The sequence below is a fragment of the Phaenicophaeus curvirostris genome, chromosome 4 (assembly GCF_032191515.1).
Source record: "Phaenicophaeus curvirostris isolate KB17595 chromosome 4, BPBGC_Pcur_1.0, whole genome shotgun sequence".
In the NCBI taxonomy this organism is placed as follows: domain Eukaryota; kingdom Metazoa; phylum Chordata; class Aves; order Cuculiformes; family Cuculidae; genus Phaenicophaeus; species Phaenicophaeus curvirostris.
Genome location: NC_091395.1, coordinates 33750960 through 33895138, shown reverse-complemented (window position 1 = coordinate 33895138; position 144179 = coordinate 33750960). Strand labels below are relative to the sequence as shown.

At 37.7% G+C, this 144179-nt stretch overlaps 4 protein-coding genes across 8 annotated transcripts; 3 read left to right on the top strand and 1 right to left on the bottom strand.

The window, feature by feature from the left end:
* The first annotated feature begins 21705 nt into the window (after positions 1-21705).
* Positions 21706-66603, top strand: WDR17 (WD repeat domain 17). Of its 2 annotated transcripts, XM_069855751.1 has the most exons (30): positions 21706-21963; positions 32830-32958; positions 33330-33513; positions 34174-34404; positions 36965-37216; positions 37922-38044; positions 38315-38502; positions 39667-39835; positions 41831-41922; positions 43073-43155; positions 44033-44119; positions 44843-45007; positions 47907-48109; positions 48250-48399; positions 48510-48640; positions 50041-50166; positions 52335-52490; positions 52774-52838; positions 53340-53472; positions 55031-55119; positions 56100-56199; positions 57337-57476; positions 59828-59848; positions 60825-60936; positions 61643-61784; positions 61873-61975; positions 62830-62931; positions 64572-64667; positions 64850-65033; positions 65903-66603. In XM_069855751.1, exons 1-30 carry the CDS (start codon positions 21853-21855, stop codon positions 66020-66022), a joined length of 3987 nt encoding a protein of 1328 aa, XP_069711852.1. In that variant the 5' UTR covers positions 21706-21852; the 3' UTR covers positions 66023-66603. The 2 variants fall into 2 exon arrangements, with proteins under 2 accessions (XP_069711852.1, XP_069711853.1); XM_069855752.1 differs by lacking the exon at positions 59828-59848.
* A 7856-nt stretch (positions 66604-74459) lies between these two features.
* Positions 74460-104096, bottom strand: ASB5 (ankyrin repeat and SOCS box containing 5). Of its 4 annotated transcripts, none has more exons than XM_069855749.1 (8): positions 103806-103919; positions 85060-85127; positions 81834-81913; positions 80662-80769; positions 78925-79075; positions 78655-78789; positions 77102-77293; positions 74460-75071 (listed from the first exon to the last, which is right to left on the bottom strand). In XM_069855749.1, the coding sequence occupies exons 2-8, from the start codon at positions 85115-85117 to the stop codon at positions 74944-74946; spliced, it is 852 nt and encodes a 283-aa protein (XP_069711850.1). In that variant the 5' UTR covers positions 85118-85127; positions 103806-103919; the 3' UTR covers positions 74460-74943. The 4 variants fall into 4 exon arrangements, with proteins under 4 accessions (XP_069711850.1, XP_069711851.1, XP_069711848.1 ...); XM_069855750.1 differs by lacking the exon at positions 103806-103919 and adding an exon at positions 90093-90152; XM_069855747.1 differs by lacking the exon at positions 85060-85127 and having other exon boundaries at positions 103806-104096.
* Positions 104097-112153: 8057 nt separating this feature from the next.
* Positions 112154-121194, top strand: SPCS3 (signal peptidase complex subunit 3). The gene is made up of 5 exons (XM_069855746.1): positions 112154-112386; positions 115929-116004; positions 118702-118776; positions 120128-120243; positions 120734-121194. Exons 1-5 carry the CDS (start codon positions 112244-112246, stop codon positions 120864-120866), a joined length of 543 nt encoding a protein of 180 aa, XP_069711847.1. The 5' UTR covers positions 112154-112243; the 3' UTR covers positions 120867-121194.
* Positions 121195-124183: 2989 nt separating this feature from the next.
* ASIC5 (acid sensing ion channel subunit family member 5) lies at positions 124184-132532 on the top strand. The gene is given in 8 exon segments (XM_069856557.1): positions 124184-124525; positions 125579-125698; positions 126635-126784; positions 127306-127456; positions 128917-128973; positions 131150-131169; positions 131617-131704; positions 132309-132532. Coding segments are annotated over 8 exon segments (1152 nt in total).
* The last annotated feature ends 11647 nt before the right edge of the window (positions 132533-144179 follow it).

The following is a 144179-nucleotide window of genomic DNA, read 5'->3' as shown; positions in this document are numbered from 1 at the left end:
ATGACCTTAGAAGAAAGACCAGAAAGAGAATAAAGTCACATTTTAATGCAGCTCCTAGCACAGATGGAAAACGTGCTACTTGTACAGCCATTTTTCAGATAAAGGGTATTTCCAAATCACATCCATGTTTATGTATTTTCAAGCAGAAATTTTAAGATTTTAAGTCCAGTTAAAATCTCTACAAATCTGCAAATCTCTATACCTGACAACACAGATTATTAACAGTCCAAAAGACAGAGACAACATTTTAATTAAGCATGCCATTATTGTCAAGCAACAATCACAATGCAAAAAGTTCTGATCCTATTCACTCTTTTTTACATTGCAGGAACATATTTGGGAATATAATCTGTTAATACAGCCAAGGGTTTGGAGGTGGAAGTCAGTTGAGTAAGGAAATAAAATATAATTATTTGGCATGAATAATTATTTCACAGTGATAAAAATGAGAGAACAAAACTGGATTGTATTGGATGTTCAGTATGACAAATCTTTTCCATAATAGCCACTGATCATTTACAAGTGCTATATAATTTGAAATGAATGCACCAACCTTGGGTACAATACATTCCTTCTTTAATGTGTCTCCCTTGACACAAGGTATATATTTAAGCAGGTATATATTTAAAATCTTATTTTCTTTTTAATAAAATTGAACAGATTAAATATGATGTGTTAATGTACTGCTTCAGGATTTGTGGTAATAAAATGCCAAAGAACAAGCTGCAAGCTGTTGTTACTTACGATACTCAAAGAAGTAATTTTATGCTGGCATATACTGTAATTAGAAATAGCTCTGTGCATCATGATTAAACTAGTAGCTATGGAAACCAAAGCAGATAGAATAAGTGTGAAAGGAGAATACTGAATAAACCAATCATTAAACTCCTTTAATATGTTTATTTTTAATCTTTTTCATAATGTAAATAGGAACACTAAAGGTAGATATTACTTTATTTTTCTTAACCTTTGTATGTTTGGAAAGAATAATATTCTTTCCAAACTGCTTCTTAGCAAAGGTATCAGACTTCAGTTTTGCATAAGAAGTTCTAATCTCACATAATGAGGGACCTGGGGGTGTTGGTTGACAGCCGACTGAACATGAGCCAGCAGTGTGCCCAGGTGGCCAAGAAGGCCCATGGCATCTTAGCTTGTATCAGAAACAGCGTGACCAGCAGGTCCAGGGAGGTTATTCTCCCTCTGTACTCAGCACTGGTGAGACCGCTCCTCAAATACTGTGTTCAGTTCTGGGCCCCTCACCACAAGAAGGATGTTGAGGCTCTGGAGAGAGTCCAGAGAAGAGCAACAAAGCTGGTGAAGGGGCTGGAGAACAGGCCTTACGAGGAGCGGCTGAGAGAGCTGGGGTTGTTTAGCCTGGAGAAGAGGAGGCTGAGGGGAGACCTCATTGCTCTCTACAACTACCTGAAAGGAGGTTGTACAGAGCAGGGAGCTGGCCTCTTCTCCCAAGTGACAGGGGACAGGACAAGAGGGAATGGCCTCAAGCTCCACCAGGGGAGATTTAGGCTGGACATTAGGAAAAAATTTTTCACAGAAAGGGTCATTGGGCACTGGAACAGGCTGCCCAGGGAGGTGGTTGAGTCCCCTTCCCTGGAGATGTTTAAGGCACGGGTGGACGAGGTGCTAAGGGGCATGGTTTGATAGGAATGGTTGGACTTGATGATCCGGTAGGCCTCTTCCAACCTGGTGATCCTATGATTCTATGATAATCTTAAATAGTAAAAGCACATAATTTTTTAATGACCCATTTTGCATTAAATAATTTTATATGGTTTCAAGAGTGTATAATCCCCATTGTGCTCCATCCCCTTAACCATTCTGATCGCCATTTGCTGAACATACTCCAGTTTATCAGTCTCCTTAGGTGGCTGGGCGGGGGAGGATGGACATGTTTCCACGCAGTACTCACCTGATGCAATTTCAAGTGCTGAATGAGGGGGAAGAATCACTTCCCCTTCTATACTGGCTACAAGTACTGTGGCCACCAAGCATGCAGATAGCTTTCATCACACAATGCTGACTCATATTTCAATTCTTATTCACCCTGAGGTCCTTTACTGAATAGGTATTTAATGGCCTTCAGCCAGACTTAAACAGTTTTCCAGTATGAAAGATCTAACACTGACATAGTCAGAAAAGATTTTGTTGTTGATTGGGATCATATTTTGAAATGAAACAATCATCTGGAACAAACTGGCAAGATAATTAATACAAAAGCAAACAAATTCTTACATGCCCAAGTCTCCCTTCCAGAAAACATTCACTTCAAGAAGTTCAATTTCATCGTTCTCAGTTAAGCACTTTCTTGGGCTGCTCTTGAGTCACATCTTCATCAGTAGGAGCAGGTAATCATTTCTTTCTAACTTTGGCAATAAAAAAGGTTAAAAACATAAAGCTGAGTTTGGGTTTGGTTTTGCTTGGTTTGGTTTTTGGTTTTGGTTTTTGGTTTTTGGTTTTGCTATGGACATAAAGTCCGCAGCTATAAAAACATGCCGATTAGCCATGCCCATTTCTGACAATGTATACAACTTTTGCACTGAAAGATTGGGAAAAATGTCCAATTAATATCTTTACTATGTTATTGAAATTACTAGTTTTAGATATCAGTAGAAAAAAATGTACATGTTACAACACAGAAATGTTATCAATGGTGGTTTTAAGGAGAAAAAGAAACAATAAAGCTTCAGTAAAATGAATTAGTATCCAAGATATAGAAATCATGCCCAGCTAGCATACCCATGAAATTTTACCTGTTCTGTTAATAGAACTGAGAAGTCCAAAGCACAGAAGTCAATAGCAAAATATTCACTATTTTTTTCCTAAACCAGTATCTGCCCCTTCATTCAGTTATGCTGCTCTCATTGTCTTTCCGCACACCAATAACTTCAATGATGGCACTAGCTTTCTCATAGAGTATCAGAGCAAATCTGACAATAACTGGACTGGTTTCACTATTAGGAACAGGGTCAAAATTACTCAGGAAGGGGGTTTTACCACACTTGGGCAATTCTTTTTTCACAGATCATCAATGTGTTGCATATTTTGCAAGCAACATTCTAGAACCAGCCTTCTCCAACACGCTCCTTCCCACTCACTAGAGGTAGCAAATTTTACTTTCATATTTTACTTTTTTTAACAAAAAAATTGATTACTGCAACTTTACTGAGTTTATTGAGCCTACCCACCTCAACAATATCTGAAGCAACTGCTGAACTGCTTCATATACTTCAAAAAACATAAACAATCATCTACCAGGATTAAATAAATATTTCCTTGGCAATAACCAAGGACAGTTGATGTGCCACTGGCACATACCAGCAGTCATTACTATTTATCTACAGCCAGTCCTGGATCACAACAGCGAGTAGCACCATTAAGATTTGTATCACCCTTTCCATGGCTCTGCTTTTACTAAGAACACCTCTATGGTCTATAAGAAAACAAACTACTAAATAAAGGAAAAGTAATATTATATAGGTGGCAATTGAAAAAATAGTGCTTCTAGACAGGACTATCATCCTATATGCAGAGCATGATGGTTGATAACATCAGAAACATGCGCGAATTAATAGAACTATGTTCAAGTTAAAAGCATTGCACAAATCACTGACATTTTTAGGTTTGTTTATATAAAATAAATACAGAGTACATGCTGGCATTTTGCAACTTTCAGTGCGTGATGACTGGCAGTAGCACAAGCAGATCTACATGAAAGAAATCAGTTGCTAAGATTTTAGCTTGAATAGCAGAGAATACAGTAAAAGGAGATTGCACTTGAAACTAGAAAAAAAACAGATGTGACATCAGTAACACATTTGCTTGTCCTTCATTAAATGGGAAGGATTCCAGAACAGGAAGAATCATGCTATGTACTATTATATATTATTTTCTTTTAAAAAGTGCCATTTGAAGGCTCTGACTGACAGGGACAGAAATTTTTCACTGTTTCCTTTTGCAGGTATTATATATGAGCTATTCCTCGGTAAGATTCCAGACTGCAGTTTACAAACTCCAGCTTACAACACAGCATTTCAAAAACAAACCTGAAATCAGCAATTCCTTGATTGGAAAATGAGGTTATACCATTATAAGCAATCCTTACTCATACAAACTTTGTATGCTTTCCCAGGCTGATTACCATATCACTATCTGCATTACAACCTCATGCTGTACCACAGCTGAAGTCCTTAGAATAAAAAATCCCTACATTTCCCTCATACAACTCCTTTCCTTTTTATGCCAAGCATGATATGTAAAGGCTTCCTAACCACATAACTATGGATAAGTGTGCTGACCTGAAGTCCAAGGGAAAAAAACTGTCCCTCCTTGAGGTTTTCATAGGGACTGAGACTGAGAATCTGAGGTGCTTCAAATGACTTGCTGGAAAATAAGGGAAGCTGACAAGAAAAGACATAATAAGGGTGTTGATAAGGACTACCAAGAGATACTATCCCATTTCACAGTATCTGGACCATCTGAATAACCAAGATGCACTATCCAACCAGAAGAAGGGTGAATGTGATAAGCAGTAAAAGTGACATGATAAGCTCTTTTGTCTTTCCTCTCCCCGACTTTCTCCCTTCTTCTCCCTCTCCCCACCCCTGAAAAGCATTATTTGGTTCTCTGCCAAATAGATACCAAAAGATACTTCTATCTTTTGATACTTTTCTATCTTTTTTCTATCTTTTTCTACCAAAAGATAGAAAATGCGTATAGTGTCCATATGATTAGATTTAGCTTCCCTGGGTTTTGAGAAAATCTATGAGCTAATTCTGCTAGTGTTTTAACAAAAATCCCTTGAATTTTAACCCAGTCTGTTGCAATTAATGATGACATGTCAGCAAGGAGATTTTAAAAGACTTGGGAAAAAATTCTTTTCTTTTCAAAGATGCTGAGAGAGAGAATTTTTTCCAGGCTGGAGTCCCATAAAACAAAGTCAGCCTGTGCAGTGCTCTGACCTCTCACATGTCTTCCTGGTCCTTGTTTTACATTGCCCTTACTTACTGGCTTGATATGCATTGGCTTCAACACAAACTGCTCGCCTCCATGAACTAAATCAACTCCAATCAAGGAAAAAAAAAGTGGTCAGTTTTATGTTGAGACAGTGATTTGAATAAAAATCAACAATTTTTACTTCAAGAAATTCCTGTCTAACGTTAGGAACTGTGTTGCTTTCTTTGTGCTCCCCTATGACTTGCTCTCTGTAAGACCGCATCCTAACCTACAGTTCTCCATCTGCAGGCAGGCAGATGTACCCACCACGTTCAGCACATCCTGCTAGGAGAAAAACTTGATCAAATTGTCTTCACTTTCCTCCTCAAAGAAAAGGCATTTCCACTCACTTTAAAACCAGGTTAGGTTCTCTGGTTTTTCTGCAACACAGGTAACAACTACAGGCTACTAGAAAGGGAAAGACTGAATTAAATATAGTAAAGAAAAAGCAGGATGCTAAGAGACAAAATTATTCCAGATCATAGAATCATAGAATCACTAGGTTGGAAAAGACCTCTTAGATCATCGAGTCCAACCATAGTCCAATCACGTTCTCACTTTCGTTCTGTTACACTGTTTTTAAATGCTCTCTCGTTAAAAACTGCGCTCTGCTTTTCAGCAGTTCCCAGCGAAGAAAATTTACAACTAAAAGGAGACAGAAGGTGATGTGAAACAGTTTATACAGCGTTTACAACCCTGAACCAAGAGCATCCCTCCGACCGCCTCCGAAGCCTGCGGGGGCGAAGCGCTCCCTGGTGGACCTATTAGGAGCGCTTGGAATATGATAGAGAAAATAAAGAGGGGTGGTGTTGGTAATAAGTGCCTCCCAAGAACCACTCACTGCTGGCCAGCTCTTAAAAGGGGAGCTTCCTACCGATAAGTGGCCAATGTTTGAGCTTGTGTATTATTCAATAGTAATTGTCTGAGTTAGTATGTCTTATAGTGGTATGTGTCTTGAGAAATGTTGTTTTTTTCTTTTTCTACAAGGGGACTGATGAATGGCAAATGTCTGAGCTTGTGCCTTGACCTGTAGCAACTGTCTAAGCTTGTATACCCTATAGTGGTACGTGCCTTGAAGAATGTTTATCTAAAGGGGGACCTGCTGTGCAAGGAACTGGCATCCCACAAGACAAGATAAGGAAATCTGGAATCCACACTGTTGCTCCAGCAGAAAAAGGACTGTTTTTTTCAAAGTTTGGGCTGCACCCCACTTCTAGCCTTCATCTTTGGACCTCAGGACGGGGTCCTCAAGCCACTCAATGGACTGTCTGCACATGAGAACGTGGTGTGAAGACATATTAATGACTCTTCGAAAAGGAGTGAGCATGCAATACCGGATGATGAAATGAATACACATGTGGAGACATTTTATAGGGAAGAAGGACTCGATGCTGTAGGCCTTGTTGATATCGAGCAGCTCTGACAAGACCTTGAAACAGAGAGTCAAGACAAAAACAAGAGCTAGTTCGGTGGGAACAAGTACCAACTGAGAAAAACAAAGAAGAAAAATATCAACATAGTTAAATTTAGTGTAACTTGTTTTTTTAGTGCGTGCAGTTGTTTACCCAATAATATGTTAGTAATAGCTTTATGGACAGCTACCTTAGGCAATAATACACTGTAGATAGCCTCGTGGACAGACTGTTATGTAACCCAAAAGGGTATATAAAGAAACAGCTAACTCAATAAAGGGTCTTCAATCCATCAGATCGTCAATTCCCTCGTTGTATGCATAGATCTGTAATATAAGACGCACAGTTTTCTTGCTTGGCATGCGTGTTTTTGGAGGATTAATTCCCCCACGTATCCAGTGCTGCTAATAAAGAAATACCTGCTTAATAACGACTATCCCGTTGTTATTGAGTTATTATCTCAGAATCCTGGCCCAGCTGCACCTAACCTCCCACTTCGGTGAGGTATGTTAGAAAGCAAGGAAGCTTGGAAACTCTGTCCTTTGAATCACTATGAACCTGCTCTCCATGCTTCCCTGTGTTCCACTGGATACCAAAATAAGCAGCACTCTGAGATCACTTAATACATGTAGGAATCTCAAAACCTTAGAGGGACAGACAGCAGGTAACAGCGTTTGCCACGTACCTGTGTTTGCAGGAATAGCTTCTGACCTCAACTTTGCACTGCGGTTATGGCACAGGAGCAGCTTCCATCTACTAACTTTCATAGTGAACAAAGATTTCAACAGGTTTTCACTCAGCTCATTTTGTTACGGCTTTGAAATAGCTGCTCTGATGAATTTTATTGTTACTCACTTTTATGCTACAGAACATTACAAGATAATAAAGAAAGCCTTAAAGAAACACTCCCCAGTGGGCAACCCTCAATTCACTCTCCTCAGCAGTGACAGATGGGAGATGTCACTAACATACAGTGCAATCCAAATGTAAATTACCTCTATGTTGTGCAATAAACAAGCCTGAATGAGGTATGAAGTCGAGCATGCGGTCAGCAATACTATCACTCTCCTGTATTTTACTGGACAAAGTACCATTGGTCAGAAAACCACAGTATTTTTCCATGAATTGATAATAAAAATTGATAATGTTAATAAAATATGAAACAATGTACTTTTCAAAGATAATAAATGTGGATTAACTCTAAAACTCACTGTTGATTGACTAAGTGACACAATATTTATGCACATATTCTCAAAGTATTCAACTGTTTGTTTCTATGAATTTCCAAAAGGCCTCTAGTTAGGTCAATCACTTCTGCAGCTTTCCCAGGGGTAAAAGGGACAAAGATAATTTCTTCCTGTTCCAATGAAGAGAGAAAGTTAACAGCAAAACTCCTGGTTTGGTGTTGAATCTAGCTATATATTTTAAAACATTCACAACCATCTGATGTTTGTTTTTCCAAGTCATTAAAATAATTTCAGTTTATGTTTTATTTTCTGTTTTGGTCATTCTTCCTGGCAAAGTAATTTTACTTGATGTTAAAAGTATTAGAAAATATTACTCACATCTGAAATATATATAGATGATGAAGTTGCAAAACACAATAGAAAGAAGCAGCTCAAAAGAGTTAAAAAGCTCATAACTTATGAATGAAGAATCATGTGCAGACTGAAAGAAATTTACATTCTTGACATAATATTAAATCCATGAACTAATGAAGATCTTATGCCAACTACTTATAACTTTTAAGATATTTAAAATATAGGCTCTCAGTCTATCCCCAGTAACTATCCCCAGAACTGCTATTTTAACTTCTATCAATGAATGAATAAGACTGACACTGTAGGTACGATTAGGGAGAGAGACAGGATACGTAAGTTCTGTGATCAACTGATTTTTGATTCCATATTTAAGTAAAATACTTTAAATGGAAGTACTATTTCACTGCAAAAGTACAGAATGTCTAGAAGCAGACATATGCTTTCTTGTCTTGCAAAAGTTTTACATAAAAGAAGGAAACTAGGCTTCCTGTGCTTTTGAAAGTTTCAGATTTTTTTATAAGGGCTAGTGAGATGTTAAAAGGTTATTTTAACACTGCTGATTAATGTGTCAGTCTGAAATGTCATCATGTATTTCTCTCTTTCTTATTAATTAAATAATTTAGAGTCACACTGTTCAGTAGTTTAGCATTACACCTAAAAAACTCAAGAACTTATGATGACTATATAAAGGAAATGTAATGCTCCAAATCAACCTGTTGGCATTTCCTCTAGGTTTGCCATACAACAATCTAAGATATGCTCATACATACAGAAAATACAACCTGTCTTTCAACTGGGCAAGTCAAAAGAAGCCTGGGCCCAAGCTGATAGCTCATGGATCTCGGAAATAACCACACGTCTTTCGACTGGGCAAGATGACAGTTCATGGATGTGGGACGTGACTATCCCTTCTTTCTCTCTTCCTTGGCCTTATTCTCCCCATCCTCTCCACTTCTTATAAGGGTCACCACTATAGACAGCATGGACTTGAGTTTTGGATTCGAGTTCTCTGACAAATGTTTATGTTATGGGGTGGAATGTAAAGCCCGACTTTGCTTCTTGCTTTGCCTTAAACTTTTTGTCTGAAGGCTTACCATTTGCATGTTTGTTTTGTGGCACCAGCAACGAATAGTGGAGGTGGTGCAGCAGCAGACCTCCCCAGGGACGGAGCTTGGATATAACCTGAGGGCCTCGTCTGTGGCACCAGATTCAATGGAGGGGAGTTGCAGGAGTAAGCACCTCTCCACCTTAACAGGCCGAGCTCATGGTCTGGAGCTGACTGCTACAGGGAGAGGTGATGCAGGGGTGGGTGCTGCCCCCCCAACCCCTTCCTCCACCCACCAGACTTCCCGGGCCGCACCCTCCCAAAAGACATGTGGCAAGACCACCCCAACTCCTGCTGAGGAGAGACTACAAGGTAGATTTAAACAGTGGGAAAAGCACAGCAAAGGAAGAGGGTTAGAAGCAAATAATTAGCTATGCACTTGGTCCCTGAAGGGTTAATCAAGGATAGAACATGCAGTCGAATGACTGAAAGAAGAAGCAGGCAGAACAGAAGAGAAGAACAGAAGTTCATGGGGAAAATGTTAAGAGCAGTAAAGAAATGATTTCACAGATCCAGAAGGGAAGAGATCAGACTGTAGCTCTACAATTTAGTATATCAACAGTGAAAAGGGTTCACCTCAAAAATGAAGTTCCAGCACAAACAGAAAACCCTGACTCCAGGCAATTTCCAGTGTCCTCTCAAAATCGCAAGGTCTGCCCCCATGCATGCCACACACTGTGCAGTGGCAGCTTGCAGCACCCATTGCATGTCCCCTGCCCATGCCATGCAGCCCCAGTGCACATCCCAGTCCTACTGCATGCCCCGGGGAGTTCCATGGCCTGCGCACCCATCAGCACTGGACATGGCACTGTATTTGAACTCATCTAAACCTACTGAATCTGGTTCCAGATTTTGAACACAACAGAAAGTCTTTTCTAGCCAAAGAGGTGATTTCAATCTTTGTGTCTCAAAGCTGGCAGATGCTACAACATCTGACCACTGGAGGCAGGGACCAATGGGCATCCTGTGCAAGCACGTTTCTCACAAAACAATGTGCAGGTTCAGCCTTTATAAACACACGTAAAGAAGCACTCAGAATAGTGTAGATAATATTACCTCCCTTTATGTGCTGGGAACCCTAAGTTGTGCAGCATTGAACAGGCCACTGCATACAGCAGGCTATGCAGCCCCTGCCTGTATAAAGGGTTACCTCGTGCTTGTGATTTGAGTTACTATAGGAGTTTCTTACAAGAAAACAACTCTGTTCACCACTTCTACTGTTAAACAGGAAGTATATTGACAGGAGAACTTCCCGCTGTACCTTTAGATAAAGGCAAAGCTACACAGGTGGTGCAATCACAGGTACCAAGTGGGAGCAGCCTTGCAGCCTGCTACAATGAACTGGCTGAATCTCATGGACTTTGGACAAGTGCAGCACTCCACGGGCCTGACAGCCAGGTGGGACAGACAGCACAGCACAGCCCTGCACCTTCTCAAGTTCAATGTTACCTGGGCCAGTAACTCTGCAATATGCAATGGTCTTATGGTCAGGATCACTGGGTGGCGGGGGGGGGGGCGGTGTGTGACATTACCTAGACTAAAAGTCTGTTGCCAGTTAAATATCTGTGCGGAGTATCAGATGGCTTAAATTTAGGTCTCTAAAATTCCTGTTGCAGTTGATGATCTAATCAATACAGTCAATGGATTCCAGCAAACAATTCATTTTACCCTAAACACCTAATCTCTAGTAAACTAGGCTACTCTGTGAGAAACTTTGAAAGATCTTATAGGACTTCTGTGAGAGATTGACAGCAACGGCAGTTTCTATATGTATTGGTCCAGCCCTTCAATGTTAAGTGCCCCAGTCTCAAAGTGAATCTCACCTCAGTGCTAGGTTTTGTAACTAGAGCCTGTCTGCCAGCGAGTTCAGTGTAGTGAGCATCCCATACTGCTAAAAAAGCTGCTTTTTGGAAACTATTGGTAATCAGCCAGGGAGAGCCTTGTACCCCACACTTCCTCAGGTCCTATAGAACCTCTGTAGGCAAATTTAACACATACAAGTCACTAAGGGCAAGTGATTTGATCTCATTTGCAAATGTTGAACTCTGTGATAGGTATTCCATTTTCAAAAATGAATTCTAGGCAATCTTAATGCTGCAGCTATCAAAGGGCAACATCAATAGCACTACCAAGGTAGCAGTTCGTCCACTTAAAATAGCTTATTACAAACTATTGATTTTAGCAACAGTAGAGACTATATGCATTTAATAAAATAACTGGATTAACTAAGCATAGTGAATGAAACTTCTTTCAAGTGTTTTCTTCTTTTGACACCATTCACTAAGCATTTCTCAGCAAGAATGGAGAAAAATAAACATCAGTCTGAGTCCAACATGAAATTCTTGGCTAGATGTAATCGTACAGTTAACACAAGGTAGAAAACCATGTGATCCCTGCCAGACAAAGTGTAATAGTACTTCAGGATGGTTAGCAGAAAAAAAAAATGCTTAGTGAGAAATTAAAATAAAATTTGCTGACTCCCACAAGAGGTCAGTCACGTCTTAAGACTACAATGAAAGACACCAAAACTCTAAGTCATCATTGACTGTGCATATGGTGGAATCTGACCTGCTGGTCACAGTTTCTGATACAAGCCAAGATGCCACTAGCCTTCTGGGCCACCTGGGCACACTGCTGGCTCATGTTCAGTTGACTGTCAACCAACACCCCCAAGTCTTTCTCCTGCAGGCAGCTTTCTAGACAGACTTCTCCTAGTCTGTAGCACTGCACAGGGTTGTTTTGCCCCAGGTGCAGGACCCGGCATTTGGCCTTGTTAAACCTCATGCCATTGGTTTCAGCCCAGTGGTTCAGCCTGTTCAGATACCTTTGAGAGTTTGCATGTCCAGTCCAGAGGCAGCCAGTTTCCGAAGCAGAATGCTGAGAGAAACTGTGTCAAAGGCTTTACTGAAGTCCAAGAAGACTACATCCACAGCCTTTCCCTCGTCCAGTAAGTGGGTCACTTTGTCATAGAAGGCGATCAGGTTAGTTTGGCAGGACCTGCCTTTCATGAACCCGTGTTGACTGGGCCTGATCACCTGGTTCTCTTGCATGTGCTTCATGATAGCACTCAAGATCACCTGTTCCATTATTTTCCCTGGCACTGAGGTCAGACTGACAGGTCTGTAGTTCCCTGGATCCTCCCTGCGACCCTTCTTGTAGATGGGCACATCAGCCAGCCTCCTGGAACTTCCCCAGTCAGCCAGGACTGTTGGAAGATGATGGAAAGGGGTTCGTCAAGCACATCCACCAGCTCCTTCAATAGTCTTGGATGGATCCCATCTGGCCTCATATACTTGTGGGTGTCTAGTTGGGCAAGTAAGTCTCTAACCACTTCCTATTGAATCACCCTCATTCTGCAGGTCGAGGGAGGTGATTCTGCCCCACTATTCCTCTCTTGTGAGACCTCATCTGGAGTACTGTGTACATCTCTGAATTCCTGAGCATAAGAAGGATATGGAGCTGTTGGAATGGGTCCAGACGAGGGCTACAAAGATGATCAGAGGGCTGGAGCACCTTCCATATGAGGACACGCTGAGAGAGTTGGGCTTGTTCAGCCTGGAGAAGAGAAGGCTCTGAGGAGGCCTTATAGGAACCTTCCAGTGCCCGAAGGGGCCTCTCCTCTAAGCTGGAGAGGGTATATTTACAAAGGCTTGTAGTGATAGGACTAGGAGTAATGGCTATAAACCGGATGGGGGAAGATTTATACTAGACATAAGGAGGAATTTCTTCATGATGAGAGTGCTGAGGCACTGGCACGGGTTGCCCAGGGAAGCTGTGGATGCTCCATCCCTGGAGGTGTTCAAGGCCAGGTTGGATGGGGCCTCGGGCAGCTTGGGCTGGTGGGAGGTGTCCCTGCCCATGGCAGGGGGTTGGAACTTGGTGATCTTTAAGGTCCCTTCCGACCCAAGCCATTCTATGACACCGCGCGCGAGGCGGATAACAGCGCCGCCCCAGCGCTCCCTCACGGTCACGGCGCTTTGCCGGCTCGGCAATAAAAACGCAGCCCGCGTCCTCTCGCAGACACCGACCCAGGGGTTCGCCGGAGCATCCCCCGGCCCGTCGCTAAGCAACGATTCTTCCCCTCCCGCTTCCGGCCGCCGCCGCGGCTCCGTCCAATCAGCGCGGCGGGGGCGGGGCCCACGGGTCGCCCGGGCGACGGCGCCGTTTTCCCCTGCGGGGCGGCTGCTGCGCGCGGGCAGGTGAGGCTGCGGGCAGGTGAGTCTTTGGGCGGGCGGGGAATGCTCCGGCTGCCCCGGGAGAGCCGCCGTGGCTCTAGGCGCCTACCTGGAGCGTCTCGGAGCGGGGCTGGTGGTGTCGCTGGCGTCTTTCGTTGTTGCCGCGTCTCTTGTGCCTCGTGGAATCTCTTGGTTGGGAAAGACCTTTTGAGGTCATCGACTCCCATCGTGCCTACTGAACCGCACCCCTTCGGGGTTCCTTTAAGCACCTCCAGGGATGGTGACTCAACCACCTCCCTGCTGTGCCAGAGCCCAGTAAACCTTTAGGTGAAGGAATTTTTCCTGATGCCTAATCTGATCCTCCCCTGAAAAGAGGCACAGACGTGCTTGTGTGGAAACATCAAACTGATTAATCGTGAGGGCAGCGGTCATTAGGAGAAGCAAACTGCGGAGAAAACGCTTACCCTCCGTCGGGAGGGAGAGCTTTGGGCTTGTTCATACCTCAAATGCTTTTTCCTGCTGGGACAAGTGCAGGAGGAAGGAGCAAGAATTACTTAGAGAACCAAAAGAATTATTCGAGTACAGAACTATGGGCTAAGCAAACAAAGTTTATGAAAACGAATTTAAGATGGCAGACTCCATAGATGCAAAAAAAAATCTCTGAAGTTTTCTATGTTAAATAAATTCCTCTCATATCTTAAGAGATGTTGCTTTACATAGCAGTGATCATGTGACAGTTTCAGAAGCTATTTTGGAAGGCTTGAAAATACTAAGCGTGAAATCAAAGTCTGAGTGAGGTCTTTAATTACTTGGAATGCTGTCCTAAATACAATCCTAGATTTTAAAATTAATTCAAACAACAGTGTTTTTAATAATTGGCTTGACCACTGCATGAGATAGAACATAAGTACTTGGAAATTCCCATTTCAAGCCCCTAAATTGGTTGGTTTGAGAACATCTTTCTGATGGTCATACATTCATGGGCTAGGGAGTGCCCCTTTCTAACTAATTCTAGGGTTTAAGTCTCTTCTGTATTAGGAATGTAGAGCTTTCTGGTTTTATGCCTCATTTAAAAATTTTGTCATTACACTATGCAGTTTCATGCTATTCATAAGAGTATTTAGGGGGAAGAATTCAGATAATAAGCACATATAGTAAATAATCAGATATTCTCCAGACTTTAGCAAAGTATTATTTTGCTTAATTTATTCACAGTAAGGCATATTTCCCATTGTTTTAAATTAAGTTCTAGTTGCTAACCTTTGCACTTCCTAATTTTTTTCAGTCCTAAAATAGTGGAAATTTACGTAGGTTGTGCCATTTGCAAGTAAATTCTTTCCTGATTAAAGGCACAGCTGTATATGTTACTGATATATTTTAAGGTTTCTATTAGAGAACAAGTGCTTTGCACAAATCTTGGGAATCTTGGGAGTATTGTCTTACTGTTTTTTTGTTGTGTTTTTTTTTTTTGTAACTTCCTGACAAGGTACCTACTGTCTTCTTCCATCTCTCTGTTTCAACTCTCTGCATTCTCTTACACCAAATCTTGAACTCTTTGGGTACCTCTGGCTATTTAAAGGACCCATAACACGGTAATTAATTTGTAATTTGGTCATCTGCTATGAGGAAAATTTTCACATAACAAGAACAAAGTAAGAAAGTCATCACTGAGTTTGACTTAACTGTCTGTTGAACTCAGTAGGCCAGTATTTTATTTGTAACAGTGGTAATAGGAGAGGATAACTTAGGGAAAGAAATATTTCTTCCTCCTGCAGTCTGTGAGTCAGAGTTGATGTGAAGGGTTAGAGCTACTTCAGCAAATCCCAGCGAAGTTACCATGTAACTCACATATTTGGTTACGTAAGGCAAAAGATACACAGCAGAAGAGAAATAACTATCAATATAACGTTTGAATTATAGCAACAGTTTATGAGACCTGAGAATTCACCTGTAAGGTACATGCAAATCAGTGACACAGAGTCCTTCAGGCTAGCAATTATTTATGGTACCAGTTGAGCTGTATGGAGAAGAGTGGAAGTTTTGTACAGTATTCTTTTCCCTATTTAAGTCTTATAGTAAGTACACCTTGACTGAACCCACTTAGGCCATTTATTCCTTATCCTCTTCTGGCATTGGAGTCTTTGATTTTGCTGCTGTTTGAGGGATTCACTGGAATAGCAGTAAAGGCTTGTACAGTTTTGCTGACCTTTTTTATGTTGTTAACAATTTCATATACAAGCTGTCAAGACAGTCTTGTCACGAAGCATGGGAACTCATCTCTTCCAGTTCTTTCTGTCATTTGGTGGTGTTTTCATTTGTGGTAATGACCTTGGCTGCACCGTCATTTCTTCTAAGTCTACTTCTTAGAGTTTTCACTTGGGCTACTTTGTTCAATTTTATGTGGGAAGCTGTGCGTGAGCAGGCAAGTTGATAATTAGTGGTTTCTAAAATCTTCATCAGTGATGAATCCTTCTATTCTGTGTCCAGTGTCTAATTTCCTGTTTAATTATGGGGATTCCCCAGCTTTTCCAAGCAGTTGTTGGAATGGACACATTGTACGTCTCTTCTTCTTTTGGCCGCTTCCCCTTGATGGCTAGTACTTTTCCCATGGTTTATCACATTCAATGGTTGATTTTTGTAAGTTTTTTTTCCCCCCTCTCTCTCCTTTTGTTTTACTGTAGTTGTAGTTTTTACTCAATTTCCTGGTTGATTGAAACTGATCAGCTCTACTTGAAGGTTTTTTTGGGAGACAGGATTTATCCCATCCCTTCAATTTATATATATTGAGATCTCTTATTTTATTTCTGGTTTAGATATAATTGTTTGTATTTACTTGCACTGTTAGACAGCATGCTTTTGCCTCTTGCTCAGTAGCCTCTGCCTTAAGGAGATGGAAGTTGCCTAGTTTATCATCAGTTCTAAAACCGAATCTTTTTGGGGTTTGCCTTTTTCTTCAATCTAGTTAAATCATTTGGAGGTTTTATGCTAGAGTTGACTTTTATACACTCACTCTCATACACACTCACGCACATTGGCAAATCAAGGTATAAGAGCACTAACTAGTGTTACTATTTTCATTGTCTTCAGTTCTTTTTCAAGTTGTTACTTAGTGTCGGAAAATATCTGTAGTGGGACATTGATAATGATGGAATGAAAGAGGATATATTGGATCCAAGAGATTAATTTCATACATAAATTGAAATGCCGGGAAAGAAAAATTAAGGCTTACGCTTCCAGGTGTGAGGTTAGTGTTGAGAAGAGCTCTGTAATTGTTTGTTACTAACTTACAGCATGTTTCTAAACTTAACCTGCTGGCTATGAACATGTATATACTTGCATTCCATTCAGATTTCCCGAGAATGGAGAGCACACTTTTTACAGTCAAAGAAGTTTCTTTTTTTGAGGCAGTTGTGTTGTGCATATTTTTCAGGATTTGTTTTGGTTTTGTGGTTATTTGAGCACAGGTGACCTCTGAAGTGTCTGAACAGAACAGTTAAATTGACTGCTCTGTAAAAATTCTTAAGGCAGAGAATCTCCACATTTTTAGAACATTATATTGGAGACAAACTTCTCAAGAGTTGACCTGATTTGCTAATAAAATCAGCATAATCTTTCCCATGTCCAGTTTTAGCTAGTTTTCCAAATTGAGAAAGTTAGTATTAGCAGATGAGTGAGAGGATACGGCTTGTGCAAGATGATATACAGCTGGATTTCAGCCACACTTTGGATATCCAGCCTCTCTTAGCTCACCAAATCCATTAACAAATACAAATAGATAGTGAGTAGAGCAGGGACACGAACAAGACCTGAGATATCTTAAATATTGCCTCGAGCTTCACAGCTAGAGAAAATTATTTCCAGTTTATCTTTTTTTTTTTTTGTTTACTTTGAAGTTATGTTCTCTGTGGGCTTAATTCTGCTTCAGACGCTATTTTTATTTTGTGTTAAGGGAAGTTCTTGGTACATTGAGTTAAATACATTGAGGAGGTATTTTTGTTATTTCTTATCTGCCATAGAAATGTACTTAAATATAAATTAAATAAGAAGTACTGTTGTCTTAACATCCAAATGAGAAAAATACAGTTAAAAATTATTACTAAAATATTTACTTTAAAGTCTGTTCATTATCATTTCAAACACAGATTTGCACTATTATAATCTAAATTTATTATAATCTAACAAGTTTCTGAAGAACATGTTAGAATGGAATGGCTTACAGTCTAACTAGACAGATAAATGTTATGAGCATGATACAAAAAATACATACAACATCTTTCTTGCCATGTTAACTGTTTGCTGACAGAATGAACAATCTTTTTTCTTTTTTTTACAGAAACTGGGGCACTTCAGCTTTAAGTATGTCCAAATTTTATTTGTAGTGATAATGGAACTGAGACAAACATTTCAGTATAGACATAGCTTTATGAACAAGGTAATGATTTTTCTCCATAGGTATGCAGTGTGCCCTTTTGGAGTTTTTTGACCAAGGAATTTGGAAATCAAAAAGAACTTTCTCTTTTCTTAAATGATTTGTGTATTCTTCACAGAAATTGAGAGGAGGCATCTACTAAGCCATAGTAACAATGGTACTATATATATATAAACATACTCATTTATATATATATATATTTAAGAGATGTTAAAGTTATTTTCTTAAAAAGAAAAGAAAATATAACCGTTTCATTGATTTTTTTTTTTTTTTTTTTTTTTTCCCCCCCCAAGATCCAGTAATGGAACATCCTTAGGAAGATAGGCAATCAAGTCAAATCCACTGCTATTGTTGGCAGCTAGAGCCTAATCTCCTCCATAAACTGATAAAGCTCAGTCTTAAAAGTAGCTACGTTTTTGTCCTTGTGTTCTTGTAGGAAGGTTGTTCTTAAGTCTCATCCCAGTACAGATCTGGAGATGATGATGGTCTTGCACATCTGTTACTAACAGCTTATTCTAATCACTGCGAGGTGGCCTGACTCTCCTCTATATCATCATGTCCTGAAAAATCCATACAGCTTGTTGGGAAAGAGGAATTAAGGGGAAAAATCAAGAAAACCATCTACAGCCCTGCTTGTATTCCTGCCATTAGTAGCTTGGGAGGCATAGGGAGGAAATTTTAATAGCTCGGGAGGAGTAAAGAAATTTAATTCTTAACCTCAGATGACCTAGGATCACCGAGACATAGGTTTGCTATGTCATTATCGTATGATTGCTTATTGCATAGTCTTACTGCAAACATTGTATTTTGGGATTTATTGTACAATATTTAGGACTGTTACGTGCTTTGTATTCTCAATATAAAGGTTCTTAGAGCACTAATTAATAAATAAAATCTGAGGCTCTTTAGCTGATTTCTTTGCTAGAGATATCGAAGCAATGAATTTACACAACGCCATACAAGCTATTAAAGTAATTAGTTTTTATATATCTGTAATTTAAGGAGTTCTTAAAAGTATTTTGTTCTTGGGTTTTTTGGTGTGTGGTTTTTGCTATGAAGATATTAACTCCTTTAATTAATTTTGTGGAGTTTAAAATATGTCAAGAGAAAATGCAAAGCTGAAACATGCAAATACAAGATAAACATTGACTTTGTTGTTGTTGTCTATTTGTAATTCTTGACTTTTGTAGCACTGAACTTTAACCACATATTGTTAACGTTCTTATCCTAAAGCATCACAAATTACAATATAACTATTATTTTATCCTTCTAACTGATTTAAAAGGTTTGTTTTTACACCTAGTCAATCAAACTTTGGGGCCAAGTATTCAGCTATTTTATCTGTGATACTGCAGGCAGTAATCTCCACAAACTCACAGTTTTCAGATTGCACATCCTTTCTTATTATAATATGAGGCAGAAATAATTAAAAGCAGTTGGCAAAACCCAATTACTATTTTACTCCTGCTGGGTAGTATCTTGAAGTCAATTCCAAAATGTATGTCCTGCCTGTTGTCCAGGCTTAAGGTGATTGAAGGCTGCCATTGTCAATAAAGTAAACCTTCACTCGAAATGAATCCAAAACTTCCCTGGGCAACCTGTTCCAGTGTCTCACCACCCTCATTGTGAAGAATTTCTTTCTGATGTCTAACATGAATCTTCCCCCTTCCAATTTAAAGCCTTTCCCCCCTCATCTTATCACTTCATGCCCTTGTAAAGAGTCCCTCCTCAGCTTTCTTTTTTACTTCAGGTACTGGAAGGCCGCTGTAACATCTATCAGGAGCCTTCTCTTCTCCAACCTGAACAATCCCAACTGTCTCAGCCTGTCCTCGTAGCAGAGGTACCCCATTCCTCTGATCATCTTCACAATCCTCCTCTGGACCCATTCCATCAGTTCCATATCCTTCTTCCCTGTCTGCAAACTTGCTGAGGGTGCACTCAGTTTCCCTGTGTATATCTTTGATGAAAATATGAAACAGCACTGGTCCCAGTACAGACTCCTGAGGGACACCACTTGTCACAGATCTCCATCTGGACATCAAACCATTGACCATTACTCTCTGGATGTGACCATCCAACCAATTCTTTATCCACTGAACAGTCTATCCATCAAATCCATATCTCCAATTTAGAGAGGTTCCTAATGGGACTGTTCCTAGTGGAAAATCTCCCTCCAATCTCAGTCCAGACTGAGAGATAAGGAATAAAGACTGCACAATTATGTGAAGAGGAGAGAGAAGAGTACGTGGTCCTGTATTGTCCATCTGCCTCAATGGAACTGTAGAAGGTGGCATTCTGAGTATGCTGGCTCATTCATAGACCTAAAACACAATATCATTGTGACAGTGAGGGACTTGGTGAGGGCTGTGGACAGTCTGGACAATGCTCTTGAGTGTGTGCTAATGTGACTTCGGGCAGGACGGAAGTCTTTCAGGCAGGAAGAGCCCCACCACCAAGATTTGAAAGCAGCGCCTACAGGATAAGATATTTTGGATTAGAGCTCAGATATTTGGGTTAGAGTCCTTCCTGGTTAGAACCAGGGAGGTTGTGCAGGTTACCAAAGGAAGCTGTGGCTGCTTCATCCCTGGATGTGTTGAAAGCTAGGTTGGATGGGGCCCTGGGCAGCCTGATCTAGTGGGATGTCTCTGCCTATGGCATGGGGGTTGGAAGTAGATGATCTTTAAGGTCCTTTCCAACCCAAACTATTCTATGATTCTATGACTGTGGATGCAGGAGATGCTAAGCATTGTGAAATGACCCCTTAAATTGACAGTATTAAATCTGTAATGCTAGCTTTGTATGCTTTTATTTGGCTTATTTTGTGTATTTTGCTTTTTTCTATGTAGTTACTTTACCAGAATTGTTCCCTCTAGGGGTTAACTCCTGACCCTGATAAGTGTAAAATTGTTTTTGCTGAAATGAGAGTACCTAGTTGTAAAGGGAGGATTGTGAAATGTCTGCAGTATAGGTTTGATCATAGAATAGCTCATGTTGGAAAGGAGTCATAAGGAAGAGCCTTTTCCTGATGTCAGGCTTGTGCTTCCACTGATGTAATTTCATTCCAGTTCAATTATTTCTTGATTAAACAATTGACTTCACAGTCTAGATTTTGCATTTATTATATTACTAATCTTGGGAAACAGCTCATTAATCAAGTACAGAAAGACAGAGGTTGTCTGGCTTCTGTATTTTTTTGAGAAACTGGGATTTTTAGATCTCCATAATCTGTGTTCAAGATTTGATAGCTGCTGCATGCATGCAGTCAGGGAGATTTGTATGCTAATGTCTCCTAAACAGCACAGCTGATTAAGTGTGCTGCTGCAGTACTGAATTTTGGTGTGAGCAATACAGCTTTTATTCATCTTTTTACCTCTTGTTTTCATTGTATAGTGCACAGTGAAATCTGATGTGAAACTTGGGAGCGTACCAGAAAAGAATAACTAGCTGCAGAAGGAGTAAATGCAGTCATATACGTGAAACTCTTCCAAGGGAAGAGAAAAGCCCCAGAAGCATTCCAATGAATTAGTGAAAATTAGGCTTTTTAAATTTTCCAGCCAGTGCTAGTGGCTGTACCTGACCCCTTCAAGCTCTGCTGGCTGTGAACAACAGAGGTACAGATCTTCTTTTCTTTCCTTTTTTTCTCTTTTAAAAGAATGTTAAACATTAAGATGTTCGGCACTTGTTATAATCATGGCCCCTCCTACTGTGCCAGTTGAAACCACTCCCTACATCATAACCAAAACATATTACTCCCCATGATTCTGAAGATATTTACATTTCAATACAAGCTTTTGTGCGCTGAACCACATTTCTTACAGACAGTACCTTTGAAAAAAAGGAAAATATTTTTTTAGGAGACAATTAGGAATGACTCAAGCAGCACTTCATTTTCAGTGCTTAGCAGCACTGGAAACTTGAGCTTGAAGCACAAACCTGCTTTAATTTTAAAATACTGGAATATATAATCTAGTAATTGTTTTAGTTTTAATGTCTGTTTTCCAGTTCAGGTTCCAATACATATAGCATTATATTTAAAGCTAAAGTGCTAAAGTATTTCAGATTATATATTTCTGAATGTAAAGCTTATTGATGTAGAATTGTATCACGGAGTTCAGATATGATCTTTGGGCAGCTTGTTGTAGTTTTGAGTAAATTTTAGCACAGGACTCATTGTACTTACATGTGTTCCAGTTCTGTATTTTTTATTTCAACTGTGCTTTCTGTCATGGCTTGGATGACATATATTTCTCACTGGTTTGATGAAGATGATTGGTATGAAGGACAACAAAGAGTAAGAATTGTTTAAATTAATATTCTATTTTACTTCCTTTATATTTTCCTTCTTTAAGCTGGTGTTTACTATACATTACCATAGGAGTACTAAGAGAGTATTTTTAGTAGTTTTAAAGAGGTCTTGAATCATAGGCAAGAACATCAAAAATTTTATTTTTGAAAATTAATGTTGCTAGATGGATATAAGATACTGGAAGTTTGGTAACCACTTACTTGCTTTTTTTCAGCTGCATAATTTAATAAGTTGCAATTCTTTAATATGTAATGAGATAGAAATCCAACATTTAATTTTATTTTCTTAGTAGAAGTTAATATACTGTGCATAGAGTAAATTAAAATCATTATTAGTAGTAATTGAGAAAAACAAAAATATTTGGGAGTTATTAAATTTACATAGGGTCATTTCCAAGTTGTATCTTGGGTATCTGTATATTAACGTTTTTTCAAGGAGGTTGAATTGTTACCATAGCAACATTTGCAGAATATCTTAGATTTTTAAAAATGTTTATTAGCTGCATGCCTTGAGCAAGCTTGATCTACTGCAGCTTTCGTAGAATTATGGTGGGAAGTGAATATAAATCACATTTCTTTTTATGTATCAAGCTCTTTTATGTAACCATGTATTTGTGTGATTTCTGTTTCTCATTTTGGTGGTATATTCTCAGCTATAAATTAGAGTGCAGGAGATGCTATTGAAACATAAAGGTCAGCAGCAGTTTAATTGTATGATTGTGTATTACTTGGTAATGCCAGTTAAATGTTCATAAGTATTGAAAACTACCAGCTATTAATAATTGTCCACTGTTTTCTTTTTACATGTCACTCATTATATGAATGTTTCAGATAAGGAGTTACCTTTTCAATAGCCGCTCATCAAGGATTCAGGTGTGAGATATACCAAGAGGGTAGCATTATCTGAAATCAGAAGTGTTCTCTTGGTAATTTGCCAGAAGAAAAGCATTCTTCTGCTGATTGCAGAAACTCTAGGTTGGAAGATGGCAACAAAATTCTTATGGAGATTTTTCATTGCTTCATACTGAGATCAGACTTGGTTGTATGTATTTCCTTGTAGTCCATGCAATACCTGAAAGCTAGTTTCATAACTAGAAATTGCTGGTACTGTTTTGTTACCACTGCTAGATATGATCTCTGGGGTAGATTAGATACATAATTCAACATTATTGGTGATGTACTGTTACAAATGACAGCATTTCTCCATGCTCTATTTCAAATCCTGGTATTGCTCTTGTTAAAGTTGCACAAAAAAGGATATTCTAGTTAAATTGTGGACGTAGTTAGTCAAGATGGTCAAAAATACTCCTTTGTAAGATTTATCCAAGCCATGATTTTTTTTTTAATGTCAAACTGTTGGCCCTTGGTTTTCTAAGCAGGTTTTCTATCTTGGATTAATTTTTTTTTTTTCATTTCAGGTAAGTGTTTATTTCTGTAAAATACTGTCTCACGTTGCAATTGCAAATCAAGGCTTTTTCCAGACTTTAGCAAGAGGTCCAAAACTTCTTGCCTTGTGAAGCTAGAGATACTGTGGTTAAATCAGTTCTAGAAGTAGTTTGGTTCCGAGTTCATGCTTTCCATGAGGCACAAGAATGCCCTGTCCCCATATGTAGGAAATTCATCAGGAAAGGGAAGAGACCAGCGTGACTGAGTTGAGACCTGCTGGTCAAACTCAAGAACAAGACGGAACTGCCCAGGCAGTGCAAGCAGGGACAGGGAACCTGGGAAGTGTATAGGAACACTGCCCAATTGTGTAGGGATGGGGTCAGGAAGGCCAAGGCACATCTGGAGCTGAACTTGGCAAGGGAAGTGAAGGCCAACAAGAAGGGCTTCTACAGGTACGTCAATCAGAAGAGGAAGGTCAAAGAGAACGTACTCCCACTGATGGTTGGGACTGATGACCTTGTATCAACAGATGAGGAGAAAGCTAGGGTACTTAACAAATTTTTTGCCTCAGTCTTCACTGATAATCGCTCTCCTCACCCCTCCTGGGTCATAGAATCATAGAATCACTAGGTTGGAAAAGACCCACTGGATCATTGAGTCCAACCATTCCTATCAATCACTAAACCATGCCCCTCAGCACTTCATCCATCCATCTTTTAAACACCTCCAGGAAATGTGACTCAACCACCTCCCTGGGCAGCCTGTTCCAGTGCCCAATGACCCTTTACGTGATATTTTTTTTCGTGATGTCAAGCCTGAACCTCCCCTGGTGGAGCTTGAGGCCATTCCCCCTTATCCTGTCCTCTGTCACTTGGGAGAAGAGGCAGGCTCCCTGCCCTCCACAACCTCCTTTCAGGTAGCTGTAGAGAGCAATGAGGTCTCCCCTCAGCCTCCTCTTCTCCAGGCTAAACAACCCCAGCTCTCTCAGCTGCTCCTCATAACACCTGTTCTCCAGCCCCTCACCAGCTTTGTTGCTCTTCTCTGGACATGCCTCAAGATCCTCCTTGTGATGAGGGGCCCAGAACTGAACACAGTATTTGAGGAGCGGTCTCACCAGTGCTGAGTATAGAGGGAGAATAACCTCCCTGGACCTGCTGGTCACGCCGTTTCTGATCCAAGCCAAGATGCCATTGGCCTTCTTGGCCACCTGGGCACACTGCTGGCTCATGTTCAGTCGGCTGTCAACCAACACCCCCAAGTCTTTCTCCTGCAGGCAGCTTTCTAGACAGACTTCTCCTAGTCTGTAGCACTGCGTAGGGTTGTTGTGCCCCAAGTGCAGGACCCGCTATTTGGCCTTGTTAAACCTCATGCCATTGGACTCTGCCCAGCGGTCCAGCCTGTTCACATCCCTTTGCAGAGCCTCCCTACCCTCCATCAGATCCACGCTTCCACCCAGCTTAGTGTCATCCACAAACTTGCTAAGGGTGCACTCAATGCCTTCATCCATGTCACTGATAAAGACATTGAACAGGGCTGGACCCAGCACTGAGCCCTGGGGAACCCCACTTGTAACTGGACACATCATGGGAGTACAAGATGGTGTCCAGGGGGGGTAAACCCCTCCCCCTGTAAAGGAGGATCATATTCGTGACCACCTGAGGAACGTGAACGTATATAAGTCTATGGGACCTGATGAGATGCATCCCAGAGTCCTGAGGGAGTTGACCAATGTGGTTGCCAAGCCACTCTCCATGATATTTTAAAAGTCATGGCAATCAGAAGTCCGCCCCGGTGATGGGAAGAAGGGTAACATTGTGCCCATTTTTAAAAAGGGTAGAAAAGATGACCCTGGGAACTACTGATCTGTCAGCCTCACCGTTGTGCCTGGGAAGATCACGGAACAGATCCTTCTAGAAGCCATGTTAAAGCACACGAAGATGAGGAGGTGATTAATGGCAGACAGCATGGCTTCACCAGGGGCAAGTCCTGTATGACCAACTTCGTGGCTTTCTAGGATGGGTTGATCACAGCAGTGGACATAGAAAACCAATGGATGTAATCTGTCTGGACTTCCTTAAAGCCTTTGACATGGTCCCCCACAACATCCTTCTCTCTAAATTGCAGAGATATGGATTTGATGGTTGGAGTGTTCGGTGGATAAGAAACTGGTTGGATGGTTGTATTCAGAGAGTACTGGTCAATGGCTCGATGTCCAGATGGAGATCTGTGACAAGTGGTGTCCCTCAGGGGTCCGTACTGGGACCAGTGCTGTTTAATATCTTCATCAATGATACTGACAGCAACATTGAGTGCACCCTCAGCAAGTCCTCAGATGACACTGAGCTGAGTGGTGCAGTTGCCACACTGGAAGGACAGGATGTCACCCAGAGGGACCTGGACAGGCTGGAGAAGTGGGCCTGTGAGAACCTCATGAGGCTCATCAAGGCAGAGTGCAAGGTCCTACACCTGGGTCTGGGCAGTACCCAATTTCAATGCATGATGGGGATGATGAGATTGAGAGTGACCCTGCAGAGAAGGACTTGAGGTGCTGGCTATTGAGAAGCTTGACATGAGCCAGCTCTGTGCGCTCGCAGCCCAGAAAGCCAACCACATCCAGGGCTGCATCAGAAGTGTGGCCAGCAGGTCAAAGGAGGTGATTCTGCCCCTCTATTCCTCTCTTGTGAGACCTCACTTGGAGTATTGTGTCCAGTTCTGGAATCCTCAACATAAGAATGGTATGAAACTGTTGGAACAGGCCCAGAGAAGGGCTACAAAGATGATCAGAGGGCAGGAGCACCTTCCGTATGAGGACACGCTGAGAGAGTTGGGTTTGTTCAGCCTGGAGAAGAGAAGGCTCTGAGGAGACCTTATAGCAACCTTCCAGTACCCGAAGGGGGCCTATGAGAAAGCTAGAGAGGGAGTTTTTACAAGGGCTTGTAGTGATAGGACTAGGAGCAATGGGTATAAACTGGAGAGGGGCAGAATTAGACTGGACATAAGGAGGAATTTCTTCATGATGAGAGTGGTGAGGCACTGGAATAGTTTGCCCAGGGAAACTGTGGCTGCCCCATCCCTGGAGGTGTTCAAGGCTAGGTTGGACGGGGCCTCAGGCAGCCTGATCTAGTGGGACATTCCCTGCCCATGGCAGGGGGGTTGGAACTAGGTGTTCTTTAAGGTTCTTTCCAACCCAAACTATTCTATGGTTCTATGATTTTGTTATTTTGTGATTCTATGAATCTTGGTAGGTGTGAATACCTTCATGTTTTTAACAAGATAAATTAATTGTACAATATCTGGTGCTTCAAACTGGTCCCATTTGTTAGGGTAATGAATTTGAAACTGTTAGTTTGCACATCACATTTTCATCTCCAATGGGTTTTCCCACAAAGATGGGTAAATATATTAAATGTATTTAAGGGGACATTGCTTTTATATCACTAAAGATGATCTTTAATTTTTACATTATCATTGACATATTGACAAAAATACTGGAATCTGGGGACAATAGTCTGGATGAGAAATAACTGGTTTATATGTCGAACATACAGGAGTGACAGCAAGCTTTCCAAATAGGAAAACATACAAACCTAACTGAAGATAGCAATAGTAGAATGAACAGAATCAGGAGATGCCAACACTTTATTGCATGTAGCTATCAGTAACTAGGGGTTTGTGTGTACAGAAGCATACTGATTAACATAGGGATATAGTATATTTACTTTTGTGTGAATAGGCACTCACCTGGAGAGGTCATATGGACCACAGTCGCTTACAGTATACGCATATGTTTTTGATTTTGCTTGATGGGTATAAATTTATGAATACTTATAACATGCAAGAACATCTCTTGACAATTAAAGGATGCTACGTGATGGATTTAAAGAGCTATTACTATTCTGCAAATATTTTTGCAGTACAAACAGGAAATACAACAAGCAGTAAAATACAGAGTAGCTGAAGCAGAGAAAAAAAGGAGTTAGGTTAAAATTAAAATGGTGTCTGTTAAAGAGCTGCAGTTGCCAGGCTACTGACACTGCCGTTCTGTGTGTGTAGTGCGGCACAATACTCATTTTTTTTCTCCTGCATCCTTTAGTAACTGCATTATTCTGTGAACACCACAGTTTAGTTCCTTCATCTGTCAAGTGATTTCATTCTACAACCAAAGCAAGATTTTGCATTCTTGGGAGCAGCAAGGTATTGGAATGAACATGGAAATTCTTAAGTGGTTTACAAAATTTGATATTCATGCCAAGGTAGGGATTATTAGGCATTTATTGTTAAGTTATTGATATATAGCCATGTGTTATGTATCTAGTCCATTCAGTTGTTATTTCTAAACAGTATTAACTCGATGGTATACAGAGTTTCAGTGTAATTTTTTTTCTATATTTAGCAACAAGGATGGACTTAGGACATTTCTACTCATGACAATTGAAAAAAAAGGGTTTTGTTGTCCTCCCTCTTCCCTTCATCTCCTTGGAAACTGTGGGCATCCTTTGATAGCTTTCCCGGTGTGGGAAATTTTTACATGCACAGTTTTTCAGTGTATATTTAAAATCCAATATAATTACTTGTATATCCCTTATTTTGAAATAAAATGCCTTTTTAACAATGTATGGAAAAATCTTCATTCTATAAAAATGCAATGTGTGAATTCATAGATATCTATATTTATTCAGTTATACTTAATTTCTAGTTTTCTGCCATTTTACACAAGTTATTCTGAGAAATGCTGCTTTCTATATTGTGCTACAAGTTATGTTCAACAGAAATCTGTAATGGCTGAAAAGATCTGCAGGAACTTGCTTTAATGCATGATACTTAGAAGAGAATAAGAGTCAGAATGCCACACAACTGTAATGTCTTCTAGTTATTATTGTACTGAATTTCAAAGCAAATGCTTCTATTTAATTACAATCTTTTTGTAAAGCAGTATATAACTCTTTACAAGGAGCAGGAAATAGTAATGAGTTTAAACCAGCAAATATTAGTAAATGAAGTACAGATTCTTTTCCTGTAATATAGCTCAGAATATTTTACATATGTCATTTTTTTACATATGCGTAAATAAGAAAAAATCTATATGAATAATCAAGGTTTAATAATACTTCGTAACTATAAACTGATAACTCAATGAAATAGCAATAAATCACAAACCAGCATTTTTCATCTAAAGGTTGATCTTATTTAGCAGACGTTTTCATTTGACTATCAAACTTTCACAGAATCACAGAATCACAGAATAACCAGGCTGGAAGAGACCCACCGGATCACCGAGTCCAACCGTAACTTTAAGGAAACTTTAAGGGAAATAGTACATTATCAAAAAAAAGGTTGTTTCAAATTAAACTTGTGAATGAGGCTTCTATAGGTGAATTTCTGCAAAAACATATTAAAGTTACCTTTTTTCTTTAATGTAAGTGTAGAAGAAAGAGAAGACAAATCTGTTCTTCTGTTTCACACACAGTACTTACTATTACATATTTTTACAGGCATACATTTAGAACTAGATAGAAATACTTTTATAGTCATTTTATGACAGTGATTTTTGGTCATGATTAATCTAGCCTGAATTCTAACTAGTGACGTACCTTTAGAAACCATTAAAATACGCTAAACTATGCAGATATCCTGATGACCTGAAAAAAATACATAAAAACCCCTAAACTGTTGATCAGCTGCATGGAAAACATGGAAATAGTTATGCCAGTAGTGAAACTATCTCCAGACTCAAAATGCTAGTCTGTTTTTTATGATCATAGTAATTGTAAAACTGGTATAGAGCACCACCTTCTTTTTGACCTAGACTTCAACACTTAGGCTTGGAACCCTCCATGTTCTCAACTACATAGAATAGTATTTTCTTATAGACTAGTTTTCTTGTAGTCAGGAATAACTTTTCTCTCTCATCAAGGCAGGAAAGGAAGATCTACTGAATATGGGGCACAACAACCCTATGCAGTGCTACAGACTAGGAGAAGTCTGTCTAGAAAGCTACCTGGAGGAGAGGGACCTGGGGGTGTTGGTTGACAGTCAACTGAACATGAGCCAGCAGTGTGCCCAGGTGGCCAAGAAGGCCAATGGCATCTTGGCTTGGATCAGAAATGGTGTGAGCAGCAGGTCCAGGGAGGTTATTCTCCCTCTGTACTCAGCACTGGTGAGACTGCACCTTGAATACTGTGTTCAGTTCTGGGCCCCTCACCACAAGAAGGATGTTGAGGCTCTGGAGTGAGTCCAGAGAAGAGCAACAAAGCTGGTGAGGGGGCTGGAGAACAAGCCTTATGAGGAGCAGCTGAGAGAGCTGGGGTTGTTTAGCCTGGAGAAGAGGAGGCTGAGGGGAGACCTCATTGCTCTCTACAACTACCTGAAAGGAGGTTGTAGAGAGGAGGGTGCTGGCCTCTTCTCCCAAGTGACAGGGGCCAGGACAAGAGGAAATGGCCTCAAGCTCCACCAGGGGAGGTTTAGGCTGGACATTAGGAAAAAAATTTTCACAGAAAGGGTCATTGGGCACTGGAACAGGCTGCTCAGGAAGGTGGTTGAGTCCCCTTTCCTGGAGGTGTTTAAGGCACGGGTGGACGAGGTGCTAAGGGGCATGGTTTAGTGTTTGATAGGAATGGTTGGACTTGATCTGGTGGGTCTCTTCCAACCTGGTCATTCTATTATTCTATGAATATTTTTATACAGATTGCTGCAGAATCCTACAAGACCTGTTGTTGCTCTGAAAGAAAAATTTGTGCAATTCTGTTCTAGCATCTGTAAGAGATCTTAACTTGCAGTCAGTTTTACCTGTAATCAACCTGTGAAATAAGCAAGATTTAAGATAATATTTTCTTACAGATTAAATGTCGTCAAATCAGGAATCTCTTAGCTCCCATCTGAGAAGGTAAAAAAGTGGATCTATACAGAACTAGTCAAATCTGTCATTATTATGAAATAAATATTTGTGCACTCTTAGTGTCTAAAGACACCTTAACATTTAATCAATTTATCATGCAACAAACCTACAAATTAAACCTATGATAATCCAATATTATACATCTAATTTTCTTCTACTTCACCATGGCTTTTTAAAATGTTTCTTATCTGTTTGCTGACATACATAGTGCTTTAACCATCATTTTCTGTGGAATCAAGAGCAGAAAGCAAGAGTTCTGGTTCCAGGTGTTATTCTGCATTTTAGTAAACTGCAATGTAATCAACTAGATGACTTTAATTTCAGAAAAAGAGTTTGCTAGTTATTTTTTCCATTGAGACTGGAAAAAGTCTGTGTTGCACTCCTGAATTTCACAAATCCAAATATTTCTGAATTCGTATGATTGATACTTTAATTGCACAGGAGGGAGCTCTTTATTTTGTAATTTTACTTAGCAGTAAAAGAATACTGTATGACAAAATCAGACATTTGGAGTCCCTTTTTTGTCACTTCATGGTGATGATGATGATTCTTTCAATAATAAGGTAGATTTTTCTGTGGAACTCATGTAATTTAGATTGGTTGCAAATGAATTGCAAGATGATGCAATTTATAGAACTGTTCCCTCTAGAATCTGTAATTTATTTGCTGCAGAAGTCAGATGAATTAATATTGTTGGAAGAGACAAAGAGGAAGTCTAATACTCAAAGTACTAGTCTGCAGCAGAGCTGTTTCTTGTGATTTGTTTTTCTGTTTATTTCTGTTCTGTTGTCGTACAGTTTCCCTAAACAAAGTTTTCAGAGGTTAAACATGATTGTTTCATCTTCTTTAAACCCTTAGAACTCAGAATCTTTAATCACTATAACTGCAGTCAGTGATATCTTTGAGATGATCAGTCCAAAATATTCAATCTGATCCTGATTTTCTGCTAGAAAAGCACCCAAATTAAGTCTCTTTTTTTTTCTTTCACACTTTCCGAAATGAAAGAGAGGAATTTATAGTCTCACAGAGACCACTTCATATATTTATTCACTACTATTTATCTGCCAAGTAGATACCCCAGCCATATAAGAAAAATGGAACATCAAATTGATCGTTCAACTTAATTTTCATCTCTTTTATATAGTAATTAAAATGAAACTATTAGCATACTTTTACAAAGTTTTTTTTCTAAATGCATCTTAATACTGATGTCATTCTTAGAAAAAAAAACCCTCCATCCAGTTGGAATCAAATAGATGGAAAGTGATCTGCAGTGATCTGCATATCTCTCCGAAAGCTGCTAAATGGCAATGCATTGCAAAACCAACTATTGCATTTAATCAGCAGTTGCTCCCTCTAAATGTTTGATATATTGGAAGTCTCCTTTTTTTCTCTTTTTGGTTCTCCTTTGACGGGATTAAAAATGCACCTAACATTTGATAAAGTGAACGTAGCTCTCATTATCTTTTAAAGATTATAGTCTCAGCTCTTTGACCTAAGGATCTCACCCTCCATGTATATACTCCATGTAATGTTTTTCCACATAATGTCCCTTAGTCCATTAATCTATCTATAGTACAAACATTTCCTTAAATGTGACATTCTATAACGTAATTGGAGGGGTAAGTTTTGGTAAGGACCTTAACCTGAGCCCATGCTGAAGCACTGAGTGGTGTGGTGAAACTCAGCAGAATTTTCCTTCATCGATCTGCGCAAGATGATGCTTTTCTGCCAGATCTCTCAGTGATGCAAGTATGATTGTTTTTCTGTATTAGGATTTTGCTCCTAGCCCAGCTTAATTTGTATGTACGAAGAGGTTATCTAAATATTCTATGTATGGGTAGTGATTTCAGTCAAACTCCCAGGGCCTTGTTTGGATTGTTGTGACTTCTGTGAAGAACTGGTGGGTCCTTTTTACAGCTATTTGGACCTATTCTGCCATTTGGATCACCACACTTGCAGGCTGTGATCCACACAGTCATAATTTTTTTACCAAATCTGCAGTTGTTTGGCCACTGGAGACTTGTATAGTAGTGATAAAGCCACAATTATTTCTGCAGGTTGATGGAGCAGGCGCTGCATCAGTTGTTCAAGGTTCAAGCCAACTGTCATTTGTATCGCGTGAAGACTGGTTTCTAAGTGAATTCAAAGATTCTGTAAAAACTGATGGCCTTTGCTACTTGTCTGCTGCAAGTAACTGCAACAAGGCTCATTTTGAATGTTTTCTTAAATCACAAGATCACAGAGTGGTTGAAGTTGGAAGGGACAAATCAAGGACTATGCAAGTTTTCATGTGCTGTCCCCCTCTATTTTTTTCTCCCAAATGGTTTCCTGTGAATGATATTAAAATCCCTTTCTTTTGTAGCACTGAAGTCTGTAAACATCTACTTGGCTTTATTTCAGCTACATTCATTTATACCTCATAAACATAAGATATTGCCGTTAAAACATAAAGGCTAGCTACATTTTTAAGGTACATATATATATACACGTTATTTACGGCAACAGAAACGTTTATTCTGTTCTTCAACATTCTATACTCTTTTTGTCTAATGCGTTTCTGTTTTAAAGGCAAAAATGTCACAGGTTAAACAAGTGGGACTTTTAGCTGCTGGATGCCAGCCATGGAACAAGGATGTATGTGCTGCTAGTGGGGACAGATTTGCCTACTGTGCTACCCTTGCTATTTATATTTATCAGGTAAGGTTATTTTTATTTAACAGACTAGTTATGTTTTTATATTGTTGTCTATCTCACTTTCAATAATATTCATTCCTATAAATAAAGCATTTTAGGTTCATGTTTGAGTGCAGTTATTAATGGAATATAATAATTTATGAGTGAAAAGAGGATAGTCTATTAATAGTGGTTGGGCTAATTAAATATTTAACATCTTTTCTGTCCAAATGTATGAGAACTTAATTTACTGAGATGTCAGGTACTGACAGTTGTTAAATCCACTATAGATGCATCTGTAAATCTAATACTGTTATAAGAACTATTTCCAAGCCAATACTTAAAATAACCTTACAAAATATAAATTTTTAAAATTAATTTTGCTTTATATTTAGCTGGATCACCGATACAATGAATTCAAGCTCCGGGCAATTATGTCTGAGCATAAGAAGACAATCACAGCCATATCTTGGTGTCCCCACAATCCTGACGTGTTTGCAAGTGCCAGTGCAGATAGTTTAGTGATTATTTGGAATGTGACTGAACAGAAAGTTGTGGCCAAGCTGGATAACACAAAAGGTATTTTGGACATGGAGATCTGTTTGATCCAGAGAACATTTTCATGCGCTGGTATCAAAAATATTTTATATAGAGTAAATTTGAAGTGGTTAGTAGCCATATTCTTGTCAGATTTGTTGCAAATAATTTTAGAAAATAATGATGGTGTGTTTGAGTAAATTGTTCTGAACCATCTAGTAACTGGTAAAGAAAGAAGTTATTCTTTTTTCTGAAGTACTTGACCAAGTCAAGAATTTACCTTGCCATTGATTTCTTGTTGACCAGGCAACCCCCCCCATTTTTTTTCCGTCACTGTATAAAAGTATAAATAATTACATTTTATGTTTTCATGATAACATTACAGAAATGAAAGTGAATAAAATGTGCCCTTCAGCAGATTCAAGTATAAACTACCAGTGAATTTGAAAAAGAGTTTTTGTTAAAATGCCCTAATTCTTGTCTACCTATGTCTTCTCTCAGGACTTGAAACTGCTTATTAGGAGATTATAGACATTTACAGGATTACAGGTTTATTTGCCACCTTTCCCTATCCAGTTCTAATTCATTCATTTCAATCAAAACCATTGCCTGTCTTTCTGCCAGGTGTCCTTGACTCCTGCATTTGCATTCTTGGAAAATAGATGCAACCTGGTTCTTACAAGGTTTATTTGTATGTTTCAGGAATTCCTGCGTCACTTAGCTGGTGCTGGAATGCAGGTGATGCAGTTGCATTTGTGTCCCACAGAGGTCCATTGTACATTTGGACTATCTCAGGACCTGACAGTGGGGTAACTGTGCATAGAGAAGCACATAGTTTCTTGTCGGATATCAGTCTGTTTAGATGGCATCCAAAGAAAAAAGGAAAAGTAGTATTTGGACATACTGATGGAAGCCTATCTATTTTTCAGCCAGGTAAAAGCTGATATTGTAAAATATTTATTTTTACATATCTCTCTCTTATTTCTACCTCTCTATATGTGTGTAATTCTGCACTTTTTTCATTTAGATTTTGTAATGTATGCGCATATATAAAACTTATTCTTAGTTCATAGTATTCCTACTTCTTCCATATCACAAAAATATGTTTTCTTAGATGCAAAGAAAATGCTCTATGCTCTTTATCTTCTCCCTTTTGTGACCAAGATAATATCGCAGTTTTCAATGAGTACAATAAGCTGGTTTTTTAGGGAATAACAACCATGATCTACTGAACTATATTTCCCAGCAACTTTGTTCTTTTGCATGGGCTGACTTGAATCTTTCACTTAGTCTCTTGTTTGCTTGCGTTTGTTCTAGAGCCCTGTGCTTCATATTCAATTCATATTCAATCTGCGTTTTTGTAGGTAGAATCTCATGTCACACATAAAATTGTCTTCATGATTCTGTTCTGTCAGACAACATATGGTAAAATATTTGTCTGAAATCCAGTAGGCACATTTGTGCATACTTCACAAATACTCCAGTAATCTGCTAATGAAGATGACTTGTTGATAAGCTACTTTGAAGCTAAAATTTAACGCTCTTTCATAAATAATTTTCTGTATTAGGTGGACTAGTTAAATTTTTTTTCTGGCTATTTCTTTTTCCTTTACTAAAAAACGTTTTTCAACTTTGTGAACTTACTTAATAAATTCATTAGAACTGAAAAGAAAATGTTGCACTTTAGCCTTTAAAGATTAACCTTTCAGGTTTTAGTTTTTAAACTGTTTAGAATTTCACTTCCTCAAAATTATTCAAGAAAAGTAGTACACTTTCTCTTGGATCATTTTAAGTGTTTTTTAAACCTGAAAATGCTTTTGATGTACAATATGTAAAAATGTAAAAAACTTTAACCAAACAGGATTTTTGGTTGATTTTTACGTTACAAAAAAATCACTGAACTGCAGAGGTCTACTTACGAGTTAATTGTCAGAACCAAGTAGCAAACTTTACTATGTGGGATGAGGTAGTACAACAAATTTATTTGCGTTCAAGAAGTACAATCACTAATTGAAGTACCATAAGGCTGCCATTTAAAGCCCAGACTTGTATGCAATAAAAAAATCTGAGTATTTTAATTCCCAGGATTATATTCTTGCAATTCAGATGGTGACATCAGAGCAACTTTGAAAGAATGCAGGCCAATATTATTTTTCTTTTAACTTGTGTTCTTCACGCTACTAGAAAAATATGAAGTTTTTTTTTTAAATAAAAACATAGATGTGTTTCAGGTAGATCACAAAAATGAAAAATTTTGGTAAACAGATAAATTCATTAAAATATGTTTCAAAATTAGGTAATATTGAAAATGAGATTGTAATACTATAATAAACTATGTATCATTACTGTAGTTACACTTTCATAAATGACTTCAATATGTGTCTAAACATTTGGATGTAATTGAAAATGTAGGCTTATTAGAGTTATCTATTTAATCAGATACAGGTATCTCGTTTGCAACTTATAGTCACAGTTCATCTGACTTTTGCAATTGGTAGCTTTTAAAAAATAATGATATTTAGAAGAAGGTAGTATTGGTAGGTTAACCATAGGCCCTCCATTTAAAAAGAAAAAAAATTAAGGAAGGGACATAAAGAATTGGTACTATTCATCAGTCATTAATGAATATAGATGGATCTTGGCATTTATCATAATTTGACAAGTTAATTGTATTCTTCATTACCAAAATAGGAAATTAGATTAAAAACTGAATAATGGAAGATGTCAATTCATAATTTCTAGATAGAGGGGTACAAAATTAGTTTGTTTTCTTACTACACAATCTTTACTTCAAAAATTCAAATCTATGCTGTTAATTATTCATTTGGACTGTACATTATCTTATAAAACTAAGAACCAGTTCTCTGTAAATCAAAAAGTGAGAAATAAGCGTGATTTTAAAAATTGTTCCGATAATATGGATCATCAACTGAAATACGTTTTCTGTTATACACGTGTCAAAGTAGATATTTCATGGCCTGTTCTGTCTTCAAACTATATGAATGCTTCATAATTGCACACAGAGTTTTGAGAAAGAAGAAAAATCTAAAGGCAGTTCTTCATAAGCACTTTTTGGGCTGCTGCAATTTTTTTTCTAGTTCATGCTGCTTTTATTTTTGCCTGTATTTGCTGTGGTATGCAGATTTACTTACACTCAAATAACTTTCATTTTAGGCTGTGCTGCAGGCTTTTACTCATGGTAATAGTTAAGACAACGTATATGATTTAACATACTTTTCCTTAGTAAAATATTATGTTAGACCTGACAGCTGTTTCTATTTTCGGTGGTATTAAAAAGAAAGTAGGATCTGATAGAGCCAGAAGTACTTTAACTTAAATATTGCAAAGGCAGCTTCATTAATTTCATTGCTGCAGACAGCAGAGCAGGCTGCTAAAAATTGCAAAGCAAAAAAAATGTTTCCAAACCTTGTCACTATTGAAAGGATTTAATAGATTTCATTTTCAAATAATCTGTTTTCTTGTGCTCTTTAAGGTTCCAAAAATCAGAAACATGTCTTAAGACCAGAGTCTCTGGAAGGAACAGATGAAGAGGATCCAGTTACAGCTCTGGAGTGGGACCCTTTGTCAACTGACTACTTACTTGTTGCTAATTTACATAATGGTATTCGACTAGTTGATTCTGAATCCTTGTCCTGCATCACAAATTTTAATTTTCCCAGTGCAGCTGCATCTGTTCAATGTTTAGCCTGGGTTTCTAGTGCACCTGGAATGTTTATAACTGGAGGTAAGCTGTTTATTTCCTGATTTATACGAAGTTGATAAATATAGGACAGGGTCTTCAAAATTGGTACTTCAAGTTTGGTCTTTATTTCTTAGCATTTCTACTAATAAAAGCACATGTGCATTGTACAAAAAAAATACCTAAGACTGTAGAAAAGAACGGAAGAGTACACTGAGAAGTTTTTAGTTATTTTGTATTTGTTGGGTACATAAGCTGGTTTTTTATACTAAATAATATTTTCTTCATGCACACATTAGCAACAGAATGAGAGTTACTTTGGGAATATAAATAAAAATTCATTGTACCTTTGGATGTTACTTCTTGTTCCCCTGCTTTTATTTCTCTATTTTTAGCATTTTTTTAAAATATCTATTATATTTCCTAACTCTTTTCTACACCATTGACACTGGGGCTTAGGTTGAGGTACTAATGGGGAATGGGAATGTGGGAATATTGTATAACGAGACAGTTTCCGTAGAGCTTATCCACGAAAGTTTAAATAACTGATGTTAATAAGTATTGTTGTTAATAGGGATGTTATCATGGAGATGACAATGCCTGCTTATAAAATTCTTCTTAGGATTCTAAGTTTAATTTATTGTATTTTTCCTTAAATCAGCCCTTAAACTGCATAGTTCTGTGTACGATAAAAGGAGAGTAATAAATCAAAAGAATAAATGTTTGTTTGTTTTTTTTTAAAAACCTCAGATTCTCAGGTTGGTGTGTTACGTATTTGGAATGTTTCACGTACAACACCTATAGATAATTTTAAATTGAAGAAAACTGGATTCCATGGTTTGCATGTTCTAAGTTCGCCTCCAAAGAAAAAGCGTAAGTAATTTTGATTGTTACTCAATGCAATAACTGCAAGGTAAAAAAAATGTGTTGACTCTGCAGTTCTTAATTAAACAAAGTACCCTCTAGTGCCAGAGGACTAGACAAATGTGCACTTCATAAAGTCCTTATTTAGTAGGCCAGGCTTGATACAAGAATTCTGCATTTTTAATCTCTTTGGCATATAAATCATTTTACTCTTTACAGTTGTTATCAAATGGGGGAAAAAAAATAACCTGTTTATATATTTTGCTTCATTTTTTAAAGCATGTTCATCTCAGCATCTTACTAAAATTCGCCATACTTCCTCAACAAGTGAGGCTGTTCCTCCTCCAACTTTAACCCAAAACCAAGCATTTTCTCTTCCTCCTGGTCACGCTGTCTGTTGCTTCATGGATGGTGGAGTTGGGCTTTATGACATGGGAGCCAAAAAGTGGGATTTCCTTAGAGATATGGTATGTTTCATCTCTGTCTTTGGAATGAGAATTCATTTGGCTTATAGGCTTCTAACAGGAAAAAATGGAGAATGAAGTCTCTGCAGCACTGAAAAACAGTTTCTATCGTTAAAAAGAGTCTAAGTTTCTAGGAAACAAAATGACAGTTATGAAGTTGGAAGTATTTCTGTATTGTAAAAGACTGAATCATTTTGAAAGTATTCTGGCAGTTTGTTTTCATCCAGAAATAAAGATTTAAGGGTTTGGAGGGTTTTTTTAAAGGAAATTTTAATTTGGTGGCCTCAGAAATATTACCTGGAGGGTTTTTTGTGATCCAGAATAAAAGTTCTATTCAAGCTAGAGAGAAGATACATGCAGCTCACACAGTGAGGTCATTCAGTTCGAAATTAAGAAGACCAAATTATTAAGTCCTCTTTGAAGCAGAAATTCACAACTGGGTTTATCATGTGTTGTGTATGCCTGTTCTTTACTGGGCTTTAGGTTATTCTTGAGAATTTTTCTTATCTCCTCTTTTTCTGTTTCCTTTTCATTGGAAGAACCTGAATAATTTTCTGCTGTACTCCCATACTTGTTGGAATAGAGGTTGCTGGTTGGTCTTCTTTTTCCATTTTTAATGGTTTTGGTCCCGTAAAGCAACTGAGATAATATGTCAGGTTAGATTCTACGAATGCATGTCTTGGAAAACAGGAAATTGACACATGACATTTCTAACAATTTGAAGTTTAAACTACAATAGAGCATAAGACAGTATTTAGAACACAGAAAATTTAATGGAATACTAGAAAACTCGTAGAACACGATCAACATTAAAGCTTTATCTTTTCAATCAGATACTTCATGCTTTAAAAAATTGTTTTTTCTTGTTTGTTTTTTTTAAAATTAAAAATTTTAATTCAGATTTTTAGCTACTTGGTTCCAATGGAAAATGCTAACAAATCCCAGGATTTTTGTCTTTAATAATAATCTGTGAAAGGGAGGAGTGTTATAGGCCAAGCTATTTTATGCCTTTTAATTTTGACTTATGATCCATAATACAGAGGTTTTTTGGACTCATTATTCATCTTACATGTTATAATATAACGTATTCTAGCGTTTGATCTAGAGTTGGACTTCTGAAAAAAATCAAATGTAGTAAAAATGGATTAAATATTTGTTTCATTTAAGGGACATGTTGAGACCATCTTTGATTGCAAATTCAAACCTGATAACCCTGATCTTCTTGCTACAGCTTCATTTGACGGCACAATAAAAGTTTGGGACGTAAATACTTTAACAGCGGTTTACACATCTCCTGGTAATGAGGGGGTTATTTATTCCATTTCTTGGGCTCCAGGTAAGAATATTTTGCTTTAGGTCTGTATATTCTCTGAGTTAGCATTAACTAGTAACCATCTGCATTATAAAAGTATTCATTTGAGACAGAAGAGTATCTTGTAAGATTTAAACATAACTGAACTATTATGTGTAAAACCTATAGAATTCAATGCTTCAGGCCTTGCTTAGGCTTATAAGGAATGATCTCTGTAATTCATACCAAGTCAAAATGGAGAGAGGAAGATCTTCAGAGCCTTTCTAGCAGTACAGTATGTGAACGATGAAAAGGCTTTCTTTTTATGGGAAGCAGCTGATTAATTCAGAATTCAGATTCTATTTTGTGCTGAAAAAGTGGAACGTATGTCCTTAGTTCTTTCTCTTCCTTCTTTGTGTAGGATTGTAATCACTGAACAGCTCTGCTTTTGCTTTATTAGAATAGGGAGTACCTTTTCTACAAAGCATCTACTTTTTTCTTAGAGAAGTCACTGAAGTCAGTGTGAAATTTTAGTCTAAGAACTGTTTTGCAGCCCACTTAGGTGAACTTGGGAATAGGTTTCTGATAGTTACTAATAACAGTAGTTGTTGATAGGTAGGCTTTCTTGCTTTCTTGTTGTGATTTAATTCTTTGGACAGTAGATGCATTTTAAAAATTCTAAATAATTCAGCTCACTGCCGTTCTCTCCTGTGCTTTTTAACTCTAAGAAATAACAGCTGATGGGGAAAAAATATTCTGATGGGAAGCCATATGTAGTTTGCATGTGTGAAATGAATTTACACTTATTCCATTTCAAATAGTCTCTCACTCCTTGCTTCTTTTCACGGATAATTTGTCTTACTGTATTGAAGTTATGAAGATATGAAACATGATGCTTTCTTTTGTACATTTTTTCTTTGAAATTTAAATTTAGTTCATAGTGGTAATTTACATTAAGAGAATAGTTTGTTCGCTCGGGGGGTGCTTTTCAAGTCTTACATCCTGATTTAAAAAAAATAAAAAAGAAATTAAGCTTATTGGGAGCGTATGCTTCCAAGTTCATTTCCTTACCATCCTGTCTCAAAAGTTCCTGCCCATCACCGGCAGAAATTTCTCTGCTTCTTTCACATCCCTTGTTTCTACAGAATTCCTGTCCACTTCATACTATTATTTATCTTCATTCCTAATATATAAAGCAATGCATGCCACCATTTTTATTTGGTCTTAAAAGACCTTTAAACATAATGATTATTTTTTTTCCTATCATTCTCCTACCTGAATCTCTTTCTATCTTATATATGTACGTTTCTGGACTTCCCCTGCATAGATTGCCTTTTCTACCTCTAAAATGTGGTATAAAATAACAGTCAAAACTTTACATATACATGCCATATAGCTATTTATGAAAACTTATAACTATATTGGGATAGAAGGTCACTGTGGTGCAGAGAATTTGGTGGCTTTTGCATTAGGCCTGAATTCAGTTTTCAGATTCTCCCTATGGAGTCATATATTCAGATTTTCTGCCCTGTAGAGTGTGGTTAGAGATTCAAGTACATTCTCAATGGGCTTAGGTGCAGCAGCGGTGCAAGATTAAGAAAGCAAAGTACTGTTACGTGTTTTGTCATGTTATTTCTGATTTGGTTTAGTACATAGGGAATATTAAAAAAATGCTCTAATTCCTACAACTTTTAATTTTGAAACATTAAGATTGTATCTCTTTTTCATTTTGTCATATGCATCATAGACACTATTTTCTTGTCACCATAGATGCAAGTCCTTCAGAAGTCTTTGAGAATACTTTTTGCAACAATATATTTTTTATTTTGCCCTTTCCTCAAAATAGGATGTAGAAAAGCAGGTCAGGCTTTTATTGAAATTGATAATTGTGGCATAGTGTCAAATACTGGCCTTAAGCTATGAAAAACTCTTGTTTATGTCCCATTGATATCTTCTGTTTGTATTACATTTCTTGACTTTAATGTAGAAACAAATTAGTCAAACTATATTGTGAGATCTTACAAATATCTTTCTCTAAAGGAGATCTGAACTGCATAGCAGGTGCAACCTCCAGAAATGGTGGCTTCATCTGGGATGTCCCAAAAGGCAAAATGATAACCAGATTCAGTGAGGTAAAATGAGATCATATCTTTTTTTGTCTATATGAAATGTAAGTTAGTTGTTCCCTCTGATGTCACTAAAGAAAGATGGGTCAAAGCTCATAATTTTTTTTAAAGGTGCTATAATATAAAAATCTATAGAATTAACTATGAGGGTGCCAGTTTATCTCTGAGGCTGAAGTACTTTTACTTCCTCAGTCTGGGTTTGTGACATGAAAATTATGAAGCTCTATGTGGTCTCCATTATCTTAAAATTGTTCTTATAGTGTTACACGGCAAAAGCATAACATTCTTAAATGTGTAAATGTATACAGGTATGTAGAGTTTAATGGGTATCAAAATGTAAGGTGGTGTTCTGTGTTTTCAAATATAAAGTCCAGAAAAACTGTTCAGTCCCTGAAGTCTAGACAAATAAAGCTTCATTTTGCAGCACATGAAGTAATATGCTTTATTTAGAATCTTGCCTTGTATTACCTGAAATCTATGCAGGCATTTGCAAGTCCTGAAACAGTAGCATAATTGTTATTGGCAGAAAGAGCTATTTCATACTGAGTTGTAGTACTCCATACCATTTTGTGTATTCTTAGTGTAAAGCTGAAATCTTCAGATTATACAGACATAATTAACTGTGCCATCTGCATCAGAGGACAAAGGATGCTCTTTAAAAAGATGGTGCGAGGAGCATTGTAGTAAACAATTCTACCTACATACCTTCAGGAGTTTCTAGCACTCAGAAGATTTGCACTTGTTTTACTAAATATCTATTCTCAAACACTTGTCAGGAAGATGTCTCACTTAAAATTTTCACATACTGCAATTATTCATGCCCACAAACCTAATAATTCCAACAAGTAGCTAACTTAATTCAGCCTTTAGGTTCATATACCTGTGGCTTGCTCATTCTTCAACTTAATGCAGTTTTGTCTCTTGGATCCTGGAAAGTATGGCACGTTTACTGTCTCTGCCCTCAGTCCCATTTTTTTGGACTTGGATTTTCAAATATCCCAGCTATATTGGGGACTCGTTATAACGTGGTTTTGTGCAGTATACTTTATTGGGAGAAAAGGGCCCATACAAGAATAAAACATAAAAGATGAGTCAATAGATGAGAAAAAAAGGGGTGAATTATTTCTTATTGATAGGTATTTTGCATTTTTTGAAGCATGGAAAGAATGGAATCTTCTGCATTGCCTGGAGTCATAAAGATTCCAAAAGAATAGCAACATGCAGCAGTGATGGATTCTGGTGAGTGTTACTGGAAGAAGAAAAAAAATACTAAAAGCACTTCACAAGTCAGTAAACTTTGACCGTGGTACTATTAGTGGTTAGTTTTGTAACTGTTCTTAGTGGCCAAAGCTTGGATTCTATTTATCTTGTATACTTGTTAAAAGAGATTTTTTTCATGATTTTAAGGAAAAAAAAATTAAGGAATAGTGTCTAAGACACTAGTGAAACTGAATATTGATTTTTATTTAGCCAAGAGTATTCTTCTATGTTTCTTATCTGTAGATCCGGAGAACGCTCTTCAGAAGCTCTCTCACTTGTCTTCAGTTTTTAATTCTTTTTTTTAAGCTTCTTATTTTAAGGACAAGTAATCCCTATTTTAGAGCCAAGTAATTGCAGTTGTGTTTTTACAGTGTATAAGAGTTTGCTTGTAAAAACCTGCAAATTGCTATTGAGAACAATATAGCAGGTATTGTATTTTAGGACATTCTTAACTCTTTGGTGGTTCTTTTCATTTGCTACCCATGTTATTTCAATTCAAACATAATAAGAGAATGAATTTCAGAAAACAACCAATCTATTTTTTTCACTTCTTCCCACCCCAATCTATTTGTACCTTAAAGCTATAGCTGTAACTTAAATTTTGGGCTGTGAGGATCCTTTCAGGGAAGGAGGTGCTATAGTAGACTCTCAAGTCCAATTAAATGTTTTGTTGGGAAATTATTATAGTTTGCCTTGTAGTTGAGGGGCCATAGGAATAAAAACTCCTCATATTGTTTCTGTACACATTTTTTTTTTTTTGCTATCTGCCTTATTTACACAGAAGCAAACATAACTTTTAGATAGCCTACAAGGAATGTTGTCTTTCCTCATAATATTGCGTTGTAATTGATTTCAGTATTATTCGAACCGTCGATGGCAAGGTTCTTCACAAGTACAAACATCCAGCTGCAGTCTTTGGCTGTGATTGGAGTCAAAACAACAAGTAAGTAAGAATTAACCCAAAGAATTGATACTATTTACTATTTAAATGGATTACCATAAAATAACATGAGGTGTGATATTTATTGTGATATTAGAGAACTGAAAATATTTCTGTTCCACAGAGTCCGTAGCAGCTCTATATTCCCAGTGGTGTATTTGATTGCCTAACATGTTAATGTGTCGAGCAGGACTAGAGGTACTTAACTTTCAGAAGAGGATCTTATCATATTGATGGGAGAAAAAAAAACATTCCCTTTCTGAATATGTAAATGGGAAAAAAAACCAAACAGACATTTAGTACAAGGAAAGTGGGGTTTAGCTAGATTTGGTTTGTTTTAATGACTGCTAAGTTGCAGATACAGCAGGCAATGAAATAAGCTGTGATATATGTTAATTTTGCAGATAATTATGAATAACAATATAGGAAGTTTTTGTAAAAAAAATTTATGCACTAAACCAGTTCTGTTAATAGTTGCATGTTGGGTGCTTGGTGAGGCTGTAGTGCAAATACTATTCTCTGTGGCAACTAATGGATCTTAATCAGGTTTTTTTCCTGATTCAGTATATTTAATTGGGTTATCAATAATTACATCATAAAGAGACAAAGGAGAAGCCAAAATAAGCTGGTTTTTTAAGTTGCAAAGTACATGTATTTAAAATAAATTTTTTAAAGAGTACTTTTAATGATCCCAGTAACCAAAGGTTTTACTATTTTATTTTGCAGAGATATGATAGCTACTGGTTGTGAGGATAAAAATGTTCGTGTTTACTACTTGGCAACCAGCTCTGATCAGCCACTGAAAGTTTTTACAGGGCATACTGCAAAGGTGTTTCATGTACGGTGGTCTCCTCTGAGAGAAGGAATCCTCTGTAGTGGCTCTGATGATGGGTGTGTATTTCTGAACTATTAGAAAAATTTAAAACTCAAGCAGGACTATTAGAGAAACTCAAGATCTTTAGTTGTACTGGTGCTGGCACCTTCAAAAAGTCTATGAATAATATAGTAGTCTAAATTTGTGGCTTCTTCAGGTTCAGGCTATAGCTTTGCTTTTAGCTTAATACAGGTTAATTATCTAAAATTGTCACAACTGCTGTAGCAGTGCAACTTCCCAAGTGTTTTCCCAAGAGCAGAGTTAGTGACTGATACCCATTACTTCTAGGAATGATACAAGGAGGATAACACATGCCTATGTTATGTCTAAAGATACGAGTGCAAGACCTGCTCTTACTTGGTGTCTCTCAGAAGTATAACTAAGTATGATCTGTGGAGATTCTAAATGGGTGCTTGGTACTTCTGTTTTGTTCATTCTTATGACATTTTTTGAGTCTTTTTTTCTATGGAAGGATTTTTCTATGATCCTAAACTGCTTCCCTGCGGAGTATACGTTATGAGATATTCTGATTTTGTTACCAATCATAACTATGTAATAAGTCTTGATTACAGAGGGTTTTCCAGAACAGTTACACTTTCACTTTGAGGGGAGGGGATCATTGAATAGCCTAGTCCCAGGTAACAGAAAGTAAGCAATCTTTTGTGTTTATTGTACTTGGTAATGCTTCAGTTTATAGTCAGAACTATAACAGATGACCTTTTGAACACCCAGGCTCATACAGTGCATAGCAGCAGTATGCAAGGGTCACACATTAGCACATGTTGCAGTAGGAAAACATACGTAAATATATGAAATGGTTTTCTAACTTGTGGATTCTCTTTTGTGATGCAAGGTCCATCAAATTGCCCCTCTTCTGCACTGGAGAAAATGTAATAGGTGCCTTTGCTGACATGGGTTAGCTTTGGTAATATATATGATAATGTAATAAAATTTAGCCAGAATTATGATGAGCTTTTTAAGAAACTTAACTTTTAAACTCCTAATCCTGTAGTCTGCTTAATTAACTGTACCCAACTACAGCAACTGCTGAAAATAAACGAAAATGCTGGAAACTTACTTTGTTAAATGGGAAGAAAAAGATAGTGAGAAAGCTGGTATGAATCCTTCCTCTTTGTCTGTATCATTGTGATGGGAATTTCACAGTTTAAGATAGCCTGGTGTTCTCTTCTGCCACGTGACAAATGACACGTTCAAAGAATAGCATAGAATATTTCTGTTAGAAGGGACCTAGAACCATCATCTAGTCCAACTGCCTGACCATTTCAGAGCTAACAAGAACTTAAAGCATGCAATTAAGGGAACTGTCCAAATACCTCTTAAACACTGAGAAGCTTAGGGCATTAACCACCTCTAGGAATTCTGTTTCAGTGTCTGGCCACCCTTTTGGTAAAGAAATGCTTCCTAATGTCAAGTCTCAACCTCCCCTGATGCAGCTTTCAAACATGCCATCTTATCATTGAATACCAGGGAAGAGAGATCAGCACCTCCCTCGCCTCTTCCCCTCCTCAGGAGAAAGCAATGAGGTCATCCCTCAGCCTTCTTTTCTCCAAAGTGGGCAAGCACGAAGTCCTCAGCTACTCCTCACAGGACATTTCTTAGAGCCCTTTCACCAGATTTGTTCCCCTCCTCTGGATGTATTCAAGGACCTTCATATTCTTCTTAACTTATAGGCCCCAGAACTGCACACTGCACTCAAGGTGAGGCTGCACCAGTGCTGAATACAGCAGGATAATCACCTCTTTTAATGGGCTGGTTTTGCAGTGTTTGCACCCCAAGATACAGTTTTCACTGTTCACTGTCAGGGCACTGCTGAATCACCTCGAGCCTCCTGTCAACCAATGCCCCCGATCCGTTTCTGGGGGGCTGCTCTGCAGCCACTCCTATCCCAGTTTATACTTGTGCCTGACATCAGTCTATCCTAGGTGCAGAATCTAGCATTTGTTCATGCTAAATTTCATCCCATTAATCACTGGCCAATGCTCCAGTCTGTCTAGATCCTTCTGCAAGGCCTCTTGCCCCTCAAGAAAGTCAACAACACCTCTCAGTTCAGTATCATCACCAAATTACTAGTGATGCGTTGAATTCCTCCATCTAGATTATTGATAAATATGTTAAACAGAACTGACCCTACAAGTGAACCCAGAGGAATACCACTGGTGACTGGTCACCAGCCAGATGTAGCCCCATTCACTACAACCCTTTGAGCTCTGCCCTTCAGTGCAACGTGGACCTGCTTATCTCACAGTTGGAAGAAAGGTGCTGTGAGGGGCATGCCAAAAGCCTTACTAAAATCCCAAAAAACAACATCTACTACCTGCCCTTTACCCACTAGGTGGGTGGCCTTATCACAGAAGGATATCAAATTAGTTAAAAATACTTTCCCTTTGTGAATCTATGTTAACTGTACCTGATGATCGAATTATTCTTTAAATGCTTTTCAATAGTACCCAGTATCCAGCAACTGTGGTTAGACTAACATATCTGTAGCTTCCTGGGTTTATCAGGGGGCTGTTAAAGCCATAGAAAAGATAGGTCTTACATTTTTGCCTTGGTTTTCTTTCAATTTTCCCACCCGAGAGTCCTAACAGAAAAATTTATTACACAGGCAGGAATACAGACAAACTTCTTTTCTTTCACTGACATGTAAGATAATGGTGCATGTGAGATTTTGAAAGGATGAAATAGTTTCCTACTGTGGTGAACTCTTTGCTGTATTTTGTACCACATCCCAAACATGAAGGGCATTGGCTCCAGCCTCTCCTGTTACAATACCTATAAAAGTATTTCAAATAAATATTCTGATAAATTTGAAGCTTAGAGTATTGCTGAACTAGAGAGAGAATCATATTTCAGTAGGTGGTTTGATGGACATCGATCTTTCTTACTCTCTTTCAGTACTGTTCGAATATGGGATTATACACAGGATGCTTGTATAAATGTTCTTAGTGGACATACAGCTCCAGTACGGGGACTGATGTGGAATCCCGAGATTCCATACCTTCTAATATCTGGCAGTTGGGACTATACAATTCGAGTCTGGGACACAAGAGACGGAACATGTTTGGACACAGTTTATGATCATGGTGCAGATGTATATGGTAATATTTTGAAGTTTTGCTTTATTTCTGTATTGAAATGCATTTTAAAATATTTTAAAATTTATAAATTAATTTAAATCTAACTAGGTATGAGATAAACTTCATTATCTAGCTACATTTTTAAATGCTTTTGTTCCTAGGATTAACATGTCATCCTAGTCGTCCATTTACTATGGCATCTTGCTCTCGTGACTCCACTGTGAGACTGTGGTCATTAGCACCTCTTATAAATCCTCTACAAATAAATATCTTTGTGGATAGATGTTGGGATGAGATTATAGGTAATGCAGGTAAGTAAATTGTATATACCATTGTTTTAATTTTCTCTATATTACTATACACTTTTAGGTTTTTTTTCTTGTTATGTTAATTTTCATGCATAAATCTCTGTGTGTGTTAGATCGTGCTGTGGAATCTGGTGCTCCTCCTTTGCTGTGTGGTAAAGTTTCCAGGGAAATTAAACAAGAAGTGGAAAAATTGACAGGAAATCCTCGAGGAAAGAAACTAAGGTGGTTTTCAGAATGTTTTTCAGTAAGTATTCTGCAAACCTAAAGATGTTGTCACTGTGCATGTCTTTCTCTTCTGAAGTAAATGTCTAAAACTGAAATTACTTTCTTCTCTACATTTCGGGCATTTTTTTTTCCATCTTTCTTAGACAGAGCTCAGAAAATATGCAGAATTCAATTCTGTCCCCTAACAGTTCTGTATGTGAAATTGTCCACAATTTAATTGTTCACCAGTTGTGAACACCAATTTTTGACAAAGTGAAATAGGTGGGATAATTTAATTTTCCATAGGAAAAGTTTGATTTGGCAAGAGTTCACTGTTGAAGAAAATTAAAAGATGTGTTTTATCAAACTACACTGGATTTTTTAATCTTTCAAAGGGACACCCTCATTACAGATCAGCTTTGAACTGCCCAAATGTCTGTGCCAAAACTGCTGTGTTGCTTTGCAGGAGATGTAGATCTGGATGACCCATGCCCCAGTATCTATCTGTTGCCTTTGCTCTCTTTGAACAGTAATATTTCCTATAAATTACTGCAGCCTTCCTGTGCAGTTGAAGTGAAAATGCAAACTACTGGGTCCCTATGAGTGCTTAGCTGCACAGGAGCTGGAGTTGAGGTAGAACATGGACAAAAATTACCTAGAACTACAGCCTGTTTCAAGCACTGTTGTAATTGAAGTCAATAGACTGATATACACGGACCTGGGTCATCCAAAATACTTGTTTTGGTTTCTAGCTGAATGGAAATATATGATTTAGAAATGCTGAAACATTCTTTCTCGGTTACAAATCTTGACATTTTCTGTTTTATAAAAAATATATTTGCATGAAATTCTTTGTTTTATAGAAGTTATATTTTTTGATCGGCTGTGTTCAGTGCTTTTTGAGTCTGGAAAAGAAAGCATTGTGCTTAAACTATGGGGAGTCAAGTAAGATTCAAGGGACTGAAAAAAGAGGGAATAGCCTCTCATTCTGCTTCCCCCCTTACCCCCTACCCCAGTAGGATCTTCTGCTTTTTATCAGCTAAGAAATAATTGTTCTTCTGAACTTGTAATCCTGTTACTCTTAGGAAAGATCATTTAGTTTAATGAATTTTTTTTTTAAGCTTTTAATTAGTCGCTCTTTTCTAGACCTCATTCAACATTAAAACATTGTCCTAGTTCTACAGAAGGATTGATTCAAATGTTAGACAGATAAAAATGGGGTTTGTTTTTTTTTTAAATTGCCTCCGTGTCCTGCAAGATTTTGTGCATATACCCTTATACCATACGTGACTATTGTAAGATTTAAAATTAAGATACTGAAATGGTCTGAAATTGTTTCTTGCCAATTGACTGACAAATGTTTTCAATTATCTTTATAAGTTAAAGTTTCTCTCTTGAACTTTACTGCAATACAACTCTTTTCTTCCCTAACAATTTTAGCCTCCAGGAGGCACCAAAAATTTATGGGACTTAGTTGCTGTAATAAAAGGACAAGACGACAGTTTGCTTCCACAAAACTACTGTGAAGGAATTATGCATATGAAACATCTTGTTAGATTCAGAATGGTAAGTGAAGCATGAACAGTATGTGAAAATGATTGTTAATCTATAGAGTATTTCAGTCTTTAAAAATAACATTTAGAGTCAAGATTTATTTCATGTACAAAGATATTTGTGCAATATCAGTTCTCTGTGCAACACTAGTCTGTTAGAACAGTAGCATCTTGGTAAGTCTGCATGATTTCATGCATATTCAGTGATAAAATGGTACAGTTATTAACTAGAAAAGCTGTTTTTAAAATAATGAAAAGAAATTGCGAAACAAATATCACTACAACTTAAGGCATGAAGCAATTTTGTCTTCCCTGTTATATATACTATACTTTTATAGTCAGTCAAATTATTTGGTTGTATAAACATGAAGTCTGTAGTTATGTTCAGATACAAGGACAGGGGAATTCCTGTCTGGAAAAGCAGAAATATGCCCTGTAGCTATCCTAAAGGAGGAGTGGAAAAACAAGAACCTGTCATTAACACAGAAATACAGCTGAAGTGTGACTCAGATGTGAATATGAAATTCAAATACTGGCCCATAAATTTATTAGTAGCTGCAAATAGGAATATACAAGCAGACATAAAGGTTGTGCAAAATGTGGGTGTAGGTGGTTCTGTCAGGGATTTCCTGGGGATACTAAAGAATCCCATATTCCAATGACTGGGTTGGAAGTAGAGGGAAGATACCTATTCCAATGGATCAGGAAATGCATAACTCCCCACTTGTCAGCCCCAGAAGTACATACCTGCCAGATATCACCTGTTGTTTGCTGTTGCAGTCTCTCTCTTGCAAAATCACAGACTCTTTAATATAGCGTTCTACATACCTTATGGCTCATAATTGGTGCAAGATTTTTACTGGTGTGGTTAACTGTAATGATAGCGGTTGCACTACTAACACTGTGAAGTGTTATGTGTGCTTCCAGAAACCAATTTTCTCAGCCACTCTAAGCTGAAAAGAAGAAATCAGTTCTTGACTTAGGCAGTGCAAGCAGTCTGCTTATCCCTGTAACATGATTTCATGCATTTATAACTTGAGTGACCTAGAGTAATCGCTGTTTTTTCTGTGGATCTGGATTAAGTGTTTACATTAATGAAAAGTTGTTTGACCCCTTTTTCTCCTGACTCAGAAACATGCTTAAGAGCTTTAAGAGAAAGCAGAGGTAGGGTGATGCTGCTTGTATATGGCTGCTAATACCATTTTTTCCTTAGGAAACTGGATAGTGGCATTAGAGCACCTAGACATCTCAGGATGAAACAGGAACCTAGTGCTTTTTTCTTTTTTGGTTTGTGTTTTTGGGTTTTTCTTCCTTTTTTTTGGTTTCTAGCCAACATAGAGTACATTGTTTGTTTTGAAAAAAATAGATCTTTTGCCTTTCTCAGGAGCTACCATTGGTTTTCATTGCAGTTTACTTCAGTGAAGAATGTTCAGAATTTGTTCTCCATCCTCCATATGTGCTATTGTAGAGCCATGAATAGCCACGTACTGTCTCACATGCATTGTTGTAAACTGAGAACTCTTGAAATGGGAAGTTCCTTTTGCTTTTTTTTCTTTCTTAATTTTAAATGGGATCCTATCACAGCTTGTTTCTCAAACTCTTCCAGATGAAAAAATTTAGTCTTATCTCTTCAACTAATATAAAAATTGCGGTGGTTGGGAATATAAATAATTAATTGGCCATAGATGAATAGGATATGACAGATCACGACACAGATTGAGCCTACTATCCTTATTCGTTCTTTATATGAGCATCATTATAATTGTAATAAGTACAATTTCCAGCTCTATATGGTTTATGTTCACAAATAATTTTTGTTAATAAAAATTCATGTTTCAAAAACATGAATATTTTATGATGAACATCTAGGTAAGTTACTGTTTCATATGAGAAAATGGCTGAGAATTAAAAAATACGTAAAAGAGATTAAAGGAGGATAATCAAGGAAAATGTTTGTGCAGCAAAACACTAACACAGTTTCTTGAACAGTAAAAATAGTTCACTATAATCTCCTTGTAAGCTCTTCCAATTAGCCTTTTCTCAAAAGGATTTTTTTCTTAAATGATAACCTTTGTATTCCATTTTAATGTTTGATATTAACTCATTCTTAAGAAAACTTATTTTCATCAGAGTAAGCTACTTCTGTTTTTTAACTTTATCCTTTTTTTTTTCCACCCTCAGTCCAAGGCACAAGAACTGACAACAATAAAAATGTCCAAGTTTGGAGGTGGTATTGGTGCACCAAGCAAAGAGGAGAGGCTTAAAGAAGCTGCAGAAATACATTTAAGATTAGGACAAATTCAGCGATACTGTGAACTAATGGTAGAACTTGGAGAGGTAAAATACCAGAACATTATTGAAGAACAGTAAAATATGAAGATTTCTGAAAACCAACTAGCGTAGCAAAGATGGAGTAGCAATTAAAGGGATCTCAAGTCCAGAAAAGAGTGATCTCGCTTCATTGTATTATTTTTAACATATGCGGTCTAATGCATAGATCATTCCTTATTTAACCTCTTGACAAATTTCTTTTTATTGGCAGAAATATGAAACTAGTTAAAAATACAGCTGTTTCTCAAAATAAACCAGTCACATTAAATGTAATGCTGCTTTCTTCTAGTGGGACAAAGCTCTCTCAGTTGCTCCTGGTGTATCGATGAAATATTGGAGGAAGTTAATGCAAAGGTAAGGAAATAAAAATATGATGCTAAACTGTGGCTTCTGTCCATAAAAGGACATAGACAAGTAGGAAAGATGGATACTAATAGCAGTTTTACTTGGCTTTTGTTACTGCATTATAGTGATGTTGCTTTTTGTTCAGTAAGTTTTGGGATGGAGCAGTGTAGGATTTCAACAACTGTTTTGTGTACAAGAATCATAGAATCAGGATCTCACAGAATAGTTTGAGTTGGAAGGAACCTTAAAGATCATCTGGTTCCAACCCCACTGCCATGGGCAGGAACACCTTCCATGGACATGAATTGCAACTTTAATTGAAAACTCCTCAGTGCAGTATCCACAGTTTGCAAGTCTTCTGAGGTCTGGAAAGGCAGATGGGTTTCAGTGAACTTTATGCAGCTTTATCTAACACCTATACCATAGAGATAAGTTTAGTGATCAATTATATATGTAGAACTTTTTGTTTATTTATTCTTGTTTATTTATTCTCCTAAATTGTTTAATTAGGAGAGCAGATCAGTTAATTCAGGAAGAAAATGATGATGTCATCCCATACTGTATAGCTACCGGAGATGTGAAGAAACTAGTTTCTTTCTTTACTTCAAAAGGCCAGCTTAAGGAGGCTCTCCTTGTTGCACAGGTATCATTATGTATAACAGTGTGGGAGATGTATTTAGCTGTTTATTTTTGACTCTGAAGGTGACGAGCATATTTAAAAGATAGCTCTGTTCAGTTTTGCAAAATGGCTAAATAACCCTATTCTTTTCTTTTGTGTTGCATGACCAGTTTTTACGCAGAAATTGTTAGAAGGCATCTTGTGCTTACAGATTTTAAGCCTGATTCTTCTAAATTGTAATCAAACGCCTGTAATGAAAACCGATGTATTTGGGTTTGGCTGAAGTAGAAAATTCACCTATTTTCAGCCATCAATATTGCCCTTAACATTAAAGACATATATGATTTCTCTTGCATTTCATATGAGGTCTTGGTTATACTACTTCCTATAGAATCTTTGGGTGAAACTTCTCGGTTGCATTTGTAATCAATATAGGAAATCAAATTTTCAAATTAATGCAAAAAAACAGTACAAGACATTACATTAGGAAGGGAAGGGACATACCTGCTTTTGGTAAACACATGTGAAAGGCCACACAGAACATGTGAGAATGATACTTTGTTTCACTTTCTCACCATTCCTTTATTCTTTTTGACTAATTTCTGTATACTTAACATAGTTTCATAGAATCACCCGGTTGGAAAAGACCTCTTGGATCATCGAGTCTAACCATTCCTATCTGTCACTAAACCATGTCCCTGAGACATGTTGTTAAATAACCTGACAAGATTTATCCCCAGTACATCCTCTCATGCTTACCTGTTCTGTATATTCAATTGCTTCAGAGATAAGAACTTTAATAATGCATGGGAATTTGTCCTTTAGTAATTGTCTATTTGTATATTGTTGTTGTTATAGTAATGGCTGAATAGTGCACAGAATAGAACTTTGAGGTATGCTTAAATTTAATAAGTTATAATGTTAGAACTTTAAAGCATCTTTAAGCTTTAGGAAGATTTTTTTTTTTTTTGTAAGAGAACGGGCACTGCTGAGGTTGCTTTAATTATAATTCATAAAATAGTCTTTACCTCAAAGATTTAATCAGATAATATTAAGTGATAAAATACCAGGACTTACTGTCCCTTTTAACTGACCCCTGTGTTTTAATGTCATTATCCCAGCTACATCTTAAAGCTGATCTCTTCTTCTTTAATGTTAGGAATAATTTATTGCCAGACACAAAAAAAGGTTCAGCTTATGTTACTGTACAAACCTTTCTAGATTTGCTGATATACCTACTGAGAAGTATCTGTGGAGTCTTCCGTCACTCACAACCGCTTGCTTCTCACAGTATAAAAATCAAGGTTGTAGCCCTCACTGTCCATTATAAGTGTATTCAAATGCTGGAAAAAATCTGGAAATAAGAGATCTCTTGCTTCTGTAGAATTTCTTGTATGTCTGGATAAAACTAGGCTAAGATTAACTATGAATAAGGTGATTTGTTTAAACATTTCCTTTGTGTTAACTAGGCTTTACAAGGATTTTTATAGATCTTAGATTTTTTTTTGGTTGATAAAAAAATCATGTTTCTCATTCAGTTTGATTGGTGTATTAATTGATCTATTTTTTTATTCACTTCTAGGCAGCTTATGAGGGAAATATACAGATGTCACCACTCTCCACAGGTGGATCCTCAAATTCAGCTGAAAACAATACAGATGATTACAATGAGTAAGTTGTTGTAGTTTTGTATGTAAAGCCTCCTTTTACTTGTGCCCCCATGCTGCTTTCTGGCACAAGATGGATTTTTCATATGTATGTATTTTATTCTTGAATTTGAGTTATGTTTAAAATGTGTTCCTATGCACTTAAATATGTAGCATATTAGCTTAGAATATATAGTAAGCAGAGTAGTATTTAACAGTAATAGCTATAAATTGGAGAGGGGCAGATTTAAACTAGACATAAGGAGGAATTTTTTCACAATGAGTGTGGTGAGGCACTGGAACAGGTTGCCCAGGGAAGTGGCTGCCCCTTCCCTGGAGGTGTTCAAAGCCAGGTTGGATTGGGCATTGGGAACCCTGATCTAATGAGAGCTGTCTTTGCCCATGGCAGTGGGGTTGGAATTAGACGATCTTTAAGGTCCTTTCCAACCCAAACTATTCTAAGATTCTGTAATTAATAAGTATCTGTGAGAACCAACATTTTATGCATCTTCTCCTCCTGAAGCTTCACTCTTTATCGTCAATGAAGTTTCTGACAATGTACACTAATGGCCATATTTTCATAGTATTGCCCTTAAAAGAAACCATGGATCTATTTTTGTTCAGAATAGTACTGAAAAACCTAGACTACATTATCAATTTATGTGTGTAGTAACAAAAGCTGTTTGGAGGCTGTGTAGTTACTCCATTTACACATGCAATTTTTCATCAATTAGAGAAACACTTATGCAGAGTTCACAGGTACATGATGAATATTCAAATATCTGATTTTTATTTTATCAATCTGAAGAGACATTTCCATACTGATGTAGATGGTGGATGAAGCTCAAACTGACTGCACTTTGAAAGCTAGTGCTGTCATTATCTGTAAGTTTGCTATAGAAATTTTAGGGTACAGCAGCAAATGTGGTGACTTGTACGTAAAGTAAGAGACAAAGAACTCCAACCTTTAAGTGACCTTGCAGAATTCATGTTTTATTCTTGCAGGCTTCTGCACAAGGTTAGTAAAGAACTGGCAGAATGGTATTTCCAGGATGGCCATGCAGTGCTTGCAGCATGTTGCCATCTGGCTGTTGAAAATATAGAGGTAATTTTTTTAATTTTCTCTTTAACTATGGAAAGGCAACATTGACTTCCTTTTTAACATCTCCATATGTTAACTGTTTTTTTAAAATGTATGTACCACATTCAAAAATGTATTATTTACACTTGGTATTTGTTTTGTATGTATTTATATAGGAAGTTTGATCCTTAGAGTATTATAGTAGCAAAGCTTCCCTGGTTCTATGAAATTCAAGACATGTCTCACGCACAGAAAGTAGTATGTTATTATTTAATTGTATTTTCATATATACAGTATCTTGTTATATTAGAAAATATAAGGTGCCTAAGTCCCGTAAATATATACACATCAGTATTACTGTTTACTGTTTAAGTCAACTCAAAAGAACCATTCAGAACTGGAACTTCCTTGTGCTACCAAAGATGCAGCCTTCATCTTGAAAAATTTGCTGTCTAAATGATGAAGTAAACAGGCAAAAATCCCCTCAGTACAAAAATAGGGATGACATGTAGGAAACATTTTATTAGATTTTGTTTGTAGTTTTACATGTCATTTCTTTTCCTCACTCTCTGGATTTTGTTGTTGCTGACTCAACGTGTTGTTCCTCCTCTATCCTTTAAAATAAGTAAAATTCCACCTTAATGAGCTGTTTGGAGAGAAAGCAATAATCAGTTAATGACTGTATTTCAAAAAAGACTTATTTAAAGTTATTGTTTAGTCTCTTACTTTTTAATGTTGCCGAATTGCAGAATTTCAGTTGCCCAGAGAGGGTAAGAACAGGAAAGTCATTCCTGGTTTGGTTTGGGTTTGTTTTTTTTGAGTCTCCTTTCATCAAAAGAGGAGAGAAATACATACTCTGAAAGCTGGTATCCTTATTTAAGACTAGAAGAAATTTCTGTTATGGTATTTATGTAATCTCTTTGGTTAAATAAAGGAAGATTCTGCTAAAGGAAATCTATTTGGATATTTAAGAATTGATCAATACCTGATGCACAATTATTACTAATGCAAGGGACTCAAATTTTATATAAGGTTGTTTTAATTAATGCATATTTTGTCCTTCTGTAAAAGCAGTCTCATAAATGAATGTCATATGCTCAACGTGGTGAATCTCCAAAAATGCTTGTGTCCCTTAATGATATAATTTTTTCATTGAGCAAGCTTGCGATGGCAAACCTGATTCGTGGAAATGAACTGGAGTTGGCAATCAGTGTGGGTACTGTCTTAGGAGAAAGTGCAGCACAAGCAACACATTATGCCCTAGAATTACTAGCAAGAAAATGTATGACAGTAGCAACATGGTAAGAATTTTTTAATCCAAAGAAGATTTTTTTTTCCCCTCTCCCCTAACAAAATGATTAAGGTTTTTCATTCTGAAACTTTTAGACACCAAACCATCATGAATAGACAGAATAAGAATTGCTGCTTGAATAAGAATTGCCATATTAGACCTTTGAAGCACAGGGCATGTAAATGTTCTGCTTTAATCTCAAAAAACATTAAACAGAGGATGAAACCCACTGAAAAAAACCCTAGATACTTGGGCAATAGGTAGCACAGTAAGTCCGGGTCTGTACTGAGTAAAAATGATTGCTCCAGTAAGATTTAGAATCAAATTATAAAGTCAAAAGGAACAGAAACTTAAGCAGGGTCTGTGAACTTATTTTTAAATACTTGCTTGAAAAATACAACAAACCAAGAGACTGAGGAATAATTTTGTAATAGTATTGGGAATACAAGACAGCTAGTGAGATTTAAGGATGAAGCAGATTACTATTTAATTCTGCAGGAGTAAGCAATTTCTCTATTGCATATTGGGGAAACTCTGCCAAATTTTCTTTTCTTCCTTGTAGTTGTTTTACTTTGAAGGATATAGTTTTGGTCTGATTTTTGTCTACCAATGAAAAGCAGAAAACCTTCCTAAGATGTATTTGGCAGTTGTATGATTTTTCAGAAGTAACATTTCATAGAAAATGTGCTTAAACAGATATTGCACTTAAGCACCTGTTTTGCTGCTACAGTTGGTATTTCCTTAACTATCTAGACGTAACCTGAGAGAAACATGGTGGAACTCCTATCTACAGAGGATTTAACCTGACTTAGACAATTATGTATTGTAGATGAAGATGAAGTAAGAAATGGATGACTTGCTCCTTTGGTTTCGCAATGATTTAGCATGTCTGCATTGTACCAGTTCTAACAGGTTTGCTTGGGCGACTCCATCTTCAGTTTCTGAAATCTCTGAAGCTCTTTTTCTGGTCTCCCTGCCTTCATTGTGAAGAGTGATTTTTATATAGCCTCTGATAGGGAGCACTGGACGTGCAGTTAAGAAAAACAGAGTATAATCTTCCAATTCTATAACAAAAGCTTGTCTCAGTGCTGAATGGTATGGCATTTACATGTATGTACATAAAACCTGAGCAAACTAATAAGCGTGTACACTGAAGTCTATATGGGTATACAAAATAAAACCTTAAATTGGTGTACTGCATATTGCCCCAGTATACCTCTGGATTTGTCAGTGGGTTTCATATGCTATACCAAACACCTATTACAGCTATACCCTCCAATCCTGTATTCTGATTTGCAGCCATTATAGCATTTTTTTCTGATCTGTAGGAAAAGATCATAGATAACCAAATCTCTTCATATTTTTAATAAAGAGAACCTGGCACAGCAAGGAAGCACTTTGGTGCACTGCATGTATGGGATCTTGCATGGGGAAGCTGGAATTCAAGGGCCTCTGATACTTGAAGGGCTCCCATTTTGTTTTTTACTTGTTGTTGTGATTAGGGATATCTGTCAATTTGAAACGTTTCATTGAAGAGACACACTTAATTGTAGACACCTCAAGGAACCCTGAGAGGACCTTGATGAGTTAGCAGTGAAATCAGTTATTAGTAAAATAGGGGTGGTTTGGTGTTTTTTTTTTTGTTGGGGTTTTTTTTTAGAAGTGCTCTAAAATATCAAATCAAATCAAAAAACTCAAAACTAAACATTCGTGCCCTTCCCCATCTTTCCAGATCTGTAGCCTTGAGAAAATGTGTGAGTGTTTAAGAAAACCATGTTCATCGTATTTCTGTTTAGCACCTAAATACTGTTAAAAGCAACCTTCTGCTATTCAGAAGGCGAGTGATATCTTACTTGAGATACTGAATTCTGATTATGCAGACTCAGCCACCCAAATTTGTTCTTCCTACTGATAGTTTTCAATTTGATTCTTGAAAATCATTCCAGGAAACACAATTTGTAGGCTATTATATGAGGGCTTATTTGGATTTTTTAATCAACTATTTGGCTGAGCAATTTCTGATCACTTTAAAAAATGTTAGAATTGCCTATGAAGATGAGTACATGCGAGTAATTGATCTTGAAAATAGTTTTAAGAACTTGTGAAATAGCCTATATTCTGAAAGAGCCTTTCTGTGTTTTGGAAAAGTGCCTATTGCGTGGTAATGATCTAATAGACCTTTTGGCATGAGCTTTATTACGTTGTCAAAAGGTATTGGAAAGCTATTTTTTCATTGTTAAAGTCTGCCCTGACCCTGAGATTTGTTATTGTAGTTTAATTATTTTGTCTTAGATTTTTCCTCTGCAAAGTAAGAACACAAAACAAAATTTTGTTCATTATATTTCAATGTCTTCCTTCTAGCTTTCCATCACTTGGATACAGGTATTTTGCTTTGAAAAATTTGAGATTTGAAAAGCATGTGACTTTACTAATGCTAAAAATAATCTTAAACTAAGTTTTCTGATTTTTTTAAATTGTGATTAATTCCTGAAAGTGAGATAGAAATCAATTGTGAATATTTGACAGTAGCTTACTTGAACATTTTTAAGCTAAAGACTGCATTCTGAAAATCCAGGAGGGCTCAGTAGGAACTTTTGCCTCACGTAGGGGCAAATCAGTCTTGTGGGTCACAGGAGAAATGTCTGCATGAACAGAAAAGTCACAGAAGAACCAGAATAATCAATTATTAAAGGCTCAATAGAATGATTGTTTCAAACTAAATTCATATTTAGTTACGTTCTCTCCAGCTGCTTGTTGTGTTAAGGAAGGGGTAACAAATGGTAAAAAGTTACAAACGTTTCAGAAATATCAGTTTGCAAAAACACATTTTTCGTTTCAGATGGATGAAAATGGGTATCACATTCTTTTCTTGCATGATCTCTCTTTTATAATGTCCCAGAACCGTTAGCCATTCTAGATGACTGAGATGCTTTATGCTGGTGTCATGGAGCTGTAGAAGTCTGGAAGTTTGAGGATTGTTTCATGATACAGAGCCATGTTAACATCTTTCCTTCTTTTGGATTGGATAAATTCTGCTCTCCCTTCCTATCCCTGTTCACACATTCTTCCATCTCGCTTTGAGGTGGTTCTGATGCTTGAGGATTGCACAGCTGTTTAATTCAGCCAACTAAAGCAACAGAAATTAAATTAATATGTGACTTCCCAAAAAAAGATGAATAACTTAAGCCTTATTTATTGCACTGAAATAGTCTTAGAGACTGAGATTTCTTCTGATCTTTTCTGAAAATAGTATTCTTTTTCAGTAAACTCTTCTTTATAAAAGAAATGTAAAAGACAAAACAATTTCCTTGTATTACAACCATCAAGAGTAACTACATGTCATCTTTTGTTTGTGCAGGAATTTAGCAGCTGACCTTCTTATGATGATTCCTGATAATAAACTACAGTTAGTAAAATTATGTGCTTTTTATCCTGGATGCGTAGCAGAAATAAATGACCTGCATGAAAAGGTATAATGGAAAAGAATTTACCTGTATGCTGACAAGAGGTTATATATTGATTTGTTTATTAATTTCAGAAAAATTGAGACCAAATAAATGTGTAGGGTGAATTTGTCACAAACAGTCATATATGTTAAATATTGATTTTTGCTCTTTTAGTCTTCATTTACTTTATTTTCAGTATTGCACAAGAAGAAATTTAGTTCTTGAATACTACTTTGTGTATGATCTTTCCATGTCACAGGTTACTTCCTGAAGTAGCTTTTGATCTTCAGAATTACCAGTCAGTATGATTTTTAACTTCCTTATCACTGAAGTGCAGCCTGACAGATTGGGTTTCTGTGCTATCCTGAAATATTTTACATCTTATGTTGGTAATCTCCTTAAATCCCCACTTTCCTCTTAAGTGGCAGAAGAGTCTGCTTCACTAACTCAATGTTCGATTCAGACTGCACCTCTATTAAGCAGTAGTAAAGTTCCCAAAAACACTAGTAATGGTAACTGGTACTGCTTAAATTAAAGTTACAGAACCTTCTCCTCCTGTGTTGTTTTCTGGTCTAGGTGGCTTTCTTAATGTGCATTATATGCAGGTATGTTCTGTCTTTCAGATAGAGTTTGATCTTATTTTTATGTTCTAACTTCTGTGTTTCTCAGCATCTAAGATATGTGGTTTTGAAAAGTAAAATAATTCTTTGGCAAAATCTTTGTTTTGCAGTGTAACCTTCCTGATGTAGAAGAGTGTATGCGATTGGCAGAGACAGTTCAGGCAGATGGAGATATATTTGAAACTATAAAGTACTATCTGTTAAGCACAGAACCTGAAAAGGCTCTTCCCATTGGTATTCAGTATGTGAAAGGTAGGTGCTTGGGTGAAGAAACCTTTTAAAGCATAAGTCATTTGTATAGCTTGCCTCTTGAGATATTTTTGTTTCTATTTTTCAACAGAACAACTTTGTGGCTCAGATTGGACTGTAGATTCAGTCTGTCCATATCTTGATCTGCTAAGTTACATACGCACTGAACAATTAGTGTTGCATAAATGTAGTGAGTAAGTATATTTTCCTTACTTACAAAAGTGGAAGTTTCATTAAAGGAAGCTTTTGGAATTTAAAAAATATAGGAGCATGTTCTTAGTACCATTTGTCTATCAGCAGAGGGGTACAAAAAATTACAAGGGGGCTAGTTCCCAATTTGGAGAATAGACCGGGATTTTTCTGAATGTTCATGGTTTAGCAAGAAGAAAAGAAGATATTTTACTGCTCCTTTCTCTGTGGGGCATTTACAATGGCTGGATTGATGTTGGTCTTGTTCAAATTAAGATTCTTCAAATAACTATGGTATCAGTTTCCTAAAGAAAAAGAGCAATGGTACCACATGTCATATGGGGTTTTATGTCAGTGTTAAGCTGTCACTCTTAGAATTAACTCTAAAATAGTTAGATAGCTGTGGTTCACCTTTATGACAGGTGGTTGCAGCTAGGCTTGAATGCCGATATAGGTGCACATGTGAAGAACTAAAAGGATCAAAAAGCTTAACTCTTACCTGTGAACTGTGAAGAAACTTGGTGAAACTCAAGTCCACACTAATATATGGAGCAATTTTATTTACATTTAGAGCTTCATTGCATTAAAAGATCTCAGTGACGTTGGGTTTGTAACTTTACATGATTTTGCATAATAACTATCTACATGCTATTTAAAATTTAATAATTGAGATCAGTATAAAGCAGATGGAGTCTATTTTAACAATTAAATCACACAGAAAGTAAGTGTAATCAGCAAACATAGATCCTTTATGGAAGATGGATGGGTAAACTAGGTTTTAAAATTATAATTTGAATGTGAATTTAATGTTTTTGCAAACACTTTTAATTATAAATGGTTGATACTTGTCCATTTATAGATTTCGGAATGAGTTGCTGATTTTGTGTGGTTACATTGGTGCTTTACTTGCTATCAGAAGACAGTACAATAGCATTGTACCTGCACTTTATGAGTATACAAGGTAATAAGTCTCAATCCCTATTACGATGTGTGCCAGATATTGTTCCCACTTGCTCTCCTCCCCCTCCACCATAAAAAAAAAGCCAAAAATCAGTTAGCTCTCACTTCTGTTATGAGGTTATAAGTTATGAAGTTATATGCCTGCACGTAGAACCTTCTTTACTTCCTTTCTGTATTATACATATAGAGGTTTCTGAGGTAATGTTGCAAGTTGTGAATCCAATATTACAGTCAAACTCTTAGTTCTGTAAGAAAACCAGTTTTTAGAAGTACATGAGTACTCTGCATTACGTCCGTGCATGATTATGTGTTAACAGTAGCAGTTTTAATTTTGTGTCTGTATTGACCATTTTCCGAGACTTGCTTAGTATCAACAAGGACAAACTTTGAATTTCTGAGCCATCAGGCTAATGTATGGAAAACAACAAGATGAACTATAATAGCCATTCTATAAAAGCCTATGAAATGGAAATTATTTATTCATTATTAATTATTATTGATTATAGTAAGCAGCCACGCTTGAGACTCAGTTTGTGATACATTGGCTCTCAAACTCTAAGTTTTTCTGAGATTTAAAGAACCACTGAATGATACTGCTCTAAAATTTTTTTCTCAGATTGTCCAGTATTTTCAGGATTCATAAATATTTAAATTCCAGTCCATCTTAAGCTGAACTTATATGCTTAAGCTGTACACTTTTAGCACATATCAATACAAATGGAAGTTTGCTGAATTAAGTAAGGTAATAATTATAATCATAGAACCATAGAATAACCAGGTTGGAAGAGACCCACCGGATCATCAAGTCCAACCATTCCTATCAAACACTAAACCATGCCCCTTAGCACCCCGTCCACCTGTGCCTTAAACACCTCCAGGGAAGGTGAATCAACCACCTCCCTGGGCAGCCTGTTCCAGTGCCCAATGACCCTTTCTGTGAAAAATTTCTTCCTAATGTCCAGCCTAAACCTCCCCTGGCGGAGCTTGAGGCCATTTCCTCTTGTCCTGTCCCTTGTCACTTGGGAGAAGAGGCCATCACCCTCCTCTCCACAACCTCCTTTCAGGTAGTTGTAGAGAGCAATGAGGTCTCCCCTCAGCCTCCTCTTCTCCAGGCTAAACAACCCCAGCTCTCTTAGCCGTTCCTCATAAGGCCTGTCACTTGTGTATTTTGATAAGTAAACAATGCGTCCACTGCCAAGGTTTTGAAACTGTTTTCCACAAGTAATCAGATGGAATAAAGCTGTCCCAGGATGTGTATTGAACCGTGTTACTTTAACTTTATTTTCACGATATCTGCTATATATAGGCAAAATAGGGCCTTAATTATAAAGTTGTCATCATTAAAAATTAAGAACAAATATAGCCTTAAAATATTAAGAAAAAAATAGGGCTAAATAAAGACAAGCTTAAATAAGGAGGTATAAATGGGGATAAGTACGTTTTCATTGAATTTTATACTTTTATATAGAGTAATTTAATATATCCAAGGTTTAATATAATGATTAAGATGAAGGATCTATTTCCTTAAGTTTATTTCCATGTCAAATAGAAAATAATTTTATATTACTACTGTCTATATTGCTTTTCTTTTAAGAAAATATTCATTGTTATAATTAATTTGGACTTTACATTCCTTTTCAGTCAGCTTTTAAAAAGACGGGAAGTATCTGTACCTTTGAAAATTGAACAACTTTCTGAAGAACTAGATGCATGGAGAGCTTGTACTCAACTAGATAAGTAGGTGGAAAAATATAAAATTACAATGAATTAGACTATTAGTATTTACATGTTTAGATGTAAGTAGAATATTTCCTTTGTAAAATTCCAATATGAATGTAAAAAAATGAGTACTTTGTGGCTCTTTATTTCTAATGCAAATTAAGACGTAGAGTTGAAAAACAAATGTGTTTTGTTCATAGGCCTACCGATGAATCACCATGCACCCCGCCATCTGAATCACAGAGAATGGTATATTCAGTACTCATATCACGAACACAAGAAGAGCCTTTGAAAGGAATGGTTGGACCAGACTATGTCACTGGATCAAATCTTCCTAGTCATTCAGATGTTCACATCTCTTGTTTAACAGGGCTAAGGATACAGGTATGGTTTTCAGGCAGCTGATCTTTCTCAGTGATAGCATTGACTAGTTGTGAGTTTGGTGTAAATCTAAGGTTCCTCCATCATTTTGGAGGTAAAAAAGGTTTTTCTGTTGTGACAATAGCAGAAGTTAAAGAGAAGAAGTGCTGATGGCTATCAAAGCTCACAAATCACTTAGTTAAAACTGAGGTACTGTGGGCTAATTGCTTGGGTTTACAGGTTTTAAATACTGAGTTCAGAGCGCATGACTCTTTAAGAAGGCACTTAAACTGAATTGCAGCTTTGAGATCATATTTTGTCCAATGAAGAAATTAGCAAATAGGTTTTTCCATAAGATAAATTAGTGTTTTGTCCTTCATGCTTTTCATAGAGAGAAATTGAAATGATTCTATGACTGCATAGACTTCATGTTTTCAAACAATTCATAGAGGCATCATATTGTTTTTTTAGGTAGATGGGGAAACACAGATCAGCACAGATAATGACAGATACAATGAAGTATGTACTGCACTCAGAAGGAAATAAACCTTGTGACCTCAGACTCTAGTTCAGGCTAAATTTAACTCTGAAATAGTTGACTAACATATATAAAATACCACAACTATTAAAAATTGAACTCGCCGTCTAAGGACTGTGAAATGTTGGGTCTCCAGATTTTGGAATATGACAAGTTCACTTAATTTATAATGTGTAACTATTATCCAAGCTTTATGTTGGTGAGGTGCAATTTTTCTGTGAACGTAGATGATGGTTGTAAATCACGTTTTCGTGTCCTTCTTAGATAAATCAAAACATGGTGTCTGTTGTGATAGACTTTACTCAATACATATCACTTTCTTTTTCTTTCCTCCCCAAACATTTTTGCTGTTCAGGGTCCAGTGTTCTTCCTTGAAGATGGGAAATCTGCTATTTCACTGAATGATGCTTTGATGTGGGCCAAAGTGAATCCTTTTTCTCCACTAGGAACAGGAATACGACTTAACCCATTTTAATGAGATGTTTTCCTCTGTACTTTGTAGCACTTAAAATAATACTCGGGGGCTTAATACTGATTTAACCTTGACTGTCAAAGGACAGAACAATGGCAGTTGATTCATCCAGAAGGGCAATTACTTGGACTTTGATAATTGTAAAATGAGAACAAGAAAAGGATTTCTATACAGATCTTTGTTGATAATCCAAAGAAAAAGTTATTTGAAAATCCAAAGAAAACAAAAACCTAACTTCCTAGACAGCCATGTTTTGTTTTTTTTTAAGTAAGAACAGTGTTGTCAGACAATAGACATATTTCAGTTAACTCTGTGTAAACTGATTCCTTGTAAAGGAAGTAAGCAACTATCTGCACATTATCAAAATATTGATAACAAACTGTGATATCCATAAACACACTTTCAAATGCATAATAATAGAATGACTTTATTGATAGCCATTGCAACCTGGGTTTTGAATGACTGGAATCCTGTGGCCGTTTCATATATTTTATGTCCTCCTTTTTTAATATTCACAGATTTTTACACACAGGATTCCATAGTAAAAGTAAAATTTAAAAAGCACTTGTTTAGATTATTTTTTTCATCCATTAGTTATTGTGCTTTAATAGCAGTACAAAGATGTTTACTAATGTTTTGTTTAGATAGGTTTGAATATCTAGATTATAAAATTCTATTTTCTAGTAAGTTCATCTTTGGCAACTGTCCCCCTTATTCTTTCACTGGAAGCTAAAATATATTTATAATTATTTTTTTTTAAACAAAGAGTTTGTAAGGAACAAACAGCAAATGTATTGAAATCATTTCAATATGTTATGCACTTTTAAAATACTTGTTTTCTTTTTATATTTTATATTAGTTATAAATATACATACTAGTATGACAGATCAGAGGTAAATACTTGTGCATATATTTTTATTTAATAAAGCTGTGCTCAAATTGAAATAAAATTATAGCAACAGAATACTAAGAATATTTAAATTTTAAAGCTATGTCTAGTATGGAATTTAATCATAAGGCAAATATTAAACCTATTCTTATTAATAATTATTCTTATCAATAATTCTTATAATCAGATTTACCTGTAGAAAAGATGCCTTGGTTTTAATATGCTTTATTAGCTTAACTGATGGCACACAAACAGAAAACTACTTTATATGTTGTTGTATTTTTTGCTGCTGCTTTAGAATAAATTTTAAAATCCTGATAGTTAAATAAAATGTGAAGAAGTTGCAATTAAAAATTGACAGAACTATCTGAAGATAAACTGTTGTAAAACTGGAAATAATACAAGGTCTCTGTTCACAGAGCCTATCCAACAAAATCCTCTATATTGAGGTAAGCAATGCCTTTGCTTAAATAGAAATAACAGTGCCACCATGCTGGAAAGGTGGGATGGAGATTAGAAATAAAAAATTCCTGTTGTCCCCCCGCCTTTAAAAAATTAAGTTCATTCTATTAGTGTTTTAGAGTATTATTACAGGGTTTCAGGTGTAAGCATATGTTGGGGGTGAGGGGAAGCTTAGCTGTTTTGTAACCTATACAAAATCATTTTTCTATCTACATGGATGCTGGAACAGAATGTTTTACTTTTTGCAGGTATTGTTCAGAAAATGTTTTCCTTTGTTTAACCCTGTGGAGTCTGGGGAATGAGTTGGATCTCAGAAATAAAAATTCACAGTTTCTGAAAGAATTTTCCAGCAGTCAGTATCTGATGGGTTGCTTCTGTCAAATGAAAGACTTGTTAAGTTTTAGCACATAAACTATAGAGCCTTGTATATAGAAGTCATTAATACAGAACTGGAGAGCAAAGGTAGGATCTGAACATGCCGCCCCATGACCAATGATTGACTCAGCTGCCACTCTACTATATTTAAAATCTTTTGCTGTGTCCTGAAGATTTTTACTGATATTTCACAGCTTAAGTATCTTACAGTATGTAGTATAACTGCATCAATTTGTTGTGCATAAATTGTGCCTTAACATGTATCTTAAATCTACACCCTCTTTAAAGTAGAGAGTGAGACTTAAGAACTCATCATTGACTTAATTTTTGTATTTCAGCAAAGGGCGCTTTTTATAACAGAAATCCATCAGGTAGCAGTCATTGTGAGTAAAATGCATTTTTCCTTAAGGTGAGTGTACATCATGTAGTGAGTGAGGGGAACATGGAGAAAAAGTTGTCTACTGCTACAACTGTGGTTGCAACTGTCAAACTACTGATTCATCATGTTTAAAAATAATTTCAGATGGTTTGCTAATGTGTGACTTCATTGTCTGGCACAGCTAGTCAAATACAGATATTTCCCCTTAATATTAAAGAACCCTTTGTAATCAAATGATTGTTTGACTCTTCTGTAAAAGTCCTATTTCTATCTGAATGAAGACATTTATCAAACTATACAGTTAGTGCTTTCCAATTACTATTAAGTCTCAGTTCTAACATCACTTCATCCCTACAAAATCAAATTCATTGTTCTGTCAAAAGAATCTGACCAACATTGCTGATTGGCAACATTGCCATTACAGGCTTCACGGTCACATGTGAAACTTTCCTAGGTGGGTTTCAAAACAATACAAAGGAATCTGTCATGCAATAAACTCTTCCCATTGCAAAACTTTTCTTTTAAAATAAGATGTGACACCTAAAATCCATGTTGTTGAATTTCTTCATTGAGTAAAATCATTTAAGTCCAGAGTTACAACAATTTAAGACGACAGTAATGCAAGAAATTACCTTCATTCTTTACACAGAAATCCGAACTAATTAACTAAGTCTAGATACCTTTTTCACAATAGAAAGTTTTTTTAAAAATGTTGAGCCTATACATCTATGTAGGAAGGTAATGAAATCCAGGATAATCCTTGCTCTGTAAAAATATCTAAAAACACAGGGCAGGGACTATATCTAGAAAAGCAGCTACGCAGACCAGGGTGCATTTGCACAATAGGTCAAGAAATGAAGACACAAAGCACACTTTCAAAAGTAGTGAAAATTTCACATGCAACAATTACAGCATTAGAATGCAGAAAGTATGTCAGTAACATCTGTGTCAGAAAAATTCACTGATAAAATAGTAAACCCAGCTCTAGGACAAAGTGAAATTGAAAAGGAAGCAAGGCACGGTTTGAGAAGTAAGTAAATGACAGTATTGCAGTAATTAAGAAGGAATAACAAAAGTATTTTAGAATATGATGATTTCAAAGAGGCTCTCAATTTGTTTGCTTAATTGTCCCCTAGCAGGCAAATTTAAATTTCTTTTCATTAATTATAGAGACATCACCACTGTAATCAGAATGGGGTTTGTGTTTCAGTGGTCTCTTGAGAGGTACCAAGCATTCATCGTAACAGGATCTGTCAGTTTGTTTCGCCTGGTATTCTTTAAGATGAATACCTGTTTTGCCTTTTGCTTCTGGGAAATCTAGATGCATGTAGAGGCAGGGGCAATCAGTATATTAAAAGAAACAGTGGCTTTGAAGATTCAAAATATTACAACTCCATAATTTTAAAGTGACAGTGCTGTCTTAATCACCTTTTAGTTTAGTGCACAACATTAAACAGTGAAAGAACGCTTCATCTTTCCTTATTACAGATTTGGAGGAAGGAAAACTGATTTCTGTATGGTGAAAGTATCCAGAATAAGTCAAAGCTCTGGTGAAGGTAATAAAAGCACTTTTGATTGTCAGAATAATTTCTACGGCTGGCATGCCAGGGAAGAGTTCAAAGCGATTTTATGTTTAAAAATAAAAAATACCGGCAATCCCCTCTAAACTTCCTATTTTGTAAGAAATTGTATCTAATGTCTTCAAATTTTAAACACAAAATCTCTCTATTGCCTTTACAGCAAAAGTAAACCAAAACCAATAAGCATTACTATGGGAAGAGATTAAAATGAAGACTCATGTGACATGAGAAACAAACTTACTTGATGTGGCAAACAATTTTTAATATGGGATATGATCTATGTCTTTGAAGGATTTGGAGCAACAAAAATGGTGAACTGCACCTTGTTCCAAAATGGTTTAATGTTAAACTGGCCTTTAAAGCAAAAATCACAAGCTGTTCATTTTAGCAGTATGTGAAGCATCCGTTCAGTTACTTGTTCAGTTTTCTAGTTCATTTGCAGTTACCACCCTTTTCCCCACTTGACTTAGACATCCAGGTGATCTTGGTAGCTGTACAAAATGAATACTACTCCCCAAAAAAATTAAGCAAAGCCCCCCTAAAGAGAAGGGGAAACATTAAACAGGTTGTATGGTAAAAGTGCACTATATGTCCTTTTTAAATTTAACATCTTCTATAAGCTGAAAAAAAATAAAATGAGATGTCTTCAGCATTTTATGAAGGGGCATAATATGCATGCGATCATCATTATAACAAAGTCATTTTACTTATCATCTTTCTTGGCAAAGCAGGTTCAATACTGAAGAGAAAAAAAACAAACAACCTCTAACAAACTGTGATCATATACATCCTTCTGATGACCCAGAGCAAATTTTTCATCTGTCAATCAGTATGCTTTATTCTCTTCAGAAATTTTGAAGATGCAGCTAAAAGACTGACTGGCCTGAAGTTTAATGTCTAAATTCATCTTGCATGTGCTGCATTTACTCCTGTAACTACCATTGATATAAAAAAGCTGGAAGAACTTGTACAGTCCTAGTACATGCAATGTGTGATACATTAAAAAAAAACAGGAGAGGAGATTTTTTTACTTTAGCCTGTGTCAAAGAAGAGACACTTATGGGAATGTTAGGCTCTGTGTTGGTGCCAGTGTTTTGAGGACGCTGAGAACTCACTGGAGTGCAGAAAAGGGCTCCAAAATGAAACAAGGCAGATAACTCTGTCTCTTTTGTGCAACATCTTTGATACAGCTGTGATGTCTTTTAAAAAAAAGAAAGAGTATCTTCCAAAAAAATAAAAGGACATGCTTTAGTTAATACACTGGCCAGGAAGCTGACTGTAAGAAAGTTCAAGTGAAATGCAGTGGCCTGTAAGACACAGGAGGTCAAATCAGACAAGCTAATGATCTCTTTAGACCTCAAAATATCTGAACAGGTTGCAGTTAAGCCCAATACAGGTACAAATATTTGCAAGATAGGGTCAATACAGGAGTATTTTTAAAAGGTCATAGTTTGTCTTCAGAAGAGAGGAGCCATAACATTAAAATAAATGGAATTATAAACTCAAACTGAATTACTTTAAAAGATCCTTTAACTCTTAAAGACCATTTGTTAATATGACTGATCTAATTCCTAATACTTATTATCTGCATTTGTTAAATTAACCTAATTAGCAAAAGAAGGGAATCATTGGCTACTGCATCATCATTTCACCTGCTGTTCTTAAGACTGAACAAACCAAAGCCTCTCAGCCACTCCTTGTATGTCAGCCCAGGCACCACCTTGGTGACCCTTCCAGGATTCTCTCCAGTACGTTAACAGCTTTGTACAGGGTGGTCCAAAACTGACTGCAGCAACCCCTGCTGAGGCCGCACGGGGGGTGCTGGTCCTGCTCTCCCCCAGGGGCAGTGGAGCTGCAGGTGGGCAGCGGCGGTTGCCACATTCCGTGTGAGAGGCCGGTGCAGCATTGGTTGATTGTGCCTTGAGCAGAGCTCCAGCAAGGCTGCGGGATTTCTGGGTTTCTTTGCAGAATCGAGACTGTAATTTTGAAAACACCTTGTGATGCATTTCTGCTGGTATAATAACTCCTAGAGCAAGAAATACTTCAGCCAGTAAAGAAGGCTCCTTCTACACCTGGCTGTGCTGCAGTGATCTTTAGTGGTGCTGTGACATAGTTCAATGCTTTTTTCAGATCCTAGTTCCTAATATTTTAATACCTTATCTAACATTTATTTCATACTGCTAATTCAACCCATCAGAGCCTCACTGCATAAACACATACTAAGACCAATAGCAAGCCTGTTTCCTTTCATTTCTGGCTAAGCAAGGGATCATTTTTTGAAAAGAATTTCACCAAATGCTAATGTCAGGTATCTCATTACAATATATTTTCAGCATGTAGCATTAGAGTGATCTGATGTGCCAGAGACCTGTTCCAGCACAGTCCTGCCAGGGCAACAACATCTATTCCCTACTTTGTTTGTTCGTGTTACATAGTAACAGAAGTGATGCCCATCCAACTTGGCTCAGGTTGCTAAAGCAATGCTATTTTCATATAATTATCTGGTAGCAAAAGACTAAAGATTATGTCAAGAGCAGCATGTTGCCTGAGATTATAATACTACTGCATGCTAGATCTGGATTACTCTTCCAGCAACCATGTTGCAGAATTGAAGAGAAAGAAGAGTAGTACTGAATACCTTCTAAGCTCTTAAAATGGTCTCGTTTACTCTTTGGATGACAGCAAGGATCGGAGGGAATGGTGGGGATAGACCTTGCAAATGCCATGAGAGCACAACCACACCTATTTACAATGAGGTGGCTTGGGCCCTGGCATGACTTTCGTGAACTAACATCATCTAGTTTTGTTTCCAATAGGTGTTTTTCAGAATAGCCATGCTTGCTGAAAATGAATCTGATTGTATAGAACGTGAAGGACCTTTTTTTGTGTGACACTTTTCCTGAGTCAAACTTGAAAAGCTCTGCACACACCTGGGAAAGTGAGGATCCAAATGATCTCATTCAATGTAGAAAACAGTGACATCGTTGGTCTTCCTTATTTCTTGAAGAAACACACAGTAATGGGATTGTACATAAAAACACAAATTAGCAGTTTCTGGATGAAACAAAAAACCACCCAACATGCTCCATTACAGAGTATGTAGATTACAGACTCATAAGCAGTTCCTCTTACTTGCATCCAACTTTACAGGGACTCTAGAATAGGCCCTCACAAGAGTTTTTTCAGATAACAGAAGCAAATTAAGATAACTTTTAACAAGGGCAATAGTCAAGAAAGCTGCTTTTTTTGTCAGGTGGATATAAATTAGCAACTGAGTAAGCATTTTTCCTTGTTAAAATTTCCCCTATAGTTAGTTTGTCACTTACCATCTTTCCAGTAGAAACATAAATACTGAAAGGAGTCACTGAAAAGGAATGGAAGAGGATGAGTCACACAAGGGCAAGTGGTAAATATTCTAGTGTCTCATGCTTTGGTTTGCAGGAACTGAGTATCAGTCACTGTGGAATTTCTCTGTTCTCAAAGGAAGACCAAATGAAAAGGCTGAGAGCAGCACCACAGTATTTCAATTAAATAGATCACCTTCTTAGATGTGACAGGCAATCATCACAATGCAGGGGCATGAGCAAGGCAGAAGCCCTTTGGGATTTCACGTGTTTCTTGTGGGTGTCAGCATTCCTTCTCTGTCTAGAGAGCTGAACAACAAAACTTCAACCTGATCACAGCAATGACTGCTAGAGCATTCAGCAATTCTGCAACATGACTTGTGGGGCTGGGTAACTGTTTATAAACTACACAATGAGAGAAATAATGTCCTTCTCAGAGTGATATCTGTCCTGATACAGGGAACTGATATTTCTGGATCCACCTCCTGAAATTAAGGTTCAAGGTTGACACTGGTGAGACCGCACCTCAAATAACATGTTCAGTTTGGGCCCCTCGCTACAAGAAGGATATTGAGGCTCTGGAGCACATCCAGGGAAGAGCAACAAAGCTGGTGAAGGGGCTGGAGAACAGGCTGGAAAACAAGTCTTACGAGGAGCAGCTGAGGGAACTGGGGTTGTTTGTCCTGGAAAAGAGGAGGCTGAGGGGAGACCTCATTGCTCTCTTCAACTACCTGAAAGGAGGCTGTGGAGAGGAGGGAGCTGGCCTCTTCTCCCAAGTGACAGGGGACAGGACAAGAAGGAATGGCCTCAAGCTCCACCAGGGGAAGTTCAGACTGGATATCAGAAAAAAAATTGTCACAGAAAGAGTCATTGGGCACTGGAACAGGCTGCCCAGGGAGGTGGTTGAATCACCATCCCATGTTTAAAAGATGGGTAGACAAGGTGCTCAGGGATATGGTCTAGTGGCAGAGAGGAATGGTTGGACTCAATGATCCTAGAGGTCTTTTCCAACCTGGTGATTCTATTCTATGATCCATATCTCCACAATATACCTTCAAAAACTGTACAGACACTATACCATAATATATGGCTTTCTCTGAGGCATGATGCATGTCCATGAGCTATGATTCTATACTGTTATGAAAAAATAAGAAAAAGCCCAGAGAATTCTCTTTTACAAGAGGAGATCAACAGGATCTCAGCACTAAGGCTGTTGAGAAATATTCCTCTGGAATTTTAAAGTTACTAATTCCACTAATAAACACAGAATCTATAAACTGCGCATAACAAAAACTTGTGATTATGTCCCCTGCAGTACAATTCCAACCCGCAGCACAAGCAGTGAGGAAAAATAAAGGAAGTTCTTCATTGTCATTAATAAATTCCATATATAAAGAAAAAGAAGAAAAACTCACATCTATTTGTTTTATTTTAATCACTGTATATAGTGTACCTATCACCAAGTACTTTTAAGTACACAAACAATAGAAATTTAAAAACACATGAAACAATGACTCCAAATGGACAAACTTAACAAATAATAATGAAGAAACTCTTTGTGGTTCACGTGTGTCAAATATTTTAAAAGTATAAATACAATTAAAATTAACAGCACTAAAGCTATTTAGTAAGTGTTAAGCTGAAGCTGTACAATCATTTCCCAGATTATCAGCACACTCAATTCAATTCAGCCTTATTAGCACCTTGGTACCAGTTGCTGAATGGCTCCCAATTATTACTATATAGGAACAGCAGGTGTCAAAAACATATTTTATTTTTAAGTAATATGCAAAAGGCTTTTTTTTTTCCGCCCAGCAGTTCTTTAGATAAAAGGTACAATAAACAGAAAAAAAGAAAAAGTACTTGTTACTTAAGTTTCTAAAGGTTAGTCTATGTTATCTATACTGTAAGAAATTCTTCAGTATTGTTGGCAACTGGAGTTGTGGGACAAGATGCAGTCTAGCTCTCCCTATGTAATTTCGGATACATAGTCGGCAGAGCTGACAAAGAGAAGGCGGTGAGGCTGCAAACAAAAAAGAAGAGTTTTATTATACAATTATAAAATACAGTACTTTGTTGCAAACAGTCTTTGAAAATAACTCAATTTCTAAAAAAAAAAAAGGTCACATTTTGCAAATGTATCCATTTCCTTCCTTCCTTCCTTCCTTCCTTCTCCTTCATTGCCTTTTGCCCTCAAAGATAAAGACTAGGGCTGCTGAAACCTTATTAATAATAAGGAAAATATTCAAAAAAGTGAGGTCAGGTCAGCAAATAACTTGTGATTTTAGATTAAAAACCTGCTCCCAGAAAATACCAGATATCAACAACTTGACAGGGTTGTTGTTTGGTTTTTTTCTATTATTCATAGAACAGGTCAAATACAAGCTATGACACTACAAGCTGTACTATCAATGCATCTCTGCAAAAAGAATAAGCAGACAAAATACCCTAAGATCCTTGGACTATGTTTAGTGGTCTTAACTAGTTCACGGTAATGCCTTTGTCCCTTGAGGCCTCCCCACTCCCTGCTATCTCCCTACTATAACACACTGCTATCTTTCTTTGTCCAAAGAGCAATGAAATTGGTGAAGGGGCTGGAAAAAAAGTCTTATGAGGAGCAGCTGACGGAACTGAAGTTGTTTAGACTGGAGAAGAGGAGGCTGAGGGGAGACCTCATTGCTCTCTACAACTACCTGAAAGGAGGTTGCAGGGAGGTGGGTAGTGGTATTTTCTCCCAAGTGATAGGTGAAAGGACAAGAGGTAATGGTGTCAAGCTGCAACAGGGGAAGTTTAGATTGGAAATAAGGAAAAGTTTCTTCACAGAAAGGGTTATCAAGCACTGGAACAGGCTGCCCAGGATGGTGGTTGTGTCCCCATCTCTGGAGGTGTTTGAAAAGCATGTAAATGAGGTGCTTGGGGACATGATTCAGTAGTAGACAGGTACGGTTGGAGTTGATGATCTCTAAGATCTTTTCCAACCTAATGTTTCTATGATTTCTCTGGGCAATAACTACTAGCCTTGGTAGTTTTGTGATAACCAACTGTTTTTAGAGGGGAGTTTAACAGCATTCAGACTACAGAGATGTTTTCGGGAGGAAAGCTACTTGTTAGTTACCTCTAAAGAGATGCCCACAGTTACTTCAACAGTTTCTCCCTTTGTTTCCCCATTAGGTCTTGTGGCTTTCTTTCACACTATACAGAGGTCAGTCTAAACAAATCTAGTTCCCTTTGGTATATTCTCTCCCTCTCTAAGGCAACAGACCTTTAGGAGTTTTAGAGAAATCTTAAGTGTTGACTCCTATTTATTGGGTACTTACGATTCAGTAAAGAAAATTCAGAAAATGAGACTTTTATACTTTTAGCTTATAATCAAGAAGTATTTTATATGCACTTAAAAGTATTTTTCAAATGTTGTGAAAGCTGGCAAAAACTAAATATATTTTTAATCTGAAATGGAAGTAGTCTGTTTCTTTTTAGCAAGGTCTGAAACAACCAATAAAAATGCAGCTTTAACACCTAATTTTGTAAACACCCAATAGACATAATCATAGAATCACCAGGTTGGAAGAGACCCACCAGATCATCAAGTCCAACCATTCCTACCAAACACTAAACCATGCCCCTCAGCACCTCGTCCACCCGTGCCTTAAACATATCCAGGGAAGGTGACACAACCACCTCCCTAGGCAGCCTGTTCCAGTGCCCAATGACTCCTTCTCTGAAAAATTTTTTCCTAATGTTCAGCCTGAACCTCCCCTGGTGGAGCTTGAGGCCATTCCCTCTTGTCCTGTGTCCCCTGTCACTTGGGAGAAGAGGCCAGCACCCTCCTCTCCACAACCTCCTTTCAGGTAGTTATAGAGAGGTTGTGGCCTGAGACTAAATATTACTGGCTATATTTATAGTTAGAAAGGATTTTACCTGACTATTAATATAATCATTTCATAAAGCATGATGCTAGCTTCTATAACATGGATTTCTTGAGTTGTTGCCTTTTTTTTTTTTTCTTTAGGAGGGTAGGGTTTAAGAATTCAAGTTATAGTTGCAAAAACTTACCTTCATGGAGGAGCAGCAGTCTCTCCACTAAACTGCTTGGAGCAGCTAAATCAACAGGCCTCTCAAAATCTGTATTTTTGGCATTTATGTCTGCTCCAAATTCAAGGAGTAGGTTTACAATCTCTGTACTAGAATGCTGGGCAGCAGCATGGAGTGGAGTTTCCAAATGCTTTCCTTTCTGCACATTGGCACCTGGTGGGTAGATCCAGATGAAGAAATGTAAATTAAATTATTATTAAAATTGTCATTGAGTAAATAAGATGTTAAAAAAGACCCAAAACAAGCCAATCAAAAAAAAAAACAACCAAGCCTTAGCTGTCTTAGAATGCCACAGTGCATTGAGCCACTATTAATTTTATTGCATAGCAATTATAGCTAATCATATCAATAAGTTTTATTTAACCCATATACTTATCCTAGGTTTTAGAACCTAAGATTAACAACTAGATTTTGAAAGAAAATATTTCATAAAAAGAAGGAAAAGAAAAATCAAATTGGGTTATGTGAACATCATTGCTGCCCCGGTTATATAAAAGTACATTTTGTACATGTTTAAGAAAATCTGCACTACATGAAAATACACTTTCCTTATTTAAGTCTATAAAAATGATCACTAAACTGAAGTTTAGTCTTTATATTTTTGCAAGTGCACCAACTCAAGAAAGAACCAAACTAGGACACTTTATAGTTCTTTGCGTGTTGAAGCTCACAAAGGCTTTGAAATAAGACTGTCATCCCATCCAACCTTTATCAAGGATTTTTTCTATAAAGGACCATATTTTAATTAAGGTGGGATACACAGTCAAGAAAGCTAATGAGGGAAATAACCAAACCCCTTAATTCTCCCTATCCACAGAATTCTAATTATTACACTTTTGTATTAATAAGTAATTGCTAATTTATTTTAAATTAAAATGGACTAAATTAATTTGCAGTAATTCATTCATATTCAAGAAAAAAAATACATACAAGAGAAACAAAAACTAGCTGATATGAAAGAACTTCCCTTACAGGCAAGCCATTAATCCTCCTAAAACTGGGTTTCCTACAAGATTTTTTTAAATTATTCTAGTAGAGGTAAAACTCAAACTTATTGAGAGCGATATTGATCTTGAGACAAAAAAAATGGCTTTTATACAAACTTTTCTCCCTAAATACCTAAATGATGGAACTCAATTGCTAATAAAAGTTCTGTTCAAAGCTCAGTAATTACTATATAAAATTCCTTTCTCAAAGCTGATTTTTTTTACCTTTATTTTTCCTACAGAAAATGAATGCCTACAAAGCTGTAATAGGCCCTGAAATTTTTTAATACCCATTCTTATTGCTCTTGCTTCCTTTTTCCCCTCATATACTTGCTATGACACAAAAAACCCCGAAAATTAAAGAAATACATCTTATTATAAGAAAATATGAATCACAGAATAAACTTAGAAGTAGAGCCCTGCAAGCAAAGGGTTCTAGTTTCATTGATGAGCATAGCTGACTTCAAAGGTGAGTACAGTATGCTTGTTTTACAAACCAGCAGTATTTTTATTTAAATCATGACATACCTGCGTAAAGAAGCTTTCGAATACAATGGATCTGCTGGGAAACACATGCTACATATAGAGGTGTTCCTAAATGAGGAAGATCTTGGTCAACATCTATACCCCAGGATATCAGTACCTCCAGGCATTCACTGTGACCTATCAGTAGAAAGCATGAGAGAGTTTGCTCAACATCAGTAACCTCTCTCATTAGAAATGTGTCCAGGTTTGTCTAAGACTATTATTGAGACATTTGTCAACTGTTCCATGCTTGTTCAGTGGGTAATTTCTTACCTCTGCTGGCTGCTTCATGAGTTGGTGACGGAAGACAGGACTCCCACTGAGCTTTGGCACCGTACTCTAAGAGGAGCTCAGCACATGCTGCGCTACCTCTTGAACATGCATTAAAGAGTGGTGTCACTCCATCAATAGTTGTAGCGTTTACCTAGAATATATAAAATCTATTTAAGAACAGAATTGCAAGATAGGTAAATTCTAAAACAGGATATAGTTTGAAATTGTATTAAAATACCAAAAAATTTACTGGTTAGAATAATGTAGCTTAACTGATCAGTCCCTGTGCTACTCTATTCCTCTCACATCCCTCAGATGAAATCTATTGACTGTTATTCTTGTTGAACTATGTTGAATAAACCAAAATACACCTGGAATAATAAAGAGCACACATTAACATCTGGACAGTAAATAATTTTCAAAAGTCATTGATTGCACTTACCTTGTTTCATTGGTACAAAAAAATCTACACTTTGTTTAGTAATGTTATAATATGGACCTTCTCTGCCACTCTGTCAAGACTGCAAATTCTGTATGAAATGTAAGAATTATTGGCCATCTTGTTCTGTGGCTTTAATCGTAGAAAAGTTTGGGTTGGAAGGGACCTTAAAGATCATCTAGTTCCAACCCCACTGCCACGGGCAGGGACACATCCCATTATATTTCAGAGGATGAAGACAAAGCTGTTTTAATGTGAACCTCACCACCTCACTGGTTAACTGAATATTCCCAGTGTGAGGAAATGGGGAGAGAAATTAGGCAAATTTGTAAGGGCTAATACTACTAAGTGAAGGAGCATAGGCATTAGGAAAATGCTCTTTCCAGGATGTTGGCCTATCCTCTTCTGTGCACTCTCTAAAGCCACCAAAACAGTTAAAAGCACTAAAAAATTCAAATAGGTAAATAAAATTTGTTCTTATAGTTTTGTCTATAGTATCTACAATTTTTGATCTTTTGAATGCTTGTGCTAGCTGAAGTGGAGAGTAATTTGTTTTGGAAATATCTATGTGTTTACTTGTTTTTCTGTAATAACATAGACATATTCTACATGGTTCTCAAAACTGAACTGTAAGGACAAAAAAAAATTTTCATCACAAAGACCAAAGCTTTGGGAAACTTTGCATTTGAACTCTGATGTCAGTAGAGATTGTGGTGAAAGTGGCCTGTAAAGCCTCCTTTTTGTTGTGGGATAACAGACAGACAGCCTGTGTCACGGGTATGGAAAAGAGCCAGTGTTTTTTTGTACTTGGATCAAAGACTCTTAAGAGCACACAGGTGCAGTGTGATAAAATACATTCTGGAGATTAAAAGAACAAGCCACTCACAGCAAGAAGAAACCAGTAGATGGATGCATTCCATATTTTAGAAGAGAAATAATGTCATGAAATTCAAAGAAGAAATAAGGCTGGTGACATACTGCTAGCAGATTCTCTCCAACTCATTACTCTGTCTCAGAGTGCACAACACCCATCTACTTCCCTGTTACTCTTCTTCTGTCTGCTATCTGCTCTCAAACATATAATTATGTGGGTAGATTAGTTTTTTTTTTTCTTTTAACCTAACATCTTTCTGATGATGTTTTTTGTCCCATCAGTTTCCTTTGCTCCATCAGTTTCCTTTGCTAGTTTTCAGATAACATCTTATTTTAAGTAAAGGGGATCAACACAATCACTAGGTATATTGTCTTAGCATTGGACATCATATAAAAAAAAACCAAACAAACAAAACAACCCTTACATTTGCTCCTGCTTCAAGAAGAATTCTTGCACATCCTACATGATCTCCCAGGCAGGCTTCATGAAGAGGAGTTACTTGGTCAATTGTTAGTGTGTCTACATTGTACCCCTAAACAAGATATGAATGACATATAAAGATCACACAAAAGCTTTTAAAAGTCATTTCCTTGCACTACTGTTCAAATGAATAGTTCACAATACTCTAAATAGGCTTAAATCTCTATTTGCAGTAAACAAGTTTTCAGTGAGCATAAAAAGAGTCTTTCACCAATGTTTATAACAGTATAGAAGTAAGTTGTCAGTTCTTCTTTTCTCTAAAATAAGAAATAGGATATAGAATAGGATATAGAGGGTAAAAAGAACATGGAATCAGACTGTTGAGATGCACAGTGATAGGACAAAAGGCATGATGAATTCCATTCAGTTATATGGGAACAAAAATTCAGTGTGGGGACAATGAAATGCTGGAACAGCAGAATGGTTGGTGCATCTTCAGTCTTGGTGATCTTTAAAACTCAACAAGGCCCTGATTCTATGTTGTCCTGTGATTCTCTGAATTCAGGTCTGAAATATTTAGAGTCATGAAAATTAGCAAGGAAATTTTTTGATTGATAAAATCCATCACGTCCTTGACATTTTCTGCAGTAGATGTTGTTTGACTCTTAAGAACTAATAATTACGCCTATTTGCTTTCATCATATGTATTCTACAGCATAATTTTTCAGTACTGCAGTAACTAACATGACAATACAGTAACATTAACATTTAGTTGTTTATAGTCTCTCTGCTATTAAAAAAATTTTTTTTTAAATCACAGCTATGCAAAATGCAGAATCTTTCAGTGATTTTTCCACCCAACAAGTACCTTCCTGACTAGCTCTATTTACCTGCAGTCTTAAAACTACATTGATTTATACCATGCAAGAGGGGAAGACTGATATGCATTTAGATACAGCTTTGGTAAAAAAATTAGGGAGGTAGCTGATTTAAAACATACTGGGGAAATATTTTAAATATTAACTTATATCTTATTATATAAAAAAAACCTCCTAAACATGTATTGCTGTGAGAAATTTAAGTGAAAAAAAGCAAAGCAAAGCATAACAATAATAATCTGCTCTGAGAAATTAGGTAACATTAAAATGAAAGCAATTTTAAGAATACAGCCTTCACCTGTGACAATAAAGTCTTTAGAGAAAGAAGACGTCCTTGACTGGCTGCCTCATGCAGAGGTGAGCGATCTGCCCAAGAACCTATATAATAACAACATTTATTGAGTAAACCATTTAAATCAGAAGGATTTTGAAATGCACAGAGCAAAGCAGAAAATATAATGCACAGAATGAAGCTAACAGTCCTATGAAATTAATTTTTCCTCTTTAGAGGCTATTTCAAACTATCAGTTTCTACACAATAAAAACTGCTCTATTATTAACAGTTATAATACATGATTATAATAAATGATTATTAAATTATTAAATTATAATAAATTATGATCTCTAATAAATGATTATGTGGTACAGAGAGCAAAGTATTGCTATATTGATTTCAGCAAACTGATTTAATAAATTGCCATAGTTCCTACTTCTGTTTTTGCATTGTTGATTCAAAGAAAACCCACCCTTACTTTTTTTTTTGCAGATGGCATATACAAATTTGTAGACTTCAACAAAATGATACTTGAATTTAAATCAGACATAAACCTGCCTGAATAAGTCCTGAAAAGCTGATGTATATCAATATTGAAGTCCTTATGTATTATAAGATTAATCTGCAGCTGCTACACAAGTGCAAGCAGAGAAACACAGTGAAAATCATACTAAAAATATTACTATAGTAGAAATAGGATATTAAGCTTAAGTTCTCATTCTAAGAGGCTATTAGGGCTAGATGTAGATAGATATGCTTAATGTAAATGTTTGGCATTTATTTTCATTTTTTTATTACCCAAAAAAAAGAAGGGGGGGAAGAGGGCAAGAAACCAAACAACTCTGTTTTCACACACATACCCTGCCTGAACTCACAGCCCAGGTCCCAGAAACATCCTGTCGCTCCTGATGAAGAACCTGCCCTATCCTCTAGAAGACTGGCCACTGACAGGCCCCCTCTAATCACATAGGGTTGCAGGCATAGCTGATACTAATTTATTGTATGAATTTTGCAAATCAAATTTGCAAGATCATGCAAATAAGAAACATTTCCAAAATACATTATGAATTACCATTATTTATTCCCGTAAGAAGAAAATCGCTGGAACTGTAAGGTGAGTGAGTTATATCAAGCCACCAAAAATCCCTGAAGAATCACAAAGGCCATTAGCTAAGTACAATGAATTGGTAACAATGGCAGATGAATCTCCGCTGTGTAAATATGTTTGATTTTGTCTGTTGCAATGGACTAGGACTGCCCACAGAGCCAGTTACTGCATTTTAGTGACAAATCAACACACTTTAAATGAGAAAGCTATTGCTTAGTCACTAGCAATCATCAATCTAAGATTTAAAGAACTACTCACTAGAAACAGACCTTGTTTCTGTCTCCTATCAGACCCTTTCTTTCCACTATCCTGTTTCAGAAAGTACACTTTTGGTTACAATTGACTACCCCCTCAAATCACATGAAAAATGGCCAAAAAGTTTAAGATTGCTCAACCTGAAAGAAATCAGATACATAAATCAGAAATCAGATACATAAAAAAAAAATTCAAAACATAAAATAGTGCACAATATGGAAATTGAGACAAAAAACTGCTTTTTGCCTAAAGGTGTAAGTGAACAAAAGTAAAACTTACTCAGATGCAAGACTGTCTTCTCACAGAACATACAACTAACCTGTGGAACTTAACATTATTGGATTCTACTGAGATAAAATTCATCAAAAGAAAAGCACAGCTGAGTATTTAAGTTATTGTAAGACTATATAAAGCTGATCACATAAGTCAAACAAACATAGGAAATTAAAGCTTTGTAAACCTGATGTTAAAAATGCATGGAGACTTCTATTATGTCAGAGCATCCAGTATCCATGAAGCCCCATGTACTCTTTCATCTGTGGGCAAGATTCAGCTTCCAACATTTTCAAAATTATTTCCAGTAAGCTCTGATCACGTGTAGGTATATGCACACACATTGTTCCCTATACTTTTTACTTTAGGCTTATTAAACATAGTATTTTTCAATGCTTATTGCTAGTCAGTATAACAGCTACAAAAACTATACACAAAGTGAATTGGGATTTTAACAGATATTATACCACAAAAACCAAGCTCAGAAATCTTAAAATGACCTGATCTTGATGACATTTTCATCCCAATAAGCTCAGATATATCTAACCTATTGTAGGTTGGATGTGTGCAATCATTATGAGAATTCTGACCAATGTTTTCCTTCTTCTGTAGTAGTATCTGAACCAACACTCAAGTCATTCTAAATCAAATTAATTAGATTCATTAAGTTCTTCTGCTGGGAGCTGCAAAGAATTCCCCAAAAAAACCCCAAACAATTAAAAGCTGTACTTAGCAGCTGCTTTTGAAATTTTGGTCCCCTGCATCTACACAGACGAGAACTTCCCTCTCTTGACAGTTTATCCTACTCCTAGCCATTTATAACTCTAAATACACAGATGCAGATAGGATCTGAAAGTAACATTTTCCCCACCTTTCTTTCCTTCACCTCCTTTACTCTTGGATTGCTCAGAAGAATGTCAATGTCGTTACTCCAATGACATTTGAGAATCAAATTATGCCAGATCCCATTACGAGCTCTGTTTTGCACCTAGACTCACCTTATAACCCCATGTTCATGTAGCAACGTCCAGCAGCAAGCTGGTTCTACTAAATCCATTAAATACAAAATGATTGCATCATCTTTACTAGAAATAAAAAATAAAAGCAAAATGTTGCAGAAATATTTTGTGCAAAACAATTGGAAAAATTTTCACATTTCAACCAATTTATTGATAAACACAGTAATCCATCATTAAATACCACAGGAATAAAAATATGTTAAAAATAAATATGTATCATAAATAAACACCAAAGGTATCTTACAATAAATTCTTTGTCTAGACTGCTGCCTTCCACTAATTTACAAACTTGCTATGTCCCTCACTTAGATGGGCATTTTTAACTTCATTGTTGTCTGTAACAGCAGTATTTGTAAACATAGCCTATTCCAGAACTGTTAATGCATTAATTCCCTACTGATGTAGTTTCTGACAGATGCTGAATACAAAGTATCTCTAACTATATTTAGAAGTCACTTAGTTCCAAGTTGTCTGGTGTCTAGTTTACCAGGAAGGGCTGCCTACATTGCTTTGTAAACAGGAACAAGAACACATTCACTTTATTAACAGGCAAAGTTGAAAAAAACCCCACAAAAAACAAAGTATCATACAATACCTAAATCTCCATCTCCCCATGGCACTTCCAGCCAATTGCAATTATAAATCCTACTCATTTCTTTCAATCTGGAAAATAAAACAAAACAAAACAAAAATCTGTTCCTGCTAGTTAGGCCCGTTCTTGACACACTCCAGCTATGTTTGGAAGGAGATCAGTAGCTTGCTGTAATACGAACTTTCACCCTTCAGTAAACACAGCTTTGAAGATATGAGCAGATACAAGTTGCCAGTTGTTTTTCTTATGCTAAAGGACTACGGCCTTTTTGTTCATTTTTCAGGTTACTTATTTTAACATAACTTTTCAAAGTGATAGTATCTGTGAGTTTGCCTTCCAAGACTAACTGAATTTCAACACAAGAGAAACCCACAAGGAAATCAAGAGAACCTTGGGCTGAATAAGAACTGCAGGACAAACTCAATTTTTAATCTCATGCAATGAGACACAGTTTTGTATCTGCAAAAATTGGTATTAGTACATAATTTGTAAGGGAAGCACTGTCAAGCATTCACATGATGTTTTACTACTTACACACAATATACTTAGAAAAGAGATAAGCAAAGAAATTCTGAACGTTTCAGATGCTATTTGATCTGTATGCTGAACTGTGTTTTTCTTTTAGCAGTTCACTATTGACTCAATTATCTTATAAACAATTGTGTTGTTGTTAAATTGGGGGTTTGATAACTATTTGCAGCAGTTATTTTCAGCAAATGGGGATTTGCAATTCTGACATTGTTCCATTTCAAAGTCACTGATGGTTCATTTTTTTCTTCAGATATTCCTGTGGATTTCACTCCTTTACTACCTGCAATTACCTGTGAGTCACTCCTGCAGTTATAGTAGTAAAATACTAAGTAAAAATATTTTCATCAAAGCCATTACCTCTAGTCACCTCACCCTTTCTAGAAATCTGCCTAGTCTTAAAACCCCCCAGAAGAACAACAACAACAAAATAAACAACAACAAACAACCCATACTAGTTAAAAAGGTATATTAAAAAGTTGGATTTTCAAAACAGCGAGGACTGGAAATGAATTCAAGTCTTTGCACTGACTTCACTGGGAGAAAATTTATGCCAGGGCTCAGCACTTTAGAAAACACTGCTCTACAGGTAAATAGAAGGTGTCCCAGCTCTCAGAAGTAGCAGTATCATCAGAGAACTGAAAATAGAGGCCTGTCACAGTTCATTACTGGGAGATGAAAAACACAGACTACTTGGAAAGCGTTGTAGCTAATATTTATTTCCTCAGGACCATCAAATACAATATATTAAGCTCATCACTGTTACCTTTTATTCCTCAAGATACATTGAGCGCTTCAGTTTGGGGCAACTGAAACAACAGACAAGATCAATAACTGTAACAGAAAAATGCTGTAACGTTATAGTCCCAAGATCAACAGACTTACTTCACTCCAGTTGTTAAAGTTGCCTGATATTTTGTATACGTAATTAAGTTCTAACAAATTTTTACTGTGATACTATGAAGTTATCCCTTCATCTAAATCCCTTGCAGAATGAAGTGTGTCAACTACTCAAATTATACTTTATGATAAAAACTATTGAAAAGAACCTTAAGTCAATGATTAAAAGTTAAGAAATACATCTGTGGTGCTTAACTGCTATATGTTCAACAAAACTGAAGCCACTTCTTTTTAACAAATGAAACTCCAGCAATCAACAGTGAAGAACTCCAAAAGACTCAGAAATTAGGCTACAGGTGACTAAAATACATCTGAGAGAGAAGATGTGGTCCAAGTGGTGTTTAAATATTTCAATATTTCACATAATCTTTGTTTTCAATTGACTGATAATTATATAAAAAAATATACACACAAATCTATAAACCTACACATACAAAAAATGAAACTTTGATTGTTTCAAACCAATATTGGCTCCAATGTTTATGTTCTCCCCATAACAGAAGAGTACTTCAAAACCCTCACTTTATCTTCATATTATCACCAAGGAATCAAAAGACAGAGATTTAATGCTTAAATTTTAAAACCAACCTAATAGCTTATTTTTTCCTGAGTACCTAAGCATTAGAGCGTACACTGAAAGCCTAATCTAATATGTTTATAAGAGTTCTGAGCTTCTGAAATTTCAGCCTTAGATAATAATAAACATGATTAGTCAAGAAACTTCTAGCTTAGATGATTGGTCTTAGAACACACAGGTGCCACAGCAAAGATAGGGACAGAATTTGCTTTTAGGGACATTAAAACATTAACCTTTTTTTTCCTGCTATTCACTACATGTCTTCTAACCTTTGCCACACCCAGAAAAACATAGGGTGTATTTTTCTGAGTATAAACCAAATGCATTCTCAGAATATCAGCCACCTTATACGTCAAAGGAAGGAGGGGCTTTTTGTAAAATACAATATGTGACTGTTGTCAAATACTCGGTTATAAAGTGTTAGAGAGCCAAATAAGCGTGGCACAAGCAACATTACTTTTAACAATTCCTACATTTTGAGTGCTTTGACACTGCAATTTAACACAGTTTTTACACAGAAACATGACCTACTAAACCATATTAAAAATTTCTAACAGCAATATCCAAACCCAGCTCACTTGGCTCTCAACAGAAGCAGCATCATGCTACGTGAAGGCAACGGTAACAACGACTGCAGCAGCAGTTGTTGCTGCTGGCTTTGTGCCGAGCTTTGCATACATAGAAATGTGTCAGGCCACTTCTCTCATCACATGAAAGCACAGCAATAATGCTCCTCTCCATTACTCACGTACAGTGTGCTTCTCCCATCTTCTTGATGGATCAAGAACTGGCTGGATATTTTTCTAGTTGAAAGTAGCTTGCAGACTCTGTGCCATAGCAAGAGCCATAGCTAGAGTACCAAGGTATAAAATCGCATCAACCTCTGAACTCAGTAACCTGTTAGACCTACATCAAATTTGATTCAAGTACATAGTGCAGCTAGTAGTACTTTTTGGCTGTTAATTTCTTAGACAAGTCACTAAAACAGAGTAGGCATTTTTCAGTGGTCTTCCCAACTAGTGGGTGACAGAAAAGGCATACAGACATTCTGAGCTGACTTCAGACTCTGGAGGACTTTTATGTGGAATAATTTTGCTTCTCAAATGCAATCTCTGCCTTAGTCCAGACTGCAAGCCATTTTTCCCAAGCTGTGCTCAGAATCCTCAGTATTTTCCCAGCCTGCCAGAGACTGACTGCAGCACATGGCCTAACCTTTAGCCCTAAGAGCATACCCAGCTGAGTTGCAAAGCTGGAACTAGCGCATAGGAAATTTTGGTAAATTAGCCTGGCTGTAGACACTCAGACTAGTTGGCTGAAATTTTTTTCCTTTTTCTGCCCTTCTTCCAAATCTTATCATGACATATTCCACTCCTTCCATCACTTTTAGTCCATTTTCCAATCTGCATATTCAATTACATACTGCATTGCAGTATGGCTTTCTCTTCCTTTCTTCTGTAAGGCTGGCTGAAGAACAAAGTCACCTTTGGGTACTTCCATGGATGGGAACAGAGAAGGAAGAAAAGATATTCAATACTGGATATAGCTGTTACTCAGGTTAACTGCAACAGAAGTCTCTCAGTACTTCAAGATGTCCCTCAATAAATATATACACTCAGTCTGGCAATCACAAAGAGGCTGTAAGTAGCTAGACTCCGTTAAGATGGATTATCAGCAAATTTTACTTTCCATATTTTACTGTGATTTTGAAAATTTCAAAACTTGATTAACTGCAGCTATTTCTTTATAAGAATAGGAAAAGAGCCTAACCCTGAACCATACCAAGGAGTGGCTAGTGCTAACATTGATAAACTTCTGTAATTTCTATTCAGTCTGAGGCAAGTATCCTAGTTTTGGGGGGAACTACTGACCTAATTAGCTGAAAGGTTCATAAATAAAAGTTCCTGTTGATATGGAAATCTGAGCCCAAACAGTGAACAATATGAGGGTAAAAGACATACTGTGTATTAAAACTGATGAGTAAATAGAACTTTACAGTACCATTGCATTCAGTCACTTGGGAAGCTATGGTAACTGCTGCTTAAATTCTTGAATACTGCTCAGTTCTAAAACTGGCAGTACTGGAAATTAGCAAAGGTATTTTAAGCTTAATTCTCATGTAGCTATGCTTTACATGGTAAATTCATAATTATGTTTATGCACAATACATCCAATCTCTCTCTCCTTTCCTTGATTATTTTAAAATCTTCAGGTTTTAATTTGATATATTAATAAGTATTTCAAGTTTAACTTCCTTGTTTTCTTTTTTGTTTCACACCAAGGCTTCTGATATGGTCAATATTATTTGGAATTATGATCACTGTCTTTAAAAAAATCCCACCAGACTCTCACAATTACTCAAAGCTCCCATCTACCCACTTGTATTATGAAAAAAAATAGGAAAATATGGCAGAGACAATAGCAGTCCTAAACACTTCTTTTATGATAGAGTTTATTTGTCATTGCTGAAAACATCAAGTGTCTGGCAACTTACATAGCTCTTAAGTACTTCTTTATGCAAATCCTTACAGTTGTATCTTTGTCTTTAGTGTCCTAGTACAGGACAATAATTCTGTCACTTGTAGTTCCTCCAATGCCTACCATGTCAGCTACTTATAGACTTCTCTTTACATATAAAGCCATATAGTTTACTCCTCTCCCCCCTTTCATTCCCCAGTTCCTTGTTGTAAACAATTAGCCTTCAGTATCCTTCTGAGAGTACAGTGAAAGTCAGAGTAAGTCAAGCCTTAAACACTTGCATAAAACAAATAGGGCAGATAAACAAGAAAGGATATTTTAGATCAGCTGATAAGCATGCAGAAAGAACAAAAATAGCTTTGACACATTTGTGTTAACCCATGCAAGACTATAAAAGTGCCACTAACATAGGCATACATTTATATTACAGCTAGGAAAAAAACCCAAACTAATAATAAAAACAAATAAAACCAAATATTTTAGAGCTAGACCATCATAAATTGGGTCAGCTTAGCATATTTCAGTACACAGTTTCTGGAATGGCTGTTCTACTAACCTTGGCTGGTCAGAATACCCCAGCTAGCTTTTCGTTTTGCAGGACACTCCCCTATACTTTCTAGGCGTCTTTTGGGGAGATTCTGGCTCCTCTGAACAGCAGCGTTTGTTGTCATTATTTGTTTCTTGAGGAAAGCCTGTTTGTCATTGGTGCCAGTACTCTGCTCTGACGAACAGCCACAAATGGATTTCTACTACGTTTTTTCCTCCTTTCGCTTTTTCATAAAGGATCTTGCTGTACTTACTGCAGAATGGCTACAACACTGAAATCCATTCAGTAACATTTACTAGCTTGGACTAGTGAGTAGCTAGTGGGGGAAGGGAAGGACTGCTGTAGCATTTTCTATTTTTAAAACAGAGAAAGAATCAGCTTAGCTACAGCATGAGTCTTAACTACATGATTTAAATGGAAAGAAGGTGTTAATTTTTTAATCATTTCACCAAAAAAGAAACGGATTCTTAAAGCATAAGTATTCAGTGCTTCGTTGCTTGAATAACAAGCAATCTAGACCAGAAAAACTAAAACTGTTTTATCAGAATGGCAATTCTTTTAATAATATTGACAATAATTATTACTGCATCAGGCTTTATTCATATGTAACTTGCAGCTAAGATACATCTTGGAATTCAGAAGAATTCATGAAACTATGAAGCACTACTGGAGTTTTATGTTTGTTTTGGGGTCTCTAGGTATTTTGGGTTTGTTTTTTTTTTTTTGCTTTGTTTTTTAATAGGGGACAAGGTATCCTACAGATATCAACTGGAAACGAACAAATAAAAGCATGGTTTGACTACCAAAACAAATTAAGATATTTTGCTGGTTATGTTGAAAGTCTGATCTCAGTATGGAAGTAAGGCCGTAGTCTTGTCAGAAGCAGCACAAGTCAATATACTTTAAAATAATAACAAAAATAGGGTCAACCAACCACAAGCAGAATTTTTTTGTTTATTACTATGTATAATGCTGACAATATACAAAAGAAATCTGCAATCCATAATAAAATTCCAGCATGGATAAAGAAGACGGTGATTTCTCTGTACTAATATGTTAAGATGTCACCTTTACCTCCCACCACTTCCTTCTAGTATTTCCTCAATATCATCTTCTACTGATCTAAAACCTTTTAAGAGGAAATTAACATTACTGGGTTTCTTTGATATTACTCCTTTCAGGTACCTGACAAAAATTAACCCCTAATATGCTGAAAAAATAACACAGGTATTTAACGAAATTTCATATATCCCTCATTTTTCTTTAAGAGAAAATCAGTGGCAAGATTATAGTTAGGCAGGGTAAGGGAAAGGAGGAGCAGCTGTGAATTTTACCTTCAAATTACAAGAACAGCCCCAACAGAATGGTGCTACACTCTGTACAGAGCAGAAGCAGGTGGGCTACTGCTATTCTCACGACAGAAAAATCCCTGCATTCTCCCAGACATTACACTGCTTTCAGAAAGTTGTTTTTCTCAGGTTTTACCTAGATGAACGAACCAGAAGACCTCACAGACTAAAACAAACACTTCTATGTATTGAGCAATCAGACTCTGCCAGTAAGTCTTGAATAAAGGTTTCACAAAAGGACTCATTTTAAAAGGTCACATTAGAAATATATCACTTTAATCCTAGAATTACTTGTTAAATTGTCGTGTTTTCTTCACATGAGTAAATACTGGAAGATGACTCAACAGGAAAGCTTATTAAGGACACGTATACACATGTCTGTGTCAGAAAGGTATCAGCACTCTAGGTAAGAAATAACTGATGACAATTTCTGTACTTGCCATGGCTCTGAGGATCATCTCAGTTTTACAATTCCTTTCTATTTGGAATGGAATCCCAGGACTTTCAGGAGAAGGCGCTAAGGATCAGGATCAAGCAAAGTATCTGGCATGGCAGGGCAGAGATTGCCAGTAGGCTGGGAAGACAAGACCTACATCTTTTTGAAGGAGTTTTGTGGGTAGGGCTGTCAGTTGAGAATGAAGCTAGGTCCTTCTAGAGGAGTGCTACAAACCCGAAAGTAGTTTACACAATTTGCTATCCAGAGATATTCCAGCTCGCATTCCATCCCTTACTAGCCTCAGAAGTGTGACTTGCAGATACAAGGAAACCAGCAGATACACTGACAGTTTCCACAGTTTCAAACAAGAAAAGCCCCAGGGGACTTAGCAGCAACTGCTCACTCTTATCCAGAGGACTATGTTGGAAGCAATGAGCTACCAATTGAATCAGAATTCCTCCAAAACCTGCCACCTTCAAGGAAAGGGTACTAGGAAAACACCTCTTGACACTTGCCACCCATTAAGTTATTTTGAACACTTTGGAAGACATCAGAATGCAATGCATAAAAATACACACTATCTTCTTCCATACTTTGAAGAAGGCAAAGCTTATCCCATTCAGGACTGCAAAAGTAACTTTTCACTAAATTCTGTCAAGTACAACCATTCATCCTCCATGCAAAAGTTACTGAGAATTCCTATCAAAACCATAAATAAAAAAGTGAAAGCTAGACCAACATCAGAAATCAAATGGAAATCTTTTAAAAATATAATTGAGATATTAGCATACAGAGGGGATGAATATACAATTAAAACCATGGAGTAAGACTGAAGAACTTGCTATTTCACTTCCATCTCTAATATGGAATTGATATATGATCTTCCTCAATTCAGCTACCCATACATCACGTTACATTCGGTACAAAATAAAAATCAGTTTTTCTTAACTTCATTAGGTAATAAAAGCGTTAACATCTGACACTACTTCAGCTTGGTACACTGGTTGTGTTCTTCAGATCTTTCTCTTTAGAAGACACACACTTCCAAAATGCGCTAGCAAACCTAAAACAGAAATTGAAGTAGATATCCAAGGATACAGAATATACAGTAGGCAAACAAGCAGTTAGAGACAATATTTAGATTATAGTTACTCATGGATGCAATGCAGCTATCTGTACAAAAAAGGCAGCCAGAGGAAGGGGCAGATACTATATTCTGAGAGAAGGAAACTGGAGGATTTTACTGATGAGTTTGGAATTGACTTAATTTAGCAGACAAGCTTTAAATAAACCACTATGTTGCATTTTAACTTTTATAACTCAGGGGTAGAACTGTTAAAGGAAACTTCAAAGTGACTTCCTTCTTTTTTAACCAGACTTTTACACAAAGAAATATCAGTACAGTTGCAAGATTTCTATATCTGCAAACAGCTCTGAGTTTACAGGGGCAGAAGTTCTTAACACCTGGCAATGAAAATCAAAGAACGAAAACACTTCTTAAGGCAAAAAAAAATATATGTAATTGATAACACACAAAAAAAGTATTAATATAAATGACAAAAAAACTCCAACACCTTTCAGCACATGATATAGCCAAATAAAATACAGTCCAAACTCCAACATCAATCATTTGTCCTAGGAAATACTGGACAAAATTGCACTATATTTCTATGTCACGGAGCAGTGTTTTGTGTGAAATCTTCCTCAAGCTAACCCACAGATGAGCCATCTTTGCTTCCCCAAGTGTTCTGTAGTTTGAGATTCATTCTACTTTTCTGACCAGGATTATTATAGAGTCACAGTGACTGCACAGAACCTATCCAACTAAATTTTGGAACTGGACTAGAAGCTGCCTCTTCCTGCTAATGTGACCCACAGACTACAACCACAAAGCTGAAATGATTGATAGGCTCCCTGGATCTCGGTGCCAGTACCCGAAAAATTGCCTGTCATTTGACATTCCCAGAAATGAAATAGCAGAGATCTTGAACATTCCCCCCTGTAGGAGAAGCCAAGGTGAAGCAAGCTAGAAATAATTACAGAAACATGGTTGCCGACAAGAACATAGACTCCTAAACACTGGCCAATGTTAAACCCTGTTGTGCCAGCTCAAAACCAAAGTATTTAAATGCACCATAAAATTAGTGACAGAGCTCGAACAGCAGGACTGGGAAAGGACTGAAAAAAAAACCCCAGCCAAACAGATTCTTGCATCAAGCCATACTTCATAGCCAACACAATGATACAAGTCTGTAGCAGCCAACCAAAAGCTCAGGCACTACCCAGGTGTCACCCCTAGCCCTCTGTCTTCCACATCTTAAAAAATGACAGCAGATATGCAGATAATATTTAGATGGTCATTAGTTATTTAAGAAAAAAATCACATTTCTCCATGCCACTTTAAGCATTTTACAAAGTTAGCCTGTTCTTTATACAGTAAGATCACTTTCTCTGCACTGGAAATCAAAATTATTGCTATTACTGTTACTACTACTATTATTATTATTATCATAAAAGCAGCAACAGCATCACTAATAATTTTCCTGCCTGTTCCCCTGATATTTCTACAGTTGTTAGGCCTTGTATCCTTGGATGCTGGCAATCAGAAGACTGAGAAAAGATTTAAAATTTAAAATTTAAAAAATTAAAAATATAAGTGGATTTGCAATATGTACTCGCCAGACATCTTCAGGCAAACAGGCAGTGGTAACACAGAATATTTGCCAGTATGTAAGCTAAAGTAAAACAAACCACAGCAGTCATGCTGATAAATCTAGTCAAATCGGTTATCAGGCAGGCCTGGGCTACAGATATTGACAGAGAAGAAAAACACAAAGCATGAGACCAATGTTCAGCAGAACAGTCGTACAGAGCACCACAGATGAATCCTAAGCAAATTACCATAAGAGAATAGCTATAAAGGGAGGGATCATATCTACTGCCAGAAAGATTCTAGACATAGCAAAAAGTAACATCCACTAGTGCAACAGATGCAGCATACCATACTGGATTTATGACCAACCAGCCAGCATTGCTGCAATCCTGAATAGAGCTCATACTTAGGCACGTAATTCATTCCCCCACAGCCATCATCATCTAATCCTGCCAGAAGTTCACTCGCTGCTTGCCTGCATTGCAAATGTTTGAGAACATCCCCTACAAGAGAGAAGTGTGAATAGCAGAACCCTGGCCATAACAAGTCCACAGCTGAGGGAAGGAACATCACCTTCAGGGAGCTATGCTATTTTAGTCTTCTCTTGTTGCCTTACGTCCCATCGCTGAAAAAATACCAGTGCACATGGTTATATTTGAGCTTGCCCCAATCAGTACTGGTGTTTCCTAAAGGTTTTTCTTTAACAATAGTTCTCTTTAAAGCCTTGCAGGCAGACTGCATCAGGATTATCTTTCAGTATCATTGCTATATACCTTTAAGACCCCAGGTTTTAAGCTACATCAAGAGCTCATAATGTTTAATTTTGTACTTGTTTGGAGTTCATCATTAATTTCAACCAGAAAAATAAATCAGCTGATGACGGGGATTTCCACGCGAGTTAATTTAAGAATGTGCACATCAAGCAAGCCAACAGGACCAAGGCTGGTGACAAGTTAAGGTCCATCTTCAGAAAACACACATTTCAAGCAGATGCACATAAACAATACTGAACATAAAATACAGCTTGTGGCAATGTCATTCTCACGATCCTGACATTCAAATACAGATAGTAAAAAATAAATAAATACATCCACAAAGGAATACACAGTACAGGATATCTCTGTTCCTTTCAGGGAAGGAAGTATGCAAACAGGCTCCAGCAGATATATTCACTAGAAGTTTATGTAGCCTCAAAGATTTACTTTAAGGTGAGGAAGAGTCAGTGCTTTCCAGCAGATGTGCTTTGCTTCTGTTGCTGAAAACAGGTCAGGGCTCTGGCCACACCAGTCTAGTCACATCATATAATTTTTACTAAAATTCCTTTAAGGTAGATTATGTTCTTCAGAAGAGAAAGGCTCTGGTATCTTGTTGATACGTGGTATCATTTGCTTAATTCTAACCAAGTGCCTTATTAAGATTTATTTTGAAGTATGACTCTTTGGCAGTTATTTGTCATACCAGGCAAAGTTATTTAGCACACAAGAGAAGACGAGCTCCATCAAAAAAAATCTTCCTTCTGAACTTTTCAAAAGGAACATTCACACTATCTTAAGCATTTTTACACCATTAGCTTCCATGCTGCATATGAAAAACAATTGCTAAATGTGGTGCCTTACACCAAGTGGTGTGGTGAATAGCTATGTCGTACAATATTCATGTCATTACTAAATTAATCTCTATTGTATCCAGGAAGCTAGTGGAGAACTTATATGGCTTTTATTAATAGAACTGTGATCTCTGTGGAATGCAAGTTGAGAAAATGCCTCGTGCCTATCTTCTCTACCTAACAACTGTTGCTGAGTGACATTATCAATTGCAACTTGTTAGAATAAAACAATAGGAAAACTTTGCTCTAATCATTCACAACAGTTCAAAATGTAATCAAGCTCTCCAAACAGAGGATCTCCAACAGTAAAACATAGCATTATTTCATATTTATGAGTTACATTTAATGGACTGGTTTCTTAGGTCGACCCAAGCAGCATCCAGTGTAAAGAAAAAGAAGGAAACAGAAGTCTTCATACTATTTAAAAGCCTCATAATCCTGAAAGGAGATGGGGACTCCAGACTTGAACTACAACAACCCTATGGATGGCTTAATTTAGGGTAACTAGAAATAACTAGTGTACTGAGCATTCCTACCATGCCTGGCCAAGGCAAATACAGCAAAGACAGGTAGCTTCAAACTTGCTATGTTCACGCAAGAGCAGACATTTTAAAAACTAACTTAAATGAAATCAGAGCATATTCACCTCTCAAGCTCTACAAAACCAGTATATTTTGAGAAGCTGTACTCCAATTATACAAATTCTGCTTTCAAATAACTCTGAAATATTACTTACAAATAGCATAGTTATGCATAAACTGATAATTTTATGAAAAAGAGCTGCAGTAACTGACATAATTAAAAAACATGAGAAAAAGCATTTTATGTTGTCAGATCTGCTTGGCTAATGTATCAGACTCCAGATATCTGTATAGGTAGAATCATAGAATTGTTAAATACTGAAAGGACATAATAAGGTCTCCTTGCGTCTTCTCCAAGCTGAACAACCTAGATTCTCTCAGCCTCTCCTCACAGAGAAGATGTCTCAGGCCTTTGATCATATTTGTGGCCTTCCTCTGGACCCACTCCAACAGATCCATATCCTTCCTGTGCTGAGGACTCCAGAGCTGGACACAGTGTTCCAGGTGTTGTCTCACCAGAGCAGAGCAGAGGGGCAGAATCACCTCCCCTGATGTGCTGGCTATGCTTCTTTTGGTGCAGCCCAGGATACAGTTGGCCTTCTGGGATGTGAGCACACATTGCCAACTCACATTATGCTTCTCAACCACCAGGACCCTCAGGCCCTTCTCCGCAGGGCTGCTATCAATCTATTCATCCCACAGCCTGTATTCATACCGAAGGTTGCCCTGACCCAGATGCAGGGCCTTGCACTTCACCTTGTTGAACCTCACAAGATTTTCACAAGCCAATTTCTCCAGCTTTTCAAGGTCCTTCTGGATGTCATATTGTCCCTCAGGGGTGTCATTTCCAGCTAAAAGCACTTTCACAGGTACTGACTATAAGGTTTAATTTTAATAAAATAAGACTCCTTTTGCCTCATAAAAGTTTACAAATGGGAATTATACAGGATTTTATAAAGTTATCAGATATATTGAAGTACTGACTCTTGCATGCATCCAAGCTCTTCCCAGTATTTGTCAGAAGAGCTTATATTTTGGAGACCTAAAACATCTGACAATAAATTAACTATTAAAATTTGAAACACACTTCAAAATCACTTCATACAGAGCTACTGCCTCATCCTAAAGCAATTGAACTATAAAACTCATCTGAAGCTCCAACTCAGATGTGACCAGCTAGGTGGTACAGTACAAAGAGTTTAAAGGTTCAGTTTAATCCTTTGGTTTGTATCCAGCAACAGCTGTACAAACAGCTGTTAATAACTTCACAGGTCTGGAAATACAATGCAAGAAGAAATTTTGCTGTGCAGATCACTGTCACTGCAGATAGCCTGCTAAGGAACTAATTATATCCAAAGTCAATTTGCAAGCTAGTTCAGTTTTGTACGTTAGTTTGCAGGACACAATTTTAAAATTGAATAAACATATACATGCTATTACATTTTCCATAAAAAAGACATGAATAAAATGTAGACTTTTGCAAATTTTCTACAGTAATGAATAAACACATGTTCACTTCAACACAATAAAAAAGAAAAGCTAGGCACCATAACCTATTTACTACCCAACTACGGTCACTGATGATAAAGCACTTATCTCTAAATAACTAATCAGTCCTTTTCAATCCAGTGGGGCAAGTACGTGTATGCGCATAAGCGTTTACAAAATGAGTGCCAAAGTAAAATAATCCAGTAAATGGGACCTTTATAGTAGAACAGATCCCTTTGTAATTTAATTCTTTTATGGCAGTAATACCACTGACTTTAATTCTGATAGTTTATTAAGACATGGGTCTTTAATTTTAAATTAATGTAAAAGACTGCAGAGTTCTGTCCTGCATTTGTTGCTATTTAGTTTTTTACTATTGTGGATGATATACTATTGCAGATGATATACTATTGCATTTATTGTTATAAAATACAGTAAATGACACTAAACTGCAGGTGCTGCAACAGCTTAGACAAACAATTCAAAATAAACTTGAGTAAAATGGAGAAGCTGTCTTGTTATCAAGAGCAAGACATTAGCTGAAGGCCAGTATGAAGTATTATACTTCGAGGAAAATGCAAATGCACAGTACAGTGGTTTTGTTTTAACATGAGGTTCATAGAATCACCAGGTTGGAAAAGACCCATCAGATCATCAAGTCCAACCAGACTGTGTCCTTAATACTTCACTGTTGGAAAAGAAACAAGGAGGAGGGTGAAGGAGGGTCCAGGACGTATCACACAGGGTATCATATATATGGCACATGACCTAACTGTTCCACTTTCATACAACTAATAGTTCCACTGGTTGTACTAATAAATTCTCAGCTGGAGCACTCTGTTTAATATGGGGAATTACACACCAATCAAGTTTTACTCCAACTTCATCTCTATTAACAAATTACTGTGACTCATAACCCATACAGCTTTTATATGCACTCGTCTATTCTTAGCTGATGCTGAAAATTATCTGCTTAGCTGATGCTGAAAATTCCCTGCTTGAGAAACTGTCAGCCTCTGGCCTGGACAGGCGCACACTCTCCTGGGTGGAAAACTGGTTGGATGGCCGTCCCAGAGAGTGGTGGTAAATGGTGTGAAATCCAGCTGGAGGCCAGTGACAAGTGGGGTTCTCCAGGGCTCGGTGCTGGGTCCAGCCCTGTTCAATGTCTTTATCAAAGACCTGGCTGAAGGCATCGAGTGCACCCTTAGCAAGTTTGCGGATGACACTAAGCTGGGTGGAAGTGTTGATCTGCTGGAGGGTAGGGAGGCTCTGCAAAGGGATCTGAACAGGCTGGACCGCTGGGCAGAGTCCAATGGCATGAGGTTTAACAATGCCAAATGCCAGGTCCTGCACTTGGGGCACAACAACCCTATGCAGTGCTACAGACTAGGAGAAGTCTGGCTAGAAAGCTACCTGGAGGAGAGGGACCTGGGGGTGTTGGTTGACAGCTGACTGAACATGAGCCAGCAGTGTGCCCAGGTGGCCAAGGAGGCCAATGGCATCTTGGCTTGTATCAGAAACGGTGTGACCAGCAGGTCCAGGGAGGTTATTCTCCCTCTGTACTCAGCACTGGTGAGACCGCTCCTCGAATACTGTGTTCAGTTCTGGGCCCCTCACCACAAAAAGGATGTTGAGGCTCTGGAACAAGTCCAGAGAAGAGCAACAAAGCTGGTGAGGGGGCTGGAGAACAGGCCTTATGAGGAACAGCTGAGAGAGCTGGGGTTGTTTAGCCTGGAGAAGGCTGAGGGGAGACCTCATTGCTCTCTACAACTACCTGAAAGGAGGTTGTAGAGAGGAGGGTGATGGTCTCTTCTCTCAAGTGACAGGGGACAGGACAAGAGGGAATGGCCTCAAGCTCCACCAGGGGAGGTTTAGGCTGGACATTGGGAAAAAATTCTTCACAGAAAGGGTCATTGGGCACTGGAACAGGCTGCCCAGGGAGGTGGTTGATTCACCTTCCCTGGAGGTGTTTAAGGCATGGGTGGACGATGTGCTAAGGGGCATGGTTTAGTGTTTGATAGGAATGGTTGGACTCAATGATCCGGTGGGTCTCTTCCAAACTGGTTATTCTATGATTCTATCAACACTGATCTAGTTCTTACATTTCAACATCACATACACAGGACAATAATTTCTAACTAATTAATGGGATGCTATGCCTATCCAGTTGTTGACATATATACAAGATCCAAAGGACGGACTTAACACAGTAGATCGGTGACTAACCACAGTCTGAAAATATTCCTGAAATATTAAGGAACAAAATATGACCTGTTTCACTATTAATATGTAGTGACAAGACCACAGAAGGCAGATGACATGGGTAAAGCTATCTCCTTGTATTCAACAAAGAACAAGCCACAAAACAAAGAAGTCAGTCATGAATGTGGGATCCCTGGGCCTCAAATCCTGTACTGACCTGTGACTTCAGTTTCATAAAAGGAGTTCCACCAAGTACTATTGCTCAGTACCTGAAATGTCCTCAATTATATAGGCTTCATAAAAGACTTATTTTAACTCATTACTCAACTCAGTAATCATAAAATAATGCCTGTGTCTACTAGCACTTTATTTCCAAAGCCTCTTTTCTTCAAAATTCTAGCACTCTATCCTAGCCAAGCCATTAAAATAGCAAAAAGTACTTTTTCTACTACAAGCAAACTGAAATTGGCAGCACTAATAGAATTTTAAGAGTACAAAATGAGGTTAAAAATAGAAAATTAAAACTAATATTTCCCCTAACTTGAATTACTTCTTGAAACATTATAAACTACAGTTAAGCGATGATAGGGTGATTTTCTGGTTTAGATTTTGTGGGGTTTTGCAGAGGATATGGACATCACATGACCAATATGATCTAGTGAAGCCGTTTTATTCAGAGTTCACAACACATTTATACCTCTCTTTAGCAGAGGCAAGCCATGGTGTTACAAGCTCATTCGTCAGTTCTCCTTTAGCAGTAAACAATCATTGTTTACATACATTATTATGCTTTCCCATGAGAAACCACTATGTGAGCACGCTGGTCTACAAAATAACAAGTCAAGGACTACCAAGGAAAGCTTCCTGTGAGAAATGAGAGGAGTACAAGACAGAGCAACTTTCTAATGATACAGAGAAACCTTAAAGACAATGTGTCCTCTACAGTAACTAATTCTTTTGCAAGGCTAGCTTTATTCAGGTGCAAAAGCTGGGTTGTGCACATCTAAATGTCCATGCCCATTTTGATCTAAAAACTCCTCAACAGGTTTTTTCCTGCTGAGGCTTCTCTGTTGCTTAATAAAAAAAACACAGAACAGTATCTCTAATTAGAAGGATACTCAGTATTTAATTTTATCATTTAATGTTTCATGCTGGAGTTTCACATTTCTTATTGCACATCTTCTAAATATTACTTTGAACATATTTTGCTACATGATACTGTATAAACTCTACTGAAATGTATTTCACAAATATAAAGAAATCCCACAACATGGTGTGAGTTGAGACAGTAACACGTTCCCCTCAACAAACAAAGAAATAGAACAAAGTAGAAAAGATGAGATAAACCAATAATTTTGAGGAGCCTTCCAAAGAGCAAGGACTGGTCCTGTTAATTACAAGTGGCTGAATTCACAGATTACGTAACATTAGCTGAACATGTGCTTAGGACTGTGATAAATCTAGACCCGAACACTACAAGTTGGGCAGTGAAAAATGAAGACCCAGTGGTGTTGAGTGGCAAGAAGTACAGTTTAAGCACAAATCAGTTGCATGAACTGTTTATTTTTAATAAACCAAGCAGAATAACTGAAACTCCACCATATGTTTAAGCTTTTAAATCAATATAAGCCTCTGCTACCCGAGCAAAACAGTAGCCTACGAAAGTGATAGATTTTCATCTTTTGCATGGGCCAGAATGCTGAATACACATTTATTTAAATATAACATCTCACACATCTGATGAATGATCAAACTAAAATGTTCTGGATTCAGCAACGGGTAACAACATAGAGAGTATTCTACTTTCCATCCTGATGCATGTTATTCCTTTCCCTGTAGTTTTTTCCCAGATGTTTTCTTTCCTTACTCAGACTCTGCATCAGTCTTGCCAGAATGAGCCACCTTAGAGCTAGCCAGCAGTTTCTGACAAAAAAAAAAAAAAATCTTGATTTCAAGACACTACATTCTCTGTGAGTATTTCTGCCAGTGGAATTAGACAGCCAGACCTTCCTATTCTACTGGAGTGAATACATAGAATCATAGAATAACCAGGTTGGAAGAGACCCACCAGATCATCGAGTCCAACCATTCCTATCAAACACTAAACCATGCCCCTCAGCGTCTCGTCCACCCGTGCCTTAAACACCTCCAGGGAAGGGGACTCAACCACCTCCCTGGGCAGCCTGTTCCTGTGCCCAATGACCCTTTCTGTGAAAAATTTTTTCCTAATGTCCAGCCTAAACCTCCCCTGGCAGAGCTTAAGGCCATTCCCTCTTGTCCTGTCCCCTGTCACTTGGGAGAAGAGGCCAGCACCCTCCTCTCTACAACCTCCTTTCAGGTAGTTATAGAGAGCAATGAGGTCTCCCCTCAGCCTCCTCTTCTCCAGGCTAAACAACCCCAGCTCTCTCAGCCGCTCCTCATAAGGCCTGTTCTCCAGCCCCTTCACCAGCTTCGTTGCTGGTGCACATACGCACCTACACATACTCCAACATATATATATGTCTCTGTACAAATACACACAACACACATGCACAATTGTTCACATGATGTCATTAACAACATGTAAAACCCCTGGGTTTCAGAACTTTCTCAATAATTGTGGAGAGAACACATGATATAAATCCACCTCAAGTAAATTTGCAGCAAAGCAAGCAAATTCGTGCCTTAGGATGGTACTGGCTCACCACATATGAGCTTGTGGAAATAGTAGTGCCCATGGTTCTGCTAGAGCAAAGAGAAAAAGGAATTTTCACACAAGCTTTCAATCCAGTGAAGTTTGATGGGTTTCCACACATACGCCCAAAACCTCACCCTGACAAACCGTAAGCAAGCCGCCTGGTACGTGCCAAGACACTAACTTATTCAAAGTACAGAAGGCCTAAATCTTCTCAAACTTAAGTTACTATAAGAAAACTTTAACTTATCAAGAAATAATTCTCAAATATTTAGACTAGTTTTACTGAAGTATTTCAAACCAATCACATGCCAATCACAGAAAAGTTTAACCACACATACATAAGCCGGGGAACTTCAGAAGGAACTGGGGAAATAGTCTTAGACTGGGAATTATTTGGTAATGTTAAATATATTCATCTTAAGTACAGGCCTCCCTCCTAACAGGACATTCTTCTAATATGTCTGTTTTATTCTGAACTTAATATTAACCACAAAAAAAAAAAAGCAAACAAAAAAGCCAAACACCCAAACACCAACTTAAATAATCTAACAATGCTCCTGCAGAAAATTTTGTTAAAGAAACACAGCAAGCACTAGAGAAAAAATACTCACCCTCATCATTTGACAAACTGAATATAAATAAAAGGCTAGCAGATAAGTAATTACCTAGAAAAGAAACAGTAACACAAAAGCCCCAAACAGCAGTGATAAGATAGTAAGTACAAATATACCTTGTCCTTGAGGAACTCCGTAAAATTCAGCAGCTATCCTTGCTGCTTCCTTACGGTTTCCTTTCACAATGTAGAAGTGACTAAGTATAGCAAGGCTGATCTTCACAAAAAGTTTAAAACAAAAAAGTGAAAGTATAGTAAAGTAGACATTGGATAGCTGCTGGGCAAAAGGGCGACTTTCTTCTATGACAGTCATTGCTGCAGCAAAATCTCTCTCAGTGTTTGGGTAGGGCTTTCAAATGTGTTGATAAGATCATATGGCTCCAGCCACGCACTCTTGAGAACAACTGGTCCCCGTGAAAGAAAATATCAGCTGGTCATGATGCTTGCTGCTCAAAATATGACGATTATTTATACTGTACATAGTATTGAGTTCACTACCCCTCCTGCTAGCCTGGTAATATTCAAGCGGGAAAGAATGTAACAGACAGGTTCCAAGACCCTGGATTTTACTTGTTCCACTTAAAAGGTCTGTTTCATTCCATATTCTGCATTTCTATTTCACTTATTTACTCTCTTAATACACGTTCAAAAATAGACTGTGAAAAGTATAATTAAAAAACTACAATTTCACGTACTAAACCAAGTAACTCGGGTAATCAGTTTTTGCTAAACTAAGTTCTCTTGCTTCTTAAGTACAACTGCTTTTCTGTGCTACTTCATTTTATATTAGACTAATATTTTATCTTACAAAACTAGAACCACATCAGCACATACTTGAAATATACATTAACAAAGAAACAGAGATTTAATATATACCAGCTGTGACTCTCTTATTATTTTGTCCAGACTGAATGAAAATATCTAGTATACATTGCTTATAGCATTATACAACAAACAGTATTCAAAGCGGATTATAAGAATCAAACTCCTAGGTAAGTTTATAAAGAAGATCCTGGAGCATCTAAATTAAACTAATTCAAATGCAATTACAATTAAATAAATGCAGTGTAAACATACCACATTTCATTGCACTGCACTTTATTTTTCTAAACCTATGGCATGACAGGCTTTATTTCTTGGCCAGTTTTAAAGAGAGAGAAAGAGTAATCTAAATTCCTCAGATTTCTTAACGAATTAATTTATATACCGTAAAGTTATTACTCACAGTCATCAACAGTTACATACTCAAGTTTTTTCCATTACTGTGAGTAATTGCTGAGTATAGCATGGTGTCACAGCCTGATAAAAACTGAAGAAACTAGCTCTGTCTTGAGGTGCCTGAGAAAGCTATAACCCTAAAATAAAGGATCAAGCCAGAATAGGAAAGGGTCCTACTCTAAACTTCTATATCTCCTTTTAAAATTAAAGAAATATTGTCTTGAATTATAGTTTAAAATACTCTACCCATAATAATCTTAAACTTTTTCCTTTTTATTCTATCCTGGATTCTCTTGTATAACAGTCAGAAAAAAAATATTTTAGAATGTAGGCAACTGTCCATCAGGAACAGAAGGTATGATCCAAATGTCACTGCATCCACAGAGCCCCCCGACTTCAATGAAGGGCACAGCAGACATTAATGATATCATACAATACAAAAGTCGTATTTCTGAAAAGTAAGTGGTAAAATAAAGAACCTCTTATAATCTGGCTCCAGATACAATTTATTAGAGTGAGAAACTACAGTGTTTTCTGGAAGCTACATTCAAATAAACCTATATAAATGGAAAGACAATGATATAAGGAAATATGCTTGGAAGTAAATACCAAGATTATCAACAGACAGGAACTGAATTGTGCTTATCTTGAGAGAAAGACACATTCAGACCTTTTCTTCGAAAAAATTTAATCTACATAGAAGTCAAAAGAGTAACTAGAAAAGGCAACTAAAAAGCAGATTATAGTGTAAACCATATTAGTCTGTGAAACATATACACATTTTCTCCTAAATCTCATTTATAGACATTTTGACATCCAGCCAGAATAGGAACTGCTCTCCTCATACCATAGTTAGAAGCAGGAGCGAGTACTTAAAATGCCAAATGAAAATCCCTTTTTATATTTGGCACATTGTTATCTGACACTGAATTGAGGTGTCATGTTTTCCAGAAGGATAAATAGGCATTATGTTCTGAGCCACCACTGCCAATTTCCGTTTCAATCATTAATAGAAATTATATTTTCCATAGTAACACATCCAGTATTGGAATTTCTTACTTCCATATTTCTATTAGTATTACTAAGCTTAACTGAATCAGCCCACAGAATTTCCTAGCCACTTTAAGTACCTATTTTGCAAATTTACCATGCAGAATAAGGAAAAATCATAATTACCTTGTGGGAAACCATCTTCTATATGCCAGTTATGTTTCATCTGACACATTTTTTTCCTGACTGCACATTGTGTCTTCTAGTAACTGTGCTTTCTCATCTGGGATTCTCCCATGTTTTGTTAATTATCAAAAAGAGTCTTTCTTTGTAGAGGCCAAAAATTCAAAAAGCTATTACTATAAATAACAGCTGGAGTTAACAGCAGCACTTGGAGTTAATCTTCCCATTACAATACTGTTTCCTGCTTCTTGTAACTGCTGTAGCTAAACCACTAAAAAGACATTTCTCAGTCTTTAGGTTGTGTTCTTCACACTGATTTTTTCTGTAGAGGGTCAACAAAAATAACAAAAACCTTTTCAAAAACAGGGCTGTGGATATGTGTAATATTTTGTAAGTGATCTTTCAAAAATCCTCATTGATGACCTGCTTTTAGAAACACCACAAAAACTGAGCAGGAGGGTTATCCCTGTATTAAAGCTTGTCTTCTGTCCTCTCAAAAGTTTCCCTCCTTAGCTACAAACTACATAAGAATGAAGGAAATTATGAGTTTTGAGAATTTCCATCCACACACGCTAATAAGAAGCCAGCAAAATTATTCTCCTAGTAATGTTTATTCTTTTCTATAGCTCTATAACTCACATGGGCCAGCTTAACTGCAGACTCTCCCAAATGTCCAGAACAACCAAGTTTAGTAGCTTTGGATTAGGATAAAGTTCTGCAGAAACTGCCATTACCAGCTTGTTGACAAACCCATGCTACAAGGCACCCAGTCATGAAAAAGGAAAAACTGTTCAGATACTAACACCCACATGGTATTTTTGAAGAATCAACAGTGTGAATACTGAGATTTAAAACACAAAAGAACTGAGGAGCAAACCCATGAAGACTGGGAGAACCAAGAATAAAAAGCTACAGATGATGTAACAGAAATCAGAAAGCACAAATGTAAGTAAATAAATGCAGGATCTGACAGTCAGTGCGTTGCCATGAAAGACTGAAGAACTCGCATGGAAGCATTCCAAGTTTTCTATTGCATGACAACATGAAGTTAATGGAGTCTGGTGTTGCAGCAGTGCAGAATACTACGAGTTTCCACATGGAAATGAATCAGCAACATGTAACAAACATACAACATTATAAAAATACCAAAGCACTTGAAAAGAGCAGTGGTTCAACCTGTATAGTTATGACTTTGGCAAATGAAATTTCACTGCCTCATAATGGATTTAAAAGGACACTCAAGAGGACTATTCTGAGCATGGCTTAATGGTGGTTAGCAAACACTCAGATATTCTGGTGAAAATAAAACAGAAACTAGTTAAATAACTAATATTTTTTCTTTTAATACAAAACTTGGATAACAAAGCTAATTAAAATGTACTACTGAGTGTTCATTCACTTAATGGATACAAAAGGGATAGCATTATTATATAGTTGTTATAACAGTCAAGGTTTTACCATAGCACACAGGAAAATAGCACCAAGCTACTGTGCAAATTAACAATATTGGGATTTTTGCTTTATTTTAAGAACACAGTAATAGTGTGACAGATAAGATATTTCCAGCAAATAAAGCAAGAACAGTGTTATAATTTCTCTGGTATGCGTTCCCCACTTTTGCAAATAAACTATTCTAATTTTAAAGCCATATTAAAAACTTCAAATGCTGGAATTTATGGTCCTTTTAATGTAGCTGAGTCAGTTACAATTTCTAAAGAACACAACCAGTATATTCAAGATAGCAATATTTCCATTTATAATGACTGTAAAATTGGTTAATGTAAACTCCCGTGTTCAGACAAAGTAGTTTGTCCTTTAGTGCCTTACTGCACACTGGCCAATGGCAGAAAGAAAGGATTCAGCAGAGACACCCCTTTAGGTTAATACAAACTCTTTGTGAAATCCAGTGCAATTTACCCACAACTTAAGGGAGTAACTTTTAGAAAACAGTGTTTACTGTCTTACATGATTAATTACATAACCACATTAATAAACTTCTTAACACTTTTTTTTTAAATCCTGGTAATTTTTCCTCAATGCTTTAGAACACTGGTGCACTTAATTCTCAGTAAGGCAAAAAACACAACTGTACAATATTTAGTCTTTGAAAGCATTTTTGATATTAAAGACTGTAAACTCCTTAGAAAAATGAGTTCTTTATAGCATATACTGTGTCTTTAGTTGTGGAAAATACAATTGATTCTAATTAATCTTTTGAAGTAATATACTTAGATTAATATAGACTCAATAAACAGTAAAAATACTCACAGTACAAATTCTGTTACAGTTAGTCTTAACAGTTTTCTTCCACATTTTGGAGATGCATTTTAATGTTTGAAAGTAAACATGTTTTTTTAAAGATGAGATATGCAATGCAGCATAAGGAATTATTTGTATGACACTTCACCTAGACATCCTTCTCCACATATAAGAGATTGGGCTAAAAATATACAAGCAGTTAAGATAGTTATCCCATTTGAAAATTCTGGCTAATAACAAATGTAACATAAGATGTGAGGCAGAGGAACAGGAACTTTTAGGTGTTTTGAGAATGCATTATTTTATACATTATAGACAAATCGCTACAAGAAACTTCTAGAACAGTGACCTCAAAACAGAGTTTCAAATAAAATCAATAGGAAGCCACTGGTTCTAGCGCTGAGTTTCTGATGTAAGCATACAATACTCAATGACAGACTCAGAAATGCTGAGAAGCCTGAGTTACTAAAGTAACAATGTCTAATTCAGCATGAAAAATGACCTGCCTATTAAAACTTGTATTTTAATAGGTGTACAGAATGCTAATCAACAATGGTTAAAGTTTCACCTGACTCATCTGAAGTCACTGAATATTGTTTATGTCCTTTCCTCCTTGATATATGTTCTTTAAGCACTCCTTTTTCCATAAGTTGCTATTCAAATAATTTGGACTGAATAAATCTAGACATCAAGCAACTATTTTAAAATGCATTTGCACATGTATGTTGTCATGCAAAATACTACCTTATGTTTACATTAAGGGTGAGGCAAAAAAAGACAGATAAAAAAAACTTATAAAAAATACGAAATGTCCTTTTTAGTAATAACCATAAATTAAGGATATTATGCATCTACACTTAGGCACAGGAAAACAAACAAATCATATTTATTTGATAGCTAAGATATTTGATAGCTAAGAAATTAATAAATTGGAGTGACTGGAAACCACAAACAGCTGCAGAATCCTTTTCCAAACAGGAACTCAAGCCCATAAGCACAACCTAGACACTACTCTTTGTTTTATAATATGAAGAGAAGAGATATCAGAAGTACAGACTTTGTGCTACTGTCTAGGAGGAATGAAAAGAAGTGAGGGAACACAAACTTTGGTCCAGAGAAGACCAAGCTCAGTTTGGATCTGAGCAGCTTTTTCCCTAACCCTAATCTAAATAAAGGTAACTGAACTTGGTTTGGGGTTTTTTTGCAGGTTTTACAATTACTCTTTTCTTTAATGAACTGCTAATGTCGCATATTCTCATTAAACAGCTGTCTCTAAATAAATAGGCAAACAAAGATATAAACACAGCAATAACATTCAAATCCCAGAAGAGCTATTTTTAGTCATTAAACAGCTATAGGTTTCTTTGTTCTCAAACAATAACAGATCAGTCCTTGAATAAACTACACCATCTGTCTTCCCGGGCATACTGTGCTTTTAGGTGACATTTATTTAAAGGTTCCACTAAAATAATCCAAAATTATATGAACAAAAGCCATATGTATTCATTTGTCTTTAAAAAACTTTCTAAGAAGAATTTGTCTAAACCATTTGGCTTTGGCCTTCTTCAGGTACTTGACTGCTGCTTTGGAAATTTTACTACTTCATTGCCACAAGTTCTACCTTAGTTACTTAAGCTTTCCCCATCATCAGAATTGTTTAGTATCTAATGCAAAACTCTAAATAACAAGTGTAAGAACTGAAAGAAACAGGAAAACCAATTGAGCTTTTGTTTCCAGATACAAGAAACGAATAGCATTCACATTTGGATCTATTTGATTCTAGTAGAGGTTTTGCAACTTCTGAAATGTTTAGGTTCCCCAGTTTGCAGTAAAAGCTTCCTTGTTGCTTCAAAGTCTTCAAACGTTTTGGGGAAAAGGAGGCCCCTCCTCTCCCCTCCCCGCGGGTCCCTTCGCTCGCACTCACAGCACAACCCGGGAGACGGGGTTCTCAGTAATGCTTATACAAGGATTCAGTAGTACTACATTCCAGACCACAAATCAAAAACCTTTACCTCACAACTATTAATGTTTTGAACCGCAAATCAAATCACAAAATAATAAGAAATTGACAGTAACCTTTACACAAGAAACCCTGCATTTCTGGAACTCTTCTGGAATATTATGAAGACTGAGAATTACCGAATACAAATCTGAGAAGAGTTTATCATGAGAACATTGCTAAGAAGCCGACCCTCTTTGGGCCTGTGACCAGTTCCATTACAGCAAATGCACAAACACAGAAATCAACAGCATAGTATTGCAGAATGGCCTGACACATCATGCTCCCTTTCCCTTATCTTTCAGTCACCATGACCCCTTCCACCTTTTTAAGACCCCTATACCTGTGCTCCTTTTCCTATTCCCCTCATTTACAGCACTTCGGAAACTTAAGGCTGGAAGGTAGAAGTTATATTTAACTGAACCACTGCTGACACCTGTTGTCTGCCTCAAGAAATTTGTGTTAACCAGGCCTGGTGTGCTTCACCCAGTGAAATATGTTAAACAAACAAAAACCACACAAAATAACCAAACAAAACCCCAAACAAACAAAAAATTTAAAAAATGAAACCCAAAACATTGTATAGGTTGAAAAAATAGCTTCCTCACCTAGGTCTACTATACAAGATTTTAGAAGGAAGGGGACAGAAAACCATGCCACATGGAACACGCTCTCTCACTCCAGTTCTCAGATGCATCATCTTGCAGGTCTACAGAGCAGGAGTCGGAGCTAAGCTGGGGCCTGAGATAATGAGTTAGAAACCACCTCATTACACAAGCTAAGTTTTGCTAGCACTAGTTAGAAGTGAAATCTCAACCAACTCAGAGAAGCAGGGTGAAAAACTGCCTCCTCCCTGAACAGTATAGGATCACAGAGCCATTTGGTAAAGAAAAACGGTCCCCAGCTACTATATGAGTTTTCTAAACATGATTTACATAACAAATTGTTATGTGACAAAGTGGACCTGAATAAGAACGCCCTGTAAGGAGCATACTCAATGGCACAATGCCAGCAAACGGAAAAAGAAGATCAGCAAAAAATCAAGCCTAAATCTCAAATGTTATTTCCATTTTATGGCAAAATGAAAAAATCCTCCAGAGCTCCAGCTACCAACTTTCCTCTAAAACAAATGCCTTCAAAACACAGCAGGTGGCAAAAAAACAACAAAGAAAAAAAGCTCCAACACACAACCAGCACCTTCTTCAGAAGTCAGGAAGGAACTAGGTCACAAACACATCGCGAACACTTAAGGTGAGGATGCAGAAGGCAGCCCCGCCCCACGACCGCGGGTCTTATAAGGGTAACGGCCGCCCGCGGTGGGGGCGTGGCCAATGGTCTACGGGGGCGTGGCCAGCGGTCTATGGGGCGTGGCTACATGCGGTGGGGCGTGCTGAATGACGGGGCGTGGCCAATGTCATGTGGGGCGTGGCCAATGGTCCATGAGGGCGTGGTTATACCCTGTGGGGCGCGGTCACTGACGGGGGCGTGGCCAATGACATGTTGGGCGTGGCCACTGACCTGTGGGGGGCGACCGGTGGCGAAGGAGGCGTGGCCACTGGCCTGCAGAGGCGTGGCTAATGGCCGGGGGCGTGGCCAGTGTTGGGGGCGTGGTTAATTGCCTGTGGGGCACGGTCAATGACTTGTGGGGGCGTGGCCAATGGCTGACGAGGAGGGCACGGCCGCTGGAACGCGCGCATGCGCGGCGCGGGAGGCGCGCGTGCACCCGCCTGCGCGGGCTCTCGGCGAGGCCGCGCCCCCTCATCCGCCGCGCGCGCGTGCGCAGCGCGGGCCGCGCGAAGCCCCGCCCCTCGCCGCCCGCTTCCTGCCGCCTGCCCCGCTGGAGCTGTCCCCCTGCCCCCCGAGCAGCGCCTGGAGCCTGGGAGCCTGCGCGGCGGCGAGCGGGGAGATGAACACGGTGCTGTCCCGGGCTAACTCGCTCTTCGCCTTCTCTTTGAGCGTGATGGCGGCGCTCACCTTCGCCTGCTTCATCACCACCGCCTTCAAGGAGCGCAGCGTGCCCGTCAGCATCGCCGTCTCCCGGGTTGTGCTGTGAGTGCGAGCGAAGGGACCCGCGGGGAGGGGAGAGGAGGGGCCTCCGCGCTGGGAACGAGGTGGGAGGGTTTTCCCGGGAGCTGCGGCTCCTCCCGGCCCGCCGAGGGCTCCGCTTCCTGCCCCGCTCCCCGCCCGCCCGGCCAATGAGGGAGCCCCACGCCGCGCTCGGCGGGGCGGGGCTGGGCCGGGCCGCTGCGTTTCGCTGCGGGACGGCGCTCCCGCCGCCTCCTCGGCCAGGGGGGCAGTCGAGCGAGGGGCTGGTGACAGGTTTGGGGAGTAAGAACCTAAGGGAGCGTTCGTTTTCTCTCCCTACTATGTTTCTTTATAATTGTTAGTTCTCTTAGATTTTTCCACTGGTAGCGTTTTTTCTTTCTTTCCAAGCCTTGTCACATAAGTCATCCCCGTCAGACCACTCTTTTAAGATGACTTTTATCTTTTTGATGCCTTATCTTTTATCTTAAACTTCTGAGAACAAGTTATTTGCTGTATTTTAAAATAAGTACCTCTTAAATCATAGAATCATATAATAGTTTGAGTTGAAAGGGACCTTAAAGTTCATGTAAATCCAACCCCTCTGCCATGGGCAGGGGCACCTCCCACCAGACCAGGCTGCCCAAGGCCCCATCCAACCTGGCCTTGAACACCTCCAGGGGTGGGGCAGCCACAGCTTTCCGGGCAACCTGTTACAATGCCTCACCATTCTCATTGTGAAGAAATTCCTCCTTATGTCTAGTCTAAATCTGCCCCTCTCCAGTTTATACCCGTTGCCCCTAGTCCTATCACTACAAGCTTTTGTAAACAGCCCCTCCTCGGCTTTCTTGTAGCCCCTTCAGGTATTAGAAGGTTACTATAATAAGGTCTCCTCAGAGCTTTTTCTTCTCCAGGCTGAACAACCCCAACTCTCTCAGCCTGTCCTTGTATGGGAGGTGCTCCAGCTATCTCATCATCTTTGTAGCCCCCTGGACCTGTTCCAACAGTTCCATATCCTTCTTATGTTGAGGATTCCAGAACTTCCAGTGAGGAAGCAGTTTACTGCTTGAGGACTGCAAAACTGGCAAAAAAAGTATTTTTGGTGTATTCCTAGGAGCTTGACATCTGTGAGGTAGCATAGTGCCTAATTTGGATGAAATTTATACTGTCAATGCCATCTGTGTTGCACTGATGTAATATTAATGAGAAGCGCTAGACCTTAGTTGATTTCTTAAACTTCTTCAAAGTGTTGCAGGCCCCAGTTTATTGCTTCCTCACAAGGAGAGAAGCAGGAGCTGATCTCTTCTTTCTGGTGACCAATGATGGGACCCGTGGGAATGGCAGGAAGATGTACCAGGGGAGGTTTAGGGTGGACATTACGAAGAGGTTATCACCCAGAGGGTGATGGAGTGCTGGAACAGGCTTTCAGGGAAGTAGTCATGGTGCTGAGCTATTCAATATTCAAGAAGCATTTGGACAATGGCCTCAGACACATGGTGTAAATTTTGAGGTTTTCTTGTGCAGGAATAGGAGTTGAACTCATGGTCCTTGTGGATCCCTTCCAATACAGGTCATTTTGTGATTATCTCCCAGTGAAATGCATCAGGTGTAGAATCTGTGATTCCACAGCCAGTGTGTGTTGCCCACAATATACAACGTGCTGATGCAAACTTGTGCCAGGGGAGCTTTTTTCAATTTTGGGTTTGGTTTTTTTCCTGAAAAGGAAAGCTTTGTCACAGAAAATTCCCATCAGGTTAAATATGCGCACTGTGGAGGGCTGTCGTTCACAAGCAGCTGAGCACCTGCTGTTGCCACCAAATAATGGAGGTTTTTGCTCCTGCTTCTGGGTGCGTGGTCCTTTACCAGAGCTGCACAGGGGAATCGAGTTCACAGGATAGTTTACTGAGCTGCTTTGACTCAACTGATGAGTTGGGTTTGGATTTGGCCGAGTTAGTGGAGTAAAGCAGCTAATGGATCTTTGGAGCCACCACTCACGCACGAGTGGATGGCTAGCAGCAGGGTTTGAAAGAGGAGATGAATGCAAATAAAAGACTAGGAACTGCTGTCACCTTTTGGATTGGTTTATTTCAGGAAATAATCCTGTATTTGTGTTAGATTGGGGGCTACAAACAGCATAAAACTGGCATAAAAGCTTATTTTTGGAGTGTTCCAGTGAGCTCAACATCTATTAGGTAGCATAACCTAATGCCTAACTTGGATGAAATTTATACTGCCAGTGCCATCTGTGTTGCACAGATGTGATAACAATGAGAGACATTAGACTTTAGTTGATTTCTTGAACTTGTCAGAAGTTTTGCAGACCTCAAGCTTTTAAGGCCATCAGACTCCATCAGACTGTGATTCAGAATTTAAGTCAAGTGCTTGATAAGGATTCTTATGTTGCTTTTTGCAAAGGGATAGACATTCATAGCAGATCTTAAATTGATAACTTTTGGTTATGTTTTCCTTAACTATTGTCTGCAAAAGTGTGTTTTCTGCTGGTAAAGGTTTTTTTTTTCTTTGAGGTTACTAACCTGAGTTTTAATGAAGTGATATTTTAATGGGCTAATTTTCAAACTGCAATAAATGTAACTAGGCAGTTAATTCATAAAATTTGTGTTACCTGAGGAATTTAGATTCATAAAGTTTTCTTCTTTGTAGAGGATAAGGTTAGCAAATCGATAAGCTTTGTGGGTACTTATGAAAGTATCCATTGTGTCTCTGTTATTTTCCAATTTTTTTCCCTAATGTGGTTTAGTGTGGCAATTCCTCCAAGTATGGGTTTGTAATAAAGTCTTCCAAAATGATATGATAGTGTTTCTTAATGTAGAAGAAAATAGGCATTTTCTTTATACTGCTTCTTAAGTACATTCCAGGGATAAATCTGCGTGAACTACAAACAGAAACTCTGTTTTACCAGAATGGTTGAAAAGTCTTGTATGAGACTAAGCACTAGAGAGTTTTTCTTTTTTTATGGAAAGTTGAGAAATAATATTGGAGATGGTTGCCAGCAGACAGCTATCCTGCCAGTATTCCAGTCGGCTTTATATATTTGGGAATGGCCAACTCATATTTTACTAAAATGAAATGTAGTGCAGTTTAGGTACTGCTAGGTAATTTTTATTAGCAGGAAAAGGCCTATAGGCTATTTGTGGAGCTTAAATTAGTGTGGTTACTGTGGTGTCAAGGCCTGTCATTGCAGACAGGGGCTCCTTAGTTACTGGAAGACAGGTTTTATTTTGTAATGTTGATTATCACAGAATCACTAGGTTGGAAAAGACCCACAGGATCATTGAGTCCAACCATTCCTATCAACCACTAAACCATGCCCCTCAGCACCTCATCCACCTGTCTTTTAAACACCTCCAGGGATGGTGACTCAACCACCTCACTGGGCAGCCTGTTCCAGTGCCCAGTGACCCTTTCTGTGAAAGGATTATATTTTAGCCAAAAGTATTTAAAAGAAAGCGCAGAAAATGGATGAGGGAAATATGTAATAGGAATAATTTATGTAACTCATGAAAGAGAAATAATGAGAAAGGATAATCTTGTGTTTTGTTTTGTCTTAGAAAAAATGTAGAAGATTTCACTGGACCTAGAGAAAGAAGTGATCTGGGATTCGTCACATTTGACATTACTGCAGATATCCTTAATGGAAAAAAATGGTTTGCAAACATTTTGAAATAAGAATATCTTGACATCTATTTTTGTTACCTTATAATCTTCAGATATTCAAGACTTGAGGAAAACTAGGGATTTGTCTTCAAATCTAAATTTAAAGCAATGACAAGTAGTATTTTACATAGCTAGGGGCAGTAAAATAGAACTTGAAATAGCTGTTCTGTCTTGAGTAAATGACACTGGACAAGTTGTTCTCTCTCTTTTTTATTGCCCGTTTTTAAAATCGGGCTCTACAGTGAAATGCATGGTATCTAATAATGGGAAGTGCAGTTTAACATCTGGACAGTGTTACCTTTAAGTGAAGTTTGTATTGCTGGTGTGAAGTGTGAATTAGTTATAGGGTTTATTTGTCATGCTATTTTGACTGCCATACTGAATCTATAAACTGATGCACCTTTTGGACTTATTTTATTGTGAGGCTTTCACAGTTCTGGCCACATAATAGTTGCGTAGAAGTATTTGTCTTCCTTTAAAAATAAGAAGACCTTGTCCTCCACTTGCTTAGATGTTTAACTGTTAAATCTTAAACATTGAATAGCATGACGTTCTTTGGGAAGTACATGAGGTACTACAGAATTTGTTGCATTGCTTTTTGACCTCTTTTTCATTGCCATTACCTTTTTGCAGCTTTTCTTTTTCTCTCATTTCCCCCTTAGTCTCTTTTTTTTTTGGGGGGGGGGGTGCAGGAAGTAGGTGCTGTGTGGGTGGTTTTGCTTGGTTCTATTTTGGGTGGGCTTTTTGACGGTAGAAGGGAATCAATCATTCTTAGGATTTAGGGTGTTTATATGAAAAGAGACCAAACCAAAAACCAACAGTGTGCTTCTGCAGAAATGCGTGCCAAATATGAGGCAGCATACTTTACCTGAGGTAATTGCAGTAAGCCTTGCTTTGCAGCCTGGATGAGATTCCTGGGATTTTTCTGTCTGCTGTTATTTGTAACTGCATTAGGCAAGACATTGATCACCTCTGTGTTTGTTTCTTAAATTTGAAGAATATTACATTGTGTAAGCAAACCAAACAAAACACAAATCTGGAATTCGCATGAACGCTGGATAAACAGGCTAATCAGATTTCTGCAGGTGTGTGTTGCACAGGAATAGGAGGGGTTTGGGTTTTTTATCAGCTGGAAGCAGCGAAAGTGAACTCTTAAGTCCCAAGTTTTATCTCTGAATATATTAAAACCCAAGACTGAAATTCTGAAGTAGGTAATTATATACATAGTGTATATAGAGGAAAGCAAAGCAAGGCAGGCCAGGACCTCTAAAAGGAATGTTCTTAGCCAAAGATTAGTCTGCAGTGTGTGCATGTAGAGATTCCACCTTTTAATGACTTCTAATAGTAGCAGTGGTTTTAAGTAAGTTGTGATTAAAAAATGTAATCTTTCATGCCTGGCACAAATAAACCTTGTGGTGTGTAAAGTTGTAAAATACAGCTTCGTGGTAGGTTTTTTTGGACAACAGTTGTAAAGAGATACTTGTACATGTGTTCTCTTAACTAAGAAAATCAACTGTTAGCCCTAGGAAAAATTGAATAAAAAGATGGAAAAGGAAACTAGAGAAAGGAGAGGGGAGAAGATAGTTATTACAGACAGTTTTTAGCTTGCTTAGTTAATGGCTAACTTTAGAAAGTGTCAAGAAATCCCATAATGGAGATTTTCAGAATCTCGTTTGGTTTGAGTTAGATGATGAAAAATGTTCAAGTAAAATAGCTCCAGCTATCATTGCAGTAACTGTGGTTCATTATTTAATACTTTCCTTACTTGCCTTTTGAATTAGCAGCTTAAAACAATGAAACAGGCAGGATGAGTGGAAGAAGATAGAACAGATTTTGAGGTGGGCTGGGGAATCTGTTTCATTTGGTTTTTGAGATACTAGCAAATAAAATAAAACGAAGAGCTGTGAACTAAAAGATTACAGCTAATCTTTCTTGTGAGTTAAAAGGTCTTTTCCTTAGCAGTCACACATGGTACATTTTATTGCTGTATTCAGCAAGAAGGACAAGTATGTACAATATCAGCTTTATTATACTGACAGTCCCAAATGGCCGTCTTCAGTTCTTTACTGTTGATAAAAAAACTGAGCAGAACTTTGTTCCAGGCTAATAAGCTGACTTTCTTTGTAGTAAGTAGGTAATTAAATATTCTAATTCCTAGTGTCCCTTCCAATATGAAATATTTCCCATCTTCTAACTTCTCTAGTATGGGTATTACAAGCTCTTCAAACTTTCTACATTTTGCCAATTTTGTGTGTGTATATTGTTTAATGCTATTGTATCTTGACCCCCAGTCGAATACTGGGGTTCTTCGATAGCAAATAATCACCTTTAAGATATTTACTGAAGAATTCTGTCTTGCCTTTTGTGTTTAAGGTTTTGTAATAGATTATCGTTACTAGCTTGTATTGTCAAATATAGGACTCTTAAATTATTGGAGGAAATAGCTGTTAGATTTCATAGAAAACCCATGCGCCAAAAAAACCCTGTTGCTTCAATATGATTAATAACTGTGTTGGAACTCCTGGAAGTGCCTTGATTTATAAATAAGGTGAGGTGTGTTGAAATGCAAGAACTTGCTGTAATTGTCATGGCCTATACTGTCTATTTAGTAAAAATAAAACAATGCTATTCAAGTACGATATGGTATTTTTCTTAACTTGCATACATCTGCAGAGTATATTTGACTGGAATGTTAAACAATTGTTTGTATATTTGTCTGTAGAATATTCAACGAAAAATAATGTAAGTATCAAAAAGAAAGTTGAAGCAATTACCGATTTTGTACTGCAGCTATTTTTAATATTCTGAAGTTCTACTGGGAAGAGTTAGGGCACCAGCATTTCCTTCTAGCTTAGGCTGTTTTTACTAACATGCATGATTGTTATCTTCTTGACAATTTAACTGCAGTGGGAAGTTCATCTAATTTAGTATGTGCCCAGCTGAGTGGGACGGAAGTAAAACATACCTTGCTCATTTACAGTAGACAGTAAATGAGGTACTTTCACCTGTTTGCTCGCTGTTTTACTTTTCCCTAATGTGCATATGACTGCTCTTAGGAGCTAGATGCAGTGGCCTTGGTCTGGCCAGGTGTGATGGGTCTTTTCTTCATAGATCACAAAAGCCTTTGCTGGTACCAGTTACTGTAGCCTTGTAGTACACTTCGTTGTCTTGTCTTACATAATTGTCCTTGCTGCATAATTTAAATTGGTTGCTACTGATGTTTCACCTTGGATAGCTCAAGACTTTTTTCATTGATCTGATAGGAGCTGTATGTGCAGCCTATGGAAATAAATTATTTTAGTGAAACACTGTGCTGCCATGGTATCACTGGATTCTAGTTAAAGCTACTGTGGTCGCATTGCAAGGATATAGTGAAGGCTTAGAGATTATTTTTAACTTGCTACACAAAACTCTCCCTACTATTTATTTATGTTTTTTAAGTATCTTAGTTATTTTTATACATGCTGCTGGATTTAGTGTGTGTACTAAAATAGGTTTTAGCGTTCTTTATTAGAATCTGGGACCACATTGTCTTGCTCCATCTTTTAGATTTTTGTTTCACATAAATGATTAGTTCTCACAAATACTGAGAAATATTTTTTCTGAAGTGTTGTGTAAGGTACTAAATAAGACTGTTAAGCACCTAACGACTTGAAAGAACAATAAGAAGTTTCAAATATTTAAGAATTTGGGATCAGTCTTTTGAATTGTTTGTACAATTGTTGGAGTTCTGTTTGCAATTCAAGTAGAGATTTTTTTCCTTTAAAGTTGGAAAAATGTTAAATACCTAAGCAGTGTCGTGGTAGCTCAATTTGTTCTGTATTTGAAGCGAAGCCTAAATACTGCTTTAAAAGCAATTTACTTGTACAATTCAAAAGCCAAACCCTTCGTACTTTGTAAGTATTTGAAAACTTACGATTTTTCTAAATGGCTTTCTTATGTTTTATTGAGCTGTTGTTTTATTAAATTAGTTACAGGTTGTAAACATATACTTAAACATCAGGGTTTTTAGATAAATAACACTATGAAATTCTAGTGACTGAATATGATCTTGTAAGGTACCATGCTGGCTTAATTACAATTTTATTTTTAGGCTCTAAATCAGGTGATCCTTTGGGACAAGGTCATCTTGAGAGGGGATAACCCAAGGCTGTACTTAAAAGATATGAAGTCAAAGTACCTTTTCTTTGATGATGGAAATGGTCTTAAGTAAGTAAATCCTTTTTTATTAGTAGCATTGATGGTGTTGTGATCTACTTGCGTACTTTGCATTTTATGTGGTTTTATTGCTGTGGTAAGGTACCTATATTCTATCTGATATTCTGTCAGTTTGTTGCATCTTTGTAGTCTGATGTTTAAAAGATGAGCTTGGGATACAAGATATCCTGTTTCTTCTGTAGACTAAGATGCACTGCTAATATGAGCAATTGGCTTCTGGGTTTCTGCTTCCAATATTCTTGTCTGTGTAGGATTGGTTCTGTGGTTCACTGAACTATAAGGATTAAGTAACAGTAAAAAAAAAAAAAGTTTTATCTGGAAAATAAGTAATATTTCATTAAGTAGTTATGTAAAAATTTAAAAGCCTGTTGTTTCTGGATCAGGAAAGCAATTTGTATCCTAATTTATTTAATATTACTAATTATTAACTAAACTGTTTAGTTTGAGTATTTGTGTTGATAGTCCTTTGTTACTTTTGCAGGGGAAACAAGAACATCACTTTTACTCTCTCCTGGAATGTTGTACCAAATGCTGGCATTCTACCTCTTGTAACAGGATCAGGACATGTGTCTGTACCTTTCCCAGATACCTATGAAATTACAAAAAGTTATTAAATTATGATACTGCATCCTAAGCAGGATATTTTTGTACTTGTATGTTGTGAATAAATTTTATTGCGGTTTCTTCTCACATCCCATGCAACCCTTCAGTGGAAGGTACTTAATTTCCTCAGGTCTAGTAGCATAGGAAAAGGAAATGAAAGTTCAGTTTTTTTGTTTTGTTTTGCTTTTTTAAATAAAACACTGAAAGCTGAAACTTAATGGCAGAGTGGTGGTTTGGGGGCGGAAAACTGAGGAATTTTGGATTATTTTTTTTTTAATTTCTCCTGGCCATCTGGGTATGGATCTCCTTTTCTTTTAAATAAAAAATTTTAAACCAGAAGATAGTCTTACTGTGATTTTTTTCAGGTGTTGTGATAGTTATTTAATCTGTGTAGAACTCAAATACACCATCTGGAGTCTGTTTCTGTGAGTGTCTGAAGGAAATGGCTCTTCACTTTTACAACACTTGCTTAGCGTTTTACTGTAAGGTAGGGTTGGTCCTTTCTAAGACTGCTGATAGCTGCTTTGAAAACAGCCAGCTTATTACCCAAGTCAGCCTGTAGATCTTGTTTTGGGTGTCATTGATGTAGCCCACATGCAATTCTGTATTATAAAACATTTTAATAACTCCTTATAATGCAGCTAACTGGAAGAATAAAAATACATCTTTTCAGCATAGTAGGCATAAGTCAGTAGGAAAAGTAAAAGCTTTAGGTAAAGAAAGGCTGTCTTCAAAGCAACCACTTGCTCAGCAGGAAGAATGAACGCCCTTTGTTCCAGAGAGTGCTAGGACAACTAATATTGGAGGGGCACTTCCATAGCAAGGAAGGGGACAGATATTCTCCAAAACAATCTGGGTAAATGTTTAGGAAATAGAGGATTTCCCATGGGAACATGGAGAAATTTAGACAGATTAACCAGCTTGAATATGAGTCTACGTGGAAGTCCCCATGCTGATGTGCATCATCCAGGGAAGATATCAAGCGGTGCGTAGCTGGTCCAGTCAGCACTCTACTGAAGAGGTGGCCTCTCTGTGTCTGTGTATCCTGCTCTTGGTGTCCTACTTCACTTGCCTCAGCTGCAAATGCTTGTCATGGTTGGGAGGATAGAAAAAAGAAGCAGGTTTCCAGGATTGCCTCTTGGCAGTAACGATGGTTTGTGCTTATTGACACTAGTGTTTCTTGCTCATCATGTATCCAGAAGGAGGAGTGTTCATCACTATCGCCTTCCTGCAATAATTCTTAGTGTACACGTGTACATTCAAATAAAGTCTGATGGAAGTTAATTTATTGCCAGATGTTGAATGTTCTGAGTGTGCTAAGGACTTACAAAAAGAGCAAACGTGGTCTGAAATGAAAAACTTAAGGAACAATTATTAAATTGCACGTGACATACATTTCAAGGGAAGAGATGAAAACATTGGAGCAGAGTCTTCTCCTTTGTTGTGAATTCACTTAAGAGCTAATCAGTTTTGTGGAAGCCAACTTGATTTTAAAAAGAGATCTTTCATTGGTATTTAAATTATCCCTGAGTGACTACCTCTTTATCTGAATAATATAAAACAGTCGGGTTAAAGAACTTGCTTGAACATATCACATAAACCAAGGAAAATATGGCTCTGAGGGGCATGCCTTCCACAGTTCTACATAAGACTTAAATGAAGGAGAAAATACAATAATCAAGAATGGGAGGGCATTAGGTTTTGGGGTTTTTTTAGTCTTCATCTTCCTTCTCCTTCAGATGAACACTACAGATTTTTAAGGTTCAAATCATAGGTAATTATTGAAAACCTCAGTCGTGGTGTTCTTCTATGCATAAGTGTTTCTTCTACAGTGCTACTAACGGACAGTCATCAGTCATATTTAAGTTAAAAATAAATTTTAAAAAACACAAATAGAGAGGTTTGAATAGGAACCTCATAGAAATGTAGAAACCTTGGGCAAAGCAGACACTGTTTCCAGAGGAGCTCAGCCTTTGCAATTTCAGCTGATGTCACCTGGATTTGCAGGAGGGAAACAGCTGGTTTGTTTGGAATTCATGATTCTAAGCAGGAAATTCACTACAGTCTTTTATATGAAGATAGTGGCCAAGATCCAGAGGCAGCCACTTTAAAAATAATGTAGTAAATCCTACAGTCTGATTTTTAGAGCAAATATGTAACTCAGGAATGTATTTAGAAATACAGAAAGTTTACCCACATTTTTGCCTCAAGAATTCTAAGTTTTGTTATCTTCTACTTTCGGCAGGCAGAATTAGCCAGATGTGCAAGTCTCAAATAGCTGGAGTCATTCTGCCTCACTATGCGTATGCCCATTGCCCTGCATAAAGACATCTGGGGTTATACTACACAACATACACTGCAGATAGGAGTCCCTCTTGATTACAGTGCCCCGTGTACTGCATGCTACAAAAATCTCTCAGTTCTTGTAACTATAGCAGCAGCACATTGTAAGTAAATAGGCAGCTACTGAGCATGACAGTTGTCTGCCTGAGCAACAGTTGGCAGCCACATCCATCTGTTGTTCACGCTGCATTTATTCTCCTGTTCTTAGTAAATCTTGTTGCTGTTGGCAAGACAAAGAGGCACAGTTCTACCTTTGTCTTTATGGCTTCTTTTAACCAAAATTTAGTTGTGAAGGGTTGTTCCTATCAATCTTCTCTAAGTATTAAGATCTACTATCAAAGTGTATGGATATGCTCTTTTGAAATAGAATTACATTAAAAAAAGCAATTCTAAAGAATATGATGTTGCAATTTATTAGGTTTTATTCTGTTTCCAGATTTATAACTGTTCTGTGAACTTTCCTTCAGTGAAGGACATCTGGAAAGCCCATCCAGCATCAGCGTTCTTGAGATTTTCAAGTGGTTTCTAGGAGTAAGGATCAGCCTTGGTTTATACCACTGTGTCACCAGCCAGAGAGCTCATGAGAAGGTCTCTGTGCTGGGGTGTAGGGCCTTAGTGGAGCAGGTGCATGAGATTACTCCAAATGCACTTAGAAATCAATTTTCTAAATTATGAAGGACAGTTTTTTTGAAAGGAGCACCTCCTCCCAGCTAGTCTCCCACATATAACTGTAATTGTTGAGCTTTTCATCAGTTCTACAAACCTGGCTGATGGCTGGTCTTCTTGGGCTTTGTTTTTTTTATAAACAAACCCACACAATAGAAACGTTTTTAGTACAACCAACCAGAATAGTCCTGGGAAGGTGTCCATTTTCTGTTTTCAGGTATGGAAAATACCTTCCTAGAAATGGAGACCACATTGTCTATTCATGTTGTAGAGATCAAAGTGCAATGTAGTGGGCAAAAAAATCACTTCTAGTTTGCAAATGGACAGTAAATCATATCACAGATTTGGCAAGAGCAGCATTGAGACCAGTCCTATAACTCTGCAAAACTCCAAGCAATTCTTTCTCCTTCCCACTGACAGGTTTCAATCTCAAGCAGTAAGCAGCCTCAGAATCATTTTTTTAATTTGGAACACTGTGTCTGGAGGTCTTCAAAAATTAGTTGTGGAAGATAAATATTCTCAAGAGCTATATGATTTCCTTCTTGGGAACCAGAACTTCAGCGTCAAAGAGTTTACAGGAAAAAATGGGTTTTATCTGAACGGCAGCACATTGCTAGAATGTGATTTTTTTTTTTTTTTTGGAAAGCCTTGTTACCCACAGGTAAATATGTTTATTTTACTAAAAATGTAGCATGGAGGGAAAGGGAGTGTCCACCCAAAATGAGACACATAGCTTTGCCAGCTACTTTTCTGGTTTTCTGTTTACAGTCAGTCAATGGAGAAAAAAAGTCCTGCTCTACATCACCCTGAGGGGTCCAATTCTCCTACTGACTGCAAAGACAGCCTGGTGGACTCCCTGAGCTGTAAAATGGGATTTCAATCTAAATTGCTCTCTGCCTAGTGTCACTTCTGCATAGACGGCAGCCTTTGAAAGCTGTCATACTTCCAGGCTGTATCCAACATCCTTTTCCATAAATGGCCTCTAATGAAGGTCATTTTGAATAGAATTTTTTGCATGACACAATTGCATAGTTTCGTTCTTGAGGTCAGTAATATAGACAGCCAGGGTAACTATGTGCCAAGTCCACAGGGATTTTAAATAAGGAGGTGAAAATATCCCATCTTTGGGAATTCTGGATAGTGGCCAAAGAATATGATTATCCCTTTTTTATGTTGATTCTTCCATAAAGCAATTCCCAGTTTAAATAGAAAACGTGAAAAGTCAGGCCTATATTTTTTTTCAGATTAATCTAACCTTTAGATATGCTGTAGCTTCTAAAATTAGGCATCGGAAGTTTCTCTTAACTGAAAGACAGCAATGCTAGTAACTAAAGCTTAAGCAATGACCATCAGTAATATTAAATTATGAGGTAGCTTTGGGTAAAAAAAAAACAAGTATTTTACTTTTATAAGTAACACAACATATAGTTTTGAAACAACAGCAGGACCTCATTAAATAATCCTGAGCAGCTCATAGGTATTAATAGACAATGTGAAAATTCTCCTTTAAACTTCATTTTCTATAGAAAGGGATGAAATCCTTTTGAATATTTCCACCAATTACCACTTTTCTGATTGTAATATTCAGCACTGCCTTTTGGAGGAGGGTGGGGAATACCAGCCCTAGTAGTCCATCTCTTACATTGTAATGCACTAATGAAATTTCAAGTGATCTTTCCTTTAATTTATTTTTCCTTTTTTTCCTTTATTGAAGGATTTTGAACATGTTTTCACTGAATATGGAAACTGCTTCACTTTTAATAACAATGAACTCCCAGCAAGAAGAGTGAGTTTGGCTGGAAGAGGCTTACATTTGCTTTTTGATGTCAAACAGGTACATCTATCCTAACTATTATAAATAACAAACCATGTAATAAATTTTGGTTAGGTAGAGGTGATTTGGTTTGGTTTTTTGTTTGGATGGGTTTACCCAAATCTTCAGAATTTCATGAAGAAAATTCTGTATCAAGACTATTTGCGTGAAAGGGTATTTTAAAGGAAAAATCTAATACAGATTTTAAAATTCAGAATGCAAATGGTTCGGAAAATTACAAGTGAGCGTGTGTATGTATATGTACACAGTTCACCTACAATTGAAACAGATCATCAGAACAGTAGTTTAATATTATGCAATCAGTTCAGAACAACATTTTTTCATTTTAATATAAGGCCCAGTAGTGAAGGTCATATGGTGCCAATTTCTAAGTAGTACTGAATTTTAGTTGCAGCAGCAGCAGCTGTAAGTGCTCCGTGCCAGCTAAGATCTGGTCTTTACGTGATAGTAATCTCTGACCTTGTTAGAATTGTCAAAACTAAGGGAACGTCACCTTGTGATATCAGTGAAAAAAACCACAATCTAGAGTGATAAGCAACTTACAAGTTCACTTCTGTTCTCTAGGAATTGTGAGAGAGGAGTGACAGGTTCTGGAAAGAGTTATAGAAAGTTTGCTGAAATGTGATGGGTAGTTGCAAGTGAAAGGAAAAACTATCCACGGTATGAGTAAATGTCCAACAATACCTTCTTGCTTTTGAAACTGGGAGGTGACAGAAGGAATAAAAAACCCTGAAAGCTTATAGTAACTGGAAGCAAACTCACAGAGGTAATCAACAGAGGAAATTCGAGTTGTTTTGCTTTTATACTTTTCTGTAAATTGCCAAAAACGTGACTAGAGATGCAAGACAATTAAAAAGCAAAGTGCCATTTTAAATGTACATAAGGCTAAGGTAAGCAAAGCTAAAACGATCTTAAATAATTCTTTTTTTTTATTAGGAACAATTCCCTGATGAACCTGCTCTTGGTTATACTAATGCTGGTATAACTTTTGTTATCCATTCGCCCAAAGAGCTTCCACGCTCTGATGGTTTAGGTTTATTAACACCAGTTGGCATGCATGCACAGGTTTCAATCCGCCACCTGAAGGTAAGGACTTTGTCCATCACAGGGAAATACTGATCTTTACCTTCGTTATTTCAAACTATTTATTGCCCCAAAGTGACTCCTAGAAATAACATTTCCTCCAGACACAAACAAAATTAGAAGGAGGGGAGGATGTAATTGGTCTTCATAGCCTGTATTTACTACAGTCTTTCCTAACATCTTATAGTCTCACTGACCTATAATGATTCTATGACAGCGCAGCATTTTTCCATCAACACATTCTGCTACTGTTAAGGTTGCCTCAGATTCATAGTGGAATCCAAGTGGAGTGGAATACACTCATGTACCATGCTGTCTGATCAGGTCCTACTTTGGCTGTGAGAGAGAGAAAATGATTGTATAATCCCAAAAGCATGATCTGTAATTGCCTCCAATTCAACCACAATGTTACTGCTTATTTCTTTAACGGACCTCCTTCAGCACTTTAAAATGTGACAAAATAATATCTAAATTTAAAACAGCGATCAAAAAGATTTATATCTTCTGTTATTATTACCCTACAGTAAATTATCCAAGAATACCCATGAGGGGAGTGCAAGCCTGATATAAAGCTTCAGTACCAAGAGATTTATAGTACTAACAGATGCTTGCAGGAATGCAAAGCCCTGGTGTCCATACAGGACTGGTGTGGCTGTTTGCCATTCATCCTTCCAGGTATTTCTCAGGAATGTCATCATACCATATACTGATCACCTTGCTATGAGACCTTACCCGTTATTGAATGGTAAAGGCGATGGAACACGTGCCAGAGGGATACCGATAGCTGGAATTAATTAAAATTATATATATTTGCCTTTTTTTAATTCAGAGGAAACAAGATATTTAGTCACCTCTAGATCTAGCACCTGGGTCACTGGCTATTCTTAGGATACAGAAGAAAAAAATTGAAAGAAAATACCTCAGAGATGTGAGACAAGTGTGTAGGCCTCCTAAAAAGCTGGAATTAAATCTATAAGAAGTTGTAGATTTTCATGTGTACTGCAGAACACCTAATTTGCAGGTGTTTAGCAGCCACAGCAGAATTTATTACTTGAAGACAGAACTGGAGGTACCCTACATGAACCATGGAAAGATTCTGGCACAAGAAGAGGGGTCTGCAAAAGCCAAAAGGCTGCATGGAGCCACCTAATCAGCGCAAAATGCGGAGTACAGTGTATGCCGTAATATTCCCCTCAAGAATCCAAGAATCTTAATTGCTCTAGAAATGTAAAGCAGTAACACTGAGTCTTGACCAGTCTCTTTCCTCCCACCTTCTCAACATTAAAAGTAACAATAATAACTGTCATATCTCTGAAGCGAGCTGGAACCCAAATCTCTGCTCTCACAGCCCTTTTTTTTGGCAAATAGTGGACGTGAAAGCCACTGTCATGCCAGCACTTTCTGATTCAATGTATTTTTCCATCCCCAAACAAGGTAGAATGTTTTCTAAGGAACTAAGGCAGACCTATTAATGAATAATTTCTATCTGGATTGTTTGACAGCCTCTTGGGAAGGAGGTTGGCAATCTAATGGAAATTCTCATGGAAAGGGGTTTGAGAGCTTTATACTCAGGGTGAGAGGTTTATAGAACGAGAGTTATGTAAAGGAGGGTAATGCTTTCTTTAACTGTGTACTAAACTGCTAAGTAATAGTTTCATGAAAGGAAAAAAAATGGGGTGAAACTGAGACCATCCAAAATCGGAAAATTTTGGTATTTGCTCAGGGTGCCATCTTAACCCTCGAGTCTCCAAACAACTCTTGCATGAAGTTCAAAACTTTTGCTGAAACAAATAGTGTGTAATCATATATCCTATCTACCCTACTTTGGTTTTTTCATTTCCAGTCAGAAAACCAGAAATTCCTGGCTTTAGCAAGCTAACACAGAGTGAGCCACAAGCTTAAAGGTAGTACTGGCTGGCACACATAACAAAGATGCTTGCTCCAACAGCAGCCTCCTGCCTTGGCCTTTTGTCTCTTTTCAGTGTGTACCCCTTTTGGTACATATAGCACTGTGCTATAACGATAAACACGAAAGGATGAGCAGGCTTTGATGGTGTTACATTTCAGTTCGCTACAAACAGAGGTAAGGTCCAGATTGTTAATTAAGTTCCTAAAGTTTATTGTTTATTTTTAAGGAAATGGAACAGAATGTGATTTGCTGAAATTTTACTGTTGTGTTTATCCAGCAGTCTGTAAGTAATAATTTCATGTTTTATAAGCCAATTCCAAATAGCAAACAATATCTATGAATTAAAATAAAATATTGAAAGTAGTACAGAAATGGAGTACATCCCAGTTCATTTAATATTCTGAAAATAGAGACCAGAAAGAGCATTAAATAGGTGCCAATTTAAAAAAATTTAAGAATTCATTTTAGTAATCAGAAATGGTTTCAAACGGAAGAACATTCAATTGATCTGTTTTCAGTTATCAAGCCTCTGGCTTGCATTTTTGCATCTTCTTGTTATCATCCTCTAGTTCGAATGTCGTATTACTGTTTGTGACAGAAAAGGGAACAGCACAGTAATAACAGGTTTGCTACCTGATAGAAAATCAGAATGGTTTGGGTTGGAAGGGACCTTAAAGAGCATCTTTTCTGCAAAACTGAAGAAAAGCCCAAAATATATCAGGTAATCTGGCTTGCATGTCTAATTACAGAAATTATCAATTACTTCTAAATTTGCCAACCAAGTGCCAGCCACATGTAAATGTGACTTTTTAAAATATACTCTTTTATGATGTTGCCTATGAGATAAAATAATTTCTTAGATAAAATTGTTTAAGATTTATACACTTACTAACATATAAAATATTCTTAGATGTGACTAGGTATACTGTCTTAACAGTATTAACTACACGTTTTATGCAGGAAATGGTGTTAGGACTTATGTTATGCACAGAGCTGTGTCACTCAGTAGTAGTGCTGAGCTGATATAATCACCATACTTTTAAATTCATTTGTAGAAGAGATAGCATATATGATTATACTTTAAGGGAGCATACGTGCCTTACTGTTACAATATAGTAAATTCATGTCAGATTTCCTTGCAAACACAATTATTATATATCCAAAAAGAGAATGATTTCCACTTTTTTGCTAGAAAAATACAATCTTGTTCTCGCTGTCTTGTCAAAGAGCATTCAAGACTTTATAGACTGAATTGTTTCATACTCACCGACATAGATGTCAGCAGTAGAAATAAGTATTAACAAGTGCTGCATGAATTCATAGTATACACGACATCAAAATACGTTTATAAAGAATTGTAGAAAATTTGGCTAATGAAATATCCATAGTATTTCATTGTTTCAGCAACGTCAGTTTTCTCCATCTTGAAGCCATCAGTCTGCAAACACTTGCATATGTTTACACATGAAGAGGAACTATAGGAGTAGTAGTGTAGTAGTAGTAGTAGTAGTTCGGGTGTGCAGTGAGCACAGGCATTTTCAACTAAACCAGGTTGCTTAGAGCCCTGCCCAAGCTGACCTTGAATTCTTCTGGGGATGGGGTATCTACCTCCTCTCTGGGCAACCTGTTCCACTGTTTCACCACACTTACTGTAAAAAATTTCTTCCGTACATCTAGTCTGAATCTACCCTCTTTTAGTTTAAAACAATTACCCCTTGTCTTATCACTACAGGCCCCATTAAAAAGTCTTTCCCCAATGAAGATTATGAAAATCAAATCTGTTGTTATATGCAAAAGATATAAATCTTTCGAGGACATTTTATCTTTGTTGATTATTTTATCATCTGTAATCACGTGCCACACAGTAATTATTCAATTAAGCAAGTGAAAACACAGAACATTCCCGTCTTACCAAGCCTTAACCAATAGGAATCCTGCCCAGGTATTAATGAGTACATATTCTGAACCATAAAACAGAGATCCATTGATTTCTGAAGATGCAAGAAGGGAAAAGTTAAATATTTATTGGATAGTTCTGCCAGAAATTCCATGACAATGGCAGGAAGACTTATTAATAAAAGCCACTAGAATAAGATTATTTTTATTACTTAGTGCTACCTGAGTTTTAAAATAAACACCTAAAAAGGCAAAAGTGATTATTTGGTAGAGCAAATGCTATTTTCAGTGAATATTGTAAGTGAGCTCATTATCACTGTCAACCCAAAAATCTGTAGCTGTTCACACTTCTGAAGAATAGTCACGACTTTTATTTTAAAGGTCACAAGATTGTGCGTGCAATCAGGTTTTGTGTTTGTTTTGTTCCACAATTATATTCTATTTAGGAGTTATGCAGAATCTTACTACAGACACAATATCATAAAGATGAGGTCTTTACTCACATTGAATCATTCCACAGGTCTTTCTCCAACCGAGATCTACCTACTCTTCCTCTTTTGCAGCAGGCAAGACTATGATTAAGGTAAGCATAGAATTGAACTAAACATCCAAGTATAGGGCAAAGTCTCATCTGGATAAACATGCTCATTGAAATAATTAAATGCAGAGTTGCACATAATCAGGAATGGTAGACTACACTTCCACGCACTGTATCTGCTGTAGGTCAGGATCCTTGACGCTTCTACTCAAGCTTATCTCTGTGACTCTTGAAAAGTAGGAGTCTGTCTCACACTACAGATCTAGAATTACTTTTTCAATATAGCCTAAAGATATACTCCTCTGAAAAGCTCCTGCTACAACAGTTGCTATTAGGACACTTTTTCTTCAATCATCTAACTTATTTTGGTAACACTCATCTATTTGTTCTTTAAAAGATACCGTTACTCTCCCTGAATTCTGTCCATGCTGATAAATGTTGGTTAAAATGAAACCGTCTCAAGTAATACTGTACGCATTTGTCATTAAGCAGAACCTTGTGCATATTGACATTAAATATCAGGATCTCAGCTACAAAATAACAGAGCAGCAGAAGGCCTTGACTATATCAGAGTTGCTTGGTAAGTGAATCTTTCTTATATCTTTATTGCTGATTAATCATTAATCAGAAAAAAATTAAACAAAAAACCCCACACAAACAAACTTGGCTTTTTATCCTCTCTCCTCCTGAGTCATAGTCTACGTGGGCTTCTAAAGAAAAAGAAATACCTTTTATATTATGATGGTAACACTCAAGTCTGCCTCATGGTCATTTTTGATACTGTGTCCTGTCATTCCATTAAAGAACGTGGACAGCAGCTAAGATTTAAGTCTGACACAAAAGTTTATAGCTGTATCACACACAGGACTGTAAGAAGCATGAAGTTTATGGGATTTAGAGGGGAAAGGGAGAATATACAGAGAAGCAAGAGAACTATTAAAGAGGCATAGAAGTAGGAAATAGTTTAAGCAACTCTTTCACAAAGGGATGTGCTGTACTTAGAATCGTAAAAAACACATTAATCTTCTCTAGTAAACATTCTTAAGAATATCAATTCCGTTTTCTTGAAGTGATGGACTATGTATGTTGTATTTATTTAACACTTGAACCTGACTGGATTTTGTTTGCTTGCTAGACTAAACCAAATGCTTAGGATGATGTATGTTTATTTCCTTCTATTACAGCTGATGTAGGTGGCCAGCTTGGATTGTTTTGTGGTGCCAGTATGATTACAATCTTAGAACTGTTTAAGTATATTCTTACTAACTTCTGTTGGACATGCATCTTTCTTCTGTTGAAAGCTCCCAAAATGCCTCAATGGAACAATCCATCTGAGAACCAGCCAACACACAAGAAAAACAAGAAGGGAATACAAGAATATTCGTGGCTTGTAGAAGCACAGAATTAATTGTTTCTGCAACTTCCTTTCCTTCCTAAGGCACCAAAGGAGGCAGTAATATTTTGCTTTACTCCCTTCCCTGCACTCCTTATTCTTCCTGCTTCTTTTACTGCCTAGAATTACTTAACTGTGGTAAATAATGTTACAGAGTGAACACTGGAAAATCCTCACTTTCATTCTCATGTGAAGAAAAATGTATTCTTTACCTAAAATTTCATTTTAAAGAATTACTGAGTTTTTTAAAATAGCACAGCAAGGGATACAGACATATGATTCAACTTAGCATTTCTGACCCAGGTTTATTTCTGTATTTTGTGTAAGAAATTATATGTATGCCAAATTAACATGCACAAGTTTCTTAAGCACCAAAAATGTGGAGAATTGCTGAAAAAGCGGATTCCTTACTAACGATGAAGCCTTTGTTAGTAGGTTACAACTGTCAGATGTTCCAGCTTCACCTATCAGAATGAGGAATGTGCCTAATAACAGTAACTTCTACAGTGTAGTATCTGTCCCAAACACACAAAAAAATACCTCACGAGTCTGCCAACTACTAGAGGAAATTTTTGGGGACCTGAGTGGATGGCATGTGGGCAAACATAGACCAAGTTCAGCATTTACCAAAAGATCAAGTGCCAAAAGATCAAGTGAAATGAAGTACAAAACGTGCTAAAGAATCAGGAAAAAAAAAGGCCAGTTCTCAGAAAGGGAAAGTATTTGCATCTTTGCTCAGTTTGCTTAACAAGACTAGAATGACTTTTGCTAACTTCAGACAAGGACAGCTGAAATCACTGCTTGGTTACAGATTGTTCTAACATACATGTCAGAAGGAGCTCTGAAGAAAGCAGAAAGAACAGTGGTTTTGCCCAGCGTCAAGTGGCAGATTCCAATGGGTTTTTTTCAGCAATGGCTTCTGATGAGATTACATAAAACAATTGATTCTCCAGCAGAGCTAAATATAGTAAGTGTGCTGTGCAGCAGAGCAGAAGTGTGCTTTTGTGTACTGATGTATGACAACTGTCCTATTAAGGCAACAGAATTTTAAAAGGTTTAAAGAAAATATTTGGCCTTACTAGATAGGTAAAGATGACGTCCCTATAAAGGCAGCAAAAGCAAGGTATTTTGACAGCTTGACCAGATCATCTCTCAATTTAGCATTACTTTGCTGTTTATTTGTTAGCTTTTCCCTCTCACAAGTGCACATCCATGTTCCAAGCCTAGATACCAGCAAGATTTTCGCATGCTAATTGTTTGATTCTAAAATGATTCTAACAATGAAATCGGTGACATGATTAAAAACAAAAAAAAGTCTGTGTCTGATGCACACAAAGCAATGCAACATAGAATTTTGTAGCTATAAACACGAGCCTGAAAATGACATACTCCAATTGATCCAAAGTAGTAAGCGTTGCACAACAAATAAAATAAAAATGGGATACATTTTTAAATGCATTCTAAAGAAATGAGTAAACTTTATTTAACACTGTAAAGAATACCATGCTGTCACATACAGCATTTTCTGAAGAAGGCAGGCATTTGGGTTATGTGGATACCAGCCTGTGTTTGGATTTTATGTCCATAGGGTGTCGTTGCATTCATTGTACTAATTTTCACACCCTTGGGCAGTGGATAAGAGTATCAAAGTAGCACCTTGTACAAAGAATGCAGCTTTATAATCTGTCGGATAGAGAACCTACCACAATAGATTGTAACGGGTGAAAGCTGGAGATTGTTGAAGACTTGCATCACAACTTCTGACAAGTTTCTTTAGCTCATTTCTTTTCTTCTAAGATATTTCACAAGACTGCTTTGCAGTCTTTTGCCACTGTACATGGCAGACATCTGTAAAGACGTGCCATAAAGTAAGGATTTATTCAAGGAGAAACTGCAATTTTAGCTCAGGAAGCAGGCCTGGCATTTGCTTATTTGGCAAAGAAAAATGAACACAGAATGGCCTGTACAGGAGAAGGACATGGATCAGACTTTTATGCGGCAGAATAATTCATTGCCACATCTCACCAGTAGATGTCCCACTTACCTTACACTTCTGTTCACAAGCCTTCTCACATGTGGCGTTGATTTTTCAGCATTTATTATGGAATTACTCAGTACAACTTAAGTCAGATTATTTTCCATTGATCAATGATACACGAGCTGGGGAAATACTTCAAACGAGCTACTGGCAAAACTGACAGTACTTAGCCTGAACTAGGTGACAGATTCTTTGCTGCGCAATATTTAGAATTATTTCTGAGGTAAACAAACAAACAATATATTGCCATCCCCATTCTGCATCAAAATAAGCTGATTTAAGTGTCTCTTAAGGAGCTTATACATGCCAGTTGACCTACTAAGAAAGCGTTGGTTAAGGTAAAATAAGGATCTCCTTAATTCTTACCAATTATTGAGGCTGAAACTATACCCACAAGAAGGAACCACTCATTTAAACTTCAGGAAGGCAGCCTTCCTCACTTGAGTTGTACCCCGTGGCAGGGGTTCTTATGTCTCCTTTCCAGTTCAGCACTCCTCTGGGGTTGCTCTGTTTTGAAAATCCAAGGATCATCATGCAATTCTAAAAAACCCCAGACCAAGATAGACCATAATGGTTCACTCATACTGCCTATCAATGTAAACTGTTTTAGCAGTCTTCATAAATGACCTGGATGCAGGATTTGAAGGTTTACTAAGTTTGCACATGACATGAAAATGGGGGGAGCTGTTGGCACGCTTAAGGACAGAGAGGCCCTGCAGAGGGATCTGAGCAGATTAGAGAGCTGGGCAATCAACAACTGCATGAAATTTAAAAGGGACAAGTGCCAGATTTTGCACCTGGGAGACAGCAACCCTGGATGCGCATATAGACTAGGGAGCAAAAGGCTAGAGAACAGCCCTGCAGAAAGGGATATGGGGGTTCTAGTTAATGGCAAGTTGGCATGAGCCAACTGGGTGTCCTGGGGTGCACCAAGCACAGCATTGCTGGATTCTCAAGGAAGATGATTGTCCTGCCCTACTCTGCTCTGGTGCAGCCCTATCTTGAGTACTATGTGCAGTTTTGGGTGCCACAATATAAAAAGGATATCAAGCTACTAGAGAGCGTCCAGAGGAGGGCCACAAAGTTGATGAAAAGTTTAGAGGGGAAGCTATATGAGGAGCAGCTAAAGTCCCTTAATCAGTTCAGCCTGGAGAAGAAACTGAGGGGAGATCATTAGAATCTACAGCTTCCTCACAAGGCAAGGAAGAGGACCAGGCGCTGATCTCCTCTCTGGTGAGGAATGATTGGACCTGAGGGAACAGCAGATGTGCCAGGGGAGGTTTAGGTTGGATATTAGGAAAATGTTCTATATTCAGAGGGTGGTGGAGCACTGGAACACGCTGCCTTTGGAGGCAGTAACGGTGCCGAGCTTGACAATATTGAAGAAGCTTTTGGATAACGCCCTCAGAAACATGGGGAGGATGCTGGGGTTGTCCTATGCAGGGACAGGACTTGGACTCAGTGATCCTCGTGGGTCCCTTCCAAGTCAGAAAATTCTTTTATTCTAAGTGTACATCACCTATTACAGCACAAACATCAGTACATTTAGTCACTGTAAGCGTATCCCAAGTTAAACATATTCTTAGGCTGACAGTTGATGTGCTTATTAGACTTTGGATACAGAAAATATCTGCAAGCTCACATTGTAGTAATTACTTACTTATGACCATCCTGATCCTGCTAACTCTCTTGTACTGTAAGTCTCTTTATCTGCCAGAAGTGTCCCACTAGAAACAAAGTCACCACAAGAAGGGAATATTCTTTAGAAGAGAAAAACTCCCAAATGACCCTTCCCACTACAAACACAATTGATATCCAAACCTGGGCTCCCTTCCCATCTCAGGGCAGAGGCACCCAAGGTGATTTATTTTTATTTCTTCCACTTTGTTTTTTAAAAAAAAATAACAAAACCAGAGAACTCTTTGGGGATCAGGAATGTGTTTAAGTAACTGTAGAAAGTGGGGGGAGAGATCCACACAAGTAGCTGTTCTTTCCAGACTGAAATACTAAACACCTTCTAACTCTAGAAACGTGTATCAGTTTGTAATCTGAAGCCTGGTTAAGTGCATAGCTACTTTTGCCTTCCTAATTGTGAGGTTTGCATTCAAAGAAATGACCTTGAGCCTTAGGAAAATTTAGTAATACTTCCAGTACACATCAGGGTCATTGATAACAAAATTTGTTGTTTGTGTTATAATTGTCAGTATTTCTTCTTACTTTCTGACACTTTCAAAGACCCTCTTAACCTAGCCAGTGGTTTTGAGTTAAAGTGATGAACAACTAGATTAACAAAGGCCGTGTCTCTCATGGATCTTGGTCTAAGCACAGTATTGCTGTAAACACAGCATTTGCATTAAATCTACCTAATTTAAGGCTAAGTGAACAGGCATTCAAGGCAGAACTGACAATTATGTATTTGACTATTGCTTAGGTACTCATCATATAATTAAAGGATTAAATTTAAACTGCAAATCAACCAAAGATAAAAAATGGAAAAATTACAAGGAGGAAGACTCATACACAATCTGTGAAAAACATGGGTTTCTCAGGGCTGCACATGTGCTATAGGATGCACAAAACCTGTTCATTAAAAGCCAAAATTTGCTTCTGATGTTGTTCAACCCAACCTGCATGTCTCCCACAACACTGATTCAATCCTTACTGCAGTTTCAATAACTAATACTCCCAATAATTTTAGCTAAGAATTTTAATATAACCTTTTCTCCTAGGATAACCAAGAGGTCTTTATGTGCAGTGGCTGCCACAGAACACATATTTTAGAAAACCTACTACAATTCCTGGCTAATAGGGCTAGCCCTGCTGCCCTGGAATGTTTTCCTGTTTCTCACATGGCCTGCTACATTTGTAATCCTGAATGATCATAGTTATAGAATCACCAGGTTGGAAAAGACCCACTGGATCATCGAGTCCAACCATTCCTATCTGCCACTAAACCATGTCCCTGAGCACCTCATCCACCCATCTTTTAAACACCTCCAGGGAAGGGGACTCAACCATCTCCCTGGGCAGCCTGTTCCAGTGCCCAATGACCCTTTCTGTGAAAAATTTCTTTCTCATATCTAGTCTGAACCTCCCCTGGCAGAGCTTGAGGCCATTCCCTCTTGTCCTGTCCCCTGTCACTTGGGAGAAGAGGTCAGCACCCTCCTCTCCACAACCTCCTTTCAGGTAGTTGTAAACACTGATAAGGTCTCCCCTCAGCCTCCTCTTTTCCAGGACAAACAACCCCAGTTCCCTCCGCCGCTCCTCATAAGACTTGCTCTCCAGCCCCTTCACAAGCTTAATTGCATTGAGGAATGAACCCTTAACATTTCTAGCCACTGCCCGTAGAACTGATATAATTTGTCATAGACTTGATCCAGAGTTCAGTGAAAATTTTCCAACCTCAAATTGCCAAACAACTTCAGTCCATGCCCTTACAAACTTACAGTTCACTTACAGATTGTGCAGTCTGAAGTGTTATATCACATCTTGATCTTTTCCTGCAGTCTGAATAAATAGAAACTTTCTGGGGTTGTTTTATTTCAAACTTCTGAGCAATGCATGAATAAAAATGGCAAACAATGCCACACATGAAACAAAACAGATATGAGAAAAAAAGGTGGCTATTTAACTGCAGAAACATCACAAAACGTCGGTTTTAAGACTAATTGTAAGAAGCTGTTCACTGTTGAAACATGAAAAAGGAAAATCCAGCAAACAGTAACAAGTAGCCAAAAAAACCCAGACAAATCTGTCACTGAAAGACCTACATAATTCTAATAAACAACAAAACCCTAAGGGAGGCCAAGAAACAAAATCATGGGAAAAAAGAAGCATAACAGCACCATATTTTAGAGACTGCATTTATCCTGAAAAGTCACTAGTTGCTTTTTACTTTCCAGTATCCCAGTTCAGATGAGGACTCTGTTGTGTGGAGTATTTCCCCAGTTGTGGACCCTGTTTCAAAGGTCTTTCAGCCTTAGAAAGCCACTATAAAGTATCTGTCTTGTCCCTCAATTCAAAGCACTGAATTCAAAGACCTGAAGTATTTTGGGATGCCACTTTAAATAGTCAGATAGGACAGTGGGCTAGGTCAGCAATGGCTATTACCTGTTCCCTCATTCCTATGGCTCACAAAGAAAGCTCAGATGTCTTAACATAACACAAAAGGCCTAAATAGTGAACAGACAACAGCACTGTCGTGGGGATGGGCATGACTCTCCCCAAACCTCTTCCCATGTGAAGGAAGACATTAAGCAACTGGTGTGTAAAGAGGGGAGGGGCAGTGTGGGTTCCAGTAGTCTTGAATAGCCCAGCTTCCTGCCACTCAATCATTTTGACCATATCTTTGAGTGTGCTCCAGCAAATACTCACCCACGTAACCTTTACAGGAGACATTAGCTGGATTGTGAAGTTCATACCTAAATCCAGAGACAACCTATTAAATTCTTTATTGCTGATACATGACTAAATTCTCTCTAGTTAGTATTGCCAGTTTCTGCACATCCCATGGGTTGTTTTCAGTACAACAAGCCAATAAGAAAATTTTGGCAGAAAATTCTGTCTGAAAATCAAGAATGCTATAAGCAAATTAATAAATGTATTCAATCCCAAATACGTGTCTAGTAGAGGAAATAAGGTTTTTGCGGAAGAGAAAGGGATAGTTTTGCTTGTGATACCTCCAATTAGAGGTATGGTTAATAGCTCTGAGGAAAATAAGTAAGACCGAGGATCCAAACAGTTCCTGTTGTATGGGAAAAAAAAGGCATTTGCCTTCTTTTTTAACTTCTGTGTCTTTCATGACATGAAAGAGGAAATACACCTTCTTAACACAGAGACTGCTCCTGAGTTTGCACCCAGCAATGGCATTAGGCTGCGTTAATTAACCCTTCAAGGAGCCTTCATCACACTCTCACACTTTAAAAGTCAACAAATACATTTGAGAATTCAACTGCATAATTCTATCATTGTTCCCTTGATACAGCAAAGAATATAAATAAGTCCACAAACTGATCAGTCATTTATATGATTTCAAGACCCACGCTAGGGTACACTGTAAGTAACAGTTGTGTGTTTTCATTGTCAATATTATCAATATGGATTTCATTAAAAACAAAATCTTATGCAATAGTGGTTAAATCGAGGCAGACTGTGGAGTTTCACAACAAGGATAAGTTTTGGCAACTTTTTTTTTCACTCTCCCTGGCTGGATTTATAAAGACTAAGGTACCCAAAGGCCCTCTGCATTCAAATAATCAGCTGGAAGAGGCTGAGGTTGGTTTTTGAGATAGTTCAGCAATCAGTCATCAGGATAGAAGGGCTGTCCTGCTTAGAAAGCCACAAAAAGAAGGGATTTATATCGTGTATTCAGACTGCATGCATTTGGCTACATCCTACTAACAATAGATTAATGAAATAAAGCATATATAGGACTTGCTAATTAAAATGATTGCATAATTCACATGCATCAACAGATGCATAATAATATTGCATAATATTAATAATAATATTGCATAATAGAATAATATTTGCCCTAAGGAGAACGAAGGACAGCAGGACAGACAACAGATGCCAGGCAGCTCTCAGATTCATAAAACAAAATGACTTTTCCTTTGGCCACACTTACAGATTTGGCTCCAGCTTCTGTTTCTCTTTCTTGTTAAAAGTGAAAAAGCAGCAACACTACTTTTTACTGTTTGCTTGATGGGAAGAAAGTCCTCAGCAAGGACCAGAGCCTCCAGCACCTTGCAGCTAGCTTCCCTCAGCAAGACCCCCTGCATCTAGAAGCACAGTTCCTCTGCTGCAGGACAAGGCAGGTGCATCCCATATACTGCTGCTCATGCAAGTGCCTGCACAATGAGAACAGCCCAAATGAGGCCAGATGCTCAGAAAGAACCAAGTCTCCTTTCTCTTGCAGCCTCTTGATTATCTGTTCCACCTGCCACAGCAGGATGGAAACAGGCATCAGTGAAAAACCCACAGTGGTGTTTAAAGCTGTTCCCTGATTGAGCTGGGCACTAATGGGTGGGGGCTGCTCCTTTCATCACCCAGTTTCCCTGGTTGCTGCTAAATTTTTTTGCACTACTACATGCACTGACAGAATTTACCCACTTGGATATCAGCCAGAAGAAAGCTGCTTTTTGTTTTCCCAAAGGCAGTGAGTTTTCCAGCATGTGTTTGTTATTTAGTAGCAGAAGATGTTCCAATCTGACCTAGCTACTGCAGTTAGTTACACTAATGACTATGGGATGTTTTCAAGTACAGTAAGCAAGAGAAACAATTCTGATAAATGCATTCCAAAGTTCTTATCTGCATTACTGAGTGAACACAGGGCAAAGGAAATACTTAGAGAAACAGATGAGGTAAAGAGGCAGAGACTTTTTAACATAACTCCATCCAGTTTATCCATATCCTCATAATCAAAGATTGCATATTAGTTTAAGGGTGCTCTAACTGTAGAACAGAACAGAAATATCAGACTTCGGGGCTTTTGTCATACGTCAGGTATTAGCAACAGTCTGGAAATACTATGACATTTTTTTTTTTAATTTTTTTTTTGCAAGTATTTTCAATCCCGTCTCCAATTCAGGGACATCTCCAGTTAATACTTGTCTTAATTGAAATTCTTCTGTACCTTGTGGTTAGTGTATACTACAGGCCACCCAATCAAGGAGAACCAGCTGATGAAGTCTTCTTCCTCCAGCTACAGGAGGCTTCATGCTCACAAGCTTTCATCCTACTTGGGCACTTCAACCACCCTGACATATGCTGGAAAAGTAGCACGGCAAACTGTAGGCAATCCAGGAGATTCCTGGAGTGCACTGAGGATAATTTCTTAGCTGACAGAGACCCCCCACCCAAGGGGATGCAATACTGAACTTCATGGTCACCAATACAATTGAACTTGTCAGTGATATTAGGATCAGAGGCAGCCTGGGCTGCAGTGATCACGCACTGGTGGAGTTCAAGGTCCAGAGTGATATGGGACAGGTGAGGAGTATAGTCAGGACACTAAATTCCAGGAAAGCATACTTGCAGCTCTTCAACAAATTACTCAGTAGGATCCCCTGGGACATGGTCCTCCGAGACAAGGGAGTGGAACAGAGCTGGAAAATATTCAAGGATGCTTTCCATGAAGTACAAGAGTGCTCAGTCCCCATATGTAGAAAATCAGGCAGGGAAGGGAAGAAACCAGGGTGGCTGAGTCGAGACCTGCTGGTTAAACTAAAGAAGAGGGGGGAACAGCACAGGCAGGGCAGGCAGGGACAGGGAACCTGGGACATGTATAGGGACACTGCCTGGTTGTGTAGGGATGAAGTCAGGAAGGCCAAGATGCAGCTGGAGCTGAACTTGGCAAGAGAAGTAAAGACTAATAAGAAGGGTTTCTATGAGTATGTCAACCAAAGGAGGAAGGTTAAAGAGAACGTACCCCCACTGACGGCTGGAAATGGTGATCTCGTATCAATAGACGAGAAGAAGGCTGAGGTAGTTAACAAATTTTTCACTCAGCCTTCCAATAACCACTTTCTGCACCCCTCCTGGGTCATGGGACAACAAGATGGTGACCAGGGGGGTAAACCCCCTCCCACAGTAGAGAAGGATCAGGTTTGTGACCACCTGAGGAACCTGAACATTTATAAGTCTATGGGATCTGATGAGATGCTTCCCAGCGTCCTGAGGGAATTGGCTGATGTGGTTGTCAAGCCACTCTCCATGATATTTAAAAAGTCATGACAATCAGAAGTCCCTGGTGACCGGAAGATGGGTAACATTGTGCCTATTTTTAAAAAGGGTAGAAAAGATGACCCTGCAAACTACCGACCTGTCAGACTCACCTCTGCGCCTGGGAAGATCATGAAACAGATCCTCCTAGAAGCCATGTTAAAGCACATGGAGGACATGGAGGTGATTAATGGCAGCCAGAATGGCTTCACCAGGGCCAAGTCCTGTATGACCAATCTAGTGACTTTCTATGATGGGGCAACCACAGCAGTGGATGCAGGTGAACCAACAGATGTGATCTATCTAGACTTCTGTAAAGCCTTTGACATGGTCCCCCACAACATCCTTCTCTAAATTGGAGAGATATGGAATTGATGGGTGGACGGTGCGGTGGATAAGAAACTGTTTGGAGAGCCATATTCAAAGAGTAGTGGTCAATGGCTCAAAGTCCAGATGGAGATCCATGACAAGTGGTGTCCCTTGGGGGTTCGTGTTGGGACCGGAGTTGTTTAATATCTTTATCAATGTTATTGACAGCGATATTGAGTGCACGCTCAGCAAGTTTGCAGATGACACCAAGCTGAGTGATGTAGTTGCCACACCAGAAGGATGGGATGTTATCCAGAGGGACCTAGACAGGCTGAAGAAGTGGGCCTCTGAGAACCTCATGAAGTTCAACAAGGCTAAGTGCAAGGTTCTACACCTGGGTTGGGGCAATACTCATTTTCAGTACATGATAGGGGGGTGATGTGATTGAGAGCTGCCCTGCAGAGAAGAACTTGGGGGTGCTGGTTGATAAGCTCGACATGAGCCAGCACTGTGCACTTGCAGCCCAGAAGGCCAACCATATCCTGGGCTACATCAAAAGAAGTGTGGCCAGCAGGTTGAGGGAAGTGATTCTGCCCCTCTATTCCTCTGTTGTGAGACCTTATCTGGAGTACTGTGTCCAGTTCTGGAATCCTCAACATAAGAAGGATATGGAGCTGTTGGAACAGGTCCAGAGAAGTGCTACAAAGATGATCAGAGGGCTGGAGCGCCTGCCATACAAGGACAGGCTGAGAGAGTTGGTCTTGTTCAGCCTGGAGAAGAGAAGGCTCAGAGGAGATCTTACAGTGACCTTCCAGTACATGAAAGGGGCCTACAAGAACGCTGAAGAGGGGCTATTCATAAATGCTTGTGGTGACAGGACAAGGGGGAATGGGTATAAACTGGAGAGGGGCAGATTTAGACTAGACATTAGGAGGAATTTCTTCACCATGAGAGTGGTGAGACACTGGCACAGGTTGCCCAGGGAAGCTGTGGCTACCCCATCCCTGGAGGTGTTCAAGGCCAGGTTGGATGGGGCCTTGGGTAACCTGATCTAGTGAGATGTCCCTGTCCATGACAAGGGGGTTGGAACTAGATGATCTTTAAAGTCCCTTCCAACTCTAACTATTCTATGATTCACCAAAGAGCTGTGATCAAAATGAACATAAGGCACAGAAACAATGCGTAAAATGGACTACCCTGCATCGGGAGTGATACTGTTGGTCAGTAGAAACTGGAAACTCATAGCACAGAAGTGAGCACTCTACAACAGAAGACACTCCTGAAGGGCTAACAAGCCCTTTGAAACAACTAATTTCAATAAGATATCAGAAAAATGCATCATAGTAATGCCCTAATATAACATTGTCTTGCAGCTACATGTCAATTGCCACAAGTCTCCAGGTTCATTGGGGCAATAAAATCAGCTGCAATGGAAGAGGAAATGACACAAAAATTCTTCCATGAGAAACTATCCACGAAATATGAAATTAAATGCTTAGAAAGATATTGTACTTTAAACAATTAAAACAATTATCTCTTAAAACAGGATCTGCTTTGTAACAAGTTTTAGTTGTTCCTAGGACACTTTTCTTC

What these genes read in the sequence shown, in the direction of transcription:
- SPCS3 (XM_069855746.1), top strand. Translation starts at nt 112,244, where the DNA reads ATGAACACGGTGCTGTCCCGGGCTAACTCGCTCTTCGCCTTCTCTTTG. An exon ending in AATATTCAACGAAAAATAAT is followed by an intron (nt 118,777 to 120,127) that starts GTAAGTATCAAA and finishes TTTTATTTTTAG; the next exon opens with GCTCTAAATCAGGTGATCCT. An exon ending in GATGATGGAAATGGTCTTAA is followed by an intron (nt 120,244 to 120,733) that starts GTAAGTAAATCC and finishes TTACTTTTGCAG; the next exon opens with GGGAAACAAGAACATCACTT.
- WDR17 (XM_069855751.1), top strand. Translation starts at nt 21,853, where the DNA reads ATGTGTTCCAGTTCTGTATTTTTTATTTCAACTGTGCTTTCTGTCATG. An exon ending in CCTATCTATTTTTCAGCCAG is followed by an intron (nt 34,405 to 36,964) that starts GTAAAAGCTGAT and finishes GTGCTCTTTAAG; the next exon opens with GTTCCAAAAATCAGAAACAT. An exon ending in TGGTATTCAGTATGTGAAAG is followed by an intron (nt 61,785 to 61,872) that starts GTAGGTGCTTGG and finishes ATTTTTCAACAG; the next exon opens with AACAACTTTGTGGCTCAGAT.
- ASB5 (XM_069855747.1), bottom strand. Translation starts at nt 104,001, where the DNA reads ATGACTGTCATAGAAGAAAGTCGCCCTTTTGCCCAGCAGCTATCCAAT. An exon ending in TTCTTGAAGCAGGAGCAAAT is followed by an intron (nt 79,076 to 80,661) that starts GTAAGGGTTGTT and finishes TATATATTCTAG; the next exon opens with GTAAACGCTACAACTATTGA. An exon ending in TCATGAAGCAGCCAGCAGAG is followed by an intron (nt 78,790 to 78,924) that starts GTAAGAAATTAC and finishes TTCTACTGATAG; the next exon opens with GTCACAGTGAATGCCTGGAG.